Source organism: Littorina saxatilis, linkage group LG11, assembly GCF_037325665.1.
Source record: "Littorina saxatilis isolate snail1 linkage group LG11, US_GU_Lsax_2.0, whole genome shotgun sequence".
Taxonomy (NCBI): Eukaryota; Metazoa; Mollusca; class Gastropoda; order Littorinimorpha; family Littorinidae; genus Littorina; species Littorina saxatilis.
In genome coordinates this window covers 22,512,658-22,656,836 of record NC_090255.1, presented here as the reverse complement: position 1 = coordinate 22,656,836, position 144,179 = coordinate 22,512,658, and the positions used below count along the sequence as shown (strand labels likewise).

Here is a 144,179-nt window from a genome sequence, read left to right as displayed (position 1 = left end):
AAATTCGCAAATTTCCTAGAATTCTTAGGAAATTTGTAAAATCCCTGAGTGAAACAGGAAATTCACAAATGTACTGAAATGTTTAGTGATTTCGCAAATTTCCTAGTTTCGAGAATTTACTGTAACATATATATATTTAGAAAACACCCCGACGAAGGCCACGAGGCCGAAATATTGGTGAAAACGTGAAGGCTTGTTTTGGTTATTTTTTTCCATATTTGTTTGTGTATATATATGTAAAATTAGGTTGAACAGTTTTCTTGTCAAGCATTCACAGCGTTGGAAACTTTCGCAATCTCTACCACCAGACCACTGATGAGACACATTAGTGTCCAAACACGAGTCTGGTCTTGGTAGTAAAACAATGGTCCTTCTCAGGACTAGATTTATCTGTGAGACGTCCCCCACAAAGGGACTTTGCCTTAAAATCTCGGTCCCTTCGAGGAGGGTCTGATGCTCCCACTAGGCTATCTGTGAAAGGGATACTGTTCTCTCTCTATTGTTCTGCTACGAGATTTTGTTAAATCTGGGAAGAAAGTCTCTGCTGACTTTCAATTGTTTCTTTCATAACTTTGATTTTCCAGCTTTTCGGCTCTCGCTATCCTACAGATAAAATAAGTTATGATAACTTTTAACAGCGTTAAAAGTGTGACAATTTTACCAATTGGTCTAGGGTATAAACGTTTGGTTGAGATACACACAATCTCTTTCTGTGCTGACACTGTACTCTCTTGCCAAAAGAATACACAACAGCGTTAATTTGGTTTGAACAATTTCGTTTATAAGTGGCTAACTATATATTGTTCAAAATTCACAACATCCTCTATTATCACAGGTTAATTAATAAATCGATGCCCACAACGGGAGAACACAAGTCATTTTTCTTCAAAAGTTTCTGGTGAAAAACACAGTATTTAGAACATATGATGACGATGAGTTATAGTGTTAGACACATAGCTTGAGGTCGAAGAAATAATGAAGACAGGATGACGAACAGCAAATGTTGTGACGACGACGATCCAGTGACGACAGGTCGACGTAGACAACAGGTACAGCAGGTTACACCAAGTGGTTATTCTTCATCGACGAACAGATAAAAAAAGAAAGAACCTGTCAAAAACGACCACCCCGGGGACTGACCTAAAGTGCTCGTTGCAGACGGGTGGTCGTGGACAGGGTCATCTTTTAGTGTTTTTTCCTATAGACGGCGCAAACTTTAGAGAGCGCCCTGAAAACACAGGGTACATAAGCTACAAAAGAGAAAATGTTGAAACAGATTTGATTGATATATCACATGTAGAACCTTTCTGTGGAACTATTTTTAGTTTTTTGTGTTTTTTGTTTTTGTTTGGGGGGGGGGGGGTATTTTTTTGTAAGTAAATGACATTTCAGATCGTATTACTGCGCTACAATATGTATCATAATGACATTACATTGGAAATTGTGTATCTACATATCACACTGACATAAAAAAAGATCCTAATGGTGTAATTAATTATATTAAGGCAAACACTACAAAATGCAGCTGATTTTACTGATTCAAAAACAGGAAAAGGTCCAGTATGGTCAACTAGGTCTAGTTTTACCTTTCTTTCTGTTAATACTTTCTTATTGTTACATATGCATATACAACCAATGATAGGTAGATAGAAACACAAGCACACAGTTCTTCTTCTTCTTCTGCGTTCGTGGGCTGAAACTCCCACGTACACTCGTGTTTTTGCACGAGTGGATTTTTACGTGTATGACCGTTTTTACACCGCCATTTAGGCAGCCATACGCCGCTTTCGGAGGAAGCATGCTGGGTATTTTCGTGTTTCTATAACCCACCGAACTCTGACATGGATTACAGGATCGTTTTCGTGCGCACTTGGTCTTATGCTTGCGTGTGCACACGAAGGGGTATAAGCCACTAGCAGGTCTGCACATAAGTTGACCTGGGAGATCGGAAAATTCTCCACACTTAACCCACCAGGCGGCCGCGGCCGGGATTCGAACTCACGACCTTCCGATTAAGAGGCCGACGTCTTACCATCACGCCACTGCGCCCGCATATAAAACCAATGATAGGCAGATAGAAACCCAAGCACACAGTAGATTAGATAGCTACAGAGGGGTGCCATAAGTAGTACATACTCGAGGTCGCCAAACTGCAAACTAACATTTGGAGCGTCGCGCAAAACTTCGCTTTGTCGGAACTAAAAACCGGAGCATTACTAAATTCCACATGATAAAAGTACACGATTTCGCCTTTTTGACCCAGAAGTTTACAACCGTCGTCTTTCAGTTTTTGCCTGCTTGCTTGTGGACATGAGCAGCAACGGTTAAACGCTGACAGTTAGGTGCAAACAACCTACTGCACATGTTAGAAAAGCTGACTAATATCAACCATTGACAGCGATGTCTGGAAGAAACCAAAAAAATATTTCATAACTGTTGAAACGGCTTGTGTTGCGACAAAGACTAAATACCAATCCTAGATAAATGAAAACGAGTCGCGTAAGGCGAAAATACAACATTTAGTCAAGTAGCTGTACGTCGAACTCACAGAATGAAACTGAACGCAATGCAACGCAGCAAGACCGTATACTCGTAGCATCGTCAGTCCACCGCTCATGGCAAAGACAGTGAAATTGACAAGAAGAGCGGGGTAGTAGTTGCGCTGAGAAGGATAGCACGCTTTTCTGTACCTCTCTTCGTTTTAACTTTCTGAGCGTGTTTTCAATCCAAACATATCATATCTATATGTTTTTGGAATCAGGAACCGACAAGGAATAAGATGAAAGTGTTTTTAAATTGATTTCAAAAATTTAATTTTGATCATAATTTTTATATTTTTAATTTTCAGAGCTTGTTTTTAATCCAAATATAACATATTTATATGTTTTTGGAATCAAAAAATGATGGAAAATAAGATGAACGTAAATTTGGATCGTTTTTTTTACAATTTTCAGATTTTTAATGACCAAAGTCATCAATTAATTTTTAAGCCACCAAGCTGAAATGCAATACCGAAGTCCGGGCTTTGTCGGAGATTACTTGACCAAAATTTCAACCAATTTGGTTGAAAAATGAGGGCGTGACAGTGCCGCCTCAACTTTCACAAAAAGTCGGATATGACGTCATCAAAGACATTTATCAAAAAAATGAAAAAAACGTCTGAGGATATCATACCCAGGAACTCTCATGTCAAATTTCATAAAGATCGGTCCAGTAGTTTAGTCTGAATCGCTCTACACACACACAGACAGACAGACACACACACACACACATACACCACGACCCTCGTCTCGATTCCCCCCTCTATGTTAAAACATTTAGTCAAAACTTGACTAAATGTAAAAAAGCCTCGGTAACAGCCTCCATTTCCGTCCGTCAAGGTAGACTGTCATTTATGATTTCGGGCTATTTGACCCATTTCTTATTCGGACTTTCAAATTTTTTGAATAGAAACGTGATCAGTACAATACAAAAACAGCACCTTTTTCCCTGTGTTAGTTAAACATTTTGAAAACGATGACTGCTTGTTCAAAGCTGATGCGCTCAATTCCATGTGAAGTAACACCGCTGCGACAAGAATACAAATAAACCGATGAAGAATCTTTCTTGGCCATACCAGTCCCGACATCTTGATATAATTGAAAATGTATGGTTTTGTTTTAAAATTCGCCTTCAGCGCATTTCCAGCATCAATAAGTAAAAATCAAATCTAGAGTCATCTGCCAGTCGTCACTTGGTAGCCTACCAAATCCACTTCGTGCCGACTTTGTACGCATCGCTTTCTTGAAGACTATAGTCAGTTATAAGGAGCAAAAGACACGCACAACTAAATACCAAAAGATCGAAAGCCTGAGGAAAGTAACATATTTTTTTATCGATTTTTATTTTGAGCGATTCAAATATGTACCGCTCTAAATTAACGTCTTCCGATACGCAATCGATATGAAATACTTATGGCATCACTCTGTAGATAGATGTTTGTGCAATTAGGTAAGCTGATAGTACGATAGATAGTACGATAGGTAACACACACACACACACACACACGCACACACACACACTCACACACACACACTCACACACACACACTCTTTACCAGCAGGCATGCTGCGGCAGTCGCCGACACAGAGGGCCAGGACACACAGCCCGAGTAGTACAGCCACCTTCATTCTTGGTTTCTTTTTTTGTCTTCTCTTCTTTCGGATGGTAAAACGTCAAAGATCTACTTCTTCGGAAGACCAGAAAACAGCTGCTGCGCCGTGCAAGCAACGGAAGCCTTTTTATTGCATCGAAAGAGGATGTTGTTGTCATGACCAACGAGGGGTGTGACAATGCGATTTTCGGTAAAGCAGTACAGATACGCTGATTTATTTTCATTTTGTTTGATGGGTTGTTATCTCGGGTGGAGATCTGTGAAACGAAACTACGACTGTGCTTATCTCCACGCACGTGTTGTTCAATTAGTTTAAAGATGCTAGAGACCTATTATACCTGTTGACGACCGAAGACATTTTGTCGCGGTTAGAATTCGTACTCTTCTTTCAGTCTACGACTTTTTTGTTGCAGATTATGAGCTGAGACATAAACAAATCTAACAAACAGGTGAACAAAGAAATTGATAACTATAAATCCCTAAATAGAAGAAAAAAATAAACAAAACAAATAAGCTATAGAATGAGTGGATTGATTTATTGAGCTGAGACATAAACAAATCTAACAAACAGGTGAAAAAAGAAATTGATAACTATAAATCCGTAAATAGAAAAAAAATAAACAAACAAATAAGCTATAGAATGAGTGGATTGATTTATTGAGCTGAGACATGAACAAATCTAACAAACAGGTGAAAAAGGAAATTGACAACTATAAATCCGTAAATAGACAAAAATATACAAACAAATAAGCTATAGAATGAGTGGATTGATTTATTGTACGTACCTACAGAGGGTATTTGAATGGGGGGGGGGGGGGGTTCGCAATGCAAGCTTTCATTCACTAATAGGATGATAAAAGCATCGTTTTGGATTGGAAAACAATGGAACGTATACAAATAAATCTTGTTTGTTTGTTCGTTTGTTTGTGGGTCTGTTTACCTGCATGTGTCTCTGTCTCTTTGCCGGCCTGTTTGCCTACCTGTCTGTCAGTTTCTCTTTCTTTCTTCCTTTCTTCCTTTCTTCCTTTCTTCCTTTCTTTCTTTCTTTCTTTCTTTCTTCCCTTTTTCCTTTTTTCCTTTCTTTCTTTCTTCCTTTCTTTCTTCCTTTTTTCCTTTCTTCCTTTCTTTCTTTCTCCTTTTTTTTCTTTCTTTCTTTCTTTTCTTTCTTGATTTTTGTTAAGTGCAATTTCTTTCTTTATTAGGTGTTTAACGTCGTTTTCAACCACGAAGGTTATATCGCGACGGGGAAAGGGGGGAGATGGGATAGAGCCACTTGTTAATTGTTTCTTGTTCACAAAAGCACTAATAAAAAAATTGCTCCAGGGGCTTGCAACGTCGTACAATATTTATGACCTTACTGGGAGAATGCAAGTTTCCAGTACAAAGGACTTAACATTTCTTAAATAGCTAGGCCTACTGCTTGACTAAAATCTTTACAAACATTGACTATATTCTATACAAGAAACACTTAACAAGGGTAAAAGGAGAAACAGAATCCTTACGACATGCTGGCGAGCATCGGGTAAATTCTTTCCCCTAACCCGCGGGGGGCGAAGTGCAATTCGAACATTTATGATTCTAGGATTTCATTTCACTAACATTAACGATCAGTAAGTTTGCAAAGGTCAGGGCCGGACCCAGGGGGGGGGGGGGGGGGGGGGGGTTTCCAGGGGTTCCGGAACCCCACCCCTGGAAAAAACATGTACCTTGCTTTGAGTGGTTTTTTTTTTTTTACTAGTTTTAGCACCAAAACAATGCTGCTCTTAACCCTCAAAACAAGGCCCAGAATGCACCAGATTGCACAGATTTTAACCGTTTTTCAAAGCAGGCGCGCGCTTGTGGCTTCGCCACTTCGCTGATTTGCCCCCCCCCCCCAAAAAAAAAGGAGGAACCCCCCCCCCCCCCTTACAACTCATTTGGTCCGGCCCTGAAGGTAGATTGAGATGGGAAAGCAATCCCAAAGCAAACGGTCCCCAACTCCCCCTCCCAGACCCCCCCCCCCCCAAAAAAAAAAAAAAAAAAAAAAGAGAAAAAGAACAACTGGAATTTAAAAAAATAATCAAATTAATCAGGTCATTATCAAAACAAACAAAAAAGAAGCGCAAATGGAATGCAAAAAAAATTCAACTAAGTGCTAAAACCTCTTTTACATAATTATGTCTACTCCAGAGCCCTTTAGCCAAGGCTCCGGTGAAAAAAATCATCCCGTTTATTTGACTTTAACAAACGACCCACAAACTAATCTGTCTTGTTTTCTGATGCAAACAGAAAGCAAATCTTTAAAAGGTTACATCTGTCCACGCAAACACCAACACAAAAAAAACAAAGCAAAAAAAAAAAAACCGGTCGCAAAATCGCCCGGGGAAAAAAAACCTACACTGTTTTATTGTGAATAGTGATACCACACATCAGACATAGCGTTAAAGTAGTATTTGAACGTTCACTTATTCAAATCTTTTAACGCATTTTTAGGATACCCTCCGCAAATGAAAAAAGATCCATGTATTTTGTCTTTGTTCTCACATTGTAAAATGTTTCGGCCCTAACAGCCGTGGAACTTTCTCGCGTTTGCTAGATTGTTACCGCATTAAGAACATTCCTAAATTCCAACAGGTTTCGTCCGCCAGACCAGGGACCTATAATATAGGTCTATGGCCAGACGTATTAGTAACCGTCAGCATTTAACAACAAATATTACGATGAACTTGACTCTTAGGCAGAAGAGCAGACCGTTCCCTTTTTCAAGTCGTTTCCATTCAATATATTTGCATAGTTACGGAGCATTTTCGAATAAATCAGTGCAGGTGTGTCCAAATTACGGTACAGCGAATGTCCTTGGACTTGTTAAGGTCAAAGTCACAACACACAAAAATCTGTCCAAAAAGTCGTCTTTGATATGTGACCCTCCACAACGGAATGAGTCGCATGTCACCTTTGCATGATTTTCATATGTTTACATTTTCGTAAAGAGTTTTTTAGACAACCGTTTTAGAAAAAAGCGAAAAAGTGTAAGGTGACCCTCACAACCAGACACTCCCCGGACTTACATTAAGCCTAGCGCAGAACCGGTCGAGGTGACATGTGACTCATTTCGTGGTGGAGGTGGCTATAAGGGTCACATAATTATTATCTCTTGAACTGACTGCCTAGGGGGAAACGCATTCTTCATGACAAACATGACAAAAAACTGTGCATGCTTAACCACGTGATTTATTTACTCGTACCAAAATATTTTTAAATGGGTGTGTGGGTGCAAACTAAGCCTCCTAACACACTGAACAATTTGGCACCTCGTATTGTCACTATTTTCAGATTTTGTGTGTGGCGGTTTTTGAAATCCCGTACTAAGCATTCACCCGAATGACGCTACAGCTGTCCAGGAAGCTGCCAGCAGCAGTAACACAAACAAGCCGTTCTGTAACTGTCTTGATACAGGGTGACCCACAAAAATGCAACCTACAAAACTGCTAATAACATCTACATCTGAGCTATGCTCACGTGTGTAATCATTAGATATATGTCTTATCGAGAGAAAAATTCCCACTGAAAAAGTAAATTTGTTGTTGTTGTTCTTGTTGTTGTTGTTGTTGTTGTTGTCGGTGGTGTTGTTGTTTGTTTGTTTGTTTCTTTCTTGTTGTTGTTTTTTGCACATATACGTGATGCAAACATTGTGTTATTTGCATGATATAACTGTTCATAGTGCTCACACACACACACACACACACACACACACACTGTCTCTTCCTCTCTCTGTCTCTCTCCATCTCTCTATCTCATTTTTCTCGCACACGTCCATGTCGTCTTTACGTTTTTGTTTATCTGTTGCGCTACTCCCCCAACTCTCCGCCCGCCTCTCAGCCCAATAACGTGTGTGCGTAATTGTAAAACAATTATAGATAGTGATCGAGGCTGAGGATATGTATGTAGATAGTGAATACTACATGGCTTGCTGTGTCGTACCAGATTATTTTACACGAGTTGTTTTTTTAAATATTGAACTGCGAGCGAAAGCGAGCTGTTCACTATTTGAAAAAGCAACGAGTGTAAATCTGGTACGAAACAGCAAGCCATGTAGTATTTTGTTTATCCTACATACTGTACTTACGTGTATTTTACTGAAAATGTCCTGCAGTCGAGGCAGCTAAATTGAAGACGCTTGTGTTGGAACCTCGATCTCTTCTAAAACCTCGTGCAATCTATTACGTCAAAGCAAAGAAACGTCACTCTGAAAGTGTGGCGTGACGTGTTAGTTCTAAAGATTCATGAACAAGAAACAATTAACAAGTGGCTCTATCCCATTCCCCCCCCCCCCCCCCCCCCCTTTCCCCGTCGCGATATAACCTTGAACGGTTGAAAACGACGTTAAACACCAAATAAAGAAAGAAAGAAAGAAAGTAAAGATTCATGAGGGTAATTAGCGAGCGCAATTGTTGTTTCTATAATGACATTTGTCTCGGTGACTTTGGCATCATAAGCAGTGGAAAAACAGGTCCATGCCAGACTTGCTTGACATGAACTCATTTACATGATATACACACGTGTGATTTGAACGATTATTATCTCACGTATGTAGGACTAGAGGAATACCCGGCTTCGCCGGGGTGAATCGCGAGACAGAGACAGACAGCGTGGCGGTTCATCACAATCACCTCTGCAAGCGAAGTCCTGTCAAACGGGATTGAGAATTTAAGAGCTTATTTCTTTGCCCTATATTATCTGTTGTGGCTTCTCAAATGCCAGAACATACAGACAGACGAAAGCCGCTAGACCCCATCACAAACAGAACTCTACAATCAACAGGTTTTAGTCCCACACACACACACACCAACACACACACAGAGAAGCCGTATCTATATATATGTATATCTATATCTATAAATATATAGAGATAGGTGAGAGTGTATTTTTTGCGTGGCTATAAATTGATTCGACCTTTTCACTTTGACAGTAAGAACAACTTACGGGTGCAAGGGAAGCGTTCTGGACAGCGCAGTGACATTCTAAAAATAGTACCTCAGAAACGGGAATTTGGGGTGAACGGCGCGACAGAGACAGACAGCGTGGCGGTTCACCACAATCACCTTTGAAAGGCGAAGTCCTGTCAAACGGGATTGAGAATTTTTGAGCTTATTTCTTAGCCCTATATCATCTGCTGTGGCTTCTCACATGCCAGAACATACAGACAGACAAAAGCCGCTAGACCCCATCACAAACAGAACTCTATAATACATAGGTTTTTGCCCACACACACACACAAACACACACACAGAGAAGCCGTATATATATAATATGTATATCTATATCTATAAATATATAGAGATAGGTGAGTGTATTTTTTGCGTGGCTATAAATTGATTCGACCTTTTCACTTTGACAGTAAGAACAACTTTACGGGTGCAAGGGAAGCGTTCTGGACAGCGCAGTGACATTCTAAAATTAGTACCTCAGAAACGGGAATTTGGGGTGAACGGCGCGACAGAGACAGACAGCGTGGCGGTTCACCACAATCACCTTTGAAAGGCGAAGTCCTGTCAAACGGGATTGAGAATTTTAGAGCTTATTTCTTAGTCCTATATTATCTGCTGTGGCTTCTCACATGCCAGAACATACAGACAGTTAAGTTAAAATTAATATTAAAAGTCCTACGGTTTTGAGCCATTAAGGACTTGAGTGTTTGTCCGCTTTCAAAAAGAGGAAAGAAAGAAACAAAAAATAAGGAGAGGAGGGCAGGGGGTGGGGTTGAGTTGATAATGCTCTGTGGAATTTGTTAAAATGAAAAGTAGTTAAGATGTTTCTTGGTAAGAATTATAAGTCTGTATTCTATATCTTGAATAACGGGCTTGTAATATTATTTTTTTTTATTTCAAATCGAGTTAAAAAGTGGAACCTTTCAGGATCACCAATAAAACCAAATAGATGAGCAAGTAAGAGGAACACGAACAATAAATCTCAAAACTTTTTACAAATAAAAGGATTAAGATGTAAGCCACGAAGGCCGTGGTAATAAAAACAATATGTACAGTTTGGCGACTAGTGAGCCTTGGGTGAGGATATGTTGTCTAGAAGGTAGTCGCTGGAATCAGGAGGGATGGCGGGAGCCACTCGACCTCAAACTGAAACACGCTGATGTGATAATCTGGGCTTAGTTATACCCACAGCCCCATGTCCGAGTCCCTGACCAGTCGGCACAGCAGCAAGCTGTGTGACCAGCCTAGAGAACTGCTACTGCGCAGATAATCCTGGGGACTCAGACCATGGAGCTGCATATGGTCATATAAGGTTTTAAAGGTAATTCTATTTGTAGCGCATGGAGCGAAAATGTGTTGAAATGAATAGGGTTCTCCACAATGGCAGGACTTGTTAAAGATATGGAAGCGGCAGCCGCCGGCACGGAGGCGTCTGAAGATAGTGAGGAGGTTTGTTGGGAGATCGGGGTGTAGATCGTTCATATCAATGGGTTGATAGGACAGAGATGTTACGTACTGACTTCGAATGAGTTTACGGATTTTACTGTAGAACTCGGTTACTGAGTAGCCGATGTTAGTGTTAGCTGGGCTAGATTCTGCCGCTTCTTTGGCAGCGACATCCGCCAGTTCATTTCCCCGGACCCCTACGTGAGAGGGGACCCAGAGAAATGATACGGATGTGCCGGATGAGATTAACTGGTGACATATAAAGAGGATTTCTCTTTGTAGCTCTGCCCGATTTGATGTGTTTCGATGCAGAGCTTGTAATGAAGAGCGCGAGTCAGAGCAGAAAACTACCGCACGCGGTGTGACTGGGAGGTCATTTATAAAAGTGCATGCCATGAGCAAGGCAAATAGCTCGGCTGAGAATATGGAGATGTCTTTATTAAGAGTATATTTCCTTGAGATTTTGAGATCTGGGATCACAAAGGCGCAGCCAACGCTGCCGTCTGCAAATTTGGATCCGTCAGTAAAGACTTTTAAATGCTCCGAGAATTTGTAGTTTAGGGTTTCTTTTGTAACAGTAGCTAGGTAGACGGGGTTATCTTTTTTGGTAGTATTATCTTCACTGTCGTATATGATAGTAGGGGTTTCCTCAAGCCAAGGCGGGTAGGAGGGCGGGGGGACCCTGGCCAGCTCACTGACCTTCACCCCGCTATCGGCTAGAATGCGGTTTACTGTGTCGGATAAGGGTAGCGTTTTGGCCAAGAGTTGAGTGCTATGTTTGGTGTTGGCCTCATAATTTTGGTGCTGAGGAAAAAAGTCAGTCAGGACCTCGCAGGCAGAGTTCTCTACCGCGTGGGCTCTGACAGCATACTGAGCTGAACGGAGTTTTATCTCATCCACAAGGGGCAGCCACCCACACTCGCTGTAGACTCGACTCTTACTCGCTTGTTGGGAGAGTCCCAGAGCTATTTTGAGCGCCCTGCACTCTATAATAGCCAGTTTTTTCATGAGCGCCGGGCGCGTCGCGAAATAAGCTTCGCACCCGTAAAGGAGGCGGGAGCGAATTAATGCCCGCACTACCTCTGTGACACACTTACGCCCTCTGGCCCAGGATTGGGACGCCAGGTAGCGTATGATATAAAGATCCTTGTTGGCCTTATTGATCAGATGTTCGATATGACTGGTCCAGTTAAGTCGGGTATCGATGATAACGCCGAGGAACTTAACTTCTGAGCTCGGTTTGATAATATCACAACCTATCTTTATACTGCAGTTCCTGTACAGTTGTCTACGGGAGACAACAAGAAAGACTGTTTTATTTGAGGCTAGTTGGAAGCCGTTGGTGTACATATATTGACAGAGGTTGTCGATTTTAGTTTGGTAAGAAGATAAGTCAACAGTGTTGGTAACTCTGTTATGGCGTGGTCTATTAGTGTCTATTAAGGCGAGGTCGTCCGCATACAGAAGTACACTGGCACCGTCAACCTTAACAGAAGTAATGTCATAGAGCATGATGCTGAATAAGTTTGGCGCGATGATACTGCCCTGGGGAACCCCCATGTCCAGCGCATGGGTTTCGGACACCGAAGAGCCCACCCGGACAGACATCTTGCGATTGCTGATGAAGTTTTTGATGAATTGGTACATGTGGCCAGAGACACCGATTCTGCCGAGTTTTAGGAGTAGACGAGCATGCCAGACGCTGTCGTACGCAGATTTAATATCAAAGAAGGTTCCAAGAAGAGAATTATTACTATGTGCCAAGGTCTTTTTGATTTTTTCAGTGACGTGCACAATGTGGTCCGCACACGAACGACCTTGCCTAAAACCTGCCTGGCATGTAGGAATGATATTGTGTTTATTGAGGTGGAACTCCAGCCTCTGGTTCACCACACGCTCAAAGATCTTGCTGAGGTGGGGGGTTAGTGATATGGGGCGGTAACTGCCAGGTAGATTGCCCGGTTTTCCGCTCTTCAATACTGCTACTACTTGTGAGTCTGACCACGCTGCGGGGATAGTATCCTTTAACCAGCATAGGTTGAAAAACTGAGTGAGCAACTTAACAAAGTTAGGTGGTAGATGTTTTATCATGTGATATGATATTGGGTCTAAACCTGTGGATTTTTTTGGGTCTTTCACAGAAGAGATGGCGTTTTGGACTTCTTTTGCCTTAAACATGCAGTTTATAGGCAACTGGTTGTCATCTGGGGGGTATGTGAAACCCTTCTCCTGATCTAACCTATAATTGAGTCGTTCAGTATCTAGGGATTTTGATTGACTATTTTTGGCAAAGGTATCTGCTAATAGGTTTGCCTTTTCAGAGTCAGTTGTGGTCATTTTATCACCCGATAGTAGTGGCTTTTCTTTAGTTCTGTATCTACATTTAAATCTGCGGATTTTCTTCCAGATTTTGCCACAGTCTTTGTAATCTTTAGTTTCTTTGTTGACAAAGTTTTCCCAGTTTTGAAGTTTAGCCTCAGCGGTGATCTGGTTAAATTGTATTTCAGCTGACTTCATATTCGTGAAGTTAGCGTCTGAGCAGTGCCTGAGATATGTCCTAATGTGATATCGCTTGTTTGCCAAGGCTTCATCACAGTCTGCATTCCACCACTCATTCCTTTTGGCCTTACAGTTAGGATTTACTGATTTAAGCGGAATGTGATTATTGGCAGCAGTGAGTATACATTGACGTATGTTATTGTAAGAGGCTTCGATGTCATCCGTAAGGAGAGTTTCCTCCCTGACACCCTCGAGCTCCGCACGGAAGCTGTCCCAATTTGCCTGTTTGTAATTGTACTTTTTTCTGACCTCCGAGTTATTGCGATTAGGGGCGAAGTGGCGGAAGGTAAGAACAATGGGTAAGTGATCGGAGCCGAGGGCGTCCGGGAAAACGTTCCAGTCGATGTCAGTGACTATGGCATTTGAGCAAAGGGAGAGATCGATTGCTGACGGGGAATGGTCAGCTCTGTCTGGAAGTCTGGTTGCCGAGCCATCGTTTAGTATACAAAAGTCAGTTTCCAAAATGACGTCAGCAAGGTTGCTATTGGCATGTTTGTATCTAGGGTTAGCAGAGTCCCACAGAGGGTGGTGATTATTAAAATCACCCATCACGCACCAGTGTGCCCTGCCATGATCCAGGGATTTTAGCCAGTCGGTAGTTCCTTTTTTATTACACCCGTGGGGGTAATATATGTTAACTATGTTGAGGTTTTTGGATCCTTTTATTTCGATTTCAACAGCACATGTACTGAGATTTTCTGAACTAGGGATGAGAGGTGCAAAGGGTTTGTAATTTAAGGAAGACTTTAGATAAATAGCTGTTTGAATGAGTTGCCCTGAGCCCTTTTGCTCTACTATGGGAGGGAAGTCAAAACCATCTATAGAAGGCAGTAGGGAGCGTTTTCTCTTGACTGACTGGATAACTAAGATGTCAGCAGAGTGATTTGATATATAATTATATAGCTGAGAGAAGTTAGAGTTGATAGAGCGACAGTTCCACTGTAATATGATAAATCCGTGACCGCTTTCACCTTGTTCAGCCATTTTAACACGCACAAAGAAGGTAAGTTAAAGGGCAGATTTAAAATAGATTAAAAAGTGGTTTTAACAGCTTTCATATCCGTCACGGACAACTGCTTGGCACCAGCAAGAGCGCCCAGCGCCAGAGTGGCGCCGCCCGGAATGAAGCGTTCAACCTTGGTGTTGGAGAGTTGTGTGTATGTAGCTGAGAGGGAGTCGATCAGGTCGAGAGGACTCTGCATCTGTCTGGCCTTAACCATGAAGCCGAGGCACTGCTCGATGAAACCTTGAAGGCCTCTTTGTTGTTCATTTAAATTTGCATATTGCTCTCCTGTTTTTAGCTTATCTAGTGCAGCGTCGGCTAGCTCAAGCTCTGCCTTCTCCTGCTCCTCCCTCATCTGCTGCTTTATTTCCTGTTCAGTTTTAAGTTTGTATTCTCTGAATCTCTGGGCCAATCCCTCCTCCATTCTCCCCATCAACCTCTCGAAGAGCTGCTCTTCTTTCGAGTCCTCCTTCCTGTTCTGGGCTTTGCGTAGGAGGGAGGCCTTTAACCCGGGGGTCCCATGAAGCGGCGCCTCTGCCCGAGCCGTCTGAGACTTACAGGGCGCCTGGGGGCCAGGATTTGGATTTTGCGAAGTTGTTTGGTGCTTCGCGGTTGCAGCAGAACTGTCCGCATGAACTGGAAGGAGTGTATTGTCATGTTCGGTCATTTTGTTTTTGATTTCTTGTATTTTATTTACTTGCCCACCCAGGGGGGGTCTCTGGACAGCCAAAGAGTACCCGGACCGGGGGGTTGAGGTCCGCCGGATCGGTTGCGGAGGGGGACGCCAGAAGGAGTCCCTCATTTCCGCTGGGGCAGTCGCTGTTTTATTTTGTTGTTTGGCGAGCTCGCGCCGCGCCCGATCCAGGGCCTCAGAATATGGTATGTATGCTGCCGACCTGATCTTATTGGCCTGCAGCCTCAGTCTCATTTCCGGGCATCCAAGATAAGCGGCGGAATGCTCGCCCTTGCAGTTTACGCAATGTTTGGCCTTGGTGCACGTCGCTCCGTCGTGGCCCTTGGAGCCACATCGGGGGCAGATCTGCACTTTTGATTTGCATTGTTGTTTTAGGTGCGATAGTCTCTGGCACTTCGTACAGCGCCGCACTGGAGGAGTGTAGGGTTCGACGCCGTACACCTCACTCTCCAGAACGACGCTGTCTGGAAGAATTGCCGTTGTAAACGTGACACGGACCGCCTGAGACGGTTTCCCATCCCTAAGGAGAAGACGGCGAAAAGATCGAACCGAGGAGGGGCCCTTTTCTACAAGACTCCCATCCTCCATCCGGACGCGCACGCCCACTGCCATCTCAGACAGGTCTGTTCCTGAATGTATTGTGGGTATGCGTTTAATGACACCTTCGGTTGTTACCTCCGGACGGTGGCATTTCACTTTGATGCCGCCGATCGAGTCCAGCCTCAATAGCTTGTTTTGTTGTGATGCTGAGGAGCACCCTACCAGGACGCTCCCAGCTGCCAGCATGCGTATTTCTTTGACCTCGCCGATGGCAAGGTCAAAAGTTTTTTTCCTCCTGAGGCCGAGTCCCTGCAATGTTGCAGGGCCCTCCTTCAGGTCCTGCACCACCACGGGGAACTCTAAGAAGGAGGGAGGAGGTTGCTTGGGTTGGTAAAGAAGTTTTCTTCGGGGTCTTTGTTTTGTGTGTGTGTGTGTATTGGCAGGTGGTAGTGGCTGTTGAGTTGTCTGGTTTTCTTGTGATTCAGTTAGGGGTTGGGAGGTGTCGACCCCCCGGGCAGATGTTGCATGGGAAATACCTGTGTTTCCCTGAAGAGGGGGACCCTCGCAGAGGACCTTTTGCTTCTTTTTCTTTTTGGGCTTCTTACGATTGACTTCGGTGAAGTCTTCCTCAAAATGATCAGTAATCTGAGAGCGTGGGGGGCTATCCCGGAAGAGAAGAGATTCCGGAGAGCTCTGCCCCCCCTCAGGGTCGTCCTCCCGCAATCTCTTTCTCTTGAAAGGAGAAGATATGCTGGTTTTCTCATTGGTGATTGCTTTATTAAGCTGTTTGGATTTTGGGGACTGACCAGTCCGGCTGGCCCGGTCAGTCTCATTCAGTGATTCCATGGGAATATCTGGGGCGCGGTCAGAACCGCTTGCTGTTTGGTCCATATTAAGGGACCAATCTTGCTCCCTCAGAGCAGTGGTGTCCGTTGGAAGGTAGTTATCTACCCAGATGGACGTTTCCCGCCTATCAGCAAAGGTGGTGTTTGGCAGTTTGTGTTTAGCAACTTGGCTCATCACTTACAAGGTACGGTACGGTCACCAAGAAAAAACAAGCCAAACAGCTCAGGGTTAAAAAGGCAGGATAAAAGCAGGGTAACAAAAGCGTCCCTAGACAAAGAGTGAGCTGAAGCTCACCCCTCTAGCGACTTTCACTTCTCTCCCGAGAAACACGAGGACTCCTGCAGGGCGAGTGGGAACGCCACCAAGGGCAGCTAGCCCCCTTTCTGGACCCACGCCAAGAGCAGAGGGAGCTGTGTCGTGTGTTTAAGACACAACGAAAATGTGATTGTCCCCCTTTACCCTCAGGAATTCGGGAGAGAATCGCTATTTGAGCACTGACTTGGCTATGTAAGCTCGAGGTGCGTTAAAGCAGTCGCTATGTAATCAGCATGTTTGCTTGTGAAAGAACGCACTCTACGGGCCAGCAACTGCAGTGAATTACTCGTGCTGAGTGTGACATGACATGCACGTGACATGACATACAGACAGACAAAAGCCGCTAGACCCCATCACAAACAGAACTCTATAATACATAGGTTTTTGCCTACACACACACACAAACACACACACACACAGAGAAGCCGTATATATATATATGCATATCTGTATCTATAAATATATAGAGATAGGTGAGAGTGTATTTTTCGCGTGGCTATAAATTGATTCGACCTTTTCACTTTGACAGTAAGAACAACTTACGGGTGCAAGGGAAGCGTTGTGGACAGCGCAGTGGACAGCGCAGTGACATTCTAAAAATAGTAATAGTAACTTAGAACTGAACGGGAAAGCCACACGAAGGAAGGGAGATAAACGCCAAACACTGGAGAAGATAAGGAAGAGTTACTTATAATGGTGAAATGAACGCAAAAACGAAAATGAGTTCAGCGCTGCGCGCTGAGAGCACGTGTTGAAATATCTCATCGATGATATTGTGTCCGGGGTGTAGCTGAATACGGTGTCCAAATTTGAAAAAGATCCACCGAGAACTTTGGCGTTGTGATGTGGTGTAGCGGCTATGGTGTGTCGGTATGGGGGCCCGGGTAAGCTGAGGTGGAACCAAAATAGCTGAGGTGGAACCAAAATCGGTTCCGCGCTGCGCGCTGAGAGCACTTGTTGAAATATCTCATCGATGAGGTTGTGTCCGGGGTCTCTCTGAATAAGCCCACCAAATTTGAAGCAGATCCATCGAGAACCTTGGCCGCGCATCGCGCACAGACACACAGACAGACAGACAGACAGACAGACAGACACTAGTCGTATATATATATAGATACATGTATTAAAAAACAAGTCGCGTAAGGGGAAATTACTACATTTAGTCAAGCTGTGGAACTCACAGAATGAAACTGAACGCACTGCATTTTTTTACTATGACCGTAGTCCGCCGCTTGTGCATAACGGAGTGAAACTGACGAGCCTGTTCAGCGCGGTAGTGGTTTCGCTGTGCTGCATAGCACGCTTTTCTGTACCTCTCTTCGTTTGAACTTTCTGAGCGTGTTTTTAATCCAAACATATCATATCTATCTGTTTTTGGAATCAGGAACCGACAAGGAATTAGATGAAATTGTTTTTAAATCGATTTCGGAAATTTTATTTTGATCATAATTTTTATATTTTTAATTTTCAGAGCTTGTTTTTAATCCAAATATAACATATTTATATGTTTTTGGAATCAGAAAATGATGAAGAATAAGATAAACGTAAATTTGGATCGTTTTATACAAAAAAATTATTACAATTTTCAGATTTTTAATGACCAAAGTCATTAATTAATTTTTAAGCCACCAATCTGAAATGCAATACCGAAGTCCGGCCTTCGTCGAAGATTGCTTTACAGAAATTTCAATCAATTTGATTGAACAAGAAGAGCAAACGCTCGATCGAGTCACTTTCGCAGTTCTGAATATTATATGAGGCATCAGATGGACAGGAAGAAATTGCTATTCACAACACAATGAGTCACGTTCACATAAAATTTGAGCCCGGTCACTTTTATAGTTTCCGAGAAAAGCCCAACGTTAAGTTGTGTGTTGCCGAACAGAAAAGGCTAGTTATCTCCCTTGTTTTTCTGATAACGTTCGTAAAAGGCTATACAGATGTAAATACTTTGATGTAAAGAATAATCCTACAAAGTTTCAATCCGACATCCGATGAACTTTGTCAAAGATATAAAATGTCTAATTTTTCCTTTGACGCTGACCTGTGACCTTGAAAAAGGTCAAAGGTCAACGAAACCATCGTTAAAGTGTAGAGGTCATTGGAGGTCACGACTAAACAAAATATGAGCCCGATCGCTTTGATAGTTTCCGAGAAAAGATATAAAATGTCTAATTTTTCCTTTGACGCTGACCTGTGACCTTGAAAAAGGTCAAAGGTTAACGAAACCATCGTTAAAGTGTAGAGGTCATTGGAGGTCACGACTAAACAAAATATGAGCCCGATCGCTTTGATAGTTTCCGAGAAAAGTCCAACGTTAAGGTGGTGTCTACGGACGGCCGGCCGGACGGCCGGACAGACTAACACTGACCGATTACATAGTCACTTTTTCTCAAGTGACTCAAAAATGAGGGTGTGACAGTGCCGCCTCAACTTTGACAAAAAGCCGGATATGACGTCATCAAAAGTATTTATCGAAAAAAAGAAAAGAAATTCCGGGGATATCATTCTCAGGAACTCTCATGTCAAATTTCATAAAGATCGGTTCAGTAGTTTGGTCTGAATCGCTCTACACACACACACGCACAGACACACACACACGCACAGACACACACACACACCACGACCCTCGTCTCGATTCCCCCTCTATGTTAAAACAGATCCTCATGCCCTTTTTCACCTGTCTGTTGACATTTAAGCAAACGCACAGGTAAACAACACGTTTTGACTGTGTTTGATACACGTGTGTTTGTGTACACACTTAATTACTTGTGCGTGCATGAATGCCGTATCAAAATTGGAAAACGCATTTTTATACGCGCACACACACGCACGCGCACTAACACACGCACGCACGCACGCACACACACACACACACGGCTTTTACTCTTACTCATATACAAACATTTACAAACACAAACACACACACTCGCACACAAACACACACAAAAACACACACAAACAAACACACAAACACACACGCTCAACTTACCACAAATGAGCAAACCACAAGACACAAGTAGCAGATGTAAACACAAAACCTGGCGGCAGGGGTCAACAGCATTGCACACACTATACACTGTTTTCACACATTTCCCTGCTACCTGTGTGTTGTTTATCTGACCACAAGAGGAGAGCCCAACAGGAATTCTGAATACAGTGGAACCCCATTTAGAGACACCCCCACCCCCCTTCCCCATTTGAGACTACCTCCTTTTGCAGATCTTGCTGTGTTTTGTTTGTTTGTTTGTTTGCTTAACGCCCAGCCGACCACGAAGGGCCATATCAGGGCGGTGCTGCTTTGACATATAACGTGCGCCACACACAAGACAGAAGTCGCAGCACAGGCTTCATGTCTCACCCAGTCACATTATTCTGACACCGGACCAACCAGTCCTACTACTTAACCCCATAATGCCAGACGCCAGGCGGAGCAGCCACTAGATTGCCAATTTTAAATTCTAAGGTATGACTCAGCCGGGTCTTGCTGTGTCATGTGCTGTAATCATACATTCTGTAAATTTACCTCCATGATTACAGACTCCCTACCTGTTAAGACATGATTTTCTCAGAGTTTGGAAGTCTTAACCGAGGGGTACCACTGTACGTCCTGTCTCTGCAGATACTCTTACATCATAGCCTACGATATGAGTGCCCTCTTCATAAGTTCTGCCTTTTCTCTGTACATTATGATCTGTGTGTGTGTTTGTGCGAGTATGTGGAGTATGTGCGAGTGTGTGTGTGTGTGTGTGTGTGTGTGTGTGTGTGTGTGTGTGTGCGTGCGTGCATGAGAGAGAGAGAGAGAGAGAGAGAGAGAGAGAGAGAGAGAGAGAGAGAGAGAGAGAGAGAGAGAGAGAGAGAGAGAAAGAGAAGGGGGGAATAGAGAAAAGAGGGACATACAGACAGACAGACAGACAGACAGATTCTAAGATACTGAAACAGACAGACTGACAGACACAACATTGGATACACTCCCACAAGCTTCAAATATCACTGACTTTATTCAATAAACAAAGGAATCAATATGTATTAAACATACCAAAATCAGCATACAAGTTTCCATTAACACCATCACTGTCCGTCGATATACAGTGTAGTACAATTATTTTCATAACAGGGTCAATAACCATTTTTACAACCATGAACAATATTCTACACAACCGTTCCAACAAGAATACCAATTTTTGTTACCAAGAATCTACAATTATTGCACACATTTGAGCTGAACATCCCGGTTCCCTCGGCAACCTTTTAAATTCAAACACATCAGATGTCATTATCAAAAACAAACTAGTTAGTGTTAAACGAAACATAAATGGGTGCACACATAACTGACAGTATACCATGTTAAACTGATGAGTGAACCCAATATATATCTTATAACAAGTTACTGTGCACTGTACAATAAATCATGAGTTTTAAATTAAAGGCAGATATTCAAAACAAACACAACAAAACAAGAAACATGATACAAAACAAAACAAAAAGAAGAAGAACAGAAAGGAGGAGGACCCTTTTATGTTGAGGAATGTGACATCGAGTTTTAGTACTTTTACTCTCAGATTGACAGTTTCCGTCATGTTTTATTTAGCACAGTTCTCTCGTGCACACTTAAGAACACACACACACACACTCACTCGCTCTCTCTCTCTCTCGCTCTCTCTCTCTCTCTCTCACACACACACACACATACTCACTCGCTCTCTCTCTCACACACACACACACACATACTCACTCTCTCTCTCTCTCTCTCTCTCTCTCACACACACATCACAAACTCACACACACACACACATCACAAAGTCTCGCTCTCTCTCTCTCTCTCTCACACACACACACCACAAACTCTCTCTCTCTCTCTCACACACACACACACCACAAACTCTCTCTCTCTCACACACACCACAAACTCTCTCTCTCACACACACACACACACACATCACAAACTCTCTCTCTCTCTCTCTCTCTCTCTCACACACACACACACACACACACACACACACACACACACACACACACATTCTCGCTCTTCTTTCACAACACAATGGTGAACATCATCCCTCTCTCAGAGAGCATTCCCTTCAAGATAAGACACCTCCAATGAAGGGACACTTGGGTGGTCTCAAAGGTCTCCTGTCATGGCAAGAATGTAACACTCACATACACGCCAGCAACTCCTCGTTTCATTGGAGCTGCTCCTCGTTTCATTGGAGCTGCTCCTCGTTTCATTGGAGCTGCTCCTCATTTCATTGGAGCTGCTCCTCGTACAGTGGTACCTGCAATGAAAGGTCACCCCCGGGACCAGCCAAGTGTCCCTACAAGGCAGGTGTCCTTTTGTGACAGGTATATTGTGGTCAAGGTATTAGAAATATATATTGGTCAGCAGAAAAAAAGACAGGTGTCCTTTTTGGGAGGTGTTCTCTCATAGGAGGGGCCTCACATCGCAGGTATACCTCTATACTTGGAATTGTATATGCAAATATCACCATCACCAACAAAACAAAGCAAAACAATATAAAACATATAAAAGCAAAACAAAAACAATACAATACAAGGCACACGGGACAAGGAAGAATGTGTATTATTGACATTATGACAGCAAAGGTTGACTTAATTAATTACTCATCAATTTATCACAGCATTTCTCAAACATGGCAGCAGAGAGAAAGACTTGTTCAACAGGGCAACATTTCATGGAATGCACAGCATGTCAGAGAACGAAATACAACACAACATAACACTCAACAGAGGAATTGTGGAAATAACTCTGTGAGCTTTTGATGTGTTGTGGAAGAGTTTCTTTCCCTTGCTTTTCCATAGAAACACTGAGGCAAGCTACACGTCACATTGTAGGCATCAGTAAAACCAAGGGAAAGATACTCTTCTAAAACACATTAAAAACTTTGAGTTATTTCTGAACATTGTCTGTTATCTAAAACTCATCTTTACACCTCGGTGTAAATCAAAGACACCCCAGGAACTTCAAATGTTTGCTTCTTCTGTGTGTCGTATTAGGCTATGAGTTGAGCTACACTGCAAGCGTGGCCCTCGCAACTCCAGTACAGACCAAACTCTACAGCTGTTAGGCAAGGCAAGGAAAAGACAGTATCCTCTGTCTCCGAGTCTTGGCTAATGGTGTGAGGGTGAACAAGCTCAAGCTGAATTTTCAAGATTTACAAGATACAAATTTATGTTTCTGTTTTCTGTTGTTGTCCGATTTAAATTCCCTCCAAACACCTTTTATATTCTTCAGATTTTGTTGTTGCTTGTTTCTTTGTTCAGTGTGTCGCACAATGGAACATCCTTTCCCCCATCTCATCATTTTCGTTTGTTTTTCAAATGCCCGAGTTTATACCAGCAAAACATTGCCTTTCGTTATATCGCATCTGCATGGGTGTTACTGGGAAAAATCAAAAAACCTGAAAGGCAGGGGTCCAGGGGCCGCCGAGGCATTTTGATCGAGCAAAATGCTCAAGTTTGAAAGAAAGTTTCTGGACACCGACGAAACCAAATCATAATAAGCAAGATGGCGGCAAATCCAAGGGAGCGAACCGAGAAAGCACGCGAACCGGTGTCAAAAGTCGGATCGGAACCGCTGCTCGTTATTTCAACTTAGCGAGACGAAGCTTTTTTTTGGGGGGGAAAAACCGGAAAACCGGAATTTCCGGCTTAAGATTTTTTCAAAAACCGGAAATCCGGCAAAAGCCGGAAGAGTAACACCCATGCATCTGCTAACAACCAAAAAAGAAACATCACAAGCAACCACTCCCTCCCACTTCTGGCCCCCTCCCCCCCCCTCCACCCACACACACATTTTCCTCAAACAAACTCCAAAGACTGGCCATCAATAAAGATTTCACTACCTCAACAAATTGCATGACAAGTTTGCATTTAACACACTAACTGAGCATCTCACATAGCAACTTTTGTTCAAGAAGCTTACACACAGGTGTAAACTAATCACCACAGATATGCCCAAGCTTACTTTACTTTATTTGGTGTTTAACGTCGTTTTCAACCACGAAGGTTATATCGCGACGGGGAAAGGGGGGGGAAGAGGGGATAGAGCCACTTGTCAATTGTTTCTTGTTCACAAAAGCACTAATCAAAAATTTGCTCCAGGGGGCTTGCAACGTAGTACAATGTATTACCTTACTGGGAGAATACAAGTTTCCAGTACAAAGGACTTAACATTTCTTACATACTGCTTGACTAAAATCTTTACAAAAATTCACTATATTCTATACAAGAAACACTCAACAAGGGTAAAAGGAGAAACAGAATCCGTTAGTCACCTCTTACGACATGCTGGGGAGCAGCATCGGGTAAATTCTTTCCCCTTTACTTTATTTGGTGTTTAACGTCGTTTTCAACCACGAAGGTTATATGGCGACGGATTCTTCCCCCTAACCCGCGGGAAAAATCAAGGTCTTAAAAAGGGAGGAGTCTTAAATTTGGGGATCTTAAAAAAAGGGGGGGGGGGGGGGGGGGGTGGGTTTCCATTGTACTAACTGTCAACAGCCTGGCTGCTTCCTGAGCAAAGTATGATTCTTTGGCTGCATTAACATTGACATTTAATGAACATTTGACTTAGCCTGCGACTGACTAATATCTTGAGGTTGCCAGCCTGGCGGGTAACTTAGGAACTTGAACTTGCCTGACACAATTTCAACCCGCATCTTCATACCTCTCCTTTTCACATGAAGAAAGTATGACTGATACAATGTTAACCTTGGCAGGCAGCTTTGTGCGTCAGTTAAAAAAATAATGATGCAAAAGAATGAACAATCTGCTGATTAAGCAGCTAGACTGTAGATTTTTCCTATGTGTTGGGGAGAAAAATACAAGTTTTACGCCCTCAAGGCAAAGCCATATTAGGGGCATGTTCCCCAGTTTTAACCGGAGTTTAGATGAGATACACAAGTGTATGCGTGTTAAGGTGGTATCAGCCATCTGCACTTATGGCAGAATGACCGAGGTCTTTTACGTGCCACTTTGGTGACACGGGGGTGGGAGATGGATACTGTCTCTGGGTCTGCACATATTGTTGACCCGTGTCCATCCCGGCCCGGATTCGAACCAGCCACCTTTCGATTACAAGTCCAGTGCTCTACCACCTGAGCTACCCGGGCCCCCTTGGTATATGTGTCCAACTGGAAGGGAGCTCTTATCACAGGTGAAAGCCTGGGCAGAACTGTGGCAGTGCACTGCACACCATCTTCTTCTTCTTCTTCAGCGTTCCACAATTGTCTGGCGACGTGTGAGCTCGTTTGCCCATTTGGGTTCCTGACACTATACTCTGAGAGCATAGTCAGCTTCACTCCGCTTTCGCTGAGTAGGCATGCTGGGTATTTTCGTGTTTCTATAACCCACCGAACTCTGACATGGATTACAGGATCTTTTCCGTGCGCACGTGGTCTTGTGCTTGCGTGTACACACGAAGGGGGATAAGCCACTAGCAGGTCTGCACATAAGTTGACCTGGGAGATTGGAACAATCTCCACTCTTAACCCACCAGGCAGGAGCGACCGGGATTCGAACTCACGACCTCCCGATTAGGAGGCTGACGTCTAACCACAACGCCACTGCGCCTGTCAAGTCACTGACAATTGTTTGACAATATCAGGCTGGTCAACAGTCTGTTAATTTTGACATGTGGGAGGTGACAAAGTTTTTATAGCCAGGACATTTGGATATTTTACTCAAGAGGGAAGGCAACCTAACATTATGTGGTCAGAGTTTGAGATCAACAAAATGAAACAAATTTACCAACAAACCAATGAACACAGCAGAATATCATTCCCAGAATGCTACGACAAAATGAGGTGTACATCATCTTTCTACAAAATGGAAGACAACTCTGGTGCCAGTCTCTTCTTGCAAAGAGAGTGCGCTCCCTTCCCACAAAACTATTTCCATATATATGGTCGTCATGCGACCAGCACCGTATCACAGAATGAAATGTCAAAAATATGCAGGTGATTTATGACAGGCAATATTTACATCTATGCCTTTAGAAATCTAATTCATACATATCTACAAATCCAACTCATCGATTTGTACAAATCTCCATAATTTATAACAATGAAAAAAAAAAAGTTTAATAGTATAATCACTTTTTTTTCCCAGGTCTGACTGCTGTTTTCTCCTGGTATAACCTTTATGTTAGCAAAACAGATTTGTATACAGCTTTTAATTAAATTTAGCCCAAACTAACTCCCGTTTGACTTACACTGCCTCTAAAGGTAATTTCTGTGTCTTGTGCACCTGGTTACACTATGTACATTTCTTGTCCTCCTCCACATGTCAAGGACACAGGCAGTAAATGCAAACACCATCAAGTTCTGGTCTTTCTTTCTTTATTTGGTGTTTAACGTCGTTTTCAACCACGAAGGTTATATCGCGACGGGGAAAGGGGGGAGATGGGATAGAGCCACTTGTCAATTGTTTCTTGTTCACAAAAGCACTAATCAAAAATTTGCTCCAGGGGCTTGCAACGTAGTACAATATATTACCTTACTGGGAGAATGCAAGTTTCCAGTACAAAGGACTTAACATTTCTTACATACTGCTTGACTAAAATCTTTACAAAAATTGACTATATTCTATACAAGAAACACTTAACAAGGGTAAAAGGAGAAACAGAATCTGTTAGTCACCTCTTACGACATGCTGGGGAGCATCGGGTAAATTCTTCCCCCTAACCCCGCGGGGGGAATTCCGGCCCTGTTTTTTTAAAATCTGACCAGGGATAATTATGGACAGGTGCAAATAGGTGAGCAAGGTTGAGGAAGCAGAGGTGGAAGGTATCAATCAGGAACTTTTGAAATACGCAATTGCAATACACAGACTAAGCTTCTGTCTGTTGAAAAAACAATGAAATATACAGACACACACATGAACACATCATCGTACACACACAAACACACACACAAAAACACATATGTGCGCACCCACACAGACAAACACACAGGTGGAAAACTGTCACATGCAGGCTATTCTTCCATAGACAAGAATTAAAAATACACAGGCATGTACGCACACACTAACACACACAGGCATGCATGCACAGACTAACACACACACACACACACACACACACACACACACACACACACACACACACAGGCATGCACGCACAGACTCACACACACAAAAAAACACATGTGCGCACCCACACAGACAAACACACAAGAGGAAAACTGACGCATGCAGGCTATGCTTCCACACACACACAGGCATGCACGCAGACAAACACACACACACACACACACACACACAGGCATGCAGGCAGACAAACACACACACACACACACACATACACGCACACACACACACACAGAAGTTAATAACACAAACCTTCATTATGTAAACAAACCCTTCACAAGCATGGGAAGACACTGATACCAACAGAACTGACTAAAGGGACTAGAGGGTGAAACTGAGACTAAGCACAGTAGAAAACCCCCACCTGTTCCCACCACCACCACCTTTTAAAACCCACATTTTTAAGACTTTCTGGAAAAAAACATCTGTAAATGTTCCTCCACTTTACAAAACCCTCATTTTTAAGCGCTGAACTCTTTGCTTTCCGCACAAAATCATGGTGTTTTCTTCACAGTTCCCACGAGATTTAATTGAATAATCTCAACAAAATGATCTCAACAAAATCATGGTGTTTCCTTCACAGTTCCCATGAGATTAAATTGAACAATCTCAACAAAATCATGGAGTTTCCTTCACAGTTCCCATGAGATTAAATTGAACAATCTCAACAAAATCATGGAGTTTCCTTCACAGTTCCCATGAGATTTAATTGAACAATCTCAAAAAAATCATGGAGTTTCCTTCACAGTTCCCATGAGATTTAATTGAAGATCTCACGAAGCAAGGCTCCGTCTCCTCTGCTCAACCCACATTGTCGTTTGGCACAAAAGGGGGAAAGCAATTTGGCAGATGAGTCATGAAGCTGGCACAGGATCTGCGGATGATCTAGGGGGCGATGCAGGATGTACTGGGAGGCATTGGGTTTAACAGGGGTTCTACCCTACCATCCAGGGATGGCCAAATCGTCCGCCCGATTGCCAGTTAAAAATCCGCCGGGCTAGTAGAAACCGCCTGGCAACTCCCCTGGCTGACCAGTGAAAATTCTGGTCCAATGCAACACTTTTGGTTGTAATATTGAGTTTCAAAGCCATATAAACACTGCAGATGTAGCAACTGTGGTACGTACCGGGCCAGCATAATTTCTGGCGGGCATGTAACTTTCTTGAAGTTACTAGCCCGGCTGGCAAGTTAAAAGTTTGAGATTTGGCCATCCCTGCCATCCAAGCTTGGGCCGAGTATGGTCATCAAACGACAGAAAACTGCGTCACTGGAAGACAGGACCAGGAGGTCTGGACCATGGAGTCTGGGTGGTGTGCAGCGCAGGAGATGTGGAAGTGGAATCGGCCGGGGGACAGGAAGAGAAAGCTGCAGCTATGGTGGAGCGAGCTCCCGGCTTCAAGCTGTCAGTAAAATAAAAAATAAACAGATATATAAATAGATAAATGAAGAAATAAATATTCACTCAAAAAAATTTAAAAATAAGAAATCCGCACTAGCGCAAAAAAATGATTTTAACCTGTTTTTAAATTTGGTTAGGAAAAGGATTTAGGGGGTTGGGGGATCTGCGTGTGGAGGGAGGCTGGGGGTGTCACTCGGATGCTGCCTGTTCTTCAACCACCCCCCTAACCCTACTAACTGATCTCCTTAGAAATAGGAAGAAAGGCTAGGATCCAATAATTCCTATTATTCAAAATTTCTAAATTTTGGGACTGCGCTCTCTTGTTTCTGTTGCGACGATAACCTAAAATGGTTCCTGCAAGGTATCGATCCTGACCCTGATGAAGATCAAATGATTTAAAAACATGTCAGAAAAATTTACTTTGTCTTTTCCATCATACAAACACAACCCCACACTGACCTTGGGCCCTGTTGAGATTCAGCCTGATTCACATCATTTCTAGAGGTCACCAAAGCAAAGAAGTGTGTGAAGTTTCAAAGCTCTAGTTTCAACAATGCCAGAGAAATCCTCAACTTTAGGTCTTTTAGTTAATGGATGGCGCCATGCAGGAGAAATCTGCTAAATAATTATGTGTGTGAAGTTTCAAAGCTCTAGTTTTAACAATGCCTGAGAAATCCTCAACTTTAGGTCTTTTAGTTAACGGATGGCGCCATGCAGGAGAAATCTGCTGAACAATATGACTCAGTGAAAACTCAGGTGATAAAACGAGCAAAGTCTAGTCAAGAGGCAGTAACAGTCCAAAGAGAAAGACCGTCCTGAGACTCATTCTATCTGACAATCAAATTCCCTGGGGTTAATGCTTCAAACAGCCCGCACGGAGCCACTTACCTCGGATGTGGACACTGTTTGTGAGCCTAAGCAGATGTAGATGGCAGGGTCAAGAGGTTGCTGACCTTCACCCCCACCTCCCTCTTGACCTGGCTGCACTGTCAAGGTCACGTCTTGGTATGACTCCTTTGCTGTCAAACACAGAATATAACAGAATATAATACAATACAGTATGGGACAATATAATAGAACACACACACACACACACACACACACACACACACACACACACACACACACATGCATGCTGCCTGCACACACACAAATATACATGCTCACCCATTCAAACTTGCTCACATGCACACACACTCTCTACCTCTCTCAACCATGCATGCATCTACACATACAAGCATAATACAACAAAACAGGGATTAAAACACACACACACACACACTAACCGGCAGAGAGAGACACATCCACGGTGACAGGCTGTGAGGAAGGGAAGGACATCAGGTCACGGACTGTGTAATGCTGCCTGTTCACCACACACACACACAATAACCGGCAGAGAGAGACACATCCACGGTGACAGGCTGTGAGGAAGGGAAGGACATCAGGTCACGGACTGTGGAATGCTGCTTGTTCACCACACACACACACACACACACACACACTAACCGGCAGAAAGAGACACATCCACGGTGACAGGCTGTGAGGAAGGGAAGGACATCAGGTCACGGACTGTGGAATGCTGCCTGTTCACCACACACACACACATACACACACTAACCCGCAGAGAGAGACACATCCACGGTGACAGGCTGTGAGGAAGGGAAGGACATGAGGTCAGGGGCTGTGTAATGCTGCTTGTTCACCACCACATCTGTCCAGAGAAAAAAAAAGAAAAGAAGTCAGACACTTAAGCTTCTTGTCTTCTTCGTTCATGTGCTGAAACTCCCATGTTAACTCATGTTTTTGCACGAGTGAGTTCGTACATGTATGACCGTTTTTACCCTGCCACTCAGGCAGCCATACGCTGCATTGGGAGAAGATATTTGAGCAAAACCACCTTTGTCTTTCTTCTAATACATGTAAATAGGTGATGTTCATGATATTACTCTGCCGGGTTAGTATGGGTTGTGATAGAGTGAATACTATTGCTTTTATTGAGGCAAACTTTCCCATGTGACATTATGGGCGAGTCACTAGCGTGGGGTGTGTCTGAAACATGTGAACAAGGAGCATGTGTGAAAAGTTTGCCAACATAAAAGCAGGAGTATTCACCCTTTTTGCAACCCATACAAACCTGACAGAGTTATTTATACCAGAGTTAGTCTATTACCAGCCTACAATAAAATGCCTCAAGACCAGTTTTCACGTTGTGTATTCGTACACCTGTTAAAAACTGCATGTTACAGTCATGAACTGAGCGAAAGCTCAGGACAAGATCAAAATTTGATTACTTTTAACACTAAAATATTGAGAGAAAAAACACACACAAAAACACCATAACAATCCTATATCATCAAGGAATTCTAAACAGACATTTCCGCTGGGTCAACAATTAACACATGCAATAAAAGCAGGGAGGCAATTAACTCACGCCAGGTGACGTCTGGCCGCCTGATGAAGTCCAGTTGGTCTTCTGTCCACTTGAGGTAGTCGATACTGACCTTGCCCTTCACCTTGGCTGCAGGCTAAACTAGGTCAAGGTCAAATGCACACTGCTCACCAGGATTCTGACTCTCACTTCCAACTATGCCAAATGAATACAACTTGATGGTGCAAAACCTGACTATTACTAAAAATAAAACAGTTTCAGTAAAATAATACAAGCATGCGCTCCCTCATGCTCTCTCTCTTTCTCTCACACACAAATACAGGCATGCTTGTTTCATTATCATTTGCATATATCCGTCCTCTTCAAATGCCACTAGCTCAGCATACTTCTGAACGTTTCCCTGTGTCTACAATCACATGTTCGATTATCAATTCACAGTACACACATCCACACACTCGCATGCACACAAATAACACACACACACAAATATACATGCTGGCGCACACTTACATGCTCCCAAGCACACACTCTCTCTCTTGTCACCATGCATGCATACACACATACATACACATGTGAGCCAAAGGATACCATGGTCCACCTGACATCCACAAAGCTGGTCAGCACCATGCTGTGAAAGTCGGGTAACCGTGATGAGCGGTACTTGACCGGGATGCGCGACTCAAACTTGTCCGACTCCTGCTGTTCAGGGAAGGTCACTCTGGGCAGTGTCACTACGATCCTGGCGACAAAATGATTCGAGAAAACTCTAATTAAATGGTACACAGAGGAACGTCCTACTGTTTAACGAGTCTCGAATCAGTTGGTTTAACCACTGCTTTATTCGAATATGACAGATTAATAAAATGTATATTCATAGATTTGTTTGTTTGTTTGTTTATTTGTTGCTTAACGTCCAGCCGACTACGCAGAGCCATATCAGGACGAGGAAGGGGGGGATGAATGGGGGCCACTTGTCAAGCGATTCCTGTTTACAAATGCACTAACCCATTACTTGTGTCCCAGCAGGCTTTAGTAAAACTAAATTAATACCTACTGGAAGATTACCAGTTTCCAGTATGTTAAAATAGGCTTAACCTATCTACTGCTGGACTTACATCAGAACACTAACAGATTAAACTATACATGAATCGCGAAACAAGCGGCAAGAGAAGAGATTTTTGGAAAAAATACAGGTGAATGAGCAAGAAGGTAGAAAAAAGAAAAGAATTCATGAAGAAAAAGAGAGCATGACAGGAAAGAGGAACCAAAAATCTACCTAACAGCAAACTAGAAAGCTCCTGCGGTTCCAAAAACAGGAGGGGCCTTTAATTTCATAACCGCAGTGCCCCACTGCGGGAATATTCATAGATCTATATGAATAGATCATCAAGCCTACAACTTATGGAGGTGTGTTCAAAGGAAATTTACAACTTGAGATAAATATCTACGCAAACGGCGCAGTCAGGTTATTTATTGCATAATACACAAAGACTTGTCAGTCAAGCACAAAGGTATCATCCAGACAAAAACAGTTTGTCATATTTTTGTTATTGCTGGCTGGTGCACATACGTCTTACAGACAAAACCTGTTGGATTTTAAACATTCAGTTATCTAACGTGTCACAAACCATACCTGCGACACTGCTGTGTCTCGATGATGATTGGAGGAGAGGAGTCACATGACGTGTTGTCGCACTGGACATCGGCCTGATGACTAGACACGTTGAGTATATCCAGCACCAGGGACACGTCGTGACCGCTGTAAATACACACACTGCACTGAGGGCTCAGTTCTTTCTTCATCACAGATAATTAATAAGAACAAAAAATGAATAAGCTGTATAACATAGAGCCGGAGTGGCACAGTGCTTGCCTCTCACGCTGAAGGTCGTGGATTCGTCCTTCACCCGAGGCGAATACAAAAATCCGATTTTTCTGTGCTCTACAGTCCACCCAGCTCTACAGTCCACCCAGCTCTACAGTCCACCCAGCTCTACAGTCCACCCAGCTCTACAGTCCACCCAGCTCTTCAGTCCACCCAGCTCTACAGTCCACCCAGCTCTACAGTCCACCCAGCTCTACAGTCCACCCAGCTCTACAGTCCACCCAGCTCTACAGTCCACCCAGCTCTACAGTCCACCCAGCTCTACAGTCCACCCAGCTCTTCAGTCCACCCAGCTCTACAGTCCACCCAGCAAAGCCAGCGAGGGAGAGGGGCTTCGCCCTCAATACCTGGCCCAAGAAAAGTTGAAATCTTTAACATCTCGCTCCCCTATGATCAAATATGGTTATGGGATTACCTTTACCTTACCTTACCCACAACATAAATCTCATTGGTTATGGTCCTGGTGTGGGCAGTGCCGTTCCCAGACTCAGAGGACAATATGTCAGTTGGACCTAGACTGAAATATGTATCCAAATGTTCTGGCTATAATAACAAACAACTTAGTCACCTCCTACATGTCAAAATTAACAGACGGTTGACCAGCCTGATGTCAAACAATTGTCAGTGACTTCTTCTTTTTCAGCGTTCCAGAATTTTCTGGTTACGTGTGAGCTCGTTTTCCCATTTGGGTTCCCCACACTATACTCTGAGAGCATAGTCAGCTTCACTCCGCTTTCGTTGAGTAGGAATGCTGGGTATTTTTGTGTTTCCATAACCCCCCTTGTGCTTGCGTGTGCACACAAAGGGGGTTAAGTCACTAGCAGGTCTGCACATAAGTTGACCTGGGAGATCGGAAAAATCTCCACTCTTAACCCACCAGGCGGCAGCGACCAGGATTCGAACTCACGACCTCCCGATTAGGAGGCCGACGTCTTACCACCACGCCACCGCGTCCGTCAGTGACTTAAAACTGAGGCCTAAGAACAACACAGAGAGGGTGAGTATTTGCACATCCATACGCTTCTTACAAAGCATTGACTTGTTTCATTTCAAAAGGCTAATGTGCACAGTCTTCTAACCTCTGATTACAAAAAAACAAAAACAAAGATACTTCTTCTTTGTTAATGGGCTAAATCTCCCACGTTCACTCATGTTTTTGCACAAGTGAGTTTTTCCTCTATGACTGGTTTTACCCCACCATTCAGGCAGCCACATGCCGCTTTCAGGGGTAAAACGAGGATACGAAGCAGAGACAGAGAAGTGATTAACTACCTGTTGGCGGGCAAGGCGTCCCAGTTTGTGATGTAGAGCGAGGGTAGGACGTCGACAGTGAGGGCCAGAGAACAGCGCCGACAGTACCCCGCCTCCTGCCCAGGGCCCCCCGTGTACTCCAGGCTCAGCACCGCTTCCACTGTCTGGGTACCCTGTCCACAGAAAAAACAAGTAAATGTCTTACATGCTACAATAAACTGTGCACGCAGACACACACACACACACAAAAGGCAGAAAAAATATCCCGCTTTTTGTACTCCAGGCTTAGCACCGCTTCCACTGTCTGTACCCTGTCAAGAGAAAATAGGTAAATGCATTACATGCTAGCACAAACTGTGCCCACACACACACACACGGCAGAAAACGTATCCCACATCTCGATCCAGGCCCCCTGTGTACTCCAGGCTTACCACTGCTTCCACTGTCTGTGTACCTCACAAGAGATAGCAACAAATTATATTAATTCTTTCTTTCTTTATTTGGTGTTTAACGTCGTTTTCAACCGTTCAAGGTTATATCGCGACGGGGAAAGGGGGGAGATGGGATAGAGCCACTTGTTAATTGTTTCTTGTTCACAAAAGCACTAATCAAAAAATTGCTCCAGGGGCTTGCAACGTAGTACAATATATGACCTTACTGGGAATTATATTAATTGGGTACATGCTAGCACAAACTGTGCACACAAACACACACACACACAAAAGGCAGAAAACGTATCCCGCTTCCTAACCCGGGTCCCGTTTCTTCTTCTTTTTCGTTCATGGCCTGGAACTCCCTTAGTACACTTGTGTTTTTTGCACGAGTGGGTTTTTACCCCGCCATTTAGGGCCCAGTTTGAACTCCAGGCTTATCACTATTTCCACTGTCTGTGTACCCTGTCAATAGATAGACAGCACTTAAATTTGTGTATGCATTACATGCTAGCAAAAACTGTGCACACACACACACACACACACACACACACACACACACACACACACACACACACACACAAAAGGCCAAAAACATATCCTGCTTCCAGACCTGGAACCCCTGTGTACTCCATACATAGCTCTGTTTTCACTGTCTGAGGAGAGACAGAGCGTGAGTCATCGTAGACTAGAAACATGCATTTCACAGGTATGAATAACCACAACACAAACCCCTCCAGTGTACACTTGCACCACTTCCATCATGGGTATACATTGTGCATTCTCAAACTTCCATTTTTACTCCAAGTACTGACCGGCACAGTTGGCCTAGTGGTAAGGCGTCCGCCCCGTGATCGGGAGGTCGTGGGTTCGAACCCCGGCCGGGTCATACCTGAGACTTTAAAATTGGCAATCTAGTGGCTGCTCCGCCTGGCGTCTGGCATTATGGGGTTAGTGCTAGGACTGGTTGGTCCGGTGTCAGAATAATGTGACTGGGTGAGACATGAAGCCTGTGCTGCGACTTCTGTCTTGTGTGTGGCGCACGTTATATGTCAAAGCAACACCGCCCTGATATGGCCCTTCGTGGTCGGCTGGGCGTTAAGCAAACAAATAAACAAACAAACAAACAAACAAACTCCAAGTACTAATGGGGAGCAAGGTTGTGGTTTATACTTGTTGTTTAGCGCTGATTTTGACAAGAAAAACAACAATAAATCCTTTCAGCTGAGGCTTTGAAATTGACGGAAAATCCTAAAGAAGAGACGGATTATAGCCTGAAACTCACCTTCTCTGAGTTTTCTGTGTGCGAGCGACTAGACATTGAAGATGAGGTTGCGTCTGGAAAACAAAGAACATGCAGAATATGACAAAACGAATCAAATAAAAGAAGAATTAAACAGAATTACACATTGAATCTGCAGCACACACTAACATTAATAGAAATTTAACTGCATGTGAAATTTGCAATAACAAAGATAACAACAAAGCACGAAACGCAACGCCCCCCCCCCCCCCCCCCCCCATGTTACCTTCCCCCTCCCACATTCATCTTCTGATTAAAATAGTCACACACACACACACACACACACACACACACACACACACACACACACACACACACACAAACACACCCACACACACAGCCTAAAACATCTCCACAAATACAATAATCCACTCCATTTACCAGGGGAGGTAACAGGAGGCAAGAGGAAGTCACTGGCAGCGTAGAGACACAAGGCTACACAGAGTTGTGCCCCTGGCTGCAGTGGTAACTGGGATTGAACGTTTTCCTCACTCCACTGGAACATCTTGTCTGTAGACTCTGCACACACAAGAGTGAAACATTAGTACAGGATGAAGAAGAAAAAAGTCGCTTGAAGCAAAATTACTACATTTAGTCAAACATCTGTCGAACTCACAGAATTAAACTAATGCACTGCATTTTTTTCTACCAAGACAATACGTATCGCTTTGTCGATTCCCGGAGACCCTTAACCAAGGCAAATCTTTCACAAACAAAGCGTGCAAAAAGTGACAAGCCAGTATAGCGCAGTAGCGCTTGCACACACAAACACAGACAGCACACCCTCGTCTCGATTCCTCGCTTTATGTTAAAACATTTAGTCAAAACTTGACTAAATGTAAAAAGAAAAACATTTGCCTTTGAAAAACTTCACATGGATGTGACCTGTCAACAACACTATGATTAAGAACGTGTTGATCAAGAGCATAGTTCGTTCAAGCTATTTTGTAAACCATTATTGACAAAAAGGCAAGATGAATATATACATAACCAAGAATGGGTTTTTTATTTGATCACAATAACCAGTCAATTATAGTGACAAAGCAGTAGCTTTACTTTGATGCGCACACCTGTAAATTTGATTTGATATGATTTGATAATCCAACCAAAACTGGTAGGACCGATCTATTGACGATTTCTTATCTGGTATTTTCGCACACAAAAACAGTAACATGTACATTGCATGAAGAAACAAACTGAAGCTACATGTTCACATAGACCATTTATCCTGGACCGCCAACTAGCTCTCTCTCCGCTCTTTCTCTCTATTATGAGGTAGCGGCCTCTCGCATTTAGGAACCTACACTTACAAGCCTTTCAGAAATAAGGGGGACGTGATATCCGGTGTCGATTGTAAACATGGACGAAGTTGCCGAGGTAAGTTCTGAAAATGCTAAAATAAACTCAGCAAAAGTGCATATGGAACATGTTTTTCGATGAGTTTTGTTAAGTTTAGTTTGGAGTTTGGGAAAATCCAGTTCATTGTCACCTCCCATTGTCACAAATAACTGGAGCCTGCTTTCTTTTCACTGTCTTCGAATCGCTGGCCTTTCAAACCGGACGCGACGTGCAACTGAAAGTCGAGCGTCGTAACCTCAAAGGGTCACGTGACGAGTTGGCGGTCCAGGCTATTTGGTCTATGATGTTCACCTCTCACAGCGGCCTACCTTTTGCTTCATTTCGTGTCTCCAGCTTGACGGCGAGATGCGTGACTGGGTGAGCACTGATGTTGTGTAATGTTACCACAACATCTTGGCTGAAAACATCACACATCGTACATAATCATTATCTCTTTCTTGACCGACTGAAATAAAGCTTGCGCTGAAAAAAAAAGTCCACAACAACCTAATGTGGATTCCTATCATAGTAGTTCTTTGTGTATCATTTAAACATTAAATTTCCCTTCTATGTAACAATTTAAAGAGGCCGACTAAAACTCAGATTTATGCAGCTGGCCGAGACTTTAAAAAAATGCATGTTTGTGTGCGTTCAATCGTAAAAAATAAAGGCATTTCTAAATAAAATTGATCGACACATACAATGCTACATTTTCTTTGCATTTTGATCAAAATATAACATTCGACACACATCTCTACAGCGCTGTTTCGTAGAACAATGGCTGTCTTGATCTGTGTAAAATGCCACACTTTCATAAAAAAATGCTAAACGTATTACAGTGGTACCTGTGATGAAAGGACACCCGTGGGACTAGCTAAGTGTCCCTTCATTGCAGGCGGCCTGTCATGACAGGTACATTTTGGTAGAGATAATAGAAAAAGGGACAATAAAAGGTGTCCTTTTAAAGGGGGGGCCACACATCGCAGGTATCAGTGTATATCCAGAACATCATAACAAACCATTTCAAATGACACAAGCAACACAGTCCAGTACCTCTGGCCAGCATAGAGTAGGGCAGCAGCATTGGCCACAACGGTCGCCCCATCGGGTAATGACGTGGACGCGAAGGTGGCAGCCTTGGGCAGAGAGCAGGTGAGCGACACCTGGGGCAGGGCGGGCACCACCTCGATGTCATAGAAAGGTGGAATGTCCCAGGTCAGGTCCTTCAGCTTACAGTGGCTGGCAACGCCAAACACCTGGCTAGTGTAGCCTGCGGCAAACAAGCAAATACATGCATTCTACAATACATATCTTGAAAAGAGAACGCAAGGCTTAAAATGTAACTGCAAGTCTGTGCCCACTCATTCAGCTGCATTTTGTCTTCGTGGAACTTTGGCGTAACTCTATTCTTGGGGATTTTGCTTTTTGTGTGTTTTCTCACGTCAAGTCCTTCAGCTTACAGTAGCTGGCAACACCAAACACCTGGCTAGTGTAGCCTGAGGAAAACAAGCAAATACACGCATACAAATAATTTATTACTATACAAACTATATACATCTTGAAAAGAGAACCCAAGATCTGATACCGGCATGGTTGGCCTAGTGGTAAGGCGTCCGCCCCGTGATCGGGAGGTCGTGGGTTCGAACCCCGGCCGGGTCATACCTAAGACTTTAAAATTGGCAATCTAGTGGCTGCTCCGCCTGGCGTCTGGCATTATGGGGTTAGTGTTAGGACTGGTTGGTCCGGTGTCAGAATAATGTGACTGGGTGAGACATGAAGCCTGTGCTGCGACTTCTGTCTTGTGTATGGCGCACGTTATATGTCAAAGCAGCACCGCCCTGATATGGCCCTTCGTGGTCGGCTGGGCGTTAAGCAAACAAACAAACAAACAAACCCAAGATCTGATAAACAAAGGGAAGTAAGCTATCTAAATGCATACGACAGTAAGTGAGAGTTATTTGGAACCAGTCTCCTGGCACCTGAGAGTATATATACAAAGCATTGAAATGAACAAGGGACCTACATTTTCTAAGAGAACCTGAGACAAAAAACACCAACAATAAACCAATCAATCAATCTCTTCGGCCCACGGATATTCACAGGGCTTCATTTCTGCCTCCTTGGCTACAGGCTGGCTTGAGCTTCATTTCATTTCATTTTCATTACTTTATTGTCCCATCGCTGGGAAATTCGGGTCGCTTCCTCCCAGTGGAAAGCTAGCAGCAACGGAGTCGCGCTACCCAGGTGTCTGCGTGTTTAGGTGTATTCAGCCACCTGCACTTATGGCAGAATGACCAAGGTCTTTTACGTGCCATTGTGATGACACGGGGGTGGGACATGGCTTCCGTCTCTGGGTCTGCACATAAAGTTGACCCGTGTCCGTCCCGGCCCGAATTCGAACCTGCGACCTTTCGATCACAAGTCCAGTGCTCTACCAACTGAGCTACCGGGCCCCTTATTTTAGTGAATGTCATTCCCCCACAGCAGAGATAACACAGCGGCCGCTCACTCACTCAGTGCCATACACTGATAAGTACTATCTCCCGGTGTAGCGCGAAAGCATTTGGGTATAACAAGCAAGTGAGTTTAACAGTGTGATGGCTGCAGCTGTCAGTAGCCTAATGATTCCCTCTGCCGTGGCTATTCTTAACTCGCACTAAAAAGCATGCCAGGAACAGCCGTGTGCCGTGCCTTCTATGTGAAGCATGACTCACCGAGCACCTTGAGCTGACCGGGGGCCTGTGGCTTGGTCATCAGCTTGACCGTCAGTGGTGAGGACTTGGGGGGGATGCAAGGGCTGGAAGGAAACACCTCCACCCCCACTCCTTCCGTCAGCAGCCCCTGGGAATCGCAGGCAAGAATATGTGTCAACACACGCAACTTTGCATGAATAAAAATCTGAAAATCTTTTCTTTTAAAATAAATGTAAACAGTATCCACACATACACAAATATATACAAAAAATCAAATTAAAACTTCCTTCCTTCTCTAAACATTTCTTTATTTGCCATTTCAGTGTTAAAATATATATGCCAGGGGTCTCGCCGACATTCATTGATTTCTGTAGATTGACATAAAACAAGACCTACTTTGTGCAGCAATATGCTTTTGGCACATTAAAAAAAAAAGAGGAATATTTAAAGGCCAACATCCAAAAGAATTTTTCTCCTGGAGCGACCTAAACTTGAACCCGTCGCTATTCTTGCATGTCTGTTTACTTCGTGCTGCACGCAAAAATCGAGCGACTTCCTTGTCGCGTGGATTGACGAAGCTATTTTATTCTCGTGACTGAAAACACTGCAGTGCGTGCAGTTTTTGACGAGCCGCAGGAGTGGCGACTCATATGGTCTCGGCTCGAAAGCTGTCTGTGGAGGCTGCGTGCTATAATTAGCTGACCTGCTGCGCGAGCAGTCACTGCAGAGTTTTGAGATAACTTTGTAACACGTTTTATTTTATGCTCCTCAAGAATACAACTTTGGGCAACGTGCCACGTAAAACTACACGCAACAAGGATTCAGTAGGTACCAAACATGCCTTGGTCAGAAGTAGAATGTAAATGAATCTTTATAAAGAAGTAGGCTACTTCAAACGACAGCCACAGCCACGGTTGGGTTCACAGCATCAAACCGATGCGACTCTCCGTCATATCATACACGTAATCTATCAAATAGATGACTAATAAACATGTAAACTACATGTATACGTCTATCGTCGGACATAAGAAAGGAGAGCTTCCCCCGGGCCTGTGCATGTGTTCTTCGTTGTGCGTGTGTAAATGTACACAACAAACTGACGACAAAACTGAGACAGACCTCTTTCGCTTCAGTCTTGCAGAATTTAAAGACGAATACAGGTAAATCGTGCATTATACTAACTGTTTGGTAAAAGTATCAAACGTTTCTTTTTATAAATAAGTGGCAGGCTTACAGGAATACAAAGAGGCGCAAGTTGAAAGTAATGGATATATCTCTGGAAGATGCCATCAGTCCAAGTTGTCAAATGAAATCAAAGATGACAGAAACAGAAGTTTTCCATACAAATGTTGGTGTTTCAAAGGAAGTTGGCATTCTTTCAGATAATGATATAGACAACATTCAAATGATTTTACTTCATCTACAGATTTTTTAAATTCAGCACTTTATAACTGTCATTATGAACTTGGAATCAGAGAGAGACCGTCTTTCCATTGTCATTCATGCCATAGATTTTTGTTTCAGAATCAATGTTTCACATGGCGTTCACAAGAGAGCATGCGAAGTTTCCGACAGTCTTTAGGATTTGTAAAAAAGGCCGTGTTTTGCTGTACATGCAAAAACTACCTGTCAAAAGGGAAAGTGCCTAACAGATTGCAACAACATTCCTATTTTAAGCTCAGCCACACGCCGACATGGAAGTTCAATGGTACTTTCAAACTTTTTCTTCTCTTCGTCGTATTTGATTTCTTTCTATTTCATAAGTCGAGTGCATATGATTTCGGCTCGTGTTCATCGTGAGATGGACTTAGTTTCTTGTATTCTGTGGGTTCGACAGATTAACTAAATGTTGTAATTTCGCCTTACGCGACTTGTTCTCTCTCTGTTGGCAGCGTGTAATGCAGCTGGTTAGAAATTAGAGTATTATTTTGCAAAGTGTGTACCAAAAGTTTGTCATGAGCTGCTTTAGGTTTGGGGTGTGGGTTGGTTTGATATTTCCTCCTTGCAGATCAAATCTGTATTCATTTTTGATGTTGTGTCTTATTTTGTGAAAGGAAACATGCAGACTGACTGAACGCATATATATAATTATGTAACTCATAAACACATGGGTGTAGTTATGTTCAAGAACACACACACACACACACACACACACACACACACACACACACACACACACACACACACACACACACACACACACACACACACACACACACACACACACACACACACACACACACACACACACACACACACACACACACACAACTGTGTAGATGTATCGTACACCTGATATATTAAATTGAAGTTCACGAAGAAATCGTTTTATTTCTGTGTCATTCAACATCTAGTTTGAATCAGACAAATTGAAACTGGTACAAATATTCAATAATGTTGCGATGTGGAAATGGACATGATATCGCAAAAGATAGACAACGGCAAGATCATTCAAGTATGTACATGCTTGTTGATGTCTACTTAGGCGATGCTCAGAACACTAGTTAGATCTTCCGAGATTAAAAAATGACGATGATCTGTAAACAAACCGGGACAAGGAAAGAAAGACAAAACGTATTTGAAAACAAATCATACTATACAGATTGACAAACTGAAACTTCGAACTCTGTTGATATTTCACGGGAGATGAGGTATGGTGCAAACGTATATAATTATACTGACTACATTTTGTTACGTACTCATCAACAACAACAAAAACCGATATAACCAATGGCACACACACACACACACACACACACACACACACACACACACACTTTGCTGGTTTGCTGATCAATGTCACAGGAAACGAATGAACAACAGAAAGCGTGATGAATTCCTGGCCAGAAATCAGTCACAAAGACCTGAAAGTCTGCTGAATGGAACTGGTAAATGTACACATTTGAACTGCTGTCAAAATTACTATGTAATACGATAGTCGGGTTTTAAAATTGGTAGCAAATTACAACCAATAATGATGTTTGTTGCTTCGGCATTGAAGCAATGTTCACTATTTACTAACAAAATAATTACGAAATAAACACAAAACCAAATCAGTGAGGCAGAGGGGACAAAAAGCGGAGCGTGTGTGTGTGTGCGTGTGTGTGTGTGTGTGTGTGTGTGCTAGTGTGTGCCTGTGTGTATGTGAGTGTGTGTGTGTGTGCCAGTGTGTGTATGTGTATGTGTGTGTGTGTGTGTGTGTGTGTGTGTGCGTGTGTGTAGAGCGATTGAGACCAAACTACTGGACCGATCTGTCGAACCCACAGAATAAAACTGCACGCACTGCAGTGTTTTCAGTCACGAGAATAAAACAGCTTCGTCAATCCACGCGGCAAGGAAGTCGCGCAATTTTTGCGTGCAACACGAAGTAAACAGACATGCAAGAAGAGCGACGGGTTCAAGTTTAGGTCGCTCCAGGAGAAAAATTCTTTTGGATGTTGGCCTTTAAGCAACATTTTGCAATGAACTTTGCAATGAGCTTTGATATAGTTATATCTAATGCCTACCGTTCCTTAGCAGCCATATCCAAAATTACCCACAGCAGTACCTGCGATGTGTGGACCCTCCCATGAGAGGACACCTCCCTTCAAAGGGCACGTACTTCTCTTGTCCCTTTTTATACTATCGCTACCAAAGTATACCTGTCATGACAGGCCACCTGCAATGTAGGGACACTTGGCTGGTCCCAAGGGTGTCCTTTCATCACAGGTACCACTGTATGTCTAAACTGGCCTTGCAGTAAATTTTCGTTGCTTCAACAAAGCCATTACCAATCCCTTAACTGGCCTTGCTGTACAATTTCTTTGCTTTAAGTTTGACACAGCCCTGTGACTCACCAAATAGAGCATGCGCATTTCCACAGATAAAGGGTTGACAAGCTGGAGCTGAACCTCACACATGTCCTCTGCCACCCACTTGAAGTCTGCAACAACAAACACCACAAACAATATGACAGTGTATATATATACACACACAACAAGAGAAACAACAAAGAACACAATCTGTGACATACTGACAGTGACTTATTCTTCTTCAGCGTTCCAGAATTGTCTGGTTACGTGTGAACTCGTTTGCCCATTTGGGTTCCCCACACTATACTCTGAGAGCATAGTCAGCTTCACTCCGCTTTTATTGAGTAGGCATGCTGGGTATTTTCGTGTTTCCATGACCCACCGAACTCCGACATGGATTACAGGATCTTTTCCGTGCGCACTTGGTCTTGTGCTTGCGTGTACACACGAAGTAGGTTATGTCACAAGCAGGTCTGCACATAAGTTGACCTGGGAGATCGGAAAAATCTCCACTCTTAACCCACCAGGCGGCAGCGACCGGGATTCAAACTCACGACCTCCTGATTAGGAGGCCAACGTCTTACCACCACGCCACTGCGTCCGTCACTGACACTGACAATGATGTATCAACAGATAAATAATAACTGTTGCTTTAAACAGTGTTTTATTCAACAATCTATGGATATAATATATAAGTAGCATGTTTAGGATCCACAACAAGCTATAAGTTTATGGTGGTGATCCTGTATAATAATTATAATAATAACTGTTCACCAATAATTAAAAAATAAAAAAGTTACAAAAAAGTTATGAGGAAGAACAGCAGTGTCTGTCTCTGCGTAAAAAGAAATGCAATCTCCAAACATTGTATGCACGTCAATTCTTGAGTATATATCTAATCAATCACTTGTCAAAATGTAGTATGACAAATTTAAAGCCAAATTTCTGGTTGGCATGCTTAACAAATATTTGCTCACCCAACTATCACACTGTTTTTCAAAGTACAACATGACACAACAACCTCATGAATACTCATAACTTAGGACGTCGGAGAAGAAGAAAGCAAACTAAAACACACAAAAACTTACCAACATCAGTAGCGTTGCCCTTCTTGTCAGAACTGCCTAGCAACAGAGGGGTGAAGATGAAGATACTACTGGTGGAATCTTCAAGCGACGACAACTTGACCGCTCGCAGGTGAGGGGGTGGGCTCAGCACTTTGAAAGACCTGAACATCAAAGAAATTAGGATTAGGATAAGATTAAGGATAAGCATCATATTGTTTAAAGTCCTGTGAGGTTAACCTCATGGAAATTCAGTTTGCTTTCTCTCTGGGGAAAGCGAGCTGCCATACATTACGGCACTACCATATTTTTTGTTTGTTTTGCATGCGGGTATTCATGTTTCCAAGCCCCGAGACTTTCGCTGTGAACTTGGGTTCTTTATTGTGTGCATGCATATGCCCGGTGGTGTTCCGACACCGAGGAGAGTCTACACAAAGTTCACTCTGGGAAATAAATACCTCACCGAACGTGGGAATGGAACCCACGCCGATAGCAACAACTGGTTTTGAAGCCAGCGCAGCTACCGATTGAGCTATTTCCGCGCCCAAATGAAACTTACTTGTCAGGACAAGGGAGCTAAGTGAACACCATTTCTTTAGGGATCTTGTGACATTTGTGTGAATTTGTCTATTCCCTTTTGCAACACCAAAATCATTATTTGCACAGAATTGCACTGCACACAAAAAGCTGTATGTACACCAAAAGGCAAGTTAAATTACGGATTTATATTTAGTAAAATTTTTTTTTAAATTGTTGTCTCCCTAAAACAGCCAACAAACACACACTGTGTTTATGCATATGCATGTTCTGAACCCATCTTCACAAAATCACCCAAGACTAGTTCAGTTACGGCTTAACACTATTGTGACTAGCACTGCCACGGCGTTTACGTCCTGCCTGCCCAAGCTTGCCACCAAGAAACTTCCCAAAAATCAGTAACTGTAAAGAAATCTGTCTAGCAAGCTTGAATTAAGTCCAATCACCACCAAATTGTGTGTACTAATTCAAAAATGGATGCCCAGTTCAGTCGTGCTATTTATAAGTTTGTCACGCGATTTGTTTTAGCAAAGGGGGGTGAAAGGGGGGTGAAAGGGGGATAATTTGTGTTTTTTAACGTTTTTTTGTGTGTGTTTTATTTTCTACTGCTTTTTTTAAAAGTTATTTTTTAACAGAAAGTATTATAAATAATGTTATAACCAAACAAGGTGTAAAACCTATGAATTAGCTGAAATATTGTTAACATTGTACACAGAAATAAGGAGACAGTACAAAGAAAAAAACAAGCAAATCACGCATTCACTCACAGCATCCTGACTCAAATGAAACAAAACTGTAGATCTAACACTCACCAAATGATGTCTAGGTAATCCATATTGAATATAAGTCACATTTTCACAACAAAGTACCAACTGTACACCTATGAACAATTCCAAAAGGATTTGAAGGCTCCAGCCATCCATTGTTATCAGTGCTGCCACGCCCCCATAGCTCCTGCACGATTCCGAGATACATGTTCGTCTAGCAGTATCACCGCCAACCACGTGTAGTTTGCCGACTCGTACTAGCAACAACGGGACTGTTTCTTCCTCACTTTCACTGCTTGTATCGCTTTCGTGAGGCGAAAACGATACGTCCGAATCATGCTCTACGGGATCCTCTAGGTCCAACATCCGAAGAATCTCCTCCCGAGACAAGGCTCGCCTTTGATTCATTTTTTTTCCTCAAAAACGCACACAAATCAGGCGGATTTGCAAATGGCAGAAGGGGACGCCAAGTGTATCAAGGGAAACAACTCAATTTATTTGCAAGCTTCAAAAACCGGGAAGCAATCACGAGTCGTGTACCTTGTATGTCTAATACTAAAATAGTCGCTTCCCGTCCGTGGGCGTTGCAGCGCTATTACTAATATAGTCGCATCCCGTCACGAAAGTGTTAAAACTGAGTAAATTCATTGTGAACAAAATACACTTCCCCTCCCTTTACACATCACAGGCAAGTTTAGTTACGGCTTTACACTCGGTAAATTCACTGAGAACAAAATACTCACCTCCCTTTACACATCACAGGCTAGTTCAGTTCAGCTTTACACTGAGTAAATTCATTGAGAACAAAAAACTCTCCCTCAAACAGCCCACAACCACACACACTGTGTCTAATGTACACGCATCATTCAAAAATCACCCCAGGCTAGTTCACTCACCACTTCACACTCAGTAAATTCAGTGTGAACGAAACACCCTCCCTCAAACAGCCTCGAACCACACACACACCTGACAGTGGGCAGCGTTGTGAGGTGAACAGGCGGCAGAATCAGACCAGTATCCGTTGACAACGGCTGCGGCGTCCCCTGACACTTGGAGGTGAGCGTTTCCAGGCCGGTCACTGCCTCCTTCTGCTCCTCCGCCGACAGGTGACGGTACATGGTGTGTAGCAGCAGGGTGCTGTGTCTGTCAAAGCACAGTCGATCACCTTTTAACACCTCCACAAATCTAAGAAAATTAGGTCTTAAAATGGAGGGAGTCTTAAAATGGAGGGAGTCTTAAAATGGAGGGAGTCTTAAAATGGGAGTAAAATTACAGAGGTTATGAACAGAAAATGTACCATAAGTTTTAAACTTGTTGTGCTCCTTCTTAATGATGTTGTTATATTATCATGTGTCTGTTTACGAATAAAATACTGTTTAAAGGAACAGAAAATTTAAGAAAACAGGGTCTTGAGAAAAATTCAAATTTTACACCCTCACGGCAAAGCCATTAAGTGCATGTTCCCAGGATTTACCCCGACTTTAGATGAGACACACAGGTGTATGCATGTTAAGGTGCTAGTAGCCATCAGCAGTTCTGGCAGAATGCTACTGTGGTGACACGGGGGGGGGGGGGGGGGGGGGGGGGGGGGGGGAGATATTAAAAATTTTAGTAATAAATTTTCATTTGATTAATATACTTACCCAACTCACATATAGCAATTAACCCTGGTTCAGTGCTGGTATCGCTGTACGCGTCCCCTTGGTAACAAGAAAGACGCCTCTAAAAAAGAGTGACCGAGACCCGTAAGGGTGTCTAGGCCAGCCCGGAAACGAGGCTGCCTTCCGTATGCGCGCGCATACTCCGCCATATGCATCATTCTAAAACGAAGCCCAACTCACTTCTTTTTTAGACATATATAACCCCACAGCGGGGAGGCGGGAGGGAATAAACGATGTGAGTTGGGTAAGTATATTAATCAAATGAAAATTTATTACTAAAATTTTTAATTAAATTACATATCTTACCCAACTCACATATAGCAGATTGCTACTAAAGGTTGGAGGGCACTTTACCCAAATAGGAATCGAGATTTTGTCCTGCCTCTACCCGAGCAGGTAACCCAGAAACGCATCCTGTATCAAGGCATAGAAAACCCTGAGAAAGACATCAATGAAGAACATTTCAAGAAAGCCAGTAAGCCGACTCAAGAACTTCCGCCAGGAGATTAAAATGAAGATCAACTAGAGTGGAAGCCCAATCTTTTGCCTCATGAGGCCTGGCTGTAGTAAAGGGCAAGACTGCCCTGACATTCCCTGCCTGACTCTGCCACCAGCCAAGAGCTTGCCTAGCTATGGTGGAGACCCACTTGGCTAACGAGACTTTCGACATATCTCTAAACCGTACCATGATGAATGAGATAAAAAGAAGTTTCTGAGTCTCCAAACGAGAGTGCACAGTCCGAAACAGAAATCTGCTGAGGGCTCTAACAGGACAAAAATGTACATCAGGATCTCCAAGCGCAATAAACTTGCTCAAGAGAGGAAAGTTGAGTCCGCGCCACCCGAAGAGAGAGGACTGACTGCTCCCCCCCCCCCCCTTTAAATTCCTTGCCAACACTTGAAGGCATGCCTAAACAATGTGGCAGTCTATAAAGCTAAGGTTGACTTAAGTAAGTCATTACCTCCACCAAAGTCGATAGAAAAACTTTCTATCCTTAACCAGTGTTTAACGTCGTTTCTAACCGTTCAGGGTTAAAAAGCGACGGAGTTGAAAAATAAGAACAAGAGATGCTAGAACCAATAATCTGAAAAGATCCATGCCAGCTAGAAAAATCATTGAACTCGAAATGATCAAAAGGTTAAATATGGCTCTGGAGGAGCCAGAATATTGCTAAAAGGTTTAAAATGTGCACGAAGCTGGATTCTCCAAATTCTGCTTACTTGCCAGAAAATTTAAAGGAAGCCTAAGAACCATAGATCAGTCTTTCTCCAAAAAGCTGTCCATAGCAAACCTAGCCAGAAAAAACCTTCTGCATAGAACACAGAAACTCTGAACCAAATCCAGAGTTGAGGCAGAAGCCCCTAAGAATCTCAAGTGAACCCTTACAGCAGACATTCAAGTAATTCCAATGTGAGAAAGCAAAGATGCCTTCTTGCCAGCCTAAAGAGGTCTGGAAACCAAGATTGCAAAGACCCGTACTGTGCGACCAACAGGTCGCCCAAACTAACTCAAAAAGAGCCCTGTGAAAGCGAGGGTATGGAGCCCCAACCCGAAGTGGATAACAGCCAGCCTGAAGTTTTTCGTTTGGAAACGAAAAACAGCCAAGACCTGCCCTGCGCTTTCCCTTTTACCGTGAGATTCTCCTAAATAGAGAACCCGCGTGCATAGAAGCGGGCTCAAAAAGAGACCTTTCAAACAAGAAAGAGATTAACCTCTAGCCAACAGAATAATACTTAAAGGGCAGAGGCTTACTCTCAGGTAAAAAACGGCAAAGTAAAATCTTTGTATATGAGTCCTGTCGGACCACAAAGATAACCTGTTAAACGTAACCGCCCAAGCGAGAGACTAAAAGCAAGTTTCGTTCAAACGAGCCAATCATAAAGAAAAGATGCCGCAATCTCCCAGAGCTAGGAGACCTTGATCTAACAGACAGTCTCTCCTTGCTATCGCCATCACCAAACCCGAGGGCGGTTCCATAGAACGAAAAACAAGAGAACCTAAGTCCTTAAGCTTGGAGTTACCCGAAGCCTACAGAAAGCGCTCCGCGAGTGACACGCTACTTGGGCGTAAGAAACAAGCTAAAGCACCACCACCACCACAGGCAAATAGTCGTGCGTTGCCCACAAATGTAGTGGTGACAAAGAAGACTCGCTTGCGAAAACTTCCGCAAGAACAAGAAGACCCCGCCAGAGGATCTAAGAACTTAACACTCGAAGATTCTCCTCAGAAAGCTCAAACCAACTACAAAATGCCGCGAACCGCGACACAGCTGAAGTATGAGCCTCCCCATTTCCTCCTCTTGTTCCAGCATCATAACGAACATCGAAATGATGAGAACCAGTCACCCATCCCGATAAGGCAAAAACTTGCCAACAATCGGAAAAGTTTAGAAAAGTTTCAAACGTCATAACACCATGCCAGATCTCCATCCACCTGACTCACGCCAGCTGGAAGACTGGAAGAGAAAGTGAAAACAGCCTGTAAAAAAGGCAAAGGAACCGCAGAAACGGAACCAGAAGCCAAAAGCTGAAAAGTGCCGACTACCAACACCACAGTGTTAACAGTAGAAGGATATCCCGTCCTGCACCCAGAAGTCACAGCCGCAAAAGCGAAAGCGCAACAGGCCGTGGATAAGTAAACATCAGGACCAACCGGTTGCACAGAAACACACCGGACGATCCCGTTGTACCTCGAACCATTTCAGCTGCGAGCGCCACTGCACTTGCTAACTTGAAACAGAACCTAAAATCAGTGCTTTACAGAAAAACAGGAGCACCTTAATCTGAACAGCCTTCATGCACCTCCGTGCAATCCGGAAGCTGACTCCATGCTAGACTTAAATCTCCAACAAAGAATCAGCCCTACTGCTCGCTTCCTGCCCCCCTGCTCGGTATCAAAGGTAGGAAAGTGACCCCCAGAGAGACTCGCATGGTCAACCCAAGAATCACCCAGCCCACCAACTTCCTGCCCCCAGGGCGGAAGCTTACGTTGCCTAGGGCTCTTAGCCGCTGCTGAACGTGCGCCAGAAAGCGGAAGAACAGACACGGTTTCAACACTTCACCGCACAAAGCTTGCTACCTCCTGCGAACGTACACCACTTTCACCGGAGAACCCGGCTACACGCGGCCCTTTGCCAACTCCAGGGCAATGGACAACGATTCCCGGAAGCTGAAGTGAACATCCTGTTCCTCCGAACTTCCAGAAGTCATCAAACCGGATAGAGGTGGAGGAAGTAAAGCTTTGCTCTCAACCACCCCCTCCAGTCAAAACTTAAATGCCGTTTTCCGCCGCCCACGTCACTGCGCTGGACAACCTGAACGGCAAGTTAAGCTGGGTGTCGTCCATCCCCGTGAACGCACCCTCATATGGAAGTATCTTCGTTATCCTCTCCTTCATGCTCGCAATCGCAATCGGGAAGGTGACCCCCGCCTTTCGCGGTCCACCAACTTCCACAATACTTAAATGCCATTTTCCGTCGACCACGTCACTGCGCTGGACAACTTGAACGGCAAGTTAAGCTGGGTGTCGTCCATCCCCGTGGCCGCACCCTCATAAGAAGGTATCTTCGTTAACCTTTCCTTCATGCTCGCAATCGCAATCAGGAAGGTGACCCCCGCCTTTCGCGGTCCACCAACCTTCACAAAACTTAAATGCCGTTTTCCGCCGCCCACGCCACTGCGCTGGACAACTTGAACGGCAAGTAAGCTGGGTGTCGTCCATCCCCGTGGACGCACCCTCAAATGGAAGTATCCTCGTTATCCTTTCCTTCATGCTCGCAGTCGCAATCAGGAAGGTGACCCCCGCCTTTCGCGGTCCACCAACTTCCACAAAACTTAAATGCCGTTTTCCGCTGCCCGCGTCACGGCGTTTGGACAACTTGAACGGCAAGTAAGCTGGATGTCGTCCACCACCGTGGACGCACCCCTTCCTGCCCCCTGGGCGGAAGCAGATGCCTTTCAACCTGACCACAGTCTACTGACGAGGCGGGAAGAATAGGAACATCTGTTCGCTTGTCAGGGCCCTTAGCACCCACTGACACCCCGACTAAGCGGTGGATATCAGCCAGTGTTTCAGAACTTTCACCTGGGATTAGACCCGAGGCTACTCCCTCAAGACAACGCTCACGTGGAGTACACATACCTTGTGAAGAAGGACAGACGCCGGAGACCGTGAACTCCCCACATAAGGTCACAGCAGGGGACGAACGACCACTGTCCAGAGACGAACACACAGCAACCCCGGCCGGGAGAGCACGTAGTTCTGCCTTTGATGACGAAGTGCCAGCTGCCAAAGCAGAAACCTGTGAACTTAAAGTCAAAAGCAAAGAGGCCACGTCTACAGACGCAAGCCCAATAACAACATGTTTAACCCCGAGCCCGGACTAATCCGTAGGCTTAAAACAAAGGTGGCCACTGCACCCGGTGTTCACAGGTGGTCACCCATCCAAGAACTAACCGGGCCCGACGTTGCTTAACTTCGATGAAAGGACGAGAACCGGTGCTAACAACGTGGCGAGGCCGCTAGCCGGCAAAATGGGGGTTCCGGAATAGTCACCAGTGTAGTAAACAAACTGGAAGCGGACTTGTCTACCGGCTTAGCGGGTAAAACAATCAACACATCAAAAGATTTTTAGCAAGAGAATCTACAACAGACCGGACATAGACCGGATTGTTTAGACTTCCTAAAAGCTTTCTAAGGAGAAAAGGGCACAGCAGCTACCTATTAAGAAGCTGCCCTCTTCTTAGCATTGTCAGCCATGACGGAAAAACGACTCACGAAAAAAAATTTTCGAGAAACATCGCAAGTCCAAAATACGGCCAACAAAACTGCCAAAATCAAGCAAAATACAAGGAACGACCTCACCTCAACATAGTTGTGAAGTCCAGATGACAAGAAGAGACCAAGAGGAACGAAACAAAGTCAAAAAGACTAAGTAACAAAGGCTGAAACAGCCAGAGCGTACATAAAATGCGACCAGTCCCACTGACGCTGAGTTTTTAGAATGATGCATATGGCGGAGTATGCGCGCGCATACGGAAGGCAGCCTCGTTTCCGGGCTGGCCTAGACACCCTTACGGGTCTCGGTCACTCTTTTTTAGAGGCGTCTTTCTTGTTACCAAGGGGACGCGTACAGCGATACCAGCACTGAACCAGGGTTAATTGCTATATGTGAGTTGGGTAAGATATGTAATTTAATTAGCTGTTCAAAATGACCTCACTCTTATAGGCTAGAGAGAGGGAGAGATCTCTTTTACAGTATCTCTGGTAAAACCAAACAAAGACACAGAGATACACAAAAAGCCATGGGCTAGAGAGAGATCTTATTTACAGTATCTCTCATAAAACCAAACGACGGGCGCTGTGGCGGGGTGGTAATACGTCGGCCTCTTGATCGGAAGGTCGAGGGTTCGAATACCGGCCGCGGCCGCCTGGTGGGTTAAGTGTGGAGATTTTTCCGATCTCCCAGGTCAACTTATGTACAGACCTGCTTGTGGCTTATCCCCCTTCGTGTGTACACGCAAGCACAAGACCAAGTGCGCACGGAAAAGATCCTGTAATCCATGTCAGAGTTCGGTGGGTTATAGAAACACGAAAATACCCAGCATGCTTCATCCGAAAGCGGCGTATGGCTGCCTAAATGGCGGGGTAAAAACGGTCATACACGCAAAATTCCACTCGTGCAAAAACACGAGTGTACGTGGGAGTTTCAACCCACGAACGCAGAAGAAGAAGAAGATAAAACCAAACACAGACAAAGAGATAGACAAAAAGCCGTGGCATGAATCAGCCAACCCACCTGACAGCCAGCTGAGGGTTCCCCATCCTGCGAGCAGAGTACACAAGTTCGTGTAGCACCCTGTGCTGTATCACCGGCCAACCGCTGTTCAGTCCTGTCGGAGACAACAGAATTAATACCACAATGACAATTAATGACAATGACGTCATCACAAAAAGACCCTTAAAAAAGCAGAGAAAATGTGCTCCTTGTATTGAACGACGGTGCAAGACAAATTGGAGAGTAAACTGGGCCACATGGTGGACCAAAACGGGAGAAGAGAAAAATGGATAGTTATATTGGTTCATCACTACCTGACCAACTCTCCCATATATACAACCGCCCTAGAACAGGTGCCCAACCCCGCGCCCCCCCCCCCCCCCCACCCCCAGAAAAATTCATTACCCCCCCTCCTCCAACTCCCAAGAAAAATGCGTCACTACACATACCCTGAACGCTATCTCTGGGGTCGAGATCAATGTTGTAGCCTTGTACAGCTTGAAGCAAGAGCTGGTAGCACTGTTGCCAGGCGGGGTTCGAACCCGGGGACACACACTGCATGGCTGCCACCCGCCTGAAGAAAGCCTCCTTGCGATGGAAGCCTATCTGACCGTACAGTGATGAAAGAGTGCTGTACCGCTGAATCTGGGAAGACAACAGTACAAAAGAACATTTGACAAAACTGCAAGGGCAAGTAGTCACGTACACAACAACAGTGTGTGCATTTACAGAAAAACCTGTGATATGAGGCCCCAAAAATTAAAGGCCACCTCCCAAATAAAGGGCTTCTTCCTCACCACCTTTGTCTACTGTCATGACTAAAAGATACCTGTCATGATATATCACCATTTAAGCTGATCCCAACGGTGTTCTTTCACTGCAGATAACATTGTATAGGTAGGAACACTCAAACGTATGCTTGCATACCTCCACTCATTTAATTCTATTTCTAAGTATAAAACTTGCGTACCTCGATTGCTGATTGCTTTTTCATTCTGTATATTGTTGTTTTGTTTTGTTTGTGTATGCTTACTTTGTCATTGTGTTGCTTGTTTGCTTGTTTGTTTAGTTTGCTTATTTGTCCGGTTGTTTTACTTGTTTATTATTTACTTTAATTTTATATTAGAAGTTAAACTTAAAGAACCGGTTGTAAGAAAAATTCCATCATCATTATCATCAAGTAATTCTCTCAACCTCTCTCCGCTCACTTTTGATCCTTTGTACAAATTCAAAACAATAATCTTTCAGATAAAAGACATTAGGCTACACTTCAATCAATGTTTGTTACTAACAATTCACGTCTACCTACCTTATCTTCCTCTGAGGATGATAGATTGATGTACACCACATTCTGAAGAAAGTCTGATGCTTGCAAATATTTCTGAAACAAAGAAGGTAACATATATAGCAGACTACTGAATCCCATAAATACCATCACAAAAACATGGATGCATGTGGGCTATCAAAGGTCTAACTGACAAAATTTCGGACACACACACACATATGTATGCACGCACACAAACGTACACACACACAGACCAACAGAGCAAGAACAAAATCACTGAAACTGAAAGGAGGAAAAGTGCAAGCATTGTCTCACCCTTTGTTGAATCAAGACTCGGCAGGCTTTGAGCGACGCCTCCATTTCGACCATAGCTGAGTTCTTGTACTGTCAAAGAAACAAGACTTTTTTTGTTTCAAAGTCAATTCAAAATAGCTTTAGATCTACTCTGCAAAGAAGTGCAGAAAAACTTATTAAACTTTGTTCACTTGTAATTTCTGCAACAACTGGTCAAACCTACCGGTATTTACTATATTAATAGTAGAAATGTGACTCTACTATTGAGAATGCAAGACATATCCAAAACAAAGCACACACAAAAAAATAAGAAAAAGTGAGAAATATTAATGAATGACTCTGTTACTGCATAGCAACTTTCTCAATCCCTTCCTCCGAAGCGCAATATAACATAACAAACAGTGGTCCCTGCAAAGCCAGGCCCCTCCAATAAGAGAACACTTCTCAATAAAGGACACTTCATGCTGTCCCTTGGACTATTTCAACAAACGAATCCCTCTCAAGGAAGGCCACCTGCAATGTGTGGATACTCTGCCGGCCCCAAGGGTGTCCGGCTATCACCACATGGGGGGCCCGGTAGCTCAGTTAGTAGAGCACTGGACTTGTGATACTCTGCTGGCCCCAAGGGTGTGCGGCTATCACCACATGGGGGGCCCGGTAGCTCAGTTAGTAGAGCACTGGACTTGTGATACTCTGCTGGCCCCAAGGGTGTCCGGCTATCACCACATGGGGGGCCCGGTAGCTCAGTTAGTAGAGCACTGGACTTGTGATACTCTGCTGGCCCCAAGGGTGTGCGGCTATCACCACATGGGGGGCCCGGTAGCTCAGTTAGTAGAGCACTGGACTTGTGATACTTTGCTGGCCCCAAGGGTGTCCGGCTATCACCACATGGGGGGCCCGGTAGCTCAGTTAGTAGAGCACTGGACTTGTGATACTCTGCTGGCCCCAAGGGTGTCCGGCTATCACCACATGGGGGGCCCGGTAGCTCAGTTAGTAGAGCACTGGACTTGTGATACTTTGCTGGCCCCGAGGGTGTGCGGCTATCACCACATGGGGGGCCCGGTAGCTCAGTTAGTAGAGCACTGGACTTGTGATACTATGCTGGCCCCAAGGGTGTGCGGCTATCACCACATGGGGGGCCCGGTAGCTCAGTTAGTAGAGCACTGGACTTGTGATACTCTGCTGGCCCCAAGGGTGTGCGGCTATCACCACATTGGGGGCCCGGTAGCTCAGTTAGTAGAGCACTGGACTTGTGATCCTAGGGTGACGGGTTCGAATTCGGACCAGGACGGACTCAGGACGGACACGTGTCAACTTTATGTGCAGACTCAGATACGGTATCCATGCTCCACCCCCGTGTCACCACTATGGCACGTAAAAGATCTATGTCATTCTGCCATAAGTGCAGGTGGCTGATTACACCTAAACACGCACACACCTGGGTAGCGCGACTCTGTTGCTGCTAGCTTTTCACTGGGAGGAAGCGACCCGAATTTCCCAGCGATGGGACAATACATTTATGAAAATAAAACAAAATGTAGCACTGTAAAGTGGTACCTGCGATGAAAGGACATCCTTGGGACCAGCCAATAGTGTCCCTACAGTGCAGGTGGCCTTTCATGACAGGTATACTTCGGTAGAGATAATATAAAAAAGGGACAAGAGGTGTCCTTTGAAGGGAGGGGTCCTCTCATGGGAGGGTGCACACACCGCAGGTACTTCTATACCTTGCTGTAGTTGGTAATGGCCTCCTTGTACTTCTCAATGATATCCTCAGGGTTCAGGCAGTGCAGTGACGTCTGCTGCTCCAGGTGGTCCACGCCGTTAGAGTAACTCCCGATGCTTTGCTGCTGTCTCAGGTGAGCCGCTGTGGGACAACACAAAATCACAAACATTTCACTCAAGGTAGGATTTTGGGGATGAAAGTCGCTTGTTCATTTCAATGCTTTTTGTTCTCCGAGATGCCAGGAGACTGGTTCCGAATAACTCTCCCATACTCTAGTACACATGTTATAAGCATTTAGAGCGCTTATTTCCCTTTGTTCATTAAATCAAGGTAGGATCATTACAAATTTTAATTAGATTAAGATGGGTTTAGAATGTAACAGATTCTGTGATTTGTCACATTACCGGCCTTCAATTCTCGATTAATACCAAAAATATACTCTTTGAACACCTGCTAGGGAGGCGCAGTGATACACACTCACCTAGTCTCTGTTACACTTGCAAGGGAGGCGCAGTGATACACACTCACCTAGTCTCTGTTACACCTGCTAGGGAGGCGCAGTGATACACACTCACCTAGTCTCTGTTACACTTGCTAGGGAGGCGCAGTGATACACACTCACCTAGTCTCTGTTACACCTGCTAGGGAGGCGCAGTGATACACACTCACCTAGTCTCTGTTGGTGTGAGCCATGAGTCATTTTCAAAAAGTAAAGATCAATCAATCAATATGAGGCTCATATCGCGCGTATTCCGTGGGTACAGTTCTAAGAGCAGGGATTTAAAAAAAATTTTTTTAATGCAATTTATATCACGCACATATTCAAGGCGCAGGGATTTATTTATGCCGTGTGAGATGGAATTTTTTTACACAATACATCACGCATTCACATCGGCCAGCAGATTGCAGCCATTTCGGCGCATATCCTACTTTTCACGGCCTATTATTCCAAGTCACACGGGTATTTTGGTGGACATTTTTATCTATGCCTATACAATTTTGCCAGGAAAGACCCTTTTGTCAATCGTGGGATCTTTAACGTGCACACCCCAATGTAGTGTACACGAAGGGACCTAGGTTAGGAAAGGGGGGAGAAAATTGCTAACGCCCTGACCCAGGGTCGAACTCGCAACCTCTCGCTTTCGAGCGCAAGTGCGTTACCACTCGGCCACCCAGTCCAAGATATAGCACCCGCAATACACCAGGACTATCATTCGTGCCAAGTGATGATGTTGATTGCATGACGTAAATTGATGTACGAATTCTTCCGGACTACATCTGAGACGAGAAGATGCAGAACAATGAAAAATCAAAACACTTCATTAAAAGTAAGGTCCTAGCAAAATCACCTCAAACAAATCACCTGGTTTTGTGTACGCTTCAAACATTACATGAAAAATTCTTACATTATTTTGTGACCGCTATCAAGTATAAGAAGCATTACATTACAATAGGACTGGGTGGCCGAGTGGTAACGCACTTGCGCTCGGAAGCAATAGTTTGCGAGTTCGACCCTGGGTCAGGGCGTTAGCAATTTTCTCCCCCCTTTCCTAACCTAGGTGGTGGGTTCAAGTGCTAGTCTTTCGGATGAGACGAAAAACCGAGGTCCCTTCGTATACACTACATTGGGGTGTGCACATTAAAGATCCCACGATTAACAAAAGGGTCTTTCCTGGCAAAATTGTATAGGCATAGATAAAAAATGTCCACCAAAATACCTGTGTGACTTGGAATAATAGGCCGTGAAAAGTAGGATATGCGCCGAAATGGCTGCGATCTGCTGGTCGATGTGAATGCGTGATGTATTGTGTAAAAAATTCCATCTCACACAGCATAAATAGATCCCTGCGCCTTGAGTCCGAGTCTGGAGATACGCGCGCGATATAAGACTTCATATACAATACTGTGATGTCACTCAAGATAAACGGATGAGTATCAGATTTAGGATGACTTTTAAAAGTCACGGGGGTGGTTTAGGATGGGTGGGGTGGTAAGATTAAGGAACAGTGGAAAGTACACAAAGCATTAAAACCAATTTAGACACAAGGTAGACTAAACTGACTATAAAAGGCACTGGTCAGAATTATGAAAAAGTATCGTCTAATAGTCTAAAAATCACCATAATTTCCAGTAAACGCCTCAAACTTTGCTAAATTTTGATGAAAGTCACTATCTAGCTCAGAACTGACTTGAAAACTTTCTTGTGCATGGCCTTATAGAGTAAACATTGTGGTCAATCCCGTCATCTCCATTTTGCTACATTCAGAAAAAATTTTTACTATCCAACTCACCTGCGTTGGCTTTATGTTTGGTATTCGGTGATGAAACGCCTCGCTTTTCTGAGAAAGACTGGTTTCGCCTAAGTGGTGGTGTGGCCTTACTCTGAGACATGGTCAACACCACTGATGCAGAACACAGACCTTCATAGCACGCTGAAACAGACAACGCAAAAATTTTCATAAGACAAGATTTAAAAAAAAATTTTTTTTTTATAATCAACAGAAAACATGAGTGTCTGAAAAGTGCCTGGATGTTTTAGTCATATCTGTATGTATTCATGATTTAAATGATTTTGTTTAGGTGACACTAGAAATAGGAATATGTATACAATTCCATGTACTCAGTGACAGACCAATACAACACTCTGGAGTTTTCAAGATCTGTGACGAATCCCCATTCCTGACCCCCTCTTTTTATATTTAGTCAAGTTTTGACTAAATATTTTAACATCGAGGGGGAATCGAAACGAGGGTGTGGTGTATGTGTGTGTGTCTGTGCGTGTGTGTGTGTGGTGTGTGTGTAGAGCGATTCAGACTAAACTACTGCACCGATCTTTATGAAATTTGACATGATAGTTCCTGGGTATGAAATCCCCGAACGTTTTTTTCATTTTTTTGATAAATGTCTTTGGTGACGTCATATCCGGCTTTTTGTGAAAGTTGAGGCGGCACTGTCACGCCCTCATTTTTCAACCAAATTGGTTGAAATTTTGGTCAAGTAATCTTAGACGAAGCCCGGACTTCGGTATTGCATTTCAGCTTGGTGGCTTAAAAATTAATTAATGACTTTGGTCATTAAAAATCGGAAAATTGTAAAAAAAAATAAACATTTATAAAACGATCCAAATTTACGTTTATCTTATTCTCCATCATTTGCTGATTCCAAAAACATATAAATATGTTATATTCGGATTAAAAACAAGCTCTGAAAATTAAATATATAAAAATTATTATCAAAATTAAATTGTCCATATCAATTTAAAAACACTTTCATCTTATTCCTTGTCGGTTCCTGATTCCAAAAACATATAGATATGATATGTTTGGATTAAAAACACGCTCAGAAAGTTAAAACAAACAGAGGTACAGAAAAGCGTGCTATCCTTCTTAGCGCAACTACTATCCCGCTCTTCTTGTCAATTTCACTGCCTTTGCCATGAGCGGTGGACTGACGATGCTACGAGTATACGGTCTTGCTGAAAAATGGCATTGCGTTCAGTTTCATTCTGTGAGTTCGACAGCTACTTGACTAAATATTGTATTTTCGCCTTACGCGACTTGTTTTTTACTGATTTCATTTCTTATCTTCATGTTTCATTGGGGGGGGGGGGGGGGGGGGGGGGGGGGTTTGGTTGTTTTTGTTTAGGATGAATTGGAAGAAAAGTCTCAGCCTTTAAAGCTTATTCCTTGGTAAATAAACTTCAGTTCAGTTTTCATCTCTACGTCTCTCTCTCTCTCTGTCTGTCTCTGTCCCTCACTCCTCTCTCTCTGTTTATTTATTTAATTTTTTGTGTGTGTGTGTGTGTTTATTCTTTAACATTACCTTACGTATAATCATAAGCTTGATCCCTCTTGTGGGCGATGGCTGGATGTACAAAAAAGCACCTGTTAGCTTATGCCATAACCCTTGTAAAAGATCTTGTCTTGTCTCTCTAGTCTCTTTCTCTCTCTAAACTGTCAGCTTTATCATCTTTCTCTTCCACTCGACCTCCAAACTCACCGCCCATCCAGAGAAAGTCGTTGACCGTTCTCAGTAGGTCCAGGGCGGTCTGGTAATGAAGGATGGCCTCTCCTGGAAGACTGGCCTGCAAACACAGATCTCCCAGGTGCTTGCGTAGTCGCCCCATGCACTTTCTCTTGAATGACCTATGACACAAACAATTCTTACTCAAGGAAAAAATAGTGTCTCTAAAACCTTATTTGGGTTATGATCAACAACAAGTTTTTCATTAGTGGAAGAAAATCATCTCTAAAACCTTATTTAGGTTATGAGCGACAACAAATTCTACTCCGGGGAAGTAAATAATGTCTGTAAAACTTTATTTTGATTACCATTTGGCATTAAGATAAACCCTTGAGATCTAAATGTTACTAAGGTAGAAAGATTCAAATGCACCCCTAATATACTGTTCAAAAAAAGAAACGCATAGTTGCTACTTGCCAAATTTGTTTTATTTTTCGAAAAAATTAACAGAAAATCCAATATTTAGATTATTTGTTTGAAATTTGGTATGGACACAGTTGAATGCACACACAGTTCATTTGCATCTTCAAATCAATCAGTCAATCAATACGATTGGGTGCCGAGGCTGTCAAGTCAGTAGGGGGTGTGACTGCCTTGAGCAGCAACAACTGCCCGGCACCTTCTGGGCATGGACTGGATCAGATGCCGGATATCTTGCTGTGGGATGGTGTCCCACTCCTCCTGAAGTGCCTGCAATAGATCGCGGTGATTTGCCGGCGCTTCTTCTCGCCTGCGCACACGTCTGTCCAATTCATCCCAGAGGTGTTCTTTCGGGTTCATGTCTGGCGACATGGATGGCCAGGGAAGCACCTGGACATGGTGGTCGGTGAGGAACTGGGTGGTGAGTCGTGCTGTGTGCGGGCGAGCGTTGTCCTGCTGGAATATGGCATCCTGGTCAGCCAGAAGAGGAAGGGCGTGTGGGCGCAGAATTTCCTCCACGTATCACTGGGCAGTTATGCGCCCTTGGACGTGCACCAGGGTGCTCCTTCCAGCGGTATTGATCGCCCCCCACACCATGACGCCTCCACCACCATGAACGGGTGCCTCATCCACACAGTTGGGCGCGTAACGTTCGTTTACTCTCCGGTAGACCCTCCTCCGACCATCATGTCGCTGGAGCAGGAAGTAGGACTCGTCGCTGAACCACACGTGTCTCCAGTGATTCCGGACGGTCCAGCGAAGGTGCTGGTTGCCCCACTGCACTCGGTTCTGGCGATGGCGGCGGGTGAGGACAGCTCCTCTTCATGCAGGCGGTTCCGCACGGTCTGGTCCGATAATCGGTGTGGCCCGGGGAGAGCCTGGACAGAAGATGAGGCCGACAGGAAACGATTCCGGAGGTGGCGGAGCCGTATGAAGCGGTCGTGAGCAGCAGTTGTCGCCCTTGGTCTTCCCGCTCGTGGCAAGTCAGCAACGGAGCCAGTGGCTTGAAACCTGACCCACAGTCTACTGATGGTGCTCTGGGACACGTGGAAGTGCCTGGCGATTGCACTTTGACTTTGGCCTGCTTGTAAACGACCCAATGCAATTTGGCGGTCTTCTCTGCTCAATCGGGGCATCTTTCGTCGCTGAATTGTCGTCTGATTTCTTTGTGGCGAACAATCCGCTTTTATGGGTTTTGGAAGACATGGTGAGAGCTCAATATTCCCCGAGTTTCACGAGATTACACTGAAGCATGACGAGTGGTCATGCCAAATGAGCAATTTTGACATTGTAGCCACTGATAACGCATGCGTCACGTGCAGAGCTCACTTGTGGCAATGGACGAAAGGTCGACGACCAGATAAACATTTTCTGCAGTTTGGTGGATATCCTTGTAGCCATATAACTAAATTAACCAAATATTACAAGCTATGCGTTTCTTTTTTTGAACAGTATAGTAATACTGACATTCCCATAATGAAGTCACCACTTACAGCTACACAGCTTTCTAAAGTTACCCTCTCTTAGTCTCAATTTTCTAATATTAGTCAAGATAAAGAGATGTCCACAGAACAAAGCGCAACAGCTAAAGTTCACAAAATATTAAAATATTGAATTAAAAAGCAAAACAACAACAACATGGCATCACAAAAAGTCTCACTTGGTATCAGTATCAACTCCTATGAAGTCTTTCTTCTCAAAAGGGGCACATAATAGCATCAGACGATCACTTCGCTCAAATGTTCGCTCCAGCCGCTTCCCCTCCAGGACGAAAAACAGTGACGTCACAAACTCCTGCAACACAAAAAAGGCAGACAAATCAGAACATTAATCATACGTTCCTTCTCATGTCACCCCCCATTTAGCCAACATAGAGGGATCTATCAGCTTTCACAGGGGATAAGACTTAGGCCAAAAAGAAAAATATGTCTGTTTCCGGTAACATCGCCGAAAAAAATAGGGTCGGTCGGTCGGTTTTATTTTATTTTAATTTTTTATTTTTTTTACTTTTTATAAAACAACCTTTTTCTTAGGTTTTGTTAACGTCTTTTTACGTGTTTTTGTTTTTTTTGTTTTTTTTAAACGCTTCCTTAGTTTACTTACAATTATTTAGCACATGTTTTTGACCTAGATATATTGAAACTAAATAAAGTATACTTGACTTCATTTTTTTTTTTTTTGTGTGTGCGAAAAGCGAAAAAAAAACACTTTAGGGTCGGCGCTTAAAAATAGGGTGGGTCGGGTTACCGGAAACATATTTTTCTTTTTGGCCTTAAGATCATCCTTCACCTTGAACACATACCAACAATTCAACAGCCTTGCTACTTTCTCTGACTGTGGTGTGATTCATGACTGTGGTGTGATACATGACTGTGGTGTGATACATGACTGTGGTGTGATACATGACTGTGGTGTGATACATGACTGTGTTGTGATACATGAATGTGGTGTGGTACAGGAATGTGGTGTGGTACAGGCATGTGGTGTGATACATGACTGTGGTGTGATACATGAATGTGGTGTGATACATGAATGTGGTGTGGTACATGACTGTGGTGTGGTACATGACTGTGGTGTGATACATGACTGTGGTGTGATACATGACTGTGGTGTGATACATGACTGTGGTGTGATACATGACTGTGGTGTGATACATGACTGTGGTGTGATACATGACTGTGGTGTGATACATGACTGTAGTGTGATACATGACTGTGGTGTGATACATGACTGTGGTGTGATACATGACTGTGGTGTGATACATGACTGTGGTGTGATACATGACTGTGGTGTGATAAATGACTGTGGTGTGGTACATGACTGTGGTGTGGTACATGACTGTGGTGTGGTACATGACTGTGGTGTGATACATGACTGTGGTGTGATACATGACTGTGGTGTGGTACATGACTGTGGTGTGGTACATGACTGTGGTGTGATACATGAATGCGGAGTGATACATGACTGTGGTGTGATACATGACTGTGGTGTGATACATGACTGTGGTGTGATACATGACTGTGGAGTGATACATGACTGTGGTGTGATACATGACTGTGGTGTGATACATGACTGTGGTGTGATACATGACTGTGGTGTGATACATGACTGTGGTGTGGTACATGACTGTGGTGTGGTACATGACTGTGGTGTGATACATGACTGTGGTGTGATACATGACTGTGGTGTGATACATGACTGTGGTGTGATACATGACTGTGGTGTGATACATGACTGTGGTGTGATACATGACTGTGGTGTGATACATGACTGTGGTGTGATACATGACTGTGGTGTGGTACATGACTGTGGTGTGATACATGACTGTGGTGTGGTACATGACTGTGGTGTGGTACATGACTGTGGAGTGGTACATGACTGTGGTGGGGTACATGACTGTGGTGTGATACATGACTGTGGTGTGATACATGACTATGGAGTGATACATGACTGTGGTGTGGTACATGACTGTGGTGTGGTACATGACTGTGGTGTGATACATGACTGTGGAGTGTTACATGACTGTGGTGTGGTACATGACTGTGGTGTGATACATGACTGTGGTGTGGTACATGACTGTGGTGTGATACATGACTGTGGTGTGATACATGACTGTGGTGTGATACATGACTGTGGTGTGGTACATGACTGTGGTGTGGTACATGACTGTGGTGTGGTACATGACTGTGGTGTGATACATGACTGTGGTGTGATACATGACTGTGGTGTGATACATGACTGTGGTGTGATACATGACTGTGGTGTGATACATGACTGTGGTGTGATACATGACTGTGGTGTGCTACATGACTGGTGTGATACATGACTGTGGTGTGGTACATGACTGTGGTGTGGTACATGACTGTGGTGTGGTACATGACTGTGGTGTGATACATGACTGTGGTGTGGTACATGACTGTGGTGTGGTACATGATTGTGGTGTGGTACATGACTGTGGTGTGATACATGACTGTGGTGTTTTTACATTTAAGCTAAGCTCTTGATTTTTGGTAAGTGTCAAAGTTTTGGTACACCAAGTGTGCAGAATTGACCTCCAATGTATACACTGAACAATACATCCATATCCATTCCCTGCCATTTCATTGAATCATTCACATAAGCTAATTTTCCAGATTGGCATCCTGACTCTTCTCACCTGATCTTGCATGAACATGTGGTTGAAAAAGCACTGCACTCATCACACTCAGTCATGAGTGCATGCATGTAAATTATAAATGCAAGCACAAGTATTCATATGTGAGTGTGTGTGTGTGTGTGTGTGTGTGTGTGTGTGTGTGTGTGCGTGTGTGTGTGTGCGTGTCTCCGCACATGTATATGTTACAGGCAATCCGTGAAGTTAGGAAATTCGCGTATTTCCTGATTCATTTAGGAAATACATGTTTATCCTAAACAGCTTAGGAAATACATGAATTTCCTAAAAGAGTTAGGAAATTCACGTATTTCCTAAAATAAAACGCCAACAATTACATGGATTTCCTGATCTATAAATACACCCAAAGGAAGAGCGCCGAATACTTGTGTGAACTGTGAACTATTCACGAATTTCGTGAAAATAAGAGATGATTTGTACACGGACTATGAATTTGTTGTCAATCTGCCAGGAAGTTGAACAAGTGTTCACAAGTTAGTGAAATGTGTTGTGTTTCTTGTGTGACCAAGGCATTCACATTTTATAAATCAGTGGAGTGTGGACCTGTACAAAATGGAAGCTCGGGAACATTTTTTTAAGGAATTTAAGGGCAGAAAAGGACACCACATACCTGATAACACGGGAGGAATATGGAGACATCATACAGGAAGTGAAAAAAGCGTACGCCACAACTTCTGGAAAATCTCGTCGAGACTACTATCTTATCAAACAGTAAGTTATCTCTCTCCTCTCTTGAAAGTTAGCGCCTCTCTCTGTTTTAACTTTTATTTACAATGATAATTGCTAACTGTTTTAGTCCAATATTTTCATATGATCGAGAGTAGTACAATGTTGTGAATAAGTGCATTTTTTTTAACGGTTTCACCGTGCCATGGAAGTCTCGCGTGTAAAAACAAATGCTGATTTAAGCAGATTTTATTGTGACTGAAAAAAGATGGCGCAAGTTTACTTGATGATGATGATTCTTAAAATGTTTGTCCCACAGGAACTAGAGCCTATTACATGAGGTGTTTATGTGCTAAAAAGTTTACTTTGATTATGCTAATTGTTTTAGTCCAATATGTTCATATGATCGAGAGTAGTACAATTTTGTGAATAAGTGCATTTTTTAAACTTTGCTTTTTTTAAACAAATGTTTCCCCGTTTTATTAAATGATAATTGAACAAGAAGAGCAAACGCTCGATCGAGTCACTTTCGCAGTTCTGAATATTATATGAGGCATCAGATGGACAGGAAGAAATTGCTATTCACAACACAATACAGATGTAAATAATTTGATGTAAAGAATAATCCTATAAAGTTTGAATCAAATCCGATGAATAGTTTCAGAGATATGATATTTCAATTTTTTTCCTTCAAGACATACCTGTGACCTTGAAAAAGGTCAAAGGTCACCAAAGCAGACGTCAAAGTGTAGAGGTCACTGGGAGTCACGTTCACATAAAATTTGAGCCCGGTCACTTTTATAGTTTCCGAGAAAAGCCCAACGTTAAGTTGTGTGTTGCCGAACAGAAAAGGCTAGTTAATATCTCCCTTGTTTTTCTGATAACGTTCGTAAAAGGCTACAGATGTAAATACTTTGATGTAAAGAATAATCCTACAAAGTTTCAATCACATCCGATGAACTTTGTCAAAGATATAAAATGTCTAATTTTTCCTTTGACGCTGACCTGTGACCTTGAAAAAGGTCAAAGGTCAACGAAACCATCGTTAAAGTGTAGAGGTCATTGGAGGTCACGACTAAACAAAATATGAGCCGGATCGCTTTGATAGTTTCCGAGAAAAGTCCAACGTTAAGGTGGTGTCTACGGACGGCCGGCCGGACGGCCGGCCGGACAGACTAACACTGACCGATTACATAGAGTCACTTTTTCTCAAGTGACTCAATAAATGTAGCAAAATGAAAGGGACTATTTCTCATTTCTTTACAATTTTCGTGCATCGTTTGGGTGTATTTATAGATCAGGAAATCCATGTAATTGTTGGCGTTTTATTTTAGGAAATACGTGAATTTCCTAACTCTTTTCCTAAGCTGTTTAGGATAAACATGTATTTCCTAAATGAATCAGGAAATACGCGAATTTCCTGACTTCACGGATTGCCTGTAACATATACATTATGTGTGTCTGTGCATGTCTATATATATCTGTCTTTTGTAAAACATGCCACTAGTAAGTACACCACAGCTCTATCTACCACTGACCTTTAACCTCTCTTCAAGGTCGGCACACTGCTCCAGACTGGGATAGAAGACGACCTCGGACCCTGTGCTCTCTTTGGTCAAACTGTTGCTTTTGGGACGACCTCCAACGTCCTTTTCCTCGGAAGACGATGCCTTCTTTCCCGACCCTACACCACTGCCGCCATTTTGCGAAACGGAGCTTGCGTCCCCGCCAACCCTGGTTATTGTCACTGAACCACCGCCATCACTACCAGTCCTTGAGGGTCCGGGGTTCGAGTCCGTTTTGTCACCTTCCACACTCTCGTTATTCTTTTCTCTGCTGTTACCATCTCCATCAGGACCGCCTCGTGTCGATTCGGAATCAATGTCGCCACAACTTGTTTCCGCGCTGGCACCGTGGCCTGAGTCGGCACTGACGTGTGATGGGGAATGCTGGGAAGGAGGGGACGAGGCAGAGGAGGGAGGGGGCTGTTGTGGCTTGGGGTCCAGCGGAGACCCGTCCGTGTTCATGCCGAAGATGATCAGCCTGGAGTTGATGATGGTGTTTGAGTATTCTTCCTTCACCTGCACGACCACAAACAATTGTCATGTCACAAAATGTCACAGTAACAGTGGAACCTCCATGTCAAGACCCCCCAATTAAAGACTTCCTCCTTTATAAGACCCGGTTTTCTTAGACTTTCTATTCATAAGAAAAATAAAATAGGTGTGCGTGTGGTTAAGGTAACATAGCCAAAAAAATAGGGTAGGAAGGCAATCACTTTTTTTTTTTTTTTTTTTTTTTTCTAATGTGTACAAATTAAACCTACTTGACAGGGAAATAAGTGTGCGACTCGAGCGATTTCGCTTTCATTGCGTTTTCTACACTCGTTTTTTTTTTTTTTTTTTTGGTGACAAATGTAATAAAAGGTTATAGGGTCGGCCCCTAAAAATAGGGTAGGTCGGGTTACCGTAACCACACCTCTTTTTTTTTTAGGCCTAACCTCTGACCCCCATTTTTAACACTCCTTCCTTTAAGACCCGATTTTCTCTGATTTGTGAAGGTCTTAAAAGGGGGGTTCCACTGTATGGACCCTTCTTTGATTTTAAATTGAAGTGAAACAACCTGTGAAGATTGCTTTTGTAATTTTTTTGAAACAATGCATTTTCTGATTACCCACATCTCTTCTACAGTTCTAAATCTATTGTTCTAATTTAAGCTTTTTATATTTTTTCTGACTCATTTGATTTTTTTGTGACAAATAATCTATACAAAAAGATGAAACCAAGTAGACGTTACCTTCTTGTAATTTTCAAAAAGGTCAGCAAACTCCTCATGATCAACACACTTGCCGATGGAAACGAGGCCAAGAACTTTGCGATGCGCCTGGAAGGCGCCCCATTCGTTGTTCTCCACAGGGTATCCTCTCTTGTAGCGCACCACAACGTTGCGATTCTGCCCTTGCACGTGCACCACACTCAGAGCTCGGATTCGCTCCCATACAAGATTGAAGAGATTTGTGGGAAGGTGGGACCCTGTGTGACGAACCAGGACCAACAGGGACTGGTGATCCTCTGCCGTCTGTGAATAATCCACAAAGCTCATCTTGGACTTGAAGCTATCAGCGTCACAGATTGTCTTCCTTTTTTGTCTCCCCTTATTTAGAGGATGCAATGAAGATCAGTTTTGTATGCATCATCTTGATGCAGAAACACACCACTTCAGCTTTTTATGACTGTATACATGTCTACTAGTCAAACTTTCAAGTAGTCCAACTCCAAGGTTGATTGTCCAGTGGCCTTTACATTATAATCCAATGCTGGTTGAAGTCTGTCCGCAGATGTATCCAGAGTAAGGCAGGACAGTTTTGATGATCAAGCTTTGCAGGTGCATCTGACAACGCTTGTTAATCTGAAATGATAAAAGAACAAAGTGAACTTAGCAGCATAAAATACATGTTTAATTTTATTAATCAAATTAAAAATGGGATCTTCTAGCCCCCATTATTATTTTAGTTTTATTAACCAAATTATCAATATATATCAGACAAGAAGGGCAAAGCCCATACGACTCACATGCTTTACACATTTTTCCTACCAAAATACATGTGACCTTGACCCAAGGCGCATCCAAGGTCATGCAACACAAAGCTGTTAATTCAAGACATAGGAAGTACAATGGTGCTTATTGGCTCTTTCTACCATGAGATATGGTCACTTTTAGTGGTTCACTACCTTATTTTGGTCACATTTCATAAGGGTCAAAGTGACCTTGACCTTGATCATATGTGACCGAATGTGTCTCATGATGAAAGCATAACATGTGCCCCACATAATTTTTAAGTTTGAAACAGTTATCTTCCATAGTTCAGGGTCAAGGTCACTTCAAAATATGTATACAATCCAACTTTGAAGAGCTCCTGTGACCTTGACCTTGAAGCAAGGTAAACCAAACTGGTATCAAAAGATGGGGCTTACTTTGCCCTATATATCATATATAGGTGAGGTATTGAATCTCAAAAACTTCAGAGAAAATGGGAAAAATATGAAAAATAGCTGTTTTTTAGGCAACATTTATGGCCCCTGCGACCTTGACCTTGAAGCAAGGTCAAGATGCTATACGTTTTTTGGGGCCTTGTCATCATACACCATCTTGCCAAATTTGGTACTGATAGACTGAATAGTGTCCAAGAAATATCCAACGTTAAAGTTTTCCGGACGGACGGACGACTCGGGTGAGTACATAGACTCACTTTTGCTTCGCATGTGAGTCAAAAATGCAAAAGTCACAAACAAGGTGCTCAAGTTACACTTGCTCAGTCGCTGCTTCTGTCCCTTAAGAAAGAGAGCTGGGGGGGAAAAAGGCAGAAGAGGAGAGAGAGAGAGAGAGAGAGAGAGAGAGAGAGAGAGAGAGAGAGAGAGAGAGAGAGAGAGAGAGAGAGAGAGAGAGAGAGACAGGGGTTCACATCCACGTCGGTCATTGGACATACACAGAAACTAGATACAAAAGGGTCTTTCCTGGCAAAATTGCTTAGGCACAGTTAATAATTGTCTACCTATACCCGTGTGACTTGGAATAATAGGCCGTGAAAAGTAAATATGCGCCGAAATGGCTGCAATCTACTGTCCGTATAAAATTTCATCTCACACGGCATCACTGCAGAGCGCCTAGAACTGTACCCACGGAATATGCGCGATATAAGACTCATTGATTGATTGATTGAAATCGTCTTCCCAAAATCGGCGAATGCAGCTCTGTTAGAACTGAGAAGTGAATCTATACCACAATGCTTCACGCGATCTGACCTAACCTTGACCCCTGACCTGGTCTACATACCACACAGAACACAAACCAGTCACCTGTTTTTACCCCCCCAAAACCCACCACCACCCGTTTTCTTTGGATACACACTTTATCTACATACGTGCCGACGAAATGTTGATCATTGCTTCAATACTTTAAAGCTGTTGCTTGGATAATAACACGGTAAAATTAGTATTTCGGTGTTCAGTCAAATGTTAAAGTTTCTATCACACACGCACGCACAGACAGACAAAAGTTAGCATCGCATAGGCTACACTTACGTGAGCCAAAAAGAGGGCTAAAGTGCACACATCAAAATTTTGTCTGTGCACTGGCAGTGAAACACCTAATAGAGTTGTATCAAGCGGTCTATTTCTGCTCATAACATTCATCGAATAGGGAAATATTTAAATACTGCAGCCTGACTTGGTTAATGTTTTAGACTCCTAGTTCTACATCTAGAGACTAGTCTGATACCGATAGTGATAACTCTATGTTTTAGACTCCTAGTTCTACATCTAGAGACTAGTCTGATACCGATAGTGATAACTCTTCTTTTGAGGAATAGCCTCTACATCTGTCTGTGTACTTTTTCTTCTTTATTGTATGCTGTAGCCTCTCTATCTGTAGGTGCTCAAGACACGTCTTGTTTCATCTTGTTTTAACATCGCATTTGCAGTGAACATTGACAAGACAAGTGGCATTGACACAAAAACTGACAGTGACACCCACTTCTTGCAAATTATGACCAGCTGCAAACGATGTCGCATCACAAATATGAGGGTGATAAAAGGAAAGCAACACGCCAGACACATAGATCTGGTTTTAACTGAATGTGCCTGCATCAAAACAAAGGCCCAAAAATAACATACAAGACTGGATACGAAGAACAAGTTGACAGGGCAGTGTTGCTTCTTGTCTGCTTCCAGAGCTTACGTCGTCGCCATTTTGAATTACGCGATTCCGTAATCACGCGAGAGTACACAGCTCCAAACTGTCCAAGTTTGTTTTGTGTCCTCCGATACTAGTGACATCACTTGTGGTTTCGTGGTTGACATCCCAGAATACAAGTCATGTTACCGCAGCAGTCGGTCTTTTTGTACTACAGCGACAACAGCTTGCATTACCCGGACAACTGTTTGCACGAGATAGTCTTAATTTTTGCATTTAACGACAGGGAACCGATGTTTTGATTGTAAAACTTGTTTAGTCAAAAGGATTTGTAACACACTGTTTTGTAGAAAATTGTCCATTCTTTTTAGTAATAAAACGCATTTGTACAGATCATTCCCCTCCTCAAATGGTGATTCATATGACATTTTCTGTTGAACAGAGCAAGTTATGCAAATTCAGAAGCTTTGCAGGAGTAAAAAATGCCCCTGAATATAATCAACTTTAAATGGAAGTATACAAAGGCTTTTATTTTAGACTGGTAGTCATTTAAGAAGTTATTTTGTGTCATTTATACAGTGCTTACCAAACCATATCAAACAAGAGCAAAATCCTCCCTCTGTTTGCTGCCTCGATCTGTCCGTTTCAAGTGTTGTATATGTCGGTTTCTCAATCTCTCTTCCTTTCATTCTCTTCGAGTCTCATGCAGTGTGCACCAGTCTGGCACCAGCACCCTCACCTTAGTACCAACCTGCTACCACAATTCTTTTTCTGGCGCTGGTGTTGCACCAACATTCTTACCTTGGTACTACTTCGGCACAACCATTATAGCACAGCCATGCATTCTTGCCCCTCCACTAGTCAGGCACCACAATTATTTCCCTGGTGCTTTGTACATGTGTGTGTGTGCGTGTGTTTGTATGATTCTCCTTCCTTTGCATTAAACTTGTTTTCTTTGACAATCACTGAATAAATGTGCAGAAAGTCTGAGATTCAACCAGAACTCTTTTCTCTCTCTTTCACACACACACACACACACACACCAGGCATGGGAATTGAAAATTGTAAAAAAGGCGGAAAATTTATAACTGAAGACGCGAAGCGTCAAGTCGACGGCGCGAAGCGCCTAGCCTTACTAGGGGGGTCCGGGGGCATGCCCCCCCGGAAATTTTTTTTCTCCAAAGAACCCAGATGGTGCAATCTGGTGTCATCTGAGCTCCAAGTTTGCCATTAAATTCTGTTTTTAGAATCAGAGTTTTTAGTACAAAAATGTACCAAATTTTGCTTACATGTATTATATATGGTTTAAATTTATAAAAACATTTATCTGTTGAGACAAACAGGAAAATGTAACTTGTAACACAATCTGTGCAATCTGGTTTACTTTCAAACATAATAGTTCAATAACTGAGGCGGGCGGTAGCAGTGCGTGAACAAAGTACGGAAAGTTTTCGCGGGCTTTTGCGCAAAGGCCAAAGTAACCGGTGCTTTTTTTGTGTGCCTCCCCCCTTTATTTTTTCGGCTGACACTTTTGCATTTTCGGCGGAACAAAAAAAAAATTCGGCGGAAACGGCGGACAATTCCCATGCCTGACACACACACACACACACACACACACACACACAAAAGCTGTGTAAATGGAATACAGGAATGCATGAAAAACAGTGTATACACAAGATATTTATTCATTAAAACTCTTTCAGCCTTTTTTTCCCCCACATTGAGAAAGTACTGCAAACTCTGATGCACATGTTTAAACACTCTTTTATTCAATATAATTGACCTTTTAAAAGAGATTATCAGTTGTTTAAAAAGTTAGCTGCATGTGTCTACCCTGATAGGCCAGAAAAAAAAAATAGAGGACTGAAGTCAATCCTCATTCTAATTCACAAGCTCACGTAACTTGAAATTGAAACAAAATATGGGACTTAATTACTATCATCTCTAAACAGTGAAGTGATGTCACACCTACCATACAGTTACTTCACTGCTAACAATAACAACCTTAACATTTTGTTTAAATCTTTTGCAGATGCATGATGAAGGCTAGTTCCGTTTAAGCCTGTCAAGTATTTTATTTAGACATTTTCTTATTCACATCAGTATAAAGTAACAACACGCAAATACAACTTCCACTTTCATTTTAACCATGCAAACAAACTTTGACTAAAGCCGCAGTGATTTGTTACAAAGGTGCACGAGACATAAATGTTCATGAACAGACGATATTTTCAGCAGAATTTTGTTTAGTTTTATTGGCATCACAATTGCAAATGAAAACACAAAACCATCCAAAAAGGACACAATTATGCATGATGAACATCTAGGCTCCTCGGTTTTCCAAATCTTTGACCTTGTAGATACGGACCAGCCAATGTTCAGTGGTGTAAGCCTCCTCTAGGACGTCCAGCTCAAAGTCTTTGTTGCCGATCTCAGTGTTACGCACACGGTCGTACCCTGTGGGCTTGCCTGAAGAAAGACAAAAATCAATTGCAAATTAAGCTAAATTTTGAGCTGGGGGTAAAGTTTTAAGAATGGGCTTAGTTGCACCTGGTGACTTTCTCTCCCATGAAGTAAACACAAAGGGGAATTTTTATGTCTGTGTAGGTCTTCTTTTTAATTAAATCTCATTTTTTTTAATCCACTGCAGAATCTTTCAACAAGCATAAACAAATTTAATAATTTTTGTAACACAACCTAACCAGGGTTCCACATCACGTAGAATTAAGGGTATAATACCCTTTGACCCTCCAAATCACGTACGAGATGCTCTCTGAAGAGGTATAAATACGCAACTGTTTTCTTCCAAAGAGGTAAAAAAACGTACGAGTCAAACGCTGAAAGGGTATAGCCTTTGCTAGTTTACAAGCAACAGCACGCAGGCCGCCTGCTCTACTGAGACCACTAAAGTACACGCCGTGTTTGTGCCACTCCTCTGTCGACACTGACACGCCGTGAAGCAGAGGTTGCCTCCCTTGTCCTCAAACTGTGCGATATCTTTAACACTTTCGCGACGGGACACTGATAAATCAGTAACCGCGCTGACACGCCCATGGACGGGACGCGCATTTTTCAGTACCAGTCATACAAGGTACAAGACTCGTGATTGCTTCCCGGTTTTTGAAGATTGCAATAAATTGAGTTGTTTCCCTTGATACACGTGGTTTTCTCTTCCGGCTTGATCAAATTAGTGCAGATTTGCGTGGTGTTTTCGAACAAAAAAAATGAATCGAAGGCGAGCCTTGTCACGGGAGGAGATTCTCCGGATGTTGGATCTTGAGGATCCTGTAGATCATGATACATCGTGTCGTTTTAGCCTCAAGAAAGCGATAATAGCAGTGATATTGAGGAAGAAACAGTCCCGTTGTTGCTAGTACGAGTCAGCAACTACACGTGGTAGGGGGTGATACTGCTAGACGAACATGTATCTCGGAATCGTGCAGGAGCTATGGGGGCGTGGCAGCACTGATAACAATGGATGGCTGGAGCCTTCAAATCCTTTTGGAATTGTTCATAGGTGTTCAGTTGGTACTTTGTTGTGAAAATGTGACTTATATTCAATATGGATTACCTAGACATCATTTGGTGAGTGTTACAGTTTTGTTTCATTTGAGTCAGGATGCTGTGAGTGAATGCGTGATTTGCTTGTTTTTTTCTTTGTACTGTCTCCTTATTTCTGTGTACAATGTTAACAATATTTCAGCTAATTCATAGGTTTTACACCTTGTTTGGTTATAACATTATTTATAATACTTTCTGTTAAAAAATAACTTTAAAAAAAAGCAGTGGAAAATAAAACACACACAAAAAAACGTTAAAAAACACAAATTATCCCCCTTTCACCCCCCTTTGCTAAAACAAATCGCGTGACAAACTTATAAATAGCACGACTGAACTGGGCATCCATTTTTGAATTAGTACACAAAATTTGGTGGTGATTGGACTTAATTCAAGCTTGCTAGACAGATTTCTTTACAGTTACTGATTTTTGGGAAGTTTCTTGGTGGCAAGCTTGGGCAGGCAGGACGTTAAACGCCGTGGCAGTGCTAGTCACAATAGTGTTAAACTGACCATCTCGATGGCACTGTTCGCTTTAGCCTATCCGGTGCTGTCGCCTGCTCAAAAAAATGCCTCGCAAAACGCTCTGGGAAAAAAAATGACATTTCATGGATAAACCGATTGTCACTCATACCCTGTGAAAAATCTGGAAGGGGTATAAAAACCCTTTACTTTTTTCCTGAAAGGGTATGAATACCTTTGACTTTTGGGGTTGTGTGGAACCCTGCTAACCTTTTTAAAAATGTTTCCTTTTTTTCAGCTTTGTCTGCTGACTTTCAGAAAATAAAAAACCTCCAGGGGGGGTTCACGTTTGTGGGTTTGAAAACACATCTATTCAGGCACAGTTGGCACACATCAGCGACAACAAAGATATTTCTCATGTGTGTAAATGCCCACAAATGTGAGGACACAATTTTACAATCTAAGAAGGGCAGATTATCAGAAATTGTAAGTAGGTAGTAATCAGGTCAAGTCATTTGAGCGACCTTTGGTTTTCATCATGTCTCTGCCCTTTCATCTGCTATATAAATGTGAGTTGGAGTAAGAATATGTAATTTAATCGAAAACTTTAGTAATACATTTTCATTTGATTAATATACTTACCCAACTCACATAGTTAATTCCCTCCCACCTACCCCGCTATAAATTCCCTTCCACCTACCCCGCTATAATTTCCCTAAGAGGATACTTATCAGTGGGAATGACAAACCGGTGTGGCTACCGCGCGTGCGCAGTGGACATAAGGGGAAGTAAGCCTAACAGACTATGTCAAAGGTCATGAAGGTTTTTTTGTGGGATGACTTCCCCATTTACCAGGGTTCAGTGTATGTTGAACCTCTTGGCACTCAAACTGAAGTTTTAATGCTATATGTGACCCTCCACCACGAAAAGAGTCGCATGTCACCTCGCGCGGTTCTGCGCTAGGCAATATAAGACCGGGGAGTGTCTGGTAAAAGTGTGAGGGTCACCTTAGTCACAGGCTTATAACTCAAACAGTTTTCGCTCTTTTCTAAAACGGTTTTCACCACTGGATAGAGCATAACAAACTCTTTATGAAAATGTACAAATATGAAAATCGTGCAAAGGTGACATGCGACTCATTCCGTGGTGGAGGGTCACATATGTGGGTTGGAGTAAGAATATGTAATTTAATGTGAAGACAACTATTTATAATCCAAGAAGGGCAGAGGATCAGAAATTGTATGTAGGTAGTAATCAGGTCTAATCATTTGAGCGACCTTTTGTTTTCATCATGTCTCTGCCCTTTCAAAGGATTAAAATCAACCCTGCCAGGGTTCCTGAGTAAAACACCTCTACTGGAGTTGTAACCCTTCGCTCATTTTGTAACGTCGAATCAGTGATAGCGGCCACAGGTGCATTGCAACGATGGTCTTTGACCGTCACATGCACTGTGCTTAGTCGTTTTGCTATATGTGACCCTCCACCACGAAATGAGTCGCATGTCACCTCGCGCGGTTCTGCGCTAGGCTTAATATAAGTCCGGGGAGTGTCTGGTAACAGTGTGAGGGTCACCTTAGTCACAGGCTTATAACTCAAACAGTTTTTGCTCTTTTTTAAAACGATTTTCACCACTGGATAGAGCATAAAAATCTCTTTAGGAAAATGTACAAATATGAAAATCATGCAAAGGTGACATGCGACTCATCCCGTGGTGGAGGGTCACATATCAGTAAAAGGTCGCATTTTTAGTTTTATGTTTCTTGCATTTCAATTGTAAAGCGCATGGAGCTGTTATCGGGACTTGTGCTATAGAAAAGTGATATATTATTACCATCACAGACCTGTGTACACCCAAAACTTGACAAGAGTAATGGTCAAGTCAAAAAATAGTAATCGGATGACCAAAATTGTAACCCTGTGGTTACAAACGCCAACATAAGCAACACAAACCTAATTCGAAGCAAATTTGAAAATCGTAGTCTGGACTCAAATGGAGAAATTTTCCCCAAAAATCCTAAAAATAGTAATAAATGACTCCAAAGTAGTAAGGGTAAAGAGGTCTGCTATTATCAGCACAGCCCGGCTAGCTCAGCCCCTTTAACTGCAACATGTGGCTGTCTGTCCTCTATAGCTTGTGACCTCAGCACAAAAGCTACATCCCTTATGTTAGAAGAACTACCGGCGCTCAGTAAAGAGTGACACTATCCAAGCACTCACCACTCTCGGTGTAGACGGCCCCAAAGCGGTAGTAGCACATCTTGTACATGAGACAGTTGAGCAGGGTGGGGGAGCCCTCCTTGTCCACCCTGAATTCACCCTGCGGGGTGTAGTAGTCCATCTCCTTGATGTGCGCTCCTCGGTCTGTGCTGCCGCCGATACGCACCATCCACAGAAACTTGTTGATATCTGCAAACAAAACGTTTGGTTAGATGGCATGAAAACATAGTAAAGTGGTGGTACCTCCGATGAGAGGACACCCTTGGGAAAATAAGCATTGGAAAGAACAAGCGACTTTTATTCTCATAGTAACACAATGTACACAACATTGGTAAATAAAAGGGCAGAGTATCAGAAATGGTATGAAGGTAATCAGGTCAAGTCATTTGAGCGACCTTTTGTTTTCATCATGTGTCTGCTCTTTCTAGTATGAATGCTGCCAAACACACACACAACCTCCTTGCATTCTCCAAGGCACACAGAACTAATAAACACACACACAACCTCCTTGCATTCTCCAAGGCACACAGAACTAATAAACACACACACAACCTCCTTGCATTCTCCAAGGCACACAGAACTAATAAACACACTCACAACCTCCTTGCATTCTCCAAGGCACACAGAACTAATAAACACACACACAACCTCCTTGCATTCTCCAGGGCACACAGAACTAATAAACACACTCACAACCTCCTTGCATTCTCCAAGGCACACAGAACTAATAAACACACACACAACCTCCTTGCATTCTCCAAGGCACACAGAACTAATAAACACACACACAACCTCCTTGCATTCTCCAAGGCACACAGAACTAATAAACACACACACAACCTCCTTGCATTCTCCAAGGCACACAGAACTAATAAACACACACACAACCTCCTTGCATTCTCCAAGGCACACAGAACTAATAAACACACACACAACCTCCTTGCATTCTCCAAGGCACACAGAACTAATAAACACACACACAACCTCCTTGCATTCTCCAAGGCACACAGAACTAATAAACACACACACAACCTCCTTGCATTCTCCAAGGCACACAGAACTAATAAACACACACACAACCTCCTTGCATTCTCCAAGGCACACAGAACTAATAAACACACACACAACCTCCTTGCATTCTCCAAGGCACACAGAACTAATAAACACACTCACAACCTCCTTGCATTCTCCAAGGCACACAGAACTAATAAACACACACACAACCTCCTTGCATTCTCCAAGGCACACAGAACTAATAAACACACACACAACCTCCTTGCATTCTCCAAGGCACACAGAACTAATAAACACACACACAACCTCCTTGCATTCTCCAAGGCACACAGAACTAATAAACACACACACAACCTCCTTGCATTCTCCAAGGCACACAGAACTAATAAACACACATACACATCAGTCATCACTCAAGAACAAAAAAAGTGTCCAGAGAAAGAGAGCTTGTGACAAGCTGAGAAGCTGTCTTGTGGAGGGGCAGGAACCTCACATGTTTCACACATGGATGACTACCTGCATATTTGAAGAAATTGGTACAGTGGAAACACCCCCCCCCCCCCCCTTTTTGAGAACCTGTTTTTTTTCCTTCAGATTGTCTGATCATAACCTCTGTAAATTTACCCTCAATTCAAGACTCTCCCCTTTATAACACCTGATTTGATCAGATTTGTGTACAGCTACAGGGCTTCATGAGCAAAGCCTCCACAGCTTCTCTCCCTTCTCACTGCAGTTCCTAATTCACAGTCTTCCAAGAGGCTCCTCTCACCCGCTCCGCTTTCTGTCACCTAAAGAAATACTCACCGTCTGAAGAATAGCCTGTGAGGCCTCCAAAGATGACCAGGACGTAACCCACGTCCAATTCTCTCATGATCTCATACGCCTTTTCTTCTGTAGATGCCATGGCCTGCAAAATACAAGAACAAAATACATGATATATCCAACACGTGATATGTGTGTGTTATTCCAGGTGTTGTTATTCACCAATACTGTTATGTTGGCCGTCTTTTCAATTTGTATGGATTTTCGGTGATGCTTATGTTTCTGTATTTACTTTTCAACCGAAGATGACAGGCTGGAACTCATTTCAGTACATGTACTTAGCTGCAGTTCCACTCATTCTGGCCAACCAATCATGTAGTATTGGGACTGTAATTATCAAGCAAAGGTGCTGGTTTGTGAACATATAACACCCCTGTGTTTACAATAGAACTGAGCACGTAACAGTAAATAATACTAGTCATGCACCAAGATCACAAGATTTGATATAGCTCAGAAGACTACATGTACATAACACAGCATACTAAGCTCCACTTTTCTACCAAATAAATTTTCTTCAACCAATCCACTCACTCCACAACACATTTTCAAAACACCCCCCAGACAAAAGTCAGATGCTCACCCAGACCGGTTTACCCCCCCCCCCAAATGAAAATCAGGAATGCAACTGGTACTTTTCAGTAATTTGTGGCATCTTTCAGTAATCTTTTTTTATCATCCATAAACCAGCTTGAAAACGATTAAACGACACGTTTGAACGCGCGCTACCATGCAAAACAATTACAAAATTGATAACCATGTTTAACAGTATTGTACTACACACACAGAAGCTCGATCACACACACACACACAAACCCACAACAAGTTAACAAAGACAAGTTTACTTTATCTAAACGACAACAACAACAAATTCACAGACAGAAAATGTTTAGTTTCTTTCGACAGACGGAAAACATCTTTTTTTTGACAGCAGGGGGTGGGGGTGGGGGGCGGAACCCCTGTAACATTCCCCTTTCATTTAAACATTTTCTTGTAAGTTTTTTGATTCAAAGAACTGTGATCTTTGCTATATTGGAGAAATATTAATGGAGATCAGTTTTAGACTCAAGACTTGAATTTCGGCAACAGCGCAAGTCACTGATGAGCGCGACCATAGACCTACATCTATGTCTCTGGCGCGACTGACCGTAGCGAGAGATCGGTTCGCAGGTCTGAGAGATTCTGTCGAAGTAGAGACCTAGGTCAAATAAACTCGATGCGAAGCAGGCTCATGTTTTGCCAAACATAATTTGGTGTTTTTGTTTGTTTCCATGTTCATTTGTGTACTGCATTTTGTTAAAACTAATGCTGCGTCTAACCTCGGGACACGTGCCGCGACGTGACTCCTGACAGACTAGCTTTGTTGTTGCACTGATCTCAAGTCGATCATCAAACTGCATGTGATTCGCTCTTCTTAGATTTCGCCAGACTCGATAGTTTTGCCGATATTTCTGAACAACTTTCGCTTTTTTGGTTGGCATTTCGTCCCCACAGAGATCGGCCTTACACTTCGGACAATGTCGATCTCAAAACCGCGCGGAATCCGACAAATACCTTGCTGTGCACATGCGCAGACAAGGCTGTTCCGGTCAGCCTTGAAATCACAGTCCTGGTGACTACCACAATTTCGACTTCGAATTTTCGCGCACGGAAAAGGTTCTCTCGACCGGAATTTCCGGAATTTTTGGTAGATTTCCGTAATACCGGAATTTAGACCCCCAAATCCGTAATAATTCCGGACAATCCGGGAGGGTAAACAGGTCTGCTCACCTGTCCAACACGAGATATGTGCGTGTTATTCCAGGTGTTGTTATCCACCAATATAGTTCTGTTGGCCATGGCTGTTATCTGGTACCCGTAATCCCACCACGACATCACCTTGGCATCCTGCAACAGAAATCATACATCACAGTGTGCCAGTATTCATGCTAACCAAAACTGTTTGTTACCTGTTTGTTTACCAGAAGTTTATCAATAAAACAAAACTGTTTGTTTGGTTTTTCACCCGCGGTCCCTTTTTCCATTTCTGTTTTTTCATGTAAAGATATTGGGCAACAATTTTCAACAGGTCAGTTCTACAAGTCAATATTGCTTTTGACTTGTTGGCTTTGTTGTTGTTTGTTTTTCTGACAGCCATCCATTTATAACTTGCATGATCTTGGTTGAGTATGCCGTCTCGGCTGATAAAATGAGTCCTTCCACTCCAATCATCCTTTTCTAAAATAATTTTGTGTCTGTTCTCCTTTTTGATTTTGAGTCCTTACTTCCGGAGTGTTGTGTCTCAGCCAGTAGTAAGCTTCACGGAAATCGTCAAAAATGATGCGACTGCCATCCCCACCTCTAGCGGACAGAACGATGGAGGGACTGGAGTAGGCCTCGGACGTCACCCAGGTACAGTGGAAGGTGTACATGATGAGGAAAGCCGTCATGATCAGAATCACGCCGTTGGCAATCTGTCAAACAAACAACAAAATGAAGGCGTTCAAGGCGGTCCTTCCTTGAGCCAGAAGACCACTACGCGAATACTTTGCCAAGTCTTTTAAATGAAAACTCAGTGCTTAAGCTCTGTGCGGCCAGCTTACTAGTCAACTTCGCCCAGTTGAGGACAGGCTTAACAGTAATAAAGGATAGTAGAAATCAATGGATGCATTATACTTCTTGCTAGTAATTATCAACTGTTTCAGTATCAAGTATCTTTTAATTTGGTTGAAAGTTCACGAAGGAGTGTTTTTCTTACGTGAAGCCTTCCAGCCATTCTTCCTTGTGTTGGCGAGTACTAATTTCTTTCGTTTTTCAACTTTGTTCTTCTCGCCCACACAGGGATGTCGTTAGGCGTCGGACATCGGACATAGACCGATTGAAAGGCTCAAATGTCCGATTCACATAGCCGCATGGCGGTCAGATGTCCTATCGTTTTGAACTGAGCGCTGTCATTGTCCGATAAGAACTCCATGCCTTCGGACAGCGTGATATTCGATATTTTCCGTTCAAGATACACATTTTCAAAAAGCGACCGAGCACTCTCGCGTACAGGTGCACTGAAGTTGTGTGGTGCTGGATCTTGCGTTTTCGGGAATTCCGAACCGTTTGCGATATGAGCCGTTCGTGTACACCCGTCTGCAGCACACTAAAGTTAGGAGTACAGGAGACAACTCTAACTGACTATTAAGTCTTGCGTCTGCTTTCGGTTTCAGTTCGAGACATTTTGACGAAGCGCACTGAATCATGCCACCGAAATAAAACTAAAGCCTGCCAAAGATCAACAAAAGCTGAAGATATTTGGCTTTTCAACGGCATCCTGTGCTACGTTTGAGTCAAAAACAGGTGAAAACACGGCGAGCGTCATTCTTGAAAATGACAGTGCCAATGACAGTGTCGCCGCTGAAACTGACACAACCACGGAAAGAGAAGTTTTGTCTTTTGTCCAGGACATGGTGTCGACACGACAGGAAATTCGTAGAAACGGCCTTTTAGCTATTCATGGCTGACCCCGTTTGGTTGGTTAGACCTTGACAGCAAAGAGACCATACGGCTTTGTCGAATCTATGTTGAACCGGTTTTTGTTTCCTTTTTTCCCTCAATATTTCATTTTCTAATCAAATCATGCAGTTTGTGAGACAATTAAAAAAAGAGTGCTGAACGTTTTCGTTGCTTTTCAGATGTTTGTTTATTTGTGTGTATGTCCTATTTGGAACTAAATTGATAAAACAATGCGTACACAAATGTTTGGTGTATATGCCCTATTATGTGTGTGTGTTTAAACATGTGTGTGCGCATGATTTTGGAACCATTCCATGGACAGTGTTTTGCACAAAATTATGATGTCCTATTGAAATTTCTGAAAGTGGTCAAATGTCCTATTGATTCTGAAGAGATCAGGACATTTGTCCTATAGGTGTGAATTTGTAACAACATCCCTGCCCACAGTCATCTTGTTGTTTAGATTTGTATTTCATTGGCGTGTACATACTGACAGGCAACAGTCAGACACAATGTCAGTCTTCAGTGTAGAACTATCTTGGAAAATGATCACTAAGAACACAGTTATTTTAGCAAGAGACAGATACATACCTCGTTCTTGAGGGGGTAGCTGGAGTCTGGTTTCTTCGGCTTCTTGTCTTTGCGGTTGGTGTCCAGGTTCTTCATGTAGGCGGTCAGGATGGAGGACACACCGATACCCGACAGGATGCACATGACTGGGGCCAGCACCAGCATCAGACGCACCATCACACCCTGGGGGACAATTGTACAACCGTTTCATCACTCATATTCAATACAACAAATACTGAATGCACCTTAGATGCACCATCAAATCTACATGCATTTATAAAACCTTGTCATCACACTCACAGCTATACATTTACGATAACAAATTCTGAATGCACCTGACAATGACATGCACCATTAAATTTGCAGCAGATGCAGGCAACGTGGGCATGCCAATGCAGACGTAATTGTCAGTCGCCTTTTTTTAGAGTCAAGTCTTTCATTTGACAAGCAAAGAAGGGCAGAGAATGAGAAATCGTATGAAATCTTTCATTTGACAAGCAAAGAACTTAAGAAGGGCAGAGAATGAGAAATGGTATGAAGTCTTTCATTTGACAAGCAAAGAAGGGCAGAGAATGAGAAATCGTATGAAATCTTTCATTTGACAAGCAAAGAAGGGCAGAGAATGAGAAATGGTATGAAGTCTTTCATTTGACAAGCAAGGAAGGGCAGAGAATGAGAAATGGTATGAAGTCTTTCATTTGACAAGCAAAGAAGGGCAAAGAATGAGAAATGGTATGAAGTCTTTCATTTGACAAGCAAAGAAGGGCAGAGAATGAGAAATGGTATGAAGTCTTTCATTTGACAAGCAAAGAAGGGCAGAGAATGAGAAATGGTATGAAGGTGATCAAGTCTAGTCATTTTGAGCGACCTTTCCTTTTCATCATGTCTCTGCTTTATCCTGGGATCAAACGGTACACTGCCCAACCAACTCCCTACTTGCTCTATGGCAGACAGAGATGATACACACACACACACACACAAACAGAGAACTTTATGACATAGATGAAGCTACAACACAGACAAGAAAACATCTTGCCCACACACATACGACAAGATAACATCTCGCCCTTACACATACAGACGCACCACACACAAAACCTCTAAAGGACAAAAACTCAAACAATTCGTAAATATAGCCATGTGGGAACTTCGCTGTCACACTGAATGAATCTGAAAATGTCCCGGCTCTTCTTTCAGTATGTGACATCCTCGAGTCAAGACTCAAGACTCTCCTCAGTGTTCGAACACCCTCATGTGCACCCATGCGCACGAAAAAGAACCCAAGTTGACAATGAAAGTCTCAGGGCTTGGAAACATGAATACATGCATGCAGGAAAAAAAGGGTAGCGCCGTACTGTGTGGCAGCTCCTTTTCCCCAGTGAGAAAGCTGCCCAAATTTCCATAAGGGTAACCTCACAGGACTCTTATGAAATCTTATCCTTATCCCTTTCGCTGGGCTATTTCAGGACTTATAGCTAAGTGGGTAACATCACAGGACTATATGAAATATTATCTTTATCTCTTTCGCAGGGCTATTTCAGGACTTACAGCAAAGTAGATGCTGGTGACGCCGTACATGACGATGAAGATGTTGGCGTCGGTCAGCTTGGTGAAGCAGAAATACAGCCCCACCGGGAACATGAAGACCAGCAGCTGCAGGTCAAAGTAAAAGGAGGACCACGTGGTCGGCTGATGCTCGGAAACGGAAGCGATGATTGGGATGTTGTTCTTGGCGTAGGAGGGATCAAGCAGCGAGTAGAAACGTCCAGTCCAGGGTGAGATTTCTGAAGGAGCACCGAGTTAGGGAGGCTAAAGTGTGTAGAGTCTGATTAGGAATGACTATCTGGAACAAAGATTAGCCATGAGATGAAATCGTGTAAAATAAGTCTCATACTTGAAGATGAATTCTGTAGAACACAATCACGTGGACACATTTTTGAACGAAGGGGAACCAATAAGGCATGAGACCAAGGGTAGGGCGGATGGTGGCGAGAGAGGTGAAGGGACAGGGAATGTTTACAGTGCCGTGTGCCGGGCTGTGAGCAGTGCCAGCCAATGTTTAGCTCAGGCACCGTCGTGGCAGACGCGCCTTAGTTCTATGCAGGAAAATGCAGCGCACTATTCTGGCCATCTGGCAAACTTTCGTCCTCATCTCTAAGGCAGACTGATACCAAGAGGTGTAAGTTACACCCGCCTTCAGGCTCAGGCATTTTCAAACGCTCGACTCGACTAAATTAACAAGAAGGGCAAAGCCCATACGACTCACATGCTTGACCTCGACCTTTAGGGTAACTAAACCTAGCAATGACATCATACACTAAGAACTGCTTTAAACATTTTTCCTACCAAAATACATGTGACCTTGACCCAAGGTCAAGGTCATCCAAGGTCATGCAACACAAAGCTGTTAATTCAAGACATAGGAAGTACAATGGTGCTTATTGGCTCTTTCTACCATGAGATATGGTCACTTTTAGTGGTTCACTACCTTATTTTGGTCACATTTCATAAGGGTCAAAGTGACCTTGACCTTGATCATATGTGACCAAATGTGTCTCATGATGAAAGCATAACATGTGCCCCACATAATTTTTAAGTTTGAAACAGTTATCTTCCATAGTTCAGGGTCAATGTCACTTCAAAATATGTATACAATCCAACTTTGAAGAGCTCCTGTGACCTTGACCTTGAAGCAAGGTAAACCAAACTGGTATCAAAAGATGGGGCTTACTTTGCCCTATATATCATATGTAGGTGAGGTATTCAATCTCAAAAACTTCAGAGAAAATGGGAAAAATGTGAAAAATAGCTGTTTTTTAGGCAACATTTATGGCCCCTGCGACCTTGACCTTGAAGCAAGGTCAAGATGCTATGTATGTTTTTTGGGGCCTTGTCATCATACACCATCTTGCCAAATTTGGTACTGATAGACTGAATAGTGTCCAAGAAATATCCAACGTTAAAGTTTTCCGGACGTCCGGATGGACGGACGGACGACTCGGGTGAGTACATAGACTCACTTTTGCTTCGCATGTGAGTCAAAAAAGGGCTGGTCCAGTGGTACGTCTACATCCTCACACAAACTAGGGCCTGGAGTCAGTGTCAGAAATGTTCAAAACATCTTTAGACCTTTTCCTGATACAGAATTCAATGCTGCTCGAAAAAGAAGCCTTCTGCCTCAGCGTTTGACAGTCACAAATCAATAGGCCTACCATCAAAGACACCAACATATTTGTCCACAAACACCCACCAATCACCCAATACCCCCTAAGCAAATTTCACAACAAAGACTCAAACTCTCGGTACAACTTTGAAGGATACTGCCCATAGCGGTGGCCACAGCGGCGGCACCAAAAGCGATGGTTCCAGTTAGCAGCACCAAGCTGCGGAAGAGCAGAGTGAACTGTTCGTAGGACAGCTTGGAACGCAGGTAGTCCACAAAGCCCCAGATCTGACACAGGCCAAACACTCCCAGCGCCTGCAAACACAACACAAAGGCTAAGACTAAATCATCCCAGACACTAAGCTGTGACCTTAAATAAAACAATGACATCATATTTTAATGGAAGTGGGGACTTATTTCATTGATAGCTCAGTGGATATTTGTTAGTAGTGATAGAACTTCTCCAGCAAACATGTTCATGCTGTGACCTTAACAGTTGACGAAAAGTAGCTGAATTTGTGTCATGTCTGAAGACCATCAAAACATACAAGTGTGTGAAATTTGGTGGCTGTAGCTCCAAAATCTTTAGAGAAATCCTAAATGTTGATTTTTGTTTAACCAAACGTGACCCTGCTGTGACCCCAAAATTTGACATGGGTCAACTAAACTGGGGTTGTGTCGAGAGATCATCAAACCCTAGAAGTGTGCAAAGTTTCAAAGGTCTAGCTTCAAAAACTTCTAACACTGCTCATTCCAAAGATTTTCCTGATAACTCAAGGGAGTCAAAAAGCGACAGAGAACTTCAATAGTACAAAGTTAGACTTGTGTAACCAAACTATTCTCTCTTTCCAGTATCAATCTACAAAGCCAAGCAAATAGTTTTCGAATATACTGTCAACAGTAACAGACTCCTTTCTTATTACCAAGGAGACCCCCAAAAACATAAAGTAAGACCATAGTCAAACCTTACCGCCATGTGTTCCGAGGACTGCACAGGCTGGAAGCCCACAAAGGAAATCTGCATGGACAGCAGGGTCCCCACCGTGTACACCTGTAACAAAACACAGTCCTAGTTACCAACACTTGAAAGACACTTCGTATGACACTTTCGAACTTCACGTTCAAAACAAACGTAGGTGGTACAGGGTAGTCAGTGTGGTTTAATTGTTGGACCAAGTAGACAACATGTACATCTACATCACATTGACAGTCATAGCTTTAGCCAGCCGGTGAAACCGACCAGCTGGCTAACAGCAAACTGTCATCTCGTCAACTTTGCTGCAAAGATACTCATTTGTACACCCATGTCTGAAGGTAACATCAGAACAGCAAAGACTAATAGCTGGTGCTCCTGTAATGAAGGGGCGAGTACGAAATCCGCCCGACTAGTAGAAACTGCCTGTCAACTCGCCCGGCTGGCCATTAAAAATTCTGGTCAAATGCGACCCTTTTGGTTGTAATATCAAGTTGTAAAGCCATATAAACACCGCAGATCAACTGTGGTATGTACCGGGCCAGCAAAATTTCTGCCGGGCTAGGGACTTTCTTGAAGTTACTCGCCCGGCTGGCGAATAAAAATTTTGAGATTTGGCCATCCCTGTGCAGTATGCAACCCATCATCGTTGTCTGAAGATACACACATCTACACAGGCTGACTGATTATTCACATCCCATACAACAAAGATGGGCTATTCCATACCGGTCAAACTGCATTTTCTTCCTTCTCTGTAAAAATCACAAAATTCCAAACCAGTAACAGAGCTAGACAGACAGTTTAATGAGAGAGAACAGATAACTTACAGTGGAATAGGCGAGGTAGATCCTGTGAGAGAAGCGTCCAGTGATCATGAGAGCCAGAACGTGAAGCGGGATCAGGTTGATCAGGAACACATAGCCTCCCCACGACGACACCTGAAACAAAATATTCTCACATATCATAACAATCCTTACAAAAGCTGTTAACATAAACCAGAAAAAGAAGAGAGAAAGAAAACATTGATTGCATTATAATTGTTTGGAAAAACAACTAATCCCAACAAAATCCAACTGGTATTTTGTCGCCTTGTTGAAATCTGTTCACGTATTTTGATATTTTGTTCCCCATGTAAATTAAATGTGATCCCTATAAATACTGACCATGTAAAAGTAGGCCAGAGAACAGAGGGTGCCCCAGTAGATAGACCCGGTCTTGACCGCCTTGATCCAAAAGTAGTATGTCAGCAGCATGCAGAAGATGGCGATACCTTCGTTGTCATAGGAACCAGCCACAGAACGAGAGATGTAGCCAGGGACGATAGCCAGCATGGCGGCGGCCACCAGACCTGCACCAGCATCCTGCACAACACACACACAAATTCTTTGACTGAAATAAACAAAAGAAATGCTGTTATTTTACATTCATTCCAAGCCTTCTGAAACACTGAGCAGTACTGGCGACGTTTCACAGTCACCAACACAGTACAGCAGTCCCTGCAATGTACGGCCCCCGGCGTGAGCGGACACCTGACATGTACGGACACATTTGCTCGGCACGGAGTGTTTGCCTTCTATATTTGCCCCCCCTTAAACGGACACCTGCAAAACGTGGACGCGGACACTCATTTTTGGTCCCAACAGCAGGTCATACCTCCAATGTACGGACAGACCATCGTCAAATTTTCACCACAACAAAATCGATGACAGAGCAGTCCGGCTCTTGGTACAAAGATCACAGCCGCAATGGCGTGATGACAGTGACTGATAACTTGAGTGCGCGTGTACCCATCAGGAGGGGGGGTAGTTTTGGTCAGTAGTGGATTACATGCGAAGATGCCAACATGAAACTGCACTGAGCTCTTTATTCTTGTCTGTTGGACGTAAACAACAGAAACTACAGTCGATGAAGGTCCTGAGCGAAAGTGAGTGAAATACCGGCCACAGTTCTCAGCATCGTGTGTCTGTGTGTAACCTCTTTCATTGACAAGATACTCTTGTTTCCCCTCAGCCTTGACCAGTGAGTCGGTTGCCTAATCTATGAACCCTTCAGTTGTCTTGCTTTGTCAAAAGTTACGACACAGTCAACTGGTTTTGCTCTGGGTGTACAGTGCAGCTGGCCTCTCTGGCCGCAGCCCCCAACAGTACATGGCTGGAGGGAGTGAGAGAGAGGAAGGGGGGGGGGGGGGGGTAGCTGGCTAAACTCGGTGGGGTGTCCGGTGTCACTGCATGTCAGCAGGAAGAGCATTGGAGAGAAATAGAGGTGTACTCTTCCACACAATTTCCAAGCATCAGTTGTCACAGCTTGGGGTAGGCATTAGTGAGGGAGAGTGGGAGCTGTGTTATGTACAGTGTATTTCCGACTGAAGAGTGAAAAGTCACGGCCATGCCACATGATCGGCATGCAGTCAATAAAGCCAGACAAGAAAAAAAAATTACATGATTATGACATGCAGCTCTATCTGCTGCTATTTATTCAAACTGGTTTTCAAGCTTATTCTTGCAAAGCATCTGCACACGCTCCTCGGTGCTGTGTTTGTGTGGCTGCTTTCGTATGTCAGTGCACGGTGAGTGTGTTCACTGCCCTTGAGGATTTATTTTATCTCTTCTTTTCAACTCTTTTCATACAAATCCTTTTTACAGAACAATTAAAGTAGTATTAGGAGTTTATTGTTATTGTTTAGTAGCCACAAGAAGTGATTAGCATAGACTCAATCCTGTTGTTTGTGTGTCTCTGTGTGAGTGTATGGGGGAGGGGGTGGTGTGGTCACCCCTCCCGTGACCGGACACCTGCAATGTACGGACAGTTTTGCTATGGCCCAAGGGTGTCCGTTCATGAGAGGGACTGCTGTATGACAGTGGGGCATGCTCTTTCCTTGAAGATCACTGAAAATGAAAAAAAAAAGGTGTGGTACAAACGCTGATTAGATTCTGCTTCTGTGGAAATATGCGCAACGACTTTTTCAGATTGTTTTAGGTCTTACAATTTGGGATTTTACTTTTCGTCTTGAAAAGCCCGATACCTGCAGGATCTGGATCTGGATTTGATGAGTTGCAGGGGCCAATTTTGGCCATCGTCGCAACTGTGTGAGTGTGCAGCGCTCCTTATCAATAAAAACCTAACTATCTATGCAGTACATGTCAACAAAAATAAATGTCATAAAAATGACTGGCTGCAGTCAGGAAACGAGTGTTGTTTGGGTCGTAAGACAAACAAGATCAAATCTAAGCAGACCATACTGAACAGCTAAGAAAAGAAGAGGTGTGGAGTAGACAGGCAAGGGGGATTTATAACCTAACAAAGGCTAAGTGGCGGTTGAAGACCACAAGAGAAATGCAGCGTACCTTGAGCTCCTTGGTGAGGAAGAAGGTGACGATGGTGGTGAAGCTGGAGAAGAGGGGGGCCAGGAAGACGCACACGTTGCGCACGTCAATGGTGATGTTGAGGAAGTTCAGCAGGTGGTAGATGCCCGCTGACGTCACCATCAGACCTGATGTCAGCAGACACATGTACTGTTAAGAGTTAATACTAATAGTATCTTTCTTAACGCATCAGGGGAAAGATTAACAAGAAGAGCAAACGCTCGATCGAGTCACTTTCGCAGTTCTGAATATTATATGAGGCATCAGATGGACAGGAAGAAATTGCTATTCACAACACAATGAGTCACGTTCACATAAAATTTGAGCCCGGTCACTTTTATAGTTTCCGAGAAAAGCCCAACGTTAAGTTGTGTGTTGCCGAACAGAAAAGGCTAGTTATCTCCCTTGTTTTTCTGATAACGTTCGTAAAAGGCTACAGATGTAAATACTTTGATGTAAAGAATAATCCTACAAAGTTTCAATCACATCCGATGAACTTTGTCAAAGATATAAAATGTCTAATTTTTCCTTTGACGCTGACCTGTGACCTTGAAAAAGGTCAAAGGTCAACGAAACCATCGTTAAAGTGTAGAGGTCATTGGAGGTCACGACTAAACAAAATATGAGCCCGATCGCTTTGATAGTTTCCGAGAAAAGTCCAACGTTAAGGTGGTGTCTACGGACGGCCGGCCAGACGGCCGGACAGACGGCCGGCCGGACGGCCGGCCGGCCGGACAGACTAACACTGACCGATTACATAGAGTCACATTTTCTCAAGTGACTCAAAAACTGTCAATTTTCAAAATGGCTTCCATGCAGCGCTCATTTATGTGTTCATAATCAGAAGTGTCATCCCCGTCTTGACAATTTAATCATTACAGTCATGGAAGCCCTGGAGAACAGCATGCAGCTGCTCATACTGAGTGAAATCAATCCTCTGTTGTCCTATTTTCCCTGACCATACTATGACACCCCCAACCCGAGGAAAACTCGTCAACCACTCTTTTACGACCTCGGAAAAACCTTTACAAGGTTTAAAAATTTAGGAAAATGCGCAGAGGTTATGAACAAAAAGTCTGAGAAAAAAACAAGGTCTGAACAGATGGGAAGTATCAGGAATGGCCAAATCGTCCACCCGATTGCCAGGGGCAAGTAAAAAATCCACCGGGCTAGTAGAAACTGCCTGGCAACTCGCCCAGCAGGCCAATGAAAATTCTGGTCAAATGCAACACTTTTGGTTGTAATATCGAGTTTTAAAGCCATATCAACACTATAGATCAACTGTGGTATGAACAGGGCCAGTGAAATTTCTGCCGGGCTAGTGACTTTCTTTAAGTAAATCGCCCAGCTGGCGAGTATTAAATGAGGGTTTCTCTGTACAACAAACAGTACCTGGGTAGATGGTGCCTCCAATAATACGGCCCAAGGGATACCAGGCACGGTCATCAAACCAGTTGTGAAAGTTGTAGAATCCTTCCTCTGCCAAGAAGCGGGTCGTGCGGTAGTTGAAGTATGGATCAAACTCGTGAATGACGCTCTCAAACCGCAGAACAGAGAACAGACGGGTGGAGAATGCTGCAAAAAGAGGCAAACTTGTCTGTTGACAAAAGATATGAGCTAAACCACACATGACAAATGCACACTTGTGATGTGTACTCTCCAACCAAGCAAGTTTAGCATACTCAGACACCAACAGTCAAATACCAGGATATAACGGAAAAACACCCAAAAAAAACAAGACATGGAAACTCTATAAAATTACAACTCAAAAGGAATTATCAGTAACTACTATCTGCAAAAAGTGCACAAAAACACAAACAAGAAGAGCAAACGCTCGATCGAGTCACTTTCGCAGTTCTGAATATTATATGAGGCATCAGATGGACAGGAAGAAATTGCTATTCACAACACAATGAGTCACGTTCACATAAAATTTGAGCCCGGTCACTTTTATAGTTTCCGAGAAAAGCCCAACGTTAAGTTGCGTGTTGCCGAACAGAAAAGGCTAGTTATCTCCCTTGTTTTTCTGATAACGTTCGTAAAAGGCTACAGATGTAAATACTTTGATGTAAAGAATAATCCTACAAAGTTTCAATCACATCCGATGAACTTTGTCAAAGATATAAAATGTCTAATTTTTCCTTTGACGCTGACCTGTGACCTTGAAAAAGGTCAAAGGTCAACGAAACCATCGTTAAAGTGTAGAGGTCATTGGAGGTCACGACTAAACAAAATATGAGCCCGATCGCTTTGATAGTTTCCGAGAAAAGTCCAACGTTAAGGTGGTGTCTACGGACAGCCGGCCGGACGGCCGGCCGGACAGACTAACACTGACCGATTACATAGTCACTTTTTCTCAAGTGACTCAAAAAGCATTCTGACTGACAAACTGGAGAGGCAGCTTCTACTTCTAGACAGCTCATAGGTTAGTTCATAATCATTAAATGATTTCATCCCCGTCTTGAATACCTTTAATCATAGCAATCCTGGAAGCTCCCAGTCCCAAAGCCAGTAGTTTGCAAGTGCACACACTATAGAATTACTCGGTTTGCTGCTCTACAGATTTCTATGATGGTGACATCTCAGATCTGACATGGCTCACAGAGCAAGAGAGGAGAGGAAGACAGGAGAGAAAGAGAGATATGGAGTGGAATGAACTAAAGAGAAAAACCAAGAGTACAGCAGCAATCATACCAACAGCATCATCTTCAGCAGCGAAGACGACGATAAAAGCACAGAGAGAGAGAGAGAGAGAGAGAGAGAGAGAGAGAGAGAGAGAGAGAGAGAGAGAGAGAGAGAGACAGAGAGAGAGTTTTTAATCCAAATATAACATATTTATATGTTTTTGGAATCAGGAAATGATGAAGAATAAGATGAACGTAAATTTGGATCGTTTTATAATTTTTAAAATTTTTTTTTACAATTTTCAGATTTTTAATTACCAAAGTCATTAATTAATTTTTAAGCCACCAAGCTGAAATGCAATACCAAAGTCCGGCCTTCGTCGTAGATTGCTTGGCCAAAATTTCAATCAATTTGATTGAAAAATGAGGGTGTGACAGTGCCGCCTCAACTTTTACAAAAAGCCAGATATGACGTCATCAAAGACATTTATCGAAAAAATGAAAAAAACATCCGGGGATATCATTCCCAGGAACTCTCATGTAAAATTTCATAAAGATCGGTCCAGTAGTTTAGTCTGAATCGCTCTACACACACACACACACACACCACGACCCTCGTCTCGATTCCCCCCTCTATGTTAAAACATTTAGTCATAACTTGACTAAATGTAAAAAGAAACTCACAGAGTACGGCAGCAATGGCTAACACCATCATCTTCAGCAGCGTGTCCTGTTTGTCAGGCGACATTCGCAGCAACCACTGCGGCCCCCATGACCCTGAAGCCGTCTTCATTATGGCTGGAGCAACAGGCTAATCGTTCCACTGCAATCTGCAAACGTGAAATTATTTTTGTTTATTTGTTGCTTAACGTCCAGCCGACTACGCAGAGCCATATCAGGACGAGGAAGGGGGGGATGAAGGGGGCCACTTGTCAAGCGATTCCTGTTTACAAATGCACTAACCCATTACTTGTGTCCCAGCAGGCTTTAGTAAAACTAAATTAATACCTACTGGAAGATTACCAGTTTCCAGTATGTTAAAATAGGCTTAACCTATCTACTGCTGGACTTACATCAGAACACTAACAGATTAAACTATACATGAATCGCGAGACAAGCGGCAAGAGAAGAGATTTTTGGAAAAAATACAGGTGAATGAGCAAGAAGGCAGAAAAAAGAAAAGAATTCATGAAGAAAAAGAGAGCATGACAGGAAAGAGGAACCAAAAATCTACCTAACAGCAAACTAGAAAGCTCCTGCGGTTCCAAAAACAGAAGGGGCCTTTAATTTCATAACCGCAGTGCCCCACTGCGGGAGTGAAATTATTTGCAATTTCAGTTGGTTAATAATAATATACTGTGTGCATTGTCTGTGTTCAAGTTGGTTAACAATGGAGTAAAGTGTAGACCTAAATCATGCAAATAAGACAATAAACATAGTGATTCTGTGAAAGGCAGTGAGGCTTTGGTAATATGTCGGACCTTTCTAGTCCTACTATTAAGTAATTTGGTGCAGTAGCTATCTCCCTAATTAATTAGTATAACAAAAATTCATTTATTTTGACGACAACCCTCACACTGTCAGGGCAGTTCCACCATATCTAAATTACTACAAATGTCAAGAAACCCATACTGTTCATGACTTTCTTTTTCAATGTTTTTTTTTGTGTGGTCGAGACAGGCACCAACACAAAATGTTAGCAGTTCGAGTGCCAGTTACTGTATTACAACTTCTTCACGTTTGTGAGAAAATCCCTTTACAGGGCAACGATCCTCATTTTGGTTGGTGCACCCGATTTCCCTAGAGTGAAAGATAAAGTGGATTGGATAGTGTACAGTCTATGAAAATCAAAACAGTGGTCAGTGGTGGGTTGGTAGGCAAGCTATTGCTTTAGCTATTTGCCGTGACGCCCGATTTCAGGCCCTGGGCTGAGGGGCGAGCCTAACACCCAGCGCTACCTAGCGCAGCAACTGGGCCCCGACGAAACAATACAAACAGGACGAACAATAGGGAGCAAGAGTGATAGATTCTACCTATATCACTACTAATTACTTATGGGTTGCTAGGGATGGAGAGGGGGGATGGGTCTAATGAGAGAGGGGAAGGGAATCTAATGCAAGGGGAGGTGAATCTAATGCGGAGGGTGGGGGGGAGGGGATAGAGGGAGTGGATTCTGACAGGGGGTGCGCCTATGGGCTCGCGCCTCGGAGCCAGGCCTCAACGATGGTCCTGAAGGCATTGGGGGAGTCTGCGCTCACAGCCGCTTGGGGGATGGTATTCTAGAGGCAGATCGCTGACGGGAAGAACGATGTTCTGTGGGAGTCAGTGCGAGACTGGGGGACCTGTAGTCTGGTGGTGTGCCCCCTGGTTGATCTTGGGACCGGTGTCAGTGTGCCTTCCCTTGGGGCTACCTCGACCAGTCCACTCATGATTTTGTTTCTTTTCTTTATTTGGTGTTTAACGTCGTTTTCAACCACGAAGGTTATATGGCGACGAGATACATCATGGTGGCCTTGGTCGCGGTGCGCCGTTGTATGAGGAGGTCCAGCTTGAGCCTGGAGACGAGTTCCGTTGCGCTACTGGTGGTTTTGAAGTCATGCAGGATCCTCCTTGCATTATTAGCATACTGTGGTGGTGACTGGACTTTCAAAACGGAAGCATCCATGCCATTGCACAAGGTCTTTTTCACTGAACACTCACTTTGATTGGCATTAGGCCAAAAAAAAAAATAGGTATGGTTACAGTAACATAGCCAAAAAAAAATAGGGTAGGAAGGTAGGCAATCACTTTTTTTTTTAAACTTTTTTTTCTAATGTGTACAAATTAAACTTACTTGACAGGGAAATAAGTGTGCGACTCGGGCGATTTTGCTTTCATTGCGTTTTCTGCACTCGGGTTTTTTTGTTTTTTTTGTTTTTTTTTGTTTTTGTTGACAAATGTGATAAAAAGTTATAGGGTCGGCCCCTAAAAATAGGGTAGGTCGGGTTACCGTAACCACACCTATTTTTTTTTTAGGCCTTACTTTCGAGAATGGGAGGGGCAAGAGTTGTCCCAGAAAGATGCAAAACAGTCGTGACATCGTAGTGCATGCAAATAACATTCAAACGAACACAACAGCAGGCATTCAAACAAAGCAGGGGAAAGGTGATTACACAAACACTGCGCTGTATCAACCTTTCGTTTGCTCAAAATTACAGAAAGCCATACCGACAAAACTGCAGGCCGACTCAAGACTGCCACATCACCAGAAATCGTCACACTACAGTTTGGACGCTGTTTTACTCCAGATTCGGTATGCGCTAGATTCTTACATACAATTTACGAACTACTGCTAAAAATGATTGGTCAAGGAAGATTGCAATAAATGACATAAACGTTTGTGCATACCAGAGAATTGTAAAACAAAACAACCGGCGTCTGCTATGATACCAGCGTGTCCACGAAGCAAATGGCGACAAGCCACGTAGTGAAAGTAAAGAAGTCTGTGATTGGCTGTTGCTGGACACTTGTGTTACAAACTGTTGGATTGGTTTCAAGAGAAGGAAACGCTGAAAAGCTGGATAGGAATCGGGATACACTCAGAGCACCGGAATCATCCACGCCATTGGCGTGACAAGTCCTTTTTATATTTAGTCAAGTTTTGACTAAATATTTTAACATCGAGGGGGAATCGAAACGAGGGTCGTGGTGTATGTGCGTGTGTGCGTGTGTGTGTGTGTCTGTGTGTGTGTGTAGAGCGATTCAGACTAAACTACTGCAGGGGCGGATCAGTTGCTTTGTAAGGGGGGGGGGGGGCACTTTGAATCGAAAGTGAATGTGATGGGCGCGAAGCGCCCGAATTTGCTAGGGGGGTCCGGGGGTATGCCCCCCCGGAACAAATTTTGCCCAAAGAAGCAAAATGGTGCCATCTGGTGCCATTTGAACTTAGAAATGGTCATAGAATCAGCATAGAAAAATCTTTTCAAGTTTTTTTCTTCTTTTTTTTCCGGGGGGGGGGGGGGGGGGGCACGTGCCCCCTGGGCCCCCCCCCCCCCCCCCTCGTCCGGCCCTGTACTGGACCGATCTTTATGAAATTTGACATGAGAGTTCCTGGGTATGAAATCCCCGAACGTTTTTTTCATTTTTTTGATAAATGTCTTTGATGACGTCGTATCCGGCTTTTCGTGAAAGTTGAGGCGGCACTGTCACGCCCTCATTTTTCAACCAAATTGGTTGAAATTTTGGTCAAGTAATCTTCGACGAAGCCCGGACTTCGGTATTGCATTTCAGCTTGGTGGCTTAAAAATTAGACTTTGGTCATTAAAAATCTGAAAATTGTAAAAAAAAATAAAAATTTATAAAACGATCCAAATTTACGTTTATCTTATTCTCCATCATTTGCTGATTCCAAAAACATATAAATATGTTATATTCAGATTAAAAACAAGCTCTGAAAATTAAATATATAAAAATTATTATCAAAATGAAATTGTCCAAATCAATTTAAAAACACTTTCACCTTATTCCTTGTCGGTTCCTGATTCCAAAAAACATATAGATATGATATGTTTGGATTAAAAACACGCTCAGAAAGTTAAAACAAAGAGAGGTACAGAAAAGCGTGCTATCCTTCTTAGCGCAACTACTACCCCGCTCTTCTGGTCAATTTCACTGCCTTTGCCATGAGCGGTGGACTGACGATGCTACGAGTATACAGTCTTGCTGAAAAATGGCATTGCGTTCAGTTTCATTCTGTGAGTTCGACAGCTACTTGACTAAATATTGTATTTTCGCCTTACGCGACTTGTTACATTTAGTCAAGTTTTGACTAAATGTTTTAACATAGAGGGGGAATCGAGACGAGGGTCGTGGTGTATGTGTGTGTGTGTGTGTGTGTGTGTGTGTGTGTGTGTGTGTGTGTGTGTGTGTGTGTGTGTGTGTGTCTGTCACGTCTGTGCGGCGTGTCACGGTGTGTGTAGAGCGATTCAGAGTAAACTACTGGACCGATCTTTATGAAATTTTACATGAGAGTTCCTGGGTATGATATCCCCAGACGTTTTTTTCTTTTTTTCGATAAATGTCTTTTATGATGTCATATCCGACTTTTTGTAAAAGTTGAGGCGGCAGGCTGTCACACTTTTTTAATCAAATTGATTGAAATTTTGGCCAAGTAATCTTCGACGAAGGCCGGACTTCAGTATTGCATTTCAGCATGGAGGCTTAAAAATTAATTAATGACTTTGGTAATTAAAAATCTGAAAATTGTAATTAAAATTATTGTTTTATAAAACGATCCAAAATTACTTTTATTTTATTTTTTATCATGTTCTGATTCCAAAAACGTATAAATAATATGTTATATTCGGATTAAAAACAAGCTCTGAAAACTAAAAATATAAAAATTATGATTAAAATTAAATTTCCGAAATCGTTTTAAAAACAATTTCACCTTATTCCTTGTCGGTGAGATATTTCAACACGTGCTCTCAGCGCGCAGCGCTGAACCGATTTTGGTTTTTCTGTTCATTTCACCATTCCCAGTAACTCTTCATTATCTTCTCCAGTGTTTTGCGTTTATCTCCCTTCCTTCGTGTGGCTTCAATCCATATTCCCGTTTCTACGTTACTATTTTTAGAATGTCACTGCGCTGTCCAGAACGCTTCCCTTGCACCCGTAAGTTGTTCTTACTGTCAAAGTGAAAAGGTCGAATCAATTTATAGCCACGCAAAAAATACACTGTCACCTATCTCTATATATTTATAGATATAGATATACATATATATACATATATATATATACGGCTTCTCTGTGTGTGTGTGTGTTTGTGTGTGTGTGTGGGCAAAACCTGTGGATTGTAGAGTTCTGTTTGTGATGGGGTCTAGCGGCTTTTGTCTGTCTGTATGTTCTGGCATTTGAGAAGCCACAAATGTGCGAGGGGCGGGAGGGTGGTGAACCACTGTACATAAAGGGAAAGTTTGTGTGCGTGCCTGTGTGTGTTCTTAATCTAAGACAAATGTCGCCAATGTTTTTACAGAGTGACGTTAAATAAACGATTTTATCATCATCTGTCTGTATGTTCTGGCATTTGAGAAGCCACAACAGATAATATATGGCTAAGAAATAAACTCTAAAATTTTCAATCCCGTTTGACAGGACTTCGCCTTCAAAGGTGATTGTGGTGAACCGCCACGCTGTCTGTCTATGTCTCGCGATTCATCCCGGCGAAGCCGGGTATTCCTCTAGTGTCTGTCTGTCTGTTCGCGATGCACGGCCAAAGTTCTCGATGGATCTGTTTCAAATTTGGTGGGCATATTCAGGTACACCCGGGACACAACCTGGTCGATGAGATATTTCACCACGTGCTCTCAGCGCGCAGCACTGTGCGCGCTGAACCGATTTTGTGTTTTTTTGTCGGGATCCACTACCAGTAACTCTTCCTTATCTTCTCCAGTGTTTTCAGCCGCGATTATCTCCCTTCCTCCGTGTGGCAAAGCCGGGTCCCAGGCGCAGCCTGATACTCGGCTCTACTTCTTCCCGGCGAAGCCGGTACCCGGCGAAGCGGGTAATCATCTAGTCTTTCATATACGCACGCACCATAACATCTTAGACACAAATCCAATCAGGGGCAGATCCAGGGGGGGTTTCCCCCTAGCCTATAAAGATATATTTTAAAAATAGAAAGACATTTTTTTTGAAAACAATGAAAAAATTATGGATCAGATTGCACCAGATTGCTCCATTTTCCTTGATTTTTATCAACATTTTCCGGGGGGGGGGGGGGAGGCATGCTCTCTGACGCCCCAAGGAGGTTCGAACGCTTCGCGCCCTCAACTAAACGCTTCGCATCGTCGAATTGTCCCTAAAAGAAATTTGGAAACCCCCCTTAAGTTAAAAATGATGTGATCCGCCCCTGCCAAAAACAAAGAGACTGCCAACGTTCCAAAATTCAGAATAAAAGAACAAGAAAGGTAAGTCGTTGGAACGTTGTTATTGACATTATCATATTGTTGTTATGAACTCCTTCCCTCTGGCCGTAGACTTCGCACGCACAAAGCTAGGACACTCAGGCTGCAAAACAGCTTCATCCCCAAATCCATCACCCTTGGCAACATGTAAACACATCCACATACCCGACTCAGCCCCTCTTCTGCCAGTGCAATCAGTAGTAATGTACATGTATGTATTGGTTTTATGTACGTCCGTATTTTTTCTGTATGCTATGATTTTTTGCAATGATGTTTAGCCATAGTCCGTTATACGCGTAGGTGTGCGAGAATATGTAAGCGCAGTGCTTTAAAGATGTCCATGTGGGAATGTGTAAGTGGGCGTAGTCGAATGTCCATGTGGGAATGTGTAAGTGGAGCATATAAGAATGCCCATGTGTGAATGTGTAAGTGGAGCGTATAAGAATGTGTAAGTGGAGCGTGGTCGAATGTCCATGTGTGAATGGGTAAGTTGAGCGTATAAGAATGCCCATGTGTGCGATGTGTAAGTGAGACATGGATGTGTTCATGGCTGAATGTGTAAGCACAATGCAAGGAATGGCCAGAAAGGTATGTGGGAGGTGTGTTTATAACCTGCCCTGTTATATAGTGCTATACGTCTTACAGGGCCGGACCAAATGAGTTGTAAGGGGGGGAGTTCCTCCTTTTTTGGGGGGGCGAATCAGCGAAGTGGCGAAGCCACAAGCGCGCGCCTGCTTTGCAGGCGCGCGAACTAGGGGGGTCCGGGGGCATGCTCCCCCGGAAAATTTTTGAAAAACGGTTAAAATCTGTGCAATCTGGTGCATTCTGGGCCTTGTTTTGAGGATTAAGAGCAGCATTGTGGGGGGGGGGGGGGTACCTTTTTCTCATCGGATTTCACATTGAACAAAATTTGTTAGAGACACACACAAAATTTATTTAAAAAAAAAAAAAAAAAAAAAACCCTCAAAGCAAGGCCAAGGTACATGCTTTTTCCAGGGGGGGGGTCCGGAACCCCTGGAACCCCCCCCTGGGTCCGGCCCTGGTCTTACGTAAAAACAATGTCCTGTTTGTATTATTGTTATGTACCACGCCTGAATTTCTCTATGAGATAATAAAGTATTCTTATTGTTGTGATTTTAACGTAATTTTGTCAATAACAACGTTCCAACAACTTACCTTTCTTGTTTTTTCATTTAGTCAAGTTTTGACTAAATGTTTTAACATAGAGGGGGATTCGAGACGAGAGTCGTGGTGTATGTATGTGTGTGTGTCACTGTGTGTGTGTGTGTGTGTGTGTGTGTGTGTGTGTGTGTGTGTGTGTGTGTATTTCGACAAGCGCTTAGAACTGTACCCACGGAATACGCGCTATATAAGCTTCATATTGATTGATTGATTGATAGAGCGATGCAGAGTAAACTACTGGACCGATCTTTATGAAACTTGACATGAGAGTTCCTGGGAATGATATCCCCAAATTAGAATTTTGACCGTCAACAGTAACACTGGGAAACAATCGTATGCAGGGCACGATTATAAAGTCATTCCGGCAGATGTTCTGAAAGGCGGACAAAGAATAGTTGCAAAGGATTCGCACAATATTGTTCTCATTTCAAATCTCATTGCCCTAACTGTGCGACACGAAAAAAACCTAACTACATCCAAATTGAGTTTAAATGCGATATTATCTAGAGGAAAGTCGCCTGAAGCGACCAGTTCGTGGAAAAGAATATATGTATCCAACTGTCCACTTCTTTTTAGTTGGGTAATTACGTCTGGCAACAGTTTCTGAACCTGTTGTTGTGCATTTGCTTCTGTAGGATCTTCCTCAATTGAAGAATCGTCATTTGAAATGAGAACAATATTGTGCGAATCCTTTGCAACTATTCTTAGTCCGCCTTTCAGAACATCTGCCGGAATGACTTTATAATCGTGCCCTGCATACGATTGTTTCCCAGTGTTACTGTTGACGGTCAAAATTCTAATTTTGAGCTGCTTATCGGGGTGTTCATTGACGTTATGGGCGATAATTTCATGGAAGATGGCAAAAGTTGTTCCACACTGGTAGCATTTATAATCCATACGTGCTGAAACACACAAATATTATAAAATGTGTTTACAAAAACAATACCTGAGTAAACACATAAACATGAGTGTGCAGGGTCGGTGGTCAAACACAAACGGTGGGCAAACACTGCAGCTGCGGGGGAGAAACACGACAGCTTCGGGGGGCAAACACAGAAGTTGTAGGATAATTCTCATTCTCCGAATGCTTTTCGCTGTCTGCAAGGTCCTAGAAGCTTGAAACTCGGCCTCAGTACTGCAGAAAGGTTCAGGTTTTTGTGGAACTGATGGCAGTTCTTCACATTAAAGTTTACACCAGTAATTTGTTGCGAATGCTACAAAATTTGCTTCTGTGCAGTTACAGGCGTGATATTTTACAGAATCACGGCTATAATATACAAAATATGCACCCAAAAAGTACATCGGCGTGTAGAAGAAACACTAACAGATCTAACAAGACATATCTTAATGTGCAAAGTTACGAAATGTTTATACAAGAAGCTGTTTTATCGAGACACAAACCCCACTCAACTTACCGCTCCAGCGTGCGGGGTGCAAATACCCGTGCGGCACGCAACACACCTCTGCGAAGGAGTCTACAGTGTGTATATGGGTGTGGGTCTGAAACAAACAAACAAACAAACAAACAAACCATGTGAACCCCAAAGTCATGCGCCCACACGAAAACACACACACACACCAACGCGCGGGCGCTGTAGAACACACACATAATATAGTAAATACTTCAACACAGTGTGCGTATAATGTTGTATTAATTACACCCCCGGTATAGGGGTGTGTATAGGTTTCGCTCGATGTGTTTGTTTTTGTTTAGTTTCACTTTCAAAGAAACCACAAAAAAGAAACCAACATGAACAACTTCAGAGCTCTTACTTTGATTACAAACTGCATGATTTGGATAAAAGTTGATCGGTTTGATCTAATGCTGATCTTTTGCAGGCTTTAGGTTTTTTTTCAGCGGCATAATTCAGTGCTTTGTCTCGTATCGAAAACAAAAGCAGACGACAAATTTAGTCAGTTGGAGTTGTCTCCCGTACTCCCGAAGCATGCACTGATCTAAAAATAATCCACTATTCAGTTTAGATCAGTGCGCTGCACCGAGACGGTTCGGGAATTCCCAACAAAAGAAAAGATCCGCACGCGGCACTTGCTGAACACGAGAGCGTTCGATCTGTTAGAAGATTTGTATCTTGAAATGAAAATTAACGAATATCGCGCTGTCCGAAGGAATGGAGTACATATCGGACAATGACCACGCTCAGGCTAAAACGATAGGACGTCTGACCGACATGCAGCAATGTGAATCGGACATTTGGGGATTTTCATCGTTATATGTCCGATGTCCGACGCCTAACGACATCCCTGCCTACATTATTCTGATTGATCACAACCAAACCTACTATCATTGGACACATCCAAATGCAAGCGCCTGTTCTTGACAATTTCCCACTGACCTAAAAATAAAACCAGTGCAATTTCCTCGGTCGGGCTTTGCCACAGAAACTCACGGTTTGGCCTGTAGGTAAAATGTACAATGTATTTTCTGATTTGTGCACAAAAGCTATTTTTCTTTTTTTAACATAACAATGTTTAATGTCACTGTTTGTTTAAAAGAACATGGTCACTGTGCTTGCCCTTGAGTAGCTGTAAGATTCTGTGATGGCTTATATAAATTCTGGAGGATGTAATTTTGGTGCTATAAAGAACCGACGCGCTCACAAAACAAAACGAACACTAGAATTGGAAAATTAATTAAAGTTTATTGAATACTTGTCGATGTCATGGTAATTCGGAATCAGCTCATAATATCAATATATAAAAGGCTAAACATAAATCTATGGAGAGGCTAAGTAACCTATATCGGAGCGTGGCGGAAAAACTAATCTAAGTTTAGAAAGTGAATTAAAGCTAAAATGTGAAGTAGAAAGGACTAGCTTTAGTGAGAGTGCAGAACAGTAGAGTGTGAAGCGTGGAGCATGGAGCGAGAAGCGCGGAGCGAGAAGCGCGGAGCGGTGGAAACTGATAGAAAAGAAAAAAATAAACTTAGAATTCGAAACATCAAACTAAACATCAAAGGTGTCCTAAAAACATAAACATCAAAGGTGTTCTAAAAACATAAACATCAAAGATGGACGACAAAATGGCGGCCGAAACAAGATGGCGGCAAATCAATAAAAAATCACCAAGACAAAAATATGTTAGAAAAACCCTACATAGAATAAACGTAGGACACAGAAACGGAAAGAAGACAAAGAAACGGACAGAAGACACAGAGACGGAAAGAAGACAAAGAAACGGAAAGAAGACACAGAAACGGACAGAAGACACAGAGACGGAAAGAAGACACAGAAACGGACAGAAGACACAGAAACGGACAGAAGACACAGAAACGGACAGAAGACAAAGAAACGGACAGAAGACACAGAAACGGACAGAAGACAAAGAAACGGACAGAAGACACAGAAACGGACAGAAGACACAGAAACGGACAGAAGACAAAGATTCAAAACGAAAATTACACGAATTCGGTAAATAAAAGAAACATAGTCAGAAATGGATACTCGCCTTTGACAGCATCAATAATCTAAAAACAGACTCAAGGCGAGCAACTGAACCTGAACTACAAAATAACTTAAAAACAAAACTGGAGGCTGGCAGAAAACACTGGGCCCCGGAACAGAGCAAAAAAATCTATCTATCCTAAAACATCCTGTTCCGTGAACGGCTTCCCAGTAAGTGACGACGAATACAGGCTATCCACCACAGAGGTGAACTAAAAATACTGCGCGTTACTACAATATTACTGTTGCAAAACATGCGTCCCGTGCTCTCCGGGGAAAAACTCCATAGGCTGTCCAGCGTGAGCCATACAGGCACATGAAATTAAAATCAGAAAAACGCCGGCCACACTACCTTGTTTATAAATTAGTTCGTTACAATATTTAACGTCATTATAACAAAACAAAGTTCGTACCAGGACGCTCATACTTAATAAAGAAAAATAAAAGATAAAGAGCGAGCTAGACCCGCACGCGAACCTACAGAGGTGGTTGCAAAATGGGAACAATTAGGGACAAAAGTGAGAAAAGTGAAAGAAAAGAGGTGAGAAGGAGATCAGAAAAAGGGGAAACCACCACCACGGAAAGTCGCATGCGAGTCAAGCTAGAAACATGACTAAAAAACACAAGCAAAACAAAAAGAATCTAGATACACAGAAGGCTCCTTAGCAGGGGCATTCACATTCCCCCCTCGAAGACATCTTAGTCTTTACAAAAGTCGACATAAAAAATCAACAAAAATCATCGAATACATACGTGGTTCAAAAACAAAATCCGAAACATTACAGAATCCTTTTGACATTATCCAAAACGTAGCTATTCGAAACGCACTCTCATACGTGGTTCAAAATACAAAAATCCGAAACGTTACAGAATCCTTTTGGCATTATCCAAAACGTAGCTGTTCGAAACGCACTCTCTATGAGTCTCAATCTAAAAAATCACACGTGTTCTTTCAACAAGCGTAACATCATATTTCGTCGGTCCGTCACTCAACATATCGTGTCAACATTATTCTTACACCTTTACATAAACTGCAACTCAGTATGAAAGACTGTAGTCGCAACCTACAAAAGAATACAAATGAAAAATATCTTCAGTCTTCTTAATCATAAGCACAGGCATCCGCACGCGGGAAGGACTAAACAAAACCGATTCATTAAGCGCTTGCCTCTGTCAAGAGCTTTCGTTCCAAAATGCGGAACCAAAAACATATATACAAAATGGATCCGGAGAAACCACAAAGCCACAAAAAATATTTGCATTAAGACGAAATTTTCTCCCCAAATCAAAACAGCGCCACCTGTCAAAAAAGGCGAACGGATTACGTCAGACCAAAACATGCACAAACGGTCTGTCGAAAACAGTAAAGTTCACTGGGAAAGTCATTGAGTGTCCGGGTCTGCCTTCACCAGCACGGTCAGCTTAGAGATGGGGCGCCAGTAGTAGAAAGTGGAATGGCTCGTCTTCGAGGTGACCTTGACAGTCTTGAGCTTGCAGGTTCGCACGAGCCCATCGTCGCTGGGGCGAACCTCCGTCACGAGTCCAAGAGGCCAATCTGCTCTGCATACGGCTTCGTCACGTAGCACGACGACATCTCCGACAGCAACGTTACGTTGAGGAAGAAGCCACTTTCTTCTTCGTCGCAAAGAGGCCAAAAAGTCTAGCCTCCACAGTCTCCAGAACTCGTCTGCCAGTCGCTGAACTCTTCTCCATTTCTTCCTCGCCTCGACGTCAGCGCCATCGAAGATGCCAGGGATAGGCAGCACCCCGACAGCCTTCATTGTCAGGATGTGGTTCGGGGTAAGAGGGAGAGGGCCGGTGGGGTCTTCCAAGGACTCAACGGACAGGGGACGAGAGTTTACGATAGCCATGACCTCCAGCAAAAAGGTTCTGAGGGTGGAAGTGCTCAAGCGGGAAGGATATTTGCGCATGAGGCCGTTGAGGATTCGTCTGACTGTGCCAATCTGCCTTTCCCAGACTCCTCCCATGTGACTTGCCTTAGGCGTGTTGAAAATCCATTCGCATTGACGATCTTCAAGCCTCTTCTTCAACTCTTCTTTCTCAATGGAGTTCCAAGCTTCCCTCAACTCTCGTGAAGCGCCCACAAAGTTCGTACCTCTGTCACATCTCAACGTCCTGATCGGACCTCTGATGGCTATGACGTTTCGAAGGCCATTGATGAGGGCATCAGCAGAGAGATCATCCAGGACTTCGAGGTGAATCGCTCGCATGGAGAGACACGTGATCATAAGGCCGTAGCGCTTGACTTGCCTACGTCCCTCTGCGACAATGAAGGGGCCGAAACAATCCATGCCACAGGATGTGAACGGGGCGGATTCTTCAACCCTGTCCAAAGGAAGATCGGCCATCTTCTGTGAAGCCTCCTTTCCGTACATCTTCTTGCATGTGACGCAATCCTTCAAAACTTGCGCAACCACGCGACGTATTCCAAAGATCCAGTAACCACGTGACCTAATGTGGTGAATGACGTTGGTCCTGCCAGCATGTCCCAGAGTTTCATGTGCTTCGGCGATCAACAGTTTGGAAACATGACAGTCTTGTGGCAGCAATTTTGGCTTGGACCATATGAGGTTCTTGGCATTTCTCAATCTTCCTCCGACTCTGTAGAATCCTTTCTCGTCTTTCTCAACGTTCAACTTCTTCAGTGTTTCTTCCCGAGACTTGCTGGGAGCAGAAAAGAATTCTCTTTGTGTAGCGAGGACAATCTTCTCTTCCGCTGTAGCTTCCGACGCCAGAACTTCTAAAACAGGCATGTTCCGTTTGGTGTTGAGGAACCTGAGAACCTTTGCAATCCCTCGAACCAAAAAGCTCCATCTTGAGAACTTGGCAAAGGTTGTCTCCATCCCCACGTCAGATGTTTCAGCAATGGACGTGACTCTGCAGGAGCGTACTTCCAGATCATCTCTCTCAACAGTGGCTGTGATGTTTCCTCTTGGAATGTCAGACTGCCACAGGAACTGAGGACCTGAAAACCAAGTAGAGGCGTTGAGCTCTTTGACGCTTAGTCCTCGAGAGGCATGGTCAGCTGGATTCTGCTCAGTGGGGACATGATTCCACTGACTGACGGAAGAGACTCTGAGGATCTGACTGATTCTATTGGCAACGAACACGTGAAACCTCTTCTGTTGATTTGCGAGGTACGCCAAAACGATAGCGCTATCAGTCCAAAAGACGTGCTCAAGCTTTTCGTACTTCAGCTCCTTCTCCAGAAATGAAGACATCTTGGCAGAAAGTGTTGCGGCTTGTAATTCCAGGCGAGGGACAGTTACCTGCTTCAAAGGGGCCACTCTTCCTTTGGCCATGACAAGACTGCAATGGACTCTGTCATTCTCATCTTTCAAACGTAGGTAGGAACATTGACCGTAGCCTCTTGTGCTGGCATCGGAGAAGTGGTGTAACTGAACCTGCGTCAAAGTTCCCAAGGTCGATGGAACAAAGTTTCGCGGAATGCTGACCTGTCTTAGACCGGGCAGCTCATCCATCCAGCTCTTCCAGAGGCCTTCCAAAACCTCGTCCAGTTCTTCATCCCACTCTGAGGTCTTCCGGCATGCCTCCTGGAGAATAATCTTGCCCTTCAGAATGAACGGAGCAAGGAAGCCAAGCGGGTCGAACAGCGCTGCCACTGTAGCAAGGACTCCTCTTCTCGTCTTCGGTTTCTCCTTGAGGTCGGGAGCGAAGGTGAAGGTGTCATCTTCTATGCACCACTGTAATCCCAAAGTGCGCTCCAAAGTGCCAGTGTCGACTGCACTTCCAAGATTCTGACGTTTAGAAGCTGAACATTCCTCGGGAGGGAACAAACTGAGAAGCTCATCGCTGTTAGACGTGATCTTGTGCAGGTGCAGCTTCCTTTTACTACAGATCTCTCGAGCTCCCATGAGAACTTTGGCTGCAGAAGAGACGTCGTTGGCAGCATGCAGTCCGTCGTCTACATAGAAGTCATTCTGAAGGAACTGTGCGGCATCTTCATCTTCGTGAGAGTGGTCGCGTCCCGCCTGCTGTAATGCGTAGTTGGCACAACCTGGTGACGATACTGCGCCGAAGATGTGAACGCGCATTCTGTAGTCGACAGGAGGTCTGGTGCGGTCTCCATCTTCCCACCATAAGAAGCGCAGGAAGTCACGGTGTTCCTTGGTGACATGAAATTGATGAAACATCTTCTCGACGTCGCACGAGAAGGCGATCTCTCCCTTGCGAAAACGGCAAAGAACTCCGACGAGAGAATTGAAAAGGTCGGGACCTTGCAGCAGTGCTCCGTTGAGACTCTGACCATGTTTCTGTGCGCTGCAGTCGAAGACCACGCGGATTTTGCCTGGCTTCTTGTCATGATACACGCCATGGTGAGGGATGTACCACGATCTGTCGTTCTCTACTTCGTCTCTTGGAATCTTCTCAGCGTGGCCGCTCTCGATGATCTCGCTCATGAACTTGCAGTAGTCTTGTGCGTACATAGAGTCTTTCTCAAACCGGCGACTCAGCGAGTTGAGTCTCTTCAGTGCAACATCACGATTTGGGGGAAGCTCAGGGTTATCTGCACGAAAGGGTAAGGGCATTTCGTAGTGGCTCTTCTCATTCACCTTGATGGATCTTGCCAGGATCTCCATGAACTTGACGTCCTCTTGGGACCTGTTTCCCGTCTCCGATTCAACAAAATCCCTTTCCATGACCTGGAGTGCGTCGGAGATGCTGGGTTCGGCGAGCGTCGTGCGATATACGAAAGTGACTGATTCACCTTCGTACTCGCTGGGACAATACTGTTCTGTTAGAGACACGTGCATCACGTCATGGACAGACTGTTTTGGCGACACTTGTCCCAGTATCGTCCAACCCAACGGTGTGAGAACGGCGTATGGGTCTCCCTTGATGACTCTCTCTGGCATGAATAGCTCTGCATGATCGTAGCCAATCAACAACCCGGGAGTGCAGCCTTCGAGCAACGGGGGAATCTCGCTGGCAATATGACTCAAATGCTTGATGTTACGAGCGGTCTCTGATGTTGGTATGTTCTCAGTGTCATTGGTAAGATGGTCCGTCGTGTAGAGCGTTTTCAGGTTGTGGGAAACATTGGAGTTGAGGGCCTTGACACACAATCCGGTCACTCTCTGACATTCGATATGAGTGTTCTGAGAAGTCATAGTGTTCAGCCTCAATGACGCTGGCTCGGAATGAGTGTTCAGCTTGTCACTCAAAGATTCAGTAACGAAGGAGATGCAAGACATGGTGTCAAGCAGCGCGTATGTCGTATGCTCTACCGTGGGATTCTCCTTCGTCGAAACTCTGACCGGAACAATCATAGTAGCTCTGACTGGTCTGTCCGACTTGTTGGTTGTCGCGAATGCTGATCCAGAGGCAGAAACACGGGCATCTTGACTGATACAGACAAACCTTGAAGAATCTGGCGGTCCCCGTGCATTCCGTTGCTGATTGGGAATCTTCTTCCTGTAGCTAGGCGCTCCATGCAGCATAGTGAGATGTGGGCCTTGGCACTTGTCGCATATCGCCCTGGTAGTGCAGTCTACACTTCTATGGTCAGTCTTTCTGGCACAGGAGAAGCACAAGGACGCTTCGTACATGAAGTGTTTCCTGTCCTCAACGGGAATCTCATCGAACCTCTGGCATCTGAGTAGAGGATGAGAAGAAGAGCTGGTCGGAAAACGAACGGTACAAAAGGGACAGACTTCGTCGCAGTTCGTACTCAGGACAGTTTTAGAGTGGTGCTGACATCTGTCACACTCTTGACATGCAGATGTAGTAGAACAATCCGTACTGTACGATGTTTTCTTGGGGACTGCTGAACTGGCGGTCTGTGAGGTGAAAGAGGCGGCAGATTTGCTGGAGGAGAAAAGGGGCTCGCAAAGGATGTCTGCCTCTGTCTTGATAAAAGCTGACAACTCCTCAAAGGTAGGGTAGCGTTTCTTCTCGTTCTTGGTCTTGTTTACTTTCCGCACCCAGTTTCTCACCAACCAATCTGGAAGCTTGCTCATGAGTGTCTTGTGATAGGCTTGGTCTTCCAGATTCTGTAGCTGGCCTATCACTCGGCTCGCCACAAGGCATTGTCCAAGAAAGTCCGAGAAGGCGCGGAGGGCTTGTCCATCTTTGGGTTTGATAACCGGCCATGCATCTAGTTTCTCTCGGAAGGCTCTGGCAACGACGAAAGAACTGCCGAACCTTTCCTCCAACGTCTGAAGGGCCTGCTGATAGGCCTGGGCATCCCTGATCAGAAAGAGTCCCTTGACCGCATCCTTCGCCGGACCGTCCAAGTACTTCTCCAAGTAGAGGAGCTTTTCCTCTGCAGAAACGCCCTGCCGCTCAATCAAAAGAGTGAATGAGGACCTCCAGAGAGGGTACGTCAAAGGATCTCCTGAAAACGTAGTGGGCTCCTGCGTCGGTAACCTGTTGATCAGGAGAGCCTCAGCTAGAGTACGAGCTAGGGCAGAGCCCTCGGAGAGCGCTGGCTGGCCTTGCATCTGAGGAAGGTATGCATCTTGCCCGTAGTAGTCTGAAGGGCTCGTGACCGGAGCCTCTTGAAAACCATGCTGTGTGTAGTCAGTGTCAGGAGCAAAGCTTGCAGCGTGGTCATATTGCTGTGTTTGCATGGGAGGATGCATGACAGAAGGCCCATATGCAAAGCTTGGCACATAGGTCGGGGACTCTCGGGAGGTCATGGCAGGAAAAGGACCAGGGAAAAGCCCGGGAAAAGGTCTCGCTGATGGATTGAGGGATTTGTGAGGGAAACGGGAAGGCGCGTAGATCTGGCGAGGACGATCTTCGTGGCTTGGAATCTCAGCTTTGACAAACTGAGGCCGAAAGGAGGTCGCGAATTGGCCTCCTACTCTTGTCGTCATCGTGGTGGCTGTAGTCATCGTCGTAGTGGTAGGAGCCGTGGCTGTGACCGCTGCTGGAAGTGGGTGAAAAGCGGAGACAGGTTGGGCAAGGGTCCTGGAGATGCCTCGAAGAGTGTCGCGGATATCCTCGGCGGCCGACTGGAGATGCGAAGGGGCATAAGCCCTGACCTCCGTGGGCTGCTGAAGTGGCGGGAGTCCAGGCTTGGCTGCCGCAGGCTGATGTTGCCCAGAGACGAGGGTGTTGGCTGCCGGCTGGTGACGCGGGCGGGCGTAGGTGTCGGCTGTCGCAGGCTTATAAGTATCTTGTGTGTGCTGTGTGTGCCTATCATACCCTACCGCCACATCTCCTATGCTCTCTAGGTGTGTACCTACATGCAGGGTGCTGTGAGTACCTAGGTACCTATCAATGGGGCTGTCACGAGGTAGCTGAGGCATGAATCTTTCTCTAGCCCTTTGCTGGTCTTCTATGTCAGTTTTAATGATCTTAAAAACTTCATGTTCTTCTTGCATCTTGCCTTCTCTCTCCACCCTCTCTAGTGCAGTCTTAACTTCCTTTTCTTTTTTCTTCAAAGCTAGCCTTTCATCTTGAGCTTCTCTCTCCAACTCTCTTTCCATCTCTGCCTTCTTCTCAGCAGCCAAAGTTATAGACCTTTCCAACTCTCTTTCCAACTCTGCCTTCTTCTCAGCAGCCAAAGTTATAGACCTTTCCAACTCTCTTTCCAACTCTGCCTTCTTCTCTGCCGCCAAAGCTTTAGACCTAGAAGCCTTCTCCTCTAAAAGCAAAAGAGTCTCTTCTTGTCTAGCCCTTTCATCTGCGACCATTTGCTGGGACCTAAATCTTGCTGCACTAACCGCCAAAGAAGCATCTAGAGAAACCTCTCTAGCACCTCCAGAAGCGACTGTGGAAGTCAAGTCTGAGCTGGAGGCGTACGGGTCTAACTTGGGAAAGAGTCTGTGATATTGTTCTTTGAGCGTCTCCGTTTGCATGTGCATATCGCTCAGATCCTCTTCTATAGCTACATCACTTTCAGCCACTTGACAAAGTCTCGAGTTCGCTACATTCAGCTCGTTTAGGCGATCACAGAGGGTTATTTTTTGAGCTTTAAGGACTCTCCTTTTGTCTGGTGTTTCCCTAAAGGCTGTGCACAACTCGCTGATCATATTCTTATGAGCTCGGCTTATGGCCCAGTACTTGTCTGACAGTTCCCTCACCTCAGCATTAAGTCTAGCCCTAACAATGGCGGGGCCTCTTTCTTCTCTACTTCGTTGAGCGAGATGCTCTGCACTTGCAGCCTGTTGGGAGGGCTCAGTTCCTAAACCTTCCTGTGTAGGAGAATGTTCAGCTTGAGAGTGAAAGTTATCTGAATTCAAAGTGTCTTGGGTCTGAGTGGGTTCAGCTAGAGACTCGCCCTGAGCGCCATCACGGTCGCCTTCATTCTTACGACTATCAGTGTCCGAAGCAAAATGTTCATCCCTCTCTAACTTCAAAGTGTAAGGGGATAGCTCGGCACTCTCATGAGAAGGTAATTTCTCATCCATACTTTAAGTCAAGTGAAAACGTAGAGGTTAACAAAGACTTGCGAAATATAGAGAAACAAAATTCAAAAACGGCACACCTCGGGTCACTCACTAGAGGGGAAGGAAATACGAAGTACGAAGTGTGCAATGCTATGGTCAACAAACCTAAAATAATGCCTAAGTTGCTCTGCTCTGGGCCCGACAAAATAAATTAAAATATTGTTCGCTAGATACGAAACACAGTTCCTTTAAGACAAAAGGTTCATGATCTCTTCACAAGATTCGTAAGGATAAAAAGTTCAAAAGTCAGCGGCCCTAATCACAGGCCTACAAAAGTTCATAAAGTTCTTTGTCGAAAACAATCCAAAATGTTCCAAAAAATATCAAAGTTTCCACTGTGCTTGCCCTTGAGTAGCTGTAAGATTCTGTGATGGCTTATATAAATTCTGGAGGATGTAATTTTGGTGCTATAAAGAACCGACGCGCTCACAAAACAAAACGAACACTAGAATTGGAAAATTAATTAAAGTTTATTGAATACTTGTCGATGTCATGGTAATTCGGAATCAGCTCATAATATCAATATATAAAAGGCTAAACATAAATCTATGGAGAGGCTAAGTAACCTATATCGGAGCGTGGCGGAAAAACTAATCTAAGTTTAGAAAGTGAATTAAAGCTAAAATGTGAAGTAGAAAGGACTAGCTTTAGTGAGAGTGCAGAACAGTAGAGTGTGAAGCGTGGAGCATGGAGCGAGAAGCGCGGAGCGAGAAGCGCGGAGCGGTGGAAACTGATAGAAAAGAAAAAACTAAACTTAGAATTCGAAACATCAAACTAAACATCAAAGGTGTCCTAAAAACATAAACATCAAAGGTGTTCTAAAAACATAAACATCAAAGATGGACGACAAAATGGCGGCCGAAACAAGATGGCGGCAAATCAATAAAAAATCACCAAGACAAAAATATGTTAGAAAAACCCTACATAGAATAAACGTAGGACACAGAAACGGAAAGAAGACAAAGAAACGGACAGAAGACACAGAGACGGAAAGAAGACAAAGAAACGGAAAGAAGACACAGAAACGGACAGAAGACACAGAGACGGAAAGAAGACACAGAAACGGACAGAAGACACAGAAACGGACAGAAGACACAGAAACGGACAGAAGACAAAGAAACGGACAGAAGACACAGAAACGGACAGAAGACAAAGAAACGGACAGAAGACACAGAAACGGACAGAAGACACAGAAACGGACAGAAGACAAAGATTCAAAACGAAAATTACACGAATTCGGTAAATAAAAGAAACATAGTCAGAAATGGATACTCGCCTTTGACAGCATCAATAATCTAAAAACAGACTCAAGGCGAGCAACTGAACCTGAACTACAAAATAACTTAAAAACAAAACTGGAGGCTGGCAGAAAACACTGGGCCCCGGAACAGAGCAAAAAAATCTATCTATCCTAAAACATCCTGTTCCGTGAACGGCTTCCCAGTAAGTGACGACGAATACAGGCTATCCACCACAGAGGTGAACTAAAAATACTGCGCGTTACTACAATATTACTGTTGCAAAACATGCGTCCCGTGCTCTCCGGGGAAAAACTCCATAGGCTGTCCAGCGTGAGCCATACAGGCACATGAAATTAAAATCAGAAAAACGCCGGCCACACTACCTTGTTTATAAATTAGTTCGTTACAATATTTAACGTCATTATAACAAAACAAAGTTCGTACCAGGACGCTCATACTTAATAAAGAAAAATAAAAGATAAAGAGCGAGCTAGACCCGCACGCGAACCTACAGAGGTGGTTGCAAAATGGGAACAATTAGGGACAAAAGTGAGAAAAGTGAAAGAAAAGAGGTGAGAAGGAGATCAGAAAAAGGGGAAACCACCACCACGGAAAGTCGCATGCGAGTCAAGCTAGAAACATGACTAAAAAACACAAGCAAAACAAAAAGAATCTAGATACACAGAAGGCTCCTTAGCAGGGGCATTCACAGTCACATTTGTAAAAAAAATATGTTAAATTAGAAAATAAATAACATTTTGGTTCATGATTTTTCCTACACCTGTGCTGAAAATAAGAAATAAAAATGTCGGTATATAAGTCACTCAAATACAAGTAAGTATGAATGGCTCGGTTTGAGTTTGTTACGGTTGACCCTGCACAATTCGACCTCTGATGTTTTTGTTGAACAATTTTGCCGTCACCCCTCCCATAGGGTGACGTATTTCACAACTTCCTGTGTTACACAAACTCAGTGATGACCAATTTTGCCTTCACCCCTCCCATAGGGTGACGGATTTCACAACTTTCTACAGATGAACAACAATGTTGCCTTCACCCCTCCCATAGGGTGACGGATGTCACAACTTTCTGTGCACACAAATTGATGACGTATTTCACAACAAAATGGCGCTGCCCATGGTCAACCTCGAAACTAGTTCCGGTTCCGGAATGTCACCGTTCACACAGGCAAATGCCTCCGCATAACCGGAATGAACTCGAACTGCCTGGAATCTGTGTTGCCTGTATCATTGCAACTCGGCTGCATGATCACATTTCTGTATTTGTCATGTAAATTCTTACAACCCCGGATACAAAAACAAAAACAGAAAATGACGTCACACCTTAAAAAAAACATGGCTTTAATTTAAATGTAGCAGCATTAACACTAAATGTTTGTTATAATGCAGTAAAACTATTACATATCTGATTATTCTTGTTCATCTATTTCGTCTCCTCTACCCCTGTGCGTGTATTGTATGTGCCTCTTGTTTTATGGACTGGGCACAGGAGCTGTGCCTTCGGCTCTCAGTGTCCAGTTCCCAAAGGCCGAGGGAAGTGTTTTAACTAACCGTATCTATCACACGCTTATCGTGCATTCCGAACGCGTGTACTGGAGTGACTTACAAGGGCTCAAGTTCTCCCTCCCTTAAAAATAAGGGAGTCTGGATGCGACTGCGCCTGAACTGAACTCCCCGTGCGATATCTGGTGGAGATAGGATTCCTCCTACCTCAGTCTCACATGCCAAGCAATCCACCCCCTCTCTCCCCAACCTGCTAACTTCTCTGTTGTTGTGATTTTGTTGTGTGAGTTCTCGCCGTCATGTTGTGTGGTTGAGATGAATGACGCACTTGAAGCAAACCCTTAAAGGCAGATTCGTGTGTTGTTCTCTTCTTCTTAAAATGAAGAATGTTGGATTCGCTAAGGTTCATTAGCGTATTTTCGTGTTCGTTTTTCTCATGATGTGTACCTTCCAGGGTTGATTATTTTTGTAGGAGCTTATTTGTTCGTTCAGTCCTTTTCTTTCAGCGGAGATGTTGCAGAATTGTATTTGTTTGTAAGCAGAGATTGTTTTATTGTTCAGTGCATGCACATTTTCCATTCCATGTTTGCAGCTTAGTTACAATTTGTTTTATACCTTTTATACACCTGTGCTGTTGTTTTGACGTTGATATGAAGCTAGTCCATAGATGTTTATTTATTTGTCCCCATGGCAACGTCTAATGTTTTTGATGAGGAGGTTCCTTCTACACATAGTGATACCCCGTTTTCTAGACCAATAACTAGGCAACATTCTAGACGTTTACAACTTGACGCTTTGCACGAAATTTTAGACGAAAGGACAGAACAATTAACTCCCCCCAGGTCAGAACAAAAACAAGGTCACTTAATTGACCCAGCAACTGACTCCGACAATACGGTTGACTCAGATGACGAATTGAATTTCTCTTCTCGACCCCCCCTGTCTCCCACCATCATCATTTCTTCACCACCTTCTCTTTCCGTTACGATTCCCTCGTCTCTCGCCGTCCCTATCAGTTCGTCTACTCCTCCCACCTCCGCCACACAGAACCCACCGATTGCGGCGGATAATTCTACGGCTACTATCACTGATTCGGTTCCCTCTGTTCTCGCTTCTTCTCCTCCTGTGACACATTCCTCTGAAATTGTTGATTTTCATACACCCCCCTCTACACCTCCCCGTTCAATAGTTCACGCCCTTGTCTCAGACGATCCTCCTTCACCCTCCACCTCCACTATCACCCGTCAGCTTCTCCCTCCCTCCAACAATCGTGTTAGGCTTAACGGACCCACACGACAGTTATATTTTGACACGACCACAACAGAGTCCCCCTCCATCCTTCAACAACCCATCATGGCCACTGGTCAGCCCTTAGCTGCACACCGCATGAACATTCCGACGTCACTTCTCCCTGAACCTTTCTCCGGCCAATCCTCTGAGGACATTGACTTGTGGCTACGCCGATTAGACCAATATGCAGCGCTGCAACAGTGGAATCATCAGCAACAAGCATCGCTTCTTCCTCTTCTCCTAAAGAACCAAGCACAAATCTGGTATGAAGGCCTGACACCAGAAGAAAAAGCCAACTATGCCTCCCTGACCGCTGCACTCCGCCGGCGTTACCAGCCTCATCAGTCCATGAAATGGGTGATGTTAAAACAATTTCAGGAAAGAAAACAACAACTTCATGAATGTGTGGAAGACTACTTCCAAGATATGAAGCAAAAAGGACTCAAGCTCAATAAGACCGACGAGGACATCATGAACACGACCGTGGCAGGACTTCTTCCCTCCATCTCTAAGTTCGTAATGGTGAGAAGTCCAACGACATTTGAGGAAGCCTTGGACTGCGCCAGGAAAGCATCCATTCTTCAGGACGCCTCCTCGGATAGGGTGGAAGTTGCTCTCACCACACTAAGAGACCAAATCGGCAATCTTCAGGCGGATCTCAACCGCATGAAGTCCACGGACAGAGAGCCACTCTACTCGGCTCCCTCTCGCCAAGAACATACTTATTTCTCTCCCAGACCTATGCACCCACGAGGAACGTATGATAACCAACGGCCAAGTTGCCCAACTCAACAACAGCAATTTTTACCAAGGTCTTCCTCCTACTCCAATCAACAATCATCCAACCAGCAAAACAGAGGAAACGACCCTTTTCGTCGACAAGCCACTCCGTGTCGCTCATGTGGAGGCCCACACAACCGGGAAACCTGCCGCTTTCGCTCGGCCAAGTGCAACCACTGCCTACGGTTGGGCCATATCGCATCAGCGTGCCTTCAAAAACACAGACAACAATAGCAATTTTCCCTTGGTTATTCTAGAGCCAGGTCTAGGGTAAGCAAGGATCAACGCTTCGACACCCAACCTACGTCCACCCCCACCATACGCTCCCTGACCAACTGCAGTAAGGTCTCATTGTTTGTCAATGGCACGAACTGTCGAGCGCTACTTGACACCGGCGCTGATGTGTCATGTATTAGCTACACTCTTGCTTCTACCTTCATGAAAAAAGGCACTCAACTAGAGCCAAGCAACTTATCTAAGTTGAATGGAGTTGGAGGTCAACCACTTCGCATACTGGGAAAAATTACGCTGTCATTAAAGTTTTCAGGACTCACAATTCCACACTCGTTCATGGTACTTGACAGCGTCGCATTCTCCTTGATCCTAGGTGTTGACTTCTTCACAGCTCATCAGGCTAATATTGACTTCGCTTCAAACCAGTCACAACTCTACAACGGCATGACCGCGCTCCCTTTGAAGCGGGACGAAGATTTCACACCACCAGTTCAACTCCTTTGCAAGTTGTCCATACCTCCAAGGACCGACGTCACCCTGACTGTTCGCGTACGAACAATGGACAAGATTGGTGTAATAGAGGCCCGTTCAGCCATGTTAACCAATGACAATGCTATTGCTGCTCGTACCCTCGTGACTGTTTCTAATGACCGTGCGATTTGCACCATTAGAAATCCCACTGCAAGGTCAGTTTCACTGAAGAAAGACCACACCATAGGCTTCTTTTGTTCTATCACGGATGTGTTGGGTGAACTCGATGACGTCAACCCAGATCAACCCTCCGTCGCCACATTGTCTACACGCCCGTCTGATAACAATCTTCAAGAAGCCAAGACCTTATTACAAACAATGCGCATCGACCTACACAATGCTGATTTAAGTGATGATGAGAAACAACCCAATTGCAGAACCATTCCCTTACCAATAATTCAATTACAAACATGCTTGCAACACCTTTTTGGATTTTGTTATTTTTGTTTCGTTTTTCCACCATTCAATTTATTGTTGCTATTATTTGATTTACAACGGAACGCAAGGTTACCCCGATTCCAAACGAAAGGTCACCACTTTTAGAATTTAATTTTAATGTTTATAACTATTGTGTTGATTTTGTATGTATTATTGTTTTACTTACGTAAACGTATTACGTCTGTACACCATTATGGTCCACTTCAGTGACCAACCGGCCTATTGAGATACACACCCCATAGTATCTGTATTACTTGTGCCCGTGACTCACATAATGACCTTGTCAGCGACCCTTGTCGCGTCTTCGTGTAATGCGCCAACACTATCTTAGTTACCTCACTCTAGAGAGCCACAGTTGCTCATTATGACACAATTCGGGCCCCCACAAGGACGTGGCGAGCGGCTCAATTGACCCACCGAAATTGCCTGCCCCGGACAATGAACTGATTGACCTAAAGTGCTTCGTTTTCATAAGGAAACACTTATTATCTGTATGAATATAGGTGACCTTTCCTTTGACATTTTTCCTTTTTCAACGGAACCTGGCATCCGTCAATGAAATGGTAAACAGAAAAGCTTATTTTCACGGTTCAACCTTGCGTCCTGGTGTATTCTTATAGTGGTTTTAATCTATGTTATATTTAATTAAGTATAACTTATAAATATATATATACATATATACGACTAGTGTCTGTGTGTCTGTCTGTGTATCTGTCTGTGTGTCTGTGCGCGATGCACGGCCAAAGTTATCGATGGATCTGCTTCAAATTTGGTGGGCATATTCAAGTAGACCCGGGACACGACACAACCTGGTCGATATTTCAACACGTGCTCTCAGCGCGCAGCGCGGAACCGATTTTGGTTCCACCTCAGCTATTTTGGTTCCACCTCAGCTTACCCGGGCCCCCATACCGACACACCATAGCCGCTACACCACATCACAACGCCAAAGTTCTCGGTGGATCTTTTTCAAATTTGGACACCGTATTCAGCTACACCCCGGACACAATATCATCGATGAGATATTTCAACACGTGCTCTCAGCGCGCAGCGCTGAACTCATTTTCGTTTTTGTGTTCATTTCACCATTATAAGTAACTCTTCCTTATCTTCTCCAGTGTTTGGCGTTTATCTCCCTTCCTTCGTGTGGCTTTCCCGTTCAGTTGTAAGTTACTACACTGCGCTGTCCACTGCGCTGAGCGTCTTCGGATATTCCCGGCGTTCTGTTACTGTTACCTATTTTTAGAAGGTCAACGCAGTGTACAGAACGTAAATTGGACCCGTAAATTATCCTCACTGTAAAAGTGCAAAGGTCGAATCAATTTATAGCCACGCGAAAAATACACTGTCATCTATCTCTCTATAGATACGGCTTCTCTGTGTTTGTGTGTGTGTGTGTGTGAGTGTGTGTGTCTCTATGTAAGCAACACCTGTGCATTCTTCAGTTCTGTTTGTGATGTGGTCTGGCGGCTTTTGTGTAATTTTATGTACTGGCCTTCCTTTGAGAAGCCATAACTTGCTCAGTCCTGTTTGAGTGGAGTTCGCCTCCAAAGGTGATTAACACGGTTACATTCGTCGACAAGGATGGGACTCGATATGGTCAGGAATGGCATTATGGCCACTGAATCATTTTCGTGCTGTTCCCATTCCACGAATCTGGGAGGGACCTAAGCTTGGCGGGTCCATAGTTCGGACCCGGCGAAGCCGGCGTACGGCTCTAAGTACTTCTTCCCGGCGAAGCCGGCTACCCGGCGAAGCGGGTATTCATTCTAGTATATACATATGTCCTTTGCTAATTTTTTTTAATATGGATGGACATTACTACACACAATACTAAGTTAGTTGTGTGTAATCAATTCGGAATTTGACCGATTGAAATTAACCTTAAAGTTAAACAATTGTTTATTTAAAAGGTTTGTTGTGTTTTGTTAATGTTATACTGATAAATGTGGTATTATTATTATTTGCTTGGTAATTGTTTTATATAACAATGCCATGGAAAAACGGTTGTTCAATTATGAACTAGTATAAGGTTCTTCTTATACAATCGGTGATCCAAAAGTTTGAGTTACATGTAAGTATTCTGCAATTGGTATACATATAAACCTCCTAATAGGCAATAAAGTTTGAATAAACCTTTGACGTGTTTAGTCACAACCTAATTCGTAAATGTTATACCTTACAACATATTTAAATTGTGTTCTTTTACTTCTTTTTTTTTTTAATCATTCTTTCCCCCTATTATATTGTTTTTAAACCAACGCAATATGTTGACTATAAGCATTATGCTTTGTACTCTATTATTCAATGGCGCCAACGCCTACGTTACAAAATGATTTACAGTACTATATTAAGTTGGATGTGCTTGATGATATTCATGCGGGGTGTTGGTTCTTGTATTTGTGTGAAATTAACATGATTTTATATATATATTTTTTTTAATGATCGTTTACTCGGTAGGCTGAATTTGAGTGATTCAGCTAATGTACAATGCTACTAGTATTCAACTGGGCTAAATAATATCTTGCACATAAAACTCGCGAGTGTATCGTAACCCATATGTATCGTTGCGATTTTTTCCCCATTTTCATCACATATTATTTCTGGAGATCAGTAACGTCTGAGTAGTAGTCGGTTAAAAGTCCAAAGTTAAGCCCTCAGTGCCATTGGCCCGTAAAGCTACCTATTTACGATTTAGGCGCAGAAACCCCTACAATTGATGAACGGGAATTATGGTTGACACATATATTTGGGTAATGATCTCGTATCTACCTCATGATGTGGTGATATAGTAAGATGCCTTTACTGTAAAGCCGTGTGCGAGAGTTTTTGTGAGTGTTAAGCTTCACACCGTATAACCGGTTGATACGAAGAAACTACCCACGCTCCGGTTCAATCGATTTCAGCTCTCACGCGGCGGCAAAGCGAGGTGAGTTGCTCCACAAATTGCATCATAACTTTCACAAAAAGACATTTTATCGTATTATTGTTGTTTGCACTTTAGCATAAGAAGTATGCGTACCATATTCCAGAATTATTTTATTATTTAAATGCACTTGTAAAAGGGGAGCAGAGAATATTGACACATTTCAAGCGTTCTGCGCCAAAATGTTGACTTTTCATTGTTATTATGGAATATTTAATGCAAGTAAAAGATTATAGTCAACGGGAAAGTCAAGATTAATCAATTCTTGAAACATGAGTGTACTTTTTGGTCTTTGAAAAGTTGCAATTCGATTACATGTCAAGAAATCGCGTAGCAACCCTACAAATTGCCGGTTGATACTCTCACGCTTGCTTTATTTTGAAAGGTTGCGACTCTCACGCATACTCGGTTGCGACTCTCACGCAGTTTTTCAAATGGAAAACGGAGAATATTTCATGTCTTAGCATGTTTACCTGTTTGGATTTGATGCAAAATCTCTTATGTAGTCTCTTAATGTTTAAAACCTCTCTCTCTCTCTCTCTCTCTCTCTCTCTCTCTCTCTCTCTCTCTCTCTCTCTCTCTCTCTCTCTCTCTCTCTCTCTCTCACAGTTTGACAGACAGGGTCCCGCCAGCATTCATCCACAAAGCATCGATTGACTTGCAGATCTGGTCTGTTTCAGAATCAGAGTCGGCAAAGGCAAAGTGATTGTCACTTTAATTGAAACTGACGTGAGTGACACCAGCGTTGGAGAGAGCATGTTGCGTCACTGAGATATGTTTTTTACACAGTCACTGGGTCAGAACGGCAGAAATCCAAAAGTGTATGGACAACCTGCAGGACTTTTCAACGTTCGAGAGAACCCAGTCCTACCACGGAAGAAGAAGAAGAAGAAGAGGAAGAAGAAGAAATCAAGCGAGGACGAAGATCTGATCAGAGACCTGACTAACTTCACTAAGACAAAGAGTAGGAGAGTTTCTAATGAAATCAACGAGCCGAGCCAAAGTATTAGTATTTACTTCATGTATTTCAGGTTTACATATTTACTCCACAATCCACTTCCAAACATGCCTCTTATACTGTTAGAAATGTAGTTAAATATAGTTTTTGATCATGAACAAGCAGAAATTCAAGTGAATCATGACAAGAAAATCACCATGATCCTTGTTTTCCCCAATAACAGAGGATCTGCAACAGTTTGGGTTTTCTCGGACATTTACATTATCAAGGGTGTATTAGGGTATGAATGACAGCTCATACTGTCTGCCAGAGGCGGTACACCCCGAGTTTGCCGAAACTACAATAGGGGAAAATGGATCATAACAACTCTATGATGGGGAGAGGGGTCATGTATATATGTGTGTGTGTGGGGGGGGGGGGGTGGGGAGGAAGAGAACAGGAATCAGTGGCAAAATACCGGACAAATAAAGATTGCCGGCATAAACGAGTAAATTGTTGGGTTTTTTTTGCTCAAATAAAGCAAAAATCATTCGTGAGAGTCTCAACCAGAGAATAAAAACTTTGCGTGAGAGTCTCACCCTACCGAGCGTGAGAGTATCAACCGGCAATTTGTAGGGTTGCTACGCGATTTCTTGACATGTAATCGAATTGCAACTTTTCAAAGACCAACAAGTACACTCATGTTTCAAGAATTGATTAATCTTGACTTTCCCGTTGACTATAATCTTTTACTTGCATTAAATATTCCATAATAACAATGAAAAGTCAACATTTTGGCGCAGAACGCTTGAAATGTGTCAATATTCTCTGCTCCCCTTTTACAAGTGCATTTAAATAATAAAATAATTCGGGAATATGGTACGCATACTTCTTATGCTAAAGTGCAAACAACAATAATACGATAAAATGTCTTTTTGTGAAAGTTATGATGCAATTTGTGGAGCAACTCACCTCGCTTTGCCGCCGCGTGAGAGCTGAAATCTATTGAACCGGAGCGTGGGTAGTTTCTTCGTATCAACCGGTTATACGGTGTGAGCTTAGGCATACAAGAGAACACATTGAAAGAGAAATGCTATATTATCAACTAACCGGGTTGATAAGGATAAAGGTTGCATTTTTGTGTGGTAGTGTTGACATGGTGGTTTTTTTCTGAACGGTAATGGTATATTATTTGGTTCGGTGTGTAAAGAAAATAAATTAGTACGATATTTTGTTTATATGATATATTGGGTTTTTTGTGATGACGTATTTGATGATTTTGTTGTGCTGCTTGTGCTGTGTACAATAATTACGTCAAACCTGGCACATGATCCGTTCACCACACCCCCTTAAATCAGTCTACCCCACTCCTAAGTCGGAAAACCACAACATGGTACATCACACTTTACACGGCAGCCTCGCCGTAACACCCCCTTCACATGGTCAACGTCGACGCTAACCATATACAGCTGGCCTTATCTTTCACGCCAGACCTGGTCCGCATAATGCCACATCATCGGTCTCTACACCGCCCTTCAACTCGAGGGCTATCCACGAAAGACCCCGTCGCCTTATCCGCAGTGTTACGATATCCATCCACTCTACAAACACCCCCCGCGGGGTTAGGGGGAAGAATTTACCCGATGCTCCCCAGCATGTCGTAAGAGGCGACTAACGGATTCTGTTTCTCCTTTTACCCTTGTTAAGTGTTTCTTGTATAGAATATAGTCAATGTTTGTAAAGATTTTAGTCAAGCAGTATGTAAGAAATGTTAAGTCCTTTGTACTGGAAACTTGCATTCTCCCAGTAAGGTCATATATTGTACTACGTTGCAAGCCCCTGGAGCAATTTTTTTATTAGTGCTTTTGTGAACAAGAAACAATTAACAAGTGGCTCTATCCCATCTCCCCCCCCCCCCCCCTTTCCCCGTCGCGATATAACCTTCGTGGTTGAAAACGACGTTAAACACCAAATAAAGAAGAACTCTACAAACTTAGGTGACCTCCCACAAGGTCACGCCGGCGTCACATTCTGAACACTTGCCTCACTGACGCCGGTCACCACAAACGAACACTGCTGATAAACACTCCGGTCTATGTGAACACTGCACAATACAGAAGTGCACAACAGAGCGTTCAAACAATGACATTACCTCATTACCATTTCCAGGACAGCGACTACGTATTGGCATCATTCTACGCGTCACGAAAACCTCGAAGGACCTCACTCGCCGGACAATATCTTCCGGACAAGACATCATCATTCAGCGTACCATCTTCAACATCAACCTGTTGTTGGATTTCCGACTTAGTCAAATACGACTCACTGTGTCGTTAACTTTAAAATTTTCCCTCCCCATAGGACCCCCTCAAATTTATCGATCACTTGCCAAGTTTGATATTGATAGTTATGCAATGTATTATATATTTGATGATAATAATTCTGATAGTAGTTGTTATACCTTAAACAAAACGGAGGACCGTTTTCGCGTAGGGCGGAAGGTACTATTATACGGTGGAAATTAGGATTTTAGAGTTTAAAAAGGATTTAGGTTTTGGAACTTTGTTCACAATGTTGATAACCTATGAGTGTTTGGTATTGAATGATGCGTCGTAGAATTTCCATGTTATTGATGTATATTTTTATAACGTATTTGAAGTAGTTTCCTTAGTGCAGGAGTTTTTGTGTATTTCGAGGAATTTTAACTGTAGCTTCTATGGAGGCTGACAGCAGCCTCGAAACTCTCCCCCCTCACCTTAACCCTATAACCCCTTTTCCTGTTGACCTGATCATTTGTTTCTAGGTTGGCTGTACCTTCTCTGACATCACTAAAGTACTTTGTCGTTGTTTTATTGCGGTCGACATTTCGCGCTGACTAAACTACACGTGCGCTGTGCTTTTCCACAGCTCCCCCCCCCCCCTCACCTTACCCCTCCCTAACCCTTCCCCGTTGACCTGATTATTGCTTCTAGGTTGCATACATGTACCTTTTCTGATATTATTAATAAAAAAAACGCTGGCGCTGGACCCGAGTACTCTTCAGACTGGCTCGCTCCCCCAGTATGAAAGTTTTTGTCTTGTGCACGTGGATTAAAATTTTTTTAAATTTATTTTATACAATTAAAAAAATTATTAGAGTAAAATAAAACATTAAAACGTTCATAATAAACAATAGTAAACAAGAATTAAAAAAAAAAAAATTGACTGCCCATGCCGGGAATCGAACCCGGATCACTTGGATTAAAAAAAAAAAAATTATTTATTTTACACAATTAAAAAAAACTATTGGAGTAAAATAAAACATTAAAACGTTCATAATAAACAATAGTAAACAAGAATTAAAAAAAAAAAAATAGACCGCCCATGCCGGGAATCGAACCCGGATCACTTTGGCCATAGACTCTCTCGTGCTCTCTGTCTCTCTTTCACCGAGACCAAACCCTGCATTGTAATTTCTTTGCCGAGACCATTTCCCCACCCGTTGTCTGGCTTGCACTGAAATCATGCTTTTCTCGTCACTGCGTGACGTGTTCGCCGCTCAAGTCTCCCCTTTAGTTCAGGCTGTTCGCAAAGCGACCAGCCTCCCACCGCAAAAACTCCCACCGTTAAGAGTGGCTTTTGTGATTTATTTCGCATTTAGGTCCCAGGTAACATTATGAAGTTTTAATACGATCAATCGGACCTATTATCAAGTTAGTGTATCAACTTTTGAACGAACTGCGCCCAGTAGTTTCCCAGCAATAAGCTGTTAAGTCGAGACAGACAGACACACACACAGACAGACACACAATTAAAGTCTGCTGGACCCTCCTACTGCGTACTCGGGGATTAAGAGACTTGTAGGATCAGCAAAAAGGACTAGTGCTCATGAATATGCATGGCGTATTGATAATGATTATTGTATTGGTTAAATTTACATTGTTCATAAGGGTTGAAGAGAATAATAGGCTGCATAAGTTATGTAATGTTTTGATACATATATTTTTATAGTTTGTTTTTGAAGAAGAAATCGGGAATTCTCTGTGGAATGAAGGGACTATGTTTTAGGCGTATTAACTTGATACGTAATTTGTTCCTGATATCCTCGTTGTGGCGCGAATCTTCGCTCTCTCTGGTCTGGGTGTTCTCGGTTCGCGGTTCGCCACTCACAGCTCTCAGCCCCGGTCAACGAATAGTCAAGGTATGACGACTTTAACTTTAATAGGATAGAGAAATAGGATGTATACTTTGTAAAATGTTGTGAACATTCTTAAAGTAAATTCTTAAATCTCGTCGCGATATAACCTTCGTGGTTGAAAACGACGTTAAACACCACATAAAGAAAGAAATTCTTAAATTGTTTCTTTGAATTGTGTGTGGTATGCTTCAAGATTCTTTCTTGTCTAAAGGTTTTGAATGCGAAATGTTAATTTCTCTCTAGTCTAAACCTGTGTGACGTCAGTGTTGTCAGCAATGAGCATACCCGCGATTCAACCGTACGTTTGTCCCAGCGAAGCTGGAGGTATCCCGTGAACGCTATACTGTAATCGACTTGAGAAATGTGCATACCGAATAATACATGATAAAGAAGGATTCTTTGTGCCCGGCTACGTGCTACAGTTGGAGATGGAAGTTCACCAAAAAGTGGGACCATACTAACAAAAATACGGTGGGTGCAATAGTCGCCCCCATTTTTTCAGCAAACGCCACCCAAGGCCGCTTTGGACGGGTAGAAATTCCGTAGTTTCCAAGTCTATGGATAAAGCTCGCGTAAGAAGAATACGTCACGGTCGAAAGTCTTTGACGTCAATTAATGCATCATGACGTCATGTCTCCCTGTTGTCTTTCTCTCTCGCGCAGTGTGTGTGTTTGTGTTCATTTTGTGCACATGTGTTAGTGTTACTGTTTGTGTGTGTGTGTGTGTGTGTGTGTGTGTGTGTGTGTGTGTGTGTGTGCGCACGCGTGCATTAGTCTGTACTCGTGTGTGTGTGTAAGTGTGTGTGTGGGCATAAGTGTATGTGTGTGCGTGTATGTGTGTTTGTTTGTAAAGGTGGGTATGTCCGTCTGTCCATATGTGCGTATGGGTGTGTGTTTTGTGTGTATGAAGTTTTTTGTGAGAGAGTGAGTGAGTGCGTGTGAGTGAGTGTGTGTATGTGTGTGTGTGTGACTTGGGCTGTGTGTGTGTGTGACGTGTGTGTGTGTGTGTGTGTGTGTGTGTGTGTGTGTTTGAGAGAGAGAGAGAGAGATCGAGAGAGAGAGTGAATGTGTGTGTGTGTGCATGAGTTTGTGTGTGTATGAGTGTGTATATATGTGTTTGTTTGTAAAGGTGTGTGTGTCCGACTGTCTATGTGCGTATTTGTTTGTTTGTTTGCTTAACGCCCAGCCGACCACGAAGGGCCATATCAGGGCGGTGCTGCTTTGACATATAACGTGCGCCACACACAAGACAGAAGTCGCAGCACAGGCTTCATGTCTCACCCAGTCACATTATTCTGACACCGTACCAACCAGTCCTAGCACTAACCCCATAATGCCAGACGCCAGGCGGAGCAGCCACTAGATTGCCAATTTTAAAGTCTTAGGTATGACCCGGCCGGGGTTCGTACCCACGACCTCCCGATCACGGGGCGGACGCCTTACCACTAGGCCAACCGTGCCGGTCTATGTACGAATAAGTGTGTGTTTTGTGTGTATGAGATTTGTGTGAGTCAATGTGTGTGTGTGTGTGTGTGTGTGTCTGTGGGTGTGTGCGTGCGTACATGCGTGCGTATGTACATGTGTGTGGGTGTGTGTGTGTCTGTATAAGAGAGAGAGAGAGAGAGAGAGAGAGAGAGAGAGAGTGGGTGGATGGGTGTGTGTTTGCGCATGTGTGTGTGTATGTGTGTTTGTTTGTAAAGGTGTGTTAATATGTCCGTCTGTCTATATGTGCGTATGGGGGTGTGTTTTGTGTGTGTGAGAGAGGGAGTGCGTGTGTAGGCCTATGTGTGTACGTGTGTAACTTGGGGTATGTGTGTGTGTGTGTGTGTGTGTGTGTTCGTGTGTGTGTGTTTGAGAGAGAGACAGAGAGACAGAGACAGAGAGAGAGAGAGAGGTTTGTCTTTCGCTGGGGTATGCAGTGCCTTGGCGTTGCACATCTACTTAATTTGTAAATTGTCCGTCATCGTTGTACGTATGTGTGTACGCCCACTGTTATACGTTCCATGTGTTTCGGTGGTGGATCGCCAAGACTAATACCCCAGCAAACATGGCAACCAAACGTAACATCTCCAGACACCATGACGACGCCACGCACACACAACATACAGGCACACATACAACACACACAACTCTCCCCCACACCCCACACGCGCAACTCCCCCTGCGATAGTTCGTCAGTCTCGCTCCGTCTCTCCCCCCTCCAGGGGTTTACTGCTGTGACGAGCCACCCCCCTCCCCATCTGGGGCATGGCGTGGCTCAAACCTTTCAGCACAGTGGGGGTGCTATGTACGGCCTTTCCAGGCTAAGTTACATACTCCTTCTCTGCTCCATTTGGGGCAGGTGGTTGTGTTAGCTGCCCGCACCACAGAACTTATAATATAAGTTCTGTGGCCCGCACTTGTTGTTGCGCACAGCGGTCGGGGAACAATGAGCTTTGCTCCGCTTTGTTCTCTGCAGGGTGCCGCTGTGCCGGCTGTCTACCCCTCTACCCCAATGGTTTGTGGGGACTCGGACTGCAGTATCGCCTTGCCAGTGGTCATTGTCCTCAGCCAGCATACGTCACCCCCCCCCCCCCCTCCTCGGTTTGATTTGCGCTCAGTCATTTGGAACTAAGAGCTAAAAGCTCATGTTCTTATCTCTTTATACTGTAGGTGAAAGAGGCTTCTCTTAATTGACTCTCACAAGAGGTGTTGCTACTTTCATAGGACAGTCCTATGAGTGGTGTCTTATTGAACACAAGGGGGGGGGGGGGGGGGGCGTTCAGTCCTCCCTCTGTTCCTTTACAGGTGTTCAGGGGTGCAGAGCCTGGTGTTCTTCTCTGGCTGGTGGTGTTCCTCTCGCCTATGCGAAGTTTTGCCAACAGCTCTCAGGGACAGAGCGTGGGCTTCCTCTATCGCCGTGTTGCGCTCTGGTCGCCTAGGCGAAGTTTTGCAAACGGCTTACTGAAGATCAGATGATGTTTTCATCAGTTTTTATCTTCGGGATATCTCCTGCACTCGGCTTGACGGCTCCAGTTCGTGGCAGGCCTTGGTTGCTGCAGGGCAGGTTCTTTCAAGGACATAAGTAAGTTCCCTCCACCTTTAGGAGGAATCTGCATTTATGAGAATTGGAGTAAGAATATGTAATTTAATGGAAAATTTCTAAGTAAATTTTTATTTGATTAATATACTTACCCAATTCTCATAGTTAATACCCTCCCATCCATCCCCGCTACCTTATATCCTTGTTTTTTTTTTTAGTAGTCTCGAATGATTATTCCGGATGCTGGCGCTCACGTGGTGCGCAGGGTGTTATGGGTAACCGAGCAAGGTCAGTACATAGCAACGGCTATGGCGTCTCTTTTTAGCTTGGTTACCACCCTTCTAAGGGCAGGTAATTTGGGTGGTTTTTCGACATCTAGCATGTGAGACTGAAGTCAATGCATTTATGAGAATTGGGTAAGTATATTAATCAAATGAAAATTTACTTAGAAATTTTCCATTTTTGTACCGTTGTGATCCTAAGACTCAACTTGAGTACGATTGGTTCTGATCATCTGCTAGTAGATCGTTTTGAAAATATGAAATGCAAATGGCGGCCATAATGAATATGTTGCTGATTTCTTCTCCCTCTAGCAGACAATCAAAACCAAACATATGTACACGGATACACAAGGAAGGAGACCAACTGTTGCGGAGATACCCTCCTCACTGCCAGGTTCCAAAAAGTCACAGTATGTACCTCAATCGGACGGGAAAAAAACTGTATTCATAAGTGAATATTAGTGTGTTTGATTCAGTTATACACAATGAGCCTTATATCAAAGGAAAGTGCAGAGTATCAGGACCACATCGATACCAAAATAAAGAGTATATACTGGTCAAGAACCATAGACGCACGAAGCAATTGAAAACTGTAACTTTCGTACGTAACTGTTCAGTTTACCTTCACCTTAACATACTTAAAACGACAATGACATAGTGTAAAATTAATATCGTGTGCCTCTGTGTAAATCTCACTTGCACAGGGCAAAAATTAGGCTTAACTTTTTTTGCCGTTATAAGCGTGTAAGTGCGTTCTTCTTGTGACAGGTGATTTTGATATTCCGAGGCCCTGTGACCAAGTGTTTCTTGTTCCCCTGTTACCAAGTGTTTTGGTGTTCGCTGTGACGACGTAGGGAAATTAACCTCGTGAGAAAACTTTAGACAGTGCGAGAAAACTAACAACTGTATCAGAAAAATAATCACAAAAAAACGCTTAAAACAGAACAGCTGGGTAAACTAAACGCGAACTCTTCTGCGACGTTTTGGGGCCCTAAACTGGTTGCATTCTTAATGTTAGGCTCCCTGTCGGTGGTTGCGCGCGTACTTTTACATTACCCAACCCTCGTTTAGGCCCCCCCAAAAAATAGGTCTGTTTACGGTAACATAGGCCCAAAAAATAGGGTCGGTAGGTCGGGATTTTTTTATTTTTTTCCCCCCAAAAAACCATATTTTTACGTTATTTTGCAAAAAAACCAAGATTTTTTTTTCCCCAAAATGCCAAAAAAAGTCTAGGGTCGCGCGAAAAAACTAGGGTCGGTCGGGTTACCGTAAACAGACCTTTTTTTTTTTTTGCCTTATCTGATTCTTGGCATGTCATCATATTCAAAATGTTGTATCATAAGTCGTCTGTCCAATAGATTTCTCTAATTTAGTCACACTTGTTTCAGCACATAAGGTTTCAGTATGGAAACGGAATCCCAGTCAGGCTACAGCGCGACTTTTGCCTTGGTGCTGGGAGCTGCGGCCATCATCCTGGCAATCCTCAGGTTCAAATCCAGCAGCTCCAAGAAGCTGGCTCCGGGGCCGCGGGGTGTCGACGCGCTGCGTGGCATGCTGGGAGCAATGCGGCACGGCAGTTTAGACAAACAGGCCGCGCAGTGGAGCCGCCAGTACGGACCGCTCGTGCTGTGTCGTAGCGCTGTGGGGGACGTTTGTGTGCTGAACACGCCGCGCCTCGTCAGGGAGGTGTTCGCCGGCAAGGGCGTTGAGCAACTCACCAACAGCAGGCCCAGGAGCTTCGTGGGATACTTCGCGTTCTACAACTCTCACAACCTCGGCCTCAGCAGTCCGGACTCCATGAAGGAGTGGCCCAAGATGAGAAAGCTTTTCCATCAGGCAATCAAGGTTAGTCTCGATCTCTGTCTACCTCTGTCTGTCTGTATTAAGTCTGTCTGTCTGTTGTATTGTATGTTACAAACAGTTTTACACCATTGAGTTTTAAGTTGTATATGTACGTCATTGTGTGTTACGAACAGTTTTAAGTCATTGTGTGTTACTACAGTTCTACGGGGACGGGGTGGAGAGGATGGAGAGCAGACTGCATGAAGAGTTACGCCTCCTGACCACCGAGCTCCAGGCAGCGTGCGGACAGGACGTGAATGTGGATCAAGTGATCTCCAACTCTATCTTGCGTGTCGTCCTCACACTGGTGTGTCTTTTACCAAATTAATATAATTCAATAAAATACTGTACAATTCAATGTTATACACTACACTACACTACACTACACCACTACACTACACTACCACACTACTACACTACACTACCACACTACACTACACTACACTACGCTACACTTCAATACTACACTTCAATACAAAACAACCGTCGCGATATAACCTAATTCGTGGTTGAAAACGACGTTAAACACCAAATAAAGAAAGAAAGAAATACAAAACAATACTACTGTTATGTTTTTGTCGTGTAATAATGCACGAAGCACACTTACATAGGCTACTACATGCATACATAAGTCCACCAAAGCGGTTTCACGTGAACTAGGCCATGTTGTCTATTTACACCCCCGGTATAGGGGTGTGTATAGGATTCGGTCGATGTGTTTGTTTGTTTGTGTGTTTGTGTTCGCATATAGATCTCAAGAATGAACGGACCGATCGTCACCAAACTTGGTGAACAGGTTCTATACATTCCTGAGACGGTCCTTACAAAAATTGGGACCAGTCAAACACACGGTTAGGGAGTTATTGGTGGATTAAGATTTTACAAGGACTTATAGAGGGACATATTAATGGTCAAAGGGAAATAACCTTCTCAGTTGGTGGCAGTGAGAATGGTAAGGACGGGGGTGTTTTTCCTACCTCGGAGGAATTTCTTGTATTATATTCTAAACTCGGCCCACAAAAATTATTGCACCAATTCTCGTACTCCAACTCCCATTCATTCCCGTGTCGTTTCATTCAAACTTTCTCTGCTATTGAAGGCACTCAACTTAGCTGTCTGACAAACTGTTCGGACTAAAGATTTCTTTTATAGGAGTCGAGTGACCGCCTTGGAAATAAAACCACCACAAATTCAGAATAAGTATACTTTGGCAACTTTGACATACTAGGAGAAAGTCAAACCAAATATCTATGCAGAACAGGGTGTTTTGTTTGAATAAATCCATCGCCTTGCCTTGTTTCGCTATATCGTGTATTTCTTGTGTTCTAGCTGTCATTCCTTTTGATCCAGGTGTCGATCGCATGAGCCGATGACAAACGGGAGGTTTCAAACTGGAGTTAAATATTTGTTAAGGTTGACCCAAATGTTATCGTTCAAGATTGAGTTAAATATTTGTTCACGGTGACCTAAATGTAAATCATTCAAGATAGAGTGAAATATTTGTTTAGGGTTACTCAAATTGTATGCAAGCTGGAATGAAATATTTGTTCCGGACCGGTTACCAATTTGGTAGCCTATGCAAGCTGGAATGAAAATTTGTTCAGGGTAGCTCAAACTTTACGCAACGCGGCTGGGGTGAAATATTTGTTCAGGGCCGGTTACCCAAATGGTAGCCTCTGCAAGCTGGAATGAAATATGTGTTCATGGCTACCATTCAAGCTGGAACTATTGATCACATTTGAAACAGAAAAGTATGTACATTGTATGAGTTTTTTTCAGTTAATTATGGTTGATAATTGTGAAGAGATGACAGATATGTCTTGTTATCATTTTTGTCTTTGTTTGTTGTTGATGTAATTTACCTATTTTATGTAACCCTAGGTTTGCTTGGAAATAAATTTTGCCTTGCCTTGCCTTGCCCTGCCTTACCTTGTCTTGCCTTGTCTTGCCGTGCCTTGCCTTGCCTTACCTTGATTGTTGTTGACCGCAGATGACGGGCGAGTGTCCAGACCCTAGCCTAGTAGCAAGCACCAGGCAGTGTGACACCGGACTCAATCGCATCTTCAACCCCTCGACAGACCAGTTGTTGACCCTTTGCCCCTGGCTGCGTCACGTGCCTTTCCTCCCCTACAAACGGCTCTGTAGTGAATTCATTGAAGCCCGGGAGCAAATGATGGACAAACTGTTCACACAGCATAAGGTCAGTTCGCTAAAACAGTGCTTTATTTCTTACGCATGTATTTAAAAAGCTGTGAATTTTTGTATAATACAAAGGAGCACAGAAGGTTGCATTTATAAATGCTCTCTTTGAGACAACACAGTAATGAAATGATCAGTTGCCTCCACTGTACAGGGCCGGACCAAATGAGTTGTAAGGGGGGGGTTCCTCCTTTTTTGGGGGGGCAAATCAGCGAAGTGGCGAAGCCACAAGCGCGCGCCTGCTTTGGGTCCGGGGGCATGCTCCCCCGGAAATTTTTTGAAAAACGGTTAAAATCTGTGCAATCTGGTGCATTCTGGGCCTTGTTTTGAGGGTTAAGAGCAGCATTGTTTTGGTGCTAAAACTAGTAAAAGTCAAAGCAAGGTACATGCTTTTTCCAGGGGTGGGGTTCCGGAACCCCTGGAACCCCCCCCCCCCCTGGGTCCGGCCCTGCTGTATTAGTATATAGTTTACTTGGGTTTTTTTTTTAGAGTTTCCTTGAGAAAGATTCGAGCTGCTTTCGCGCAGCGACTGACCTTATTTTTTTCCTGCATGCGCCAGTGAAGAACAAACAGCCAAAGGAATTAAGCATGCAAACCATCAAAACAGTCACACTCTCAAAACTCTAAACAGTCATTCCTACAACCAAAAGTCCAAACAAAATTAATTGCGGTTCAATCCACGTAAATTAAAATGATATTCAAATATCAAATTTTGAAAAAAAGCAGGTTAAAATTCAAATGATGAATATTGAACTAAAAAACGTCTGATTCAAAAATTCAAATACTTGGGTCAAAACATGCCACATGCAAACACTTCTCTTCCAAAGCTTGAACAAAAGTCAAATCTATTGAATTGTTTTGTCAAACCATCTTTGACTGGTCCGGATTGTGGGATTCCTGGTCAGCTTAAACGCTTAAACAATGAACTAGTTTGTTAATTAAAACTCTCCTTGAAATTGGCAAAATATTCCCAGCGAAGCTGGAGGTATCCCGTGAACGCTATACTGTAATCGACTTGAGAAATGTGCATACCGAATAATACATGATAAAGAAGGATTCTTTGTGCCCGGCTACGTGCTACAGTTGGAGATGGAAGTTCACCAAAAAGTGGGACCATACTAACAAAAATACGGTGGGTGCAATAGTCGCCCCCATTTTTTCAGCAAACGCCACCCAAGGCCGCTTTGGACGGGTAGAAATTCCGTAGTTTCCAAGTCTATGGATAAAGCTCGCGTAAGAAGAATACGTCACGGTCGAAAGTCTTTGACGTCAATTAATGCATCATGACGTCATGTCTCCCTGTTGTCTTTCTCTCTCGCGCAGTGTGTGTGTTTGTGTTCATTTTGTGCACATGTGTTAGTGTTACTGTTTGTGTGTGTGTGTGTGTGTGTGTGTGTGTGTGTGTGTGTGTGCGCACGCGTGCATGAGTCTGTACTCGTGTGTGTGTGTAAGTGTGTGTGTGGGCATAAGTGTATGTGTGTGCGTGTATGTGTGTTTGTTTGTAAAGGTGGGTATGTCCGTCTGTCCATATGTGCGTATGGGTGTGTGTTTTGTGTGTATGAAGTTTTTTGTGAGAGAGTGAGTGAGTGCGTGTGAGTGAGTGTGTGTATGTGTGTGTGTGTGACTTGGGCTGTGTGTGTGTGTGACGTGTGTGTATGTGTGTGTGTGTGTTTGTGTGTAAGATAGAGAGAGGGAGAGAGAGTGTGTGTTTGAATGTTTGTGTGCATGAGTTTGTGTGTGTATGAGTGTGTATTATATGTGTTTGTTTGTAAAGGTGTGTGTGTCCGTCTGTGTGCGTATTTGTTTGTTTGTTTGCTTAACGCCCAGCCGACCACGAAGGGCCATATCAGGGCGGTGCTGCTTTGACATATAACGTGCGCCACACACAAGACAGAAGTCGCAGCACAGGCTTCATGTCTCACCCAGTCACATTATTCTGACACCGTACCAACCAGTCCTAGCACTAACCCCATAATGCCAGACGCCAGGCGGAGCAGCCACTAGATTGCCAATTTTAAAGTCTTAGGTATGACCCGGCCGGGGTTCGAACCCACGACCTCCCGATCACGGGGCGGACGCCTTACCACTAGGCCAACCGTGCCGGTCTATGTACGAATAAGTGTGTGTTTTGTGTGTATGAGATTTGTGTGAGTCAATGTGTGTGTGTGTGTGTGTGTGTGTCTGTGGGTGTGTGCGTGCGTACATGCGTGCGTATGTACATGTGTGTGGGTGTGTGTGTGTCTGTATAAGAGAGAAAGAGAGAGAGAGAGAGAGAGAGAGAGAGAGTGGGTGGATGGGTGTGTGTTTGCGCATGTGTGTGTGTATGTGTGTTTGTTTGTAAAGGTGTGTTAATATGTCCGTCTGTCTATATGTGCGTATGGGGGTGTGTTTTGTGTGTGTGAGAGAGGGAGTGCGTGTGTAGGCCTATGTGTGTACGTGTGTAACTTGCGGTATGTGTGTGTGTGTGTGTGTGTGTTCGTGTGTGTGTGTTTGAGAGAGAGAGACAGAGACAGAGAGAGAGAGAGAGGTTTGTCTTTCGCTGGGGTATGCAGTGCCTTGGCGTTGCACATCTACTTAATTTTAATTATTTCCTGAGTCCACAACTGTTTACATAAACACAGACTGAGAAAAAGCTGAGAAATCAATGCCTTGAAGCTTGGTGTCACATTTATCTATACGTATATTTGTATTGGTATTACGTGAGTATTTTGTAGGATAATTACAGAGTAGGGTTATTCAACTTTTAACTGTATTTCGGTGTGTGTGTGTGTGTGTGTGTGTGTGTGTGTGTGTGTGTGTGTGTGTGTGTGTGTGTGTGTGTGTGTATGCGTGTGTGCATCGCCGTGAGCTACGGTGAAAAAGGGCGAATAATAAGTGTACATTATTATTATATTATAATTATTATTTCGATGTAGACTAGCCGCGTGAAAGGTACACCACGCGGCATTGTCGATGTGATACTGGACGAACAGGACAAGGGAGAGAACAGCTGGATGTCTGACGATCATATCCGCGGACTTATCTTGGACACTGTTGCTGCAGGTGTGTGTGTGTGTGTGTGTGTGTGTGTGTGTGTGTGTGTACGTGTGTGTGTGTGCGTGTGCCGTGTGTGTGTGTGTGTGTGTGTGTGTGTGTGTGCGTGCGTGTGCCATATGTGTGTCACGTGTGTGTGTGTGTGCCCGAGTGTGTGTGTGTGTGTGTGTGTCAGTGTGTGTGTGTCATAGTGTGTGTGTGTCATAGTGTGTACTAAAACATGTGTGTGAAACACACACGCATACAGGGACAAAATGAGTAGTTCCGTACTTTATGGCAGCTCGTTTTCCCAGACGATAAAGCATCCCGAATTTCCATGAGGTTAATCTCACGTGTACAGGACTACACTTAATCGGCCGTTCCTTTACTACCTGTCAAAGATGATTGTTTGTATCCGTTGAAGTTATGACAATGACGGGCTAATCTAGTTTTGTTGCTGGTTTCAGCCTTCCTCACCTCATCCTCGACCCTGAAAACAATCATCCTCTACCTGGTCCACAACCCCCACGTGGCACGCAGGATCCAGGTGGACATTGAGACCCGCCTAGGGGAGCGAACTCCGACATTACAGGACAAGAATGATCTCCCTTACGTGCAGGCGGTTGTCTTGGAAACACTGCGTCTTGCCTCACCCGTGCCACTGGGAGTGCCCCATCGGACCACTGATGACGTCAGCATGGATGGCTACACCATACCCAAAGGAGCCACGGTACTGTTAGTGTTACAGAGGAACCCCAATTTAAGACTCCTTCCCTTTGAAGACCATCTTTTCTAAGATTTTCTGTTCATAGCCGGTTTTTGTGAGAGAGAGAGAGAGAGAGAGAGAGAGAGAGAGAGAGAGAGAGAGAGAGAGAGAGAGAGAGAGAGAGAGAGAGAGAGAGAGAGAGAGAGAGAGAGAGAGAGAGAGAGAGTGTAAAGGAAATAGCCTTAATCTCACTGCCCGTGGTTCTGTCACAGGTGTTTGCAAATAGTGTGCTGTTCCACCACGACCCAGAAACCTATGCCGACCCGCACGCGTTCAAACCTGAGCGTTTCCTTGACGACGAAGGTCAATTGCTGCCAGCCAGTCATCCGCTGAGACAGAGGTCAACTGACTTGTGTTCCCTGTTTTAACCAATCAATCAATTAATCCCAGCGAAGCTGGAAGGTATCCCACTGTCGTGTGTCGAGCGTTCACAAATAACATGAACAGTAGAGAACGTTCTTACTTTGTTTACTTCTCTTGTAAACAAAGCAATGCAAATGGAACTCAAGTATTCGTTAAACTGGTAAGCCATGTTTTGATTGGGCGCTTTACCAACTGAGCTAACTTGTCTCACGGTTGGCGAGAGAGATTGTTACTTCAAATCTTACTCTTGAGTTCTCGAGCGTGGGGATCAGTATGTATTGATCAGTATTGACTCGACTCGAGTTTCCGAGTCTCTCCGGTCGTATTTGTATACTGTAAATTCTTTTTATCCTACATTCGTGAGAGATACACCCGTGAGATAATAATCGTTCAAATCACACCTGTGTATATCATGTAAATGAGGTCATGTCAAGCAAGTCTGGCAGGGACCTGTTTTTCCACTGCTTATGATGCCAAAGTCACCGAGACAAACGTCATTATAGAAACAAAAATTGCGCTCGCTAATTACCCTCGATGAAGTTTTAGAACTAACAAGTCACGCCACACTTTCAGAGTGACGTTTCTTTGCTTTGACGTAATAGATTGCACGAGGCTTTAGAAAAGATCGAGGTTCCAAAACAAGTGTCTTCAATTTAGCTGCCTCGACTGCAGGAAATTTTCAGTAAAATACACGTAAAAATCCAGTACTGTATGCAGGATAAACAGAATACTATATGGCTTGCTGTGTCGTACCAGATTTACACTCGTTGCTTTTTCAAATAGTGAACAGCTCGCTTTCGCTCGCAGTTCAATATTTAAAAAAAAATCTCGTGTAAATCTGGTACGACACAGCAAGCCATGTAGTATTCTCTATTTATCTCACAGTTCGAGGCAAGTTAAGTTAATAACTGACCCTATGCTCCTATTCACTTCGAATAAGTTTGGAAAGCAATATCAAGTAGCGTTAATTTCAAGAAGACCGACATTATGTTGTTGTCTTGCTCTGAAATGCATTGACCAATCGCCGAAAGGCGCTGACGTCATTGCAGGAAAGGATTTCCCTACCCAGAACGCAATATTTTTGATGACATACAATGGATTTAGTTCGGGAAGACGACACTTTATGGGCGGTTCATCAATTAAATGGGAAGCAAGTGGTTAAAAACGGACGTCGACAGAGCCAATGAAGGGGGATACCAACTTAAAGTTCTCATTCACTGGTGTTCTGTCCAAAAGACTACTGTTTAAAATCTGGTCTGTACCACTGAAAAACTATCTTTAATATTTGTGTCCAGTGTATGTTTCTGCCTACAGTCAGGCACAAACAGGATAACAGTATATGTTTCTGCTTGCAGTCTGATGCACAATTGATAACAGTATATGTTTCTGCTTGCAGTCTGATGCCGTTCGGGGTTGGAAAGAGGGGATGCCCGGGAGAAAGTTTCGCCAAGTCACGTGTCTTTCTCTACGTCACCTCGCTCTTACAGCACTTTGATATCCTCCCTCCGACACAACACAAACTACTTCCGGTCACCGGCTGCTCAAGGATGAACGGAATCGTGGCGGAAGTGAAGCCCTACCACGCCGTCTTCAGACCCCGGGCGCACACACAACCACATTTAGCCAACTCGACATGACACCCAGCTGAACCAAGAAGCTGACGCCCATTGGTGCCTTTTTTCGGAAATTAGTTCATGAAAAACTTCACCACAGCAGTGAGTTGATTTTCAGTATATGACCAAGTGGAGGGATGGCCTTATACCGTGTGAAATTCTGACCAGATCTGAGACAGTGAGGTGAACTGTTTTCACGAGGCGAAGGGGGACTTTGACTTGCAAAAAATTATTTTTGTATGCTAGCTTGTTTTGTTCTTGGTTTATGCTAAGGCCCCAGCCTTGATGTAGCTTTATCAGTAGTTGGATTTTGTGTATGTTAGTTTGGTTGTTTGATTATGCTAAAGCAACATATCATATATATAAGGATATTATTACTAATCGTCCTGATCACATTTCAAGAAACAATTAACAAGTGGCTCTATCCCATCTCCCCCCTTTCCCCGTCGCGATATAACCTTGAACGGTTGAAAACGACGTTAAACACCAAATAAAGAAAGAAAGATGATCACATTTTCTTCTAAAGCACTGTATGTAAGTTGCTTTGACTTTTTAAATTTACTAATAAAAGAACGTCAGCCGCTGGCACATCAAATTCTTTCTCTCTCTCTGTATGTCTGTCAGCTTCTGTGCGTGTGTGTACGCGTGCACGCACACACACACACACACACGCACACACACACGCACACGCACGCATACACACACACACACACACACACACACACACAATCAATCAACAAGATAAACACGGAGAAGAAGAAGAGAACCATCACCATTACCTCAATAACAACTTCAACATCATTAGCAACACCACAACGGACACCACAGTAAACAAGATACAATCACAAGATCCTCATGCCCCATTGACGTGACAGACAACACAACACAGAACATGTGAATCTCAGTAAATGTGCGTGTTTATTTCAGAGAACAAGCTTCAGAGTGCGGCGTTAAATAGTCTTAGGTGCAGGACTCGGTAACATTAAAATAGGTCACTCGTCAATCAGTGTGATGTGTCCCAAAGAAAGAAAAATAGTCCGCATTTATACAGGAATGATTGAAATCAGGTATTGCAGCTGTATCTTGTTCAATGTTACTGATTTAATATGTAGGGCCATTTGTGTACTGGTGATGCTTGTGCAAAAGTCTGATACCGTATATTCAAGTTATAAACAAGGGCTTAACGTCCCCAGTTTAAAAAAAAAGTTTTTCTCCTAAGCAATCCTTGACCTTATCTTGCTTACACAAGAACTATCTTAAAAAATGTCATGTTACTTTTATTCACCTTTTCTCAAGGGTAGACTTAAAACATATTTTCTGTCAAAATGGGTGGGAGGTAGGGGTAGTAGAAGGACCACAATTGAACAGTTTAGCACGTTAAGGGTTATTTATATTTTCACTGTATTTAAAAAGATACTGTACCTTAGATGAAACCAAGTTTTAGACATGTGTAATGTGTAATCATCTTTATAGGTTTAATTAATATCATGTATGGTTGTGTATCCAGCTTGAACCCCCCCCCCCCCCCCGCACACACATACACACTGACACACACACTGACACACACACTGACACACACACACACACACACCGTGTACACACGCACACACACACACGCACGCACACACACACACAAATTGCACACACACACGTACACTCACACACACACACACCAACACACACACACACACACATACACACACACACACACACACACACACACACACACACACACACAAATAAAACATTTCTGAGCCCTCCTGGAGTGACTCTGACTTGATGATACGGGTCTGGTCTTTGCAGCTATCAGCTGCCATGACTGTTTGAAAGGGTATTTTGTTATACATGACTGCACATAATACTTTGCACAGGTTTTGAAAGGTGACATTCTTTAGCTCGAGTTTCGCCTCTCTGGTTTCGATAACGATATGTGCTCCGTTAAGGTGAAGGAAAACTAAACTTCTTCGTACGAAAGTGACAGCTTTCAATTTCTTCGTGCGTCTTTGTTTCTTGGCAAGTACTATATACTCTTCAATTTTGTAACCTTGTGTTCCTAAGACTCAACTTGAGTACGATTCGTTTTGATTATCTGCTGGTAGATCTTTTTGAAAATATGAAATGCAAATGGCGGCCATAATGAATATTTTGCTGATTTCTTCTCCCTCTAGCAGACAATTAAAACCAAACATATGTACACGGATACACAAGGAAGTAGACCGACTGTTGCGGAGACACCCTCCTCACTGCCAGGTTCCAATAAGTCACAGTATGTACCTCAATCGGAAAAAACCCCCAACTGTATTCATAAGTGAATATTAGTGTGTTTGATTCAGTTATACACAATATTAGCCTTATATCAAAGTAAAGTGCAGAGTAATAGGACCACATCGATACCAAAATCAAGAGTATACTGGTCAAGAAACATAGACGCACGAAGCACGAAGCAATTGAAAACTGTAACTTTCGTACGTAACAGTTCAGTGCCAAAGTCTTGTGAGCTAGACCCCATCCCCACCAACTTGTTTTATGAAAACCTTGACCTTTTTCTTCCCATCATAACCAACATAATCAACTCTTCTCTCACTTCTGGCACTGTGCCAATGGACTTAAAAACTGCAGTAGTTAAACCTTTGATCAAGAAACCATCTCTGGATAAAAATCAGTTGAAAAACTATAGGCCTGTTTCCAACTTGCCATTCATTTCTAAAATTCTGGAAAAAGTAGTGCTTAGTCAGCTTCTCTCCCACCTTGAAACCAAAAACCTCTGCAACCCTCTTCAGTCAGCGTATAGGGCTGGCCACAGCACCGAGACTGTTTTGCTTCGTGTTGTGAATGACATTCTTTCTGCTCTGGATAATGATGACCTATCAGTTCTGCTTCTCTTGGATAACTCAGCTGCGTTCGATACGATCGATCACTCTGTTCTGCTCTCTCGTCTCGAATCTGTTTTTGGCATTCACTCTACCGCTCTTCACTGGTTTAGTTCATATCTACAGGGCCGTAGTCAGTATGTGTCTGTCAATAATCTCTCATCTCCTCCATCTCCTCTCTGTTTCGGCGTTCCCCAGGGATCAGTTCTAGGCCCAGTTTTATTTGTACTATACACCACTCCTCTCTCTGCCGTCATCAAGCAACACGCAGTCAATCACTACCTCTTTGCAGACGACACACAACTCCAATAAGCATACAAGCCTACAGAAATCCAAGCGGTGACGCACACTCTCCAAAACTGCACTTCAGATATTAAATCATGGATGACAAACAATATGCTCAAGTTAAATGATGACAAGACTGAATTTCTTCTTTTCTCTGGAGCTTCCTCTTCGACCACTTCCCTTCCAGCCTTACAGTAGGTTCTAGTGACATTTCTCTCTCTGATAGTGCTAGGAATCTTGGGTTCATCATGGACTCCCACCTCTCAATGAAACAACACATCAAAAAAGTCTGTCAGACATGCTACTTTGAGATCAGAAGAATAGGTTCCATAAGAAAAGTTCTCACTGTTGATGCCACTAAAACTCTCGTTACATCCTGCATTATTCT

At 43.5% G+C, this 144,179-nt stretch overlaps 6 protein-coding genes across 7 annotated transcripts in view; 2 read left to right on the top strand and 4 right to left on the bottom strand.

Annotated features, from left to right (window-relative positions):
- Positions 1–4,262, bottom strand: part of LOC138980834 (tropomyosin-1, isoforms 33/34-like) — a 5,691-nt gene extending 1,429 nt beyond the window's left edge. The window contains exon 1 of the mRNA XM_070353716.1: positions 4,097–4,262. Within this exon, the coding sequence (XP_070209817.1) occupies positions 4,097–4,169 (73 nt within the window). The 5' untranslated portion in view covers positions 4,170–4,262. The remainder of the gene's footprint in view (positions 1–4,096) is intronic.
- A 22,566-nt stretch (positions 4,263–26,828) lies between these two features.
- LOC138980032 (trafficking protein particle complex subunit 9-like) lies at positions 26,829–71,259 on the bottom strand. The gene is made up of 26 exons (XM_070352823.1): positions 71,174–71,259; positions 68,298–68,909; positions 67,040–67,582; positions 62,325–62,458; positions 60,221–60,366; positions 58,513–58,653; positions 56,223–56,362; positions 54,517–54,585; positions 54,226–54,297; positions 53,366–53,561; positions 52,938–53,031; positions 46,445–46,621; positions 44,199–44,338; positions 43,156–43,241; positions 39,341–39,467; positions 37,680–37,896; positions 36,956–37,044; positions 35,670–35,807; positions 35,271–35,323; positions 33,576–33,727; positions 32,052–32,177; positions 31,007–31,157; positions 30,461–30,554; positions 29,648–29,740; positions 28,918–29,048; positions 26,829–28,030 (listed from the first exon to the last, which is right to left on the bottom strand). The coding sequence occupies exons 2-26, from the start codon at positions 68,601–68,603 to the stop codon at positions 27,875–27,877; spliced, it is 3,771 nt and encodes a 1,256-aa protein (XP_070208924.1). The 5' UTR covers positions 68,604–68,909; positions 71,174–71,259; the 3' UTR covers positions 26,829–27,874.
- Positions 71,260–72,852: 1,593 nt separating this feature from the next.
- On the bottom strand, positions 72,853–96,953 carry LOC138980033 (dolichyl-diphosphooligosaccharide--protein glycosyltransferase subunit STT3A). Of its 2 annotated transcripts, none has more exons than XM_070352825.1 (15): positions 96,822–96,953; positions 94,119–94,264; positions 92,203–92,385; positions 90,793–90,938; positions 88,612–88,809; positions 88,276–88,386; positions 87,446–87,526; positions 86,634–86,790; positions 84,861–85,096; positions 83,334–83,495; positions 81,527–81,715; positions 81,033–81,149; positions 79,248–79,350; positions 77,430–77,618; positions 72,853–73,661 (listed from the first exon to the last, which is right to left on the bottom strand). In XM_070352825.1, exons 2-15 carry the CDS (start codon positions 94,225–94,227, stop codon positions 73,516–73,518), a joined length of 2,127 nt encoding a protein of 708 aa, XP_070208926.1. In that variant the 5' UTR covers positions 94,228–94,264; positions 96,822–96,953; the 3' UTR covers positions 72,853–73,515. The 2 variants fall into 2 exon arrangements, with proteins under 2 accessions (XP_070208926.1, XP_070208927.1); XM_070352826.1 differs by lacking the exon at positions 96,822–96,953 and adding an exon at positions 96,642–96,791.
- A 9,450-nt stretch (positions 96,954–106,403) lies between these two features.
- LOC138979510 (uncharacterized) lies at positions 106,404–113,423 on the bottom strand. The gene is made up of 2 exons (XM_070352220.1): positions 112,257–113,423; positions 106,404–111,623 (listed from the first exon to the last, which is right to left on the bottom strand). The coding sequence occupies exons 1-2, from the start codon at positions 113,421–113,423 to the stop codon at positions 106,404–106,406; spliced, it is 6,387 nt and encodes a 2,128-aa protein (XP_070208321.1).
- Positions 113,424–132,203: 18,780 nt separating this feature from the next.
- On the top strand, positions 132,204–141,229 carry LOC138980034 (cytochrome P450 2F5-like). Its single transcript, XM_070352827.1, has 7 exons — positions 132,204–132,686; positions 132,844–132,990; positions 134,674–134,883; positions 137,798–137,924; positions 138,362–138,624; positions 138,873–139,000; positions 140,420–141,229. Exons 1-7 carry the CDS (start codon positions 132,246–132,248, stop codon positions 140,658–140,660), a joined length of 1,557 nt encoding a protein of 518 aa, XP_070208928.1. The 5' UTR covers positions 132,204–132,245; the 3' UTR covers positions 140,661–141,229.
- A 1,414-nt stretch (positions 141,230–142,643) lies between these two features.
- LOC138980018 (cytochrome P450 2F5-like) overlaps positions 142,644–144,179 on the top strand; it is a 426,282-nt gene continuing 424,746 nt past the window's right edge. The window contains exon 1 of the mRNA XM_070352805.1: positions 142,644–142,902. Coding sequence (XP_070208906.1) covers positions 142,755–142,902 — 148 coding nt within the window. The 5' untranslated portion in view covers positions 142,644–142,754. The remainder of the gene's footprint in view (positions 142,903–144,179) is intronic.

Bases quoted from the DNA above. Each gene is read 5' to 3' on its own strand.
- LOC138980032 (XM_070352823.1), bottom strand. From the start codon at position 68,603: ATGAGCTTTGTGGATTATTCACAGACGGCAGAGGATCACCAGTCCCTG. The intron at 56,363-58,512 runs GTGAGTTGGATA...GTTGTCCCACAG, and splicing joins CAAACATAAAGCCAACGCAG to CGGCTCACCTGAGACAGCAG. The intron at 43,242-44,198 runs GTAAGTTTTTGT...TTGTTGTTGCAG, and splicing joins GGGCAACGCTACTGATGTTG to ACTTCAAGTGGGTGGCAGAG.
- LOC138980034 (XM_070352827.1), top strand. From the start codon at position 132,246: ATGGAAACGGAATCCCAGTCAGGCTACAGCGCGACTTTTGCCTTGGTG. The intron at 134,884-137,797 runs GTCAGTTCGCTA...ATTTCGATGTAG, and splicing joins AACTGTTCACACAGCATAAG to ACTAGCCGCGTGAAAGGTAC. The intron at 138,625-138,872 runs GTACTGTTAGTG...GTTCTGTCACAG, and splicing joins CCATACCCAAAGGAGCCACG to GTGTTTGCAAATAGTGTGCT.
- LOC138979510 (XM_070352220.1), bottom strand. From the start codon at position 113,423: ATGGATGAGAAATTACCTTCTCATGAGAGTGCCGAGCTATCCCCTTAC. The intron at 111,624-112,256 runs GTAGGTACACAC...ATGCAAACACAG, and splicing joins GTACTCACAGCACCCTGCAT to CAATATGACCACGCTGCAAG.
- LOC138980033 (XM_070352825.1), bottom strand. From the start codon at position 94,227: ATGAAGACGGCTTCAGGGTCATGGGGGCCGCAGTGGTTGCTGCGAATG. The intron at 88,810-90,792 runs GTACGCTGCATT...TGTGTTGTGCAG, and splicing joins TCCTCACCAAGGAGCTCAAG to GATGCTGGTGCAGGTCTGGT. The intron at 77,619-79,247 runs GTGAGTATTTCT...TTTTGTTTGCAG, and splicing joins CACAGGCTATTCTTCAGACG to ATATCAACAAGTTTCTGTGG.